We start from the raw sequence: 144,179 nt of genomic DNA, 5'->3' as shown, positions 1-144,179 counted from the left end.
AGCACGACACTGTTTTCTGTCACTCCAGACAAGCACGACACTGTTTTCTGCCATTAGGGACAAGCACAACACTCTTTTCTGTTACTCCAGACAAGCATGACACTGTTTTCTGCCATTAGGGACAAGCACAACACTGTTTTCTGTTACTCCAGACAAGCACTACACTGTTTTCTGTTACTCCAGACAAGCACTATACTGTTGTCTGTTACTCCAGACAAGCACGACACTGTTTTCTGTTACTCCAGACAAGCATGACACTGTTTTCTGCCATTAGGGTCAAGCTCAACACTGTTTTCTGTTACTCCAGACAAGCATGACACTGTTTTCTGTTACTCCAGACAAGCACGACACTGTTTTCTGTTACTCCAGACAAGCATGACACTGTTTTCTGTTACTCCAGACAAGCATGATACTGTTTTCTGTTACTCCAGACACGCATGACCCTGTTTTCTGTTACTCCAGACAGGCGCAACACTGTTTTCTGTTACTCCAGACAAGCACAACATTGTTTTCTGTTACTCCAGACAAGCACAACTCTGTTTCCTGTTACTCCAGACAAGCACAACACTGTTTTCTGTTACTCCATACAAGTACCACATTGTTTTCTGTTACTCCAGACAAGCACAACATTGTATTCTGTTACTCCAGACAAGCACAACTCTGTTTTCTGTTACTCCAGAAAAGCACAACACTGTTTTCTGTTACTCCAGACAAGTACGACACTGTTTTCTGTTACTCCAGACAAGCACGACACTGTTTTCTGTTACTCCAGACAAGCTCAACACTGTTTTCTGTTACTCCAGACAAGCACGACACTGTTTTCTGTTACTCCAGACAAGCATGACACTGTTTTCTGTTACTCCAGACACGCATGACCCTGTTTTCTGTTACTCCAGACAGGAGCAACACTGTTTTCTGTTACTCCAGACAAGCACGACACTGTTTTCTGTTACTCCAGACCAGCATGACCCTGTTTTCTGTTACTCCAGACAGGCACGACACTGTTTTCTGCCTTAGGGACAAGCACAACACTGTTTTCTGTTACTCCAGACAAGCATGACACTGTTTTCTGTTACTCCAGACAAGCACGACACTGTTTTCTGTTACTCCAGACAAGCACGACACTGTTTTCTGTTACTCCAGACAAGCATGATACTGTTTTCTGTTACTCCAGACAAGCATGACACTGTTTTCTGATACTTCAGACAAGCACAACACTGTTTTCTGTTACTCCAGACAAGCATGACTCTGGTTTCTGTTACTCCAGACAAGCAGGACTCTGGTTTCTGTTACTCCAGACAAGCACGACACTGTTTTCTGTTACTCCAGACAAGCACGACACTGTTTTCTGTTACTCCAGACACGCATGACCCTGTTTTCTGTTACTCCAGACAGGCGCAACACTGTTTTCTGTTACTCCAGACAAGCACAACATTGTTTTCTGTTACTCCAGACAAGCACAACTCTGTTTCCTGTTACTCCAGACAAGCACAACACTGTTTTCTGTTACTCCAGACAAGCATGACACTGTTTTCTGTTACTCCAGACAAGCATGATACTGTTTTCTGTTACTCCAGACAAGCATGACACTGTTTTCTGATACTTCAGACAAGCACAACACTGTTTTCTGTTACTCCAGACAAGCATGACTCTGGTTTCTGTTACTCCAGACAAGCATGACTCTGGTTTCTGTTACTCCAGACAAGCACGACACTGTTTTCTGTTACTCCAGACAAGCACGACACTGTTTTCTGTTACGCCAGACACGCATGACCCTGTTTTCTGTTACTCCAGACAGGCGCAACACTGTTTTCTGTTACTCCAGACAAGCACAACATTGTTTTCTGTTACTCCAGACAAGCACAACTCTGTTTCCTGTTACTCCAGACAAGCACAACACTGTTTTCTGTTACTCCATACAAGTACCACATTGTTTTCTGTTACTCCAGACAGGCGCAACACTGTTTTCTGTCACTCCAGACAAGCACGACACTGTTTTCTGCCATTAGGGACAAGCACAACACTCTTTTCTGTTACTCCAGACAAGCATGACACTGTTTTCTGCCATTAGGGACAAGCACAACACTGTTTTCTGTTACTCCAGACAAGCACTACACTGTTTTCTGTTACTCCAGACAAGCACTATACTGTTGTCTGTTACTCCAGACAAGCACGACACTGTTTTCTGTTACTCCAGACAAGCATGACACTGTTTTCTGCCATTAGGGTCAAGCTCAACACTGTTTTCTGTTACTCCAGACAAGCATGACACTGTTTTCTGTTACTCCAGACAAGCACGACACTGTTTTCTGTTACTCCAGACAAGCATGACACTGTTTTCTGTTACTCCAGACAAGCATGATACTGTTTTCTGTTACTCCAGACACGCATGACCCTGTTTTCTGTTACTCCAGAGAATCATGACATTGTTTTCTGCTATTAGGAACAAGCACAACACCGTTTTCTGTTACTCCAGTCAAGCATGACACTGTTTTCTGCCATTAGGGTCAAGCTCAATGGTGTTTTCTGTTACTGCAGACAAGCATGACACTGTTTTCTGTTACTCTAGACAAGCACAACATTGTTTTCTGTTACTCGAGACAAGCACGTCACTGTTTTCTGTTACTCCAGACAAGCACAACAACTGTTTTCTGTCATTAGGGACAAGCACAACACTGTTTTCTGTTACGCCAGACAATCATGACACTGTTTTCTGCCATTAGGGACAAGTACAACACTGTTTTATGTCACTCCAGAGAAGCATGACACTGTTTTCTGTTACTTCGGAGAAGCACGACGCTGTTTTCCGTTACTCCAGACAAGCACGACACTGTTTTCTTTTACTCCAGCTAAGCACGACACTGTTTTCTGTCACTCCAGACAAGCACGACACTGTTTTCTGCCATTAGGGACAAGCACAACACTCTTTTCTGTTACTCCAGACAAGCATGACACTGTTTTCTGCCATTAGGGACAAGCACAACACTGTTTTCTGTTACTCCAGACAAGCACTACACTGTTTTCTGTTACTCCAGACAAGCACTATACTGTTGTCTGTTACTCCAGACAAGCACGACACTGTTTTCTGTTACTCCAGACAAGCATGACACTGTTTTCTGCCATTAGGGTCAAGCTCAACACTGTTTTCTGTTACTCCAGACAAGCATGACACTGTTTTCTGTTACTCCAGACAAGCACGACACTGTTTTCTGTTACTCCAGACAAGCATGACACTGTTTTCTGTTACTCCAGACAAGCATGATACTGTTTTCTGTTACTCCAGACACGCATGACCCTGTTTTCTGTTACTCCAGACAGGCGCAACACTGTTTTCTGTTACTCCAGACAAGCACAACATTGTTTTCTGTTACTCCAGACAAGCACAACTCTGTTTCCTGTTACTCCAGACAAGCACAACACTGTTTTCTGTTACTCCATACAAGTACCACATTGTTTTCTGTTACTCCAGACAAGCACAACATTGTATTCTGTTACTCCAGACAAGCACAACTCTGTTTTCTGTTACTCCAGAAAAGCACAACACTGTTTTCTGTTACTCCAGACAAGTACGACACTGTTTTCTGTTACTCCAGACAAGCACGACACTGTTTTCTGTTACTCCAGACAAGCTCAACACTGTTTTCTGTTACTCCAGACAAGCACGACACTGTTTTCTGTTACTCCAGACAAGCATGACACTGTTTTCTGTTACTCCAGACACGCATGACCCTGTTTTCTGTTACTCCAGACAGGAGCAACACTGTTTTCTGTTACTCCAGACAAGCACGACACTGTTTTCTGTTACTCCAGACCAGCATGACCCTGTTTTCTGTTACTCCAGACAGGCACGACACTGTTTTCTGCCTTAGGGACAAGCACAACACTGTTTTCTGTTACTCCAGACAAGCATGACACTGTTTTCTGTTACTCCAGACAAGCACGACACTGTTTTCTGTTACTCCAGACAAGCACGACACTGTTTTCTGTTACTCCAGACAAGCATGATACTGTTTTCTGTTACTCCAGACAAGCATGACACTGTTTTCTGATACTTCAGACAAGCACAACACTGTTTTCTGTTACTCCAGACAAGCATGACTCTGGTTTCTGTTACTCCAGACAAGCAGGACTCTGGTTTCTGTTACTCCAGACAAGCACGACACTGTTTTCTGTTACTCCAGACAAGCACGACACTGTTTTCTGTTACTCCAGACACGCATGACCCTGTTTTCTGTTACTCCAGACAGGCGCAACACTGTTTTCTGTTACTCCAGACAAGCACAACATTGTTTTCTGTTACTCCAGACAAGCACAACTCTGTTTCCTGTTACTCCAGACAAGCACAACACTGTTTTCTGTTACTCCAGACAAGCATGACACTGTTTTCTGTTACTCCAGACAAGCATGATACTGTTTTCTGTTACTCCAGACAAGCATGACACTGTTTTCTGATACTTCAGACAAGCACAACACTGTTTTCTGTTACTCCAGACAAGCATGACTCTGGTTTCTGTTACTCCAGACAAGCATGACTCTGGTTTCTGTTACTCCAGACAAGCACGACACTGTTTTCTGTTACTCCAGACAAGCACGACACTGTTTTCTGTTACGCCAGACACGCATGACCCTGTTTTCTGTTACTCCAGACAGGCGCAACACTGTTTTCTGTTACTCCAGACAAGCACAACATTGTTTTCTGTTACTCCAGACAAGCACAACTCTGTTTCCTGTTACTCCAGACAAGCACAACACTGTTTTCTGTTACTCCATACAAGTACCACATTGTTTTCTGTTACTCCAGACAGGCGCAACACTGTTTTCTGTCACTCCAGACAAGCACGACACTGTTTTCTGCCATTAGGGACAAGCACAACACTCTTTTCTGTTACTCCAGACAAGCATGACACTGTTTTCTGCCATTAGGGACAAGCACAACACTGTTTTCTGTTACTCCAGACAAGCACTACACTGTTTTCTGTTACTCCAGACAAGCACTATACTGTTGTCTGTTACTCCAGACAAGCACGACACTGTTTTCTGTTACTCCAGACAAGCATGACACTGTTTTCTGCCATTAGGGTCAAGCTCAACACTGTTTTCTGTTACTCCAGACAAGCATGACACTGTTTTCTGTTACTCCAGACAAGCACGACACTGTTTTCTGTTACTCCAGACAAGCATGACACTGTTTTCTGTTACTCCAGACAAGCATGATACTGTTTTCTGTTACTCCAGACACGCATGACCCTGTTTTCTGTTACTCCAGACAGGCGCAACACTGTTTTCTGTTACTCCAGACAAGCACAACATTGTTTTCTGTTACTCCAGACAAGCACAACTCTGTTTCCTGTTACTCCAGACAAGCACAACACTGTTTTCTGTTACTCCATACAAGTACCACATTGTTTTCTGTTACTCCAGACAAGCACAACATTGTATTCTGTTACTCCAGACAAGCACAACTCTGTTTTCTGTTACTCCAGAAAAGCACAACACTGTTTTCTGTTACTCCAGACAAGTACGACACTGTTTTCTGTTACTCCAGACAAGCACGACACTGTTTTCTGTTACTCCAGACAAGCTCAACACTGTTTTCTGTTACTCCAGACAAGCACGACACTGTTTTCTGTTACTCCAGACAAGCATGACACTGTTTTCTGTTACTCCAGACACGCATGACCCTGTTTTCTGTTACTCCAGACAGGAGCAACACTGTTTTCTGTTACTCCAGACAAGCACGACACTGTTTTCTGTTACTCCAGACCAGCATGACCCTGTTTTCTGTTACTCCAGACAGGCACGACACTGTTTTCTGCCTTAGGGACAAGCACAACACTGTTTTCTGTTACTCCAGACAAGCATGACACTGTTTTCTGTTACTCCAGACAAGCACGACACTGTTTTCTGTTACTCCAGACAAGCACGACACTGTTTTCTGTTACTCCAGACAAGCATGATACTGTTTTCTGTTACTCCAGACAAGCATGACACTGTTTTCTGATACTTCAGACAAGCACAACACTGTTTTCTGTTACTCCAGACAAGCATGACTCTGGTTTCTGTTACTCCAGACAAGCAGGACTCTGGTTTCTGTTACTCCAGACAAGCACGACACTGTTTTCTGTTACTCCAGACAAGCACGACACTGTTTTCTGTTACTCCAGACACGCATGACCCTGTTTTCTGTTACTCCAGACAGGCGCAACACTGTTTTCTGTTACTCCAGACAAGCACAACATTGTTTTCTGTTACTCCAGACAAGCACAACTCTGTTTCCTGTTACTCCAGACAAGCACAACACTGTTTTCTGTTACTCCAGACAAGCATGACACTGTTTTCTGTTACTCCAGACAAGCATGATACTGTTTTCTGTTACTCCAGACAAGCATGACACTGTTTTCTGATACTTCAGACAAGCACAACACTGTTTTCTGTTACTCCAGACAAGCATGACTCTGGTTTCTGTTACTCCAGACAAGCATGACTCTGGTTTCTGTTACTCCAGACAAGCACGACACTGTTTTCTGTTACTCCAGACAAGCACGACACTGTTTTCTGTTACGCCAGACACGCATGACCCTGTTTTCTGTTACTCCAGACAGGCGCAACACTGTTTTCTGTTACTCCAGACAAGCACAACATTGTTTTCTGTTACTCCAGACAAGCACAACTCTGTTTCCTGTTACTCCAGACAAGCACAACACTGTTTTCTGTTACTCCATACAAGTACCACATTGTTTTCTGTTACTCCAGACAAGCACAACATTGTATTCTGTTACTCCAGACAAGCACAACTCTGTTTTCTGTTACTCCAGACAAGCACAACACTGTTTTCTGTTACTCCAGACAAGTACGACACTGTTTTCTGTTACTCCAGACAAGCACGACACTGTTTTCTGTTACTCCAGACAAGCTCAACACTGTTTTCTGTTACTCCAGACAAGCACGACACTGTTTTCTGTTACTCCAGACAAGCATGACACTGTTTTCTGTTACTCCAGACACGCATGACCCTGTTTTCTGTTACTCCAGACAGGAGCAACACTGTTTTCTGTTACTCCAGACAAGCACGACACTGTTTTCTGTTACTCCAGACCAGCATGACCCTGTTTTCTGTTACTCCAGACAGGCGCAACACTGTTTTCTGTTACTCCAGACAAGCACAACACTGTTTTCTGTTACTCCAGACAAGCACAACTGTGTTTTCTGTTACTCCAGACAAGCACAACTCTCTTTTCTGTTACTCCAGACAAGCATGACACTGTTTTCTGTTACTCCAGACAAGCACAACACTGTTTTCTGTTACTCCAGACAAGCATGACACTGGTTTCTGTTACTCCAGACAAGCACAACTCTGTTTTCTGTTACTCCAGACAAGCACAACACTGTTTTCTGTTACTCCATACAAGTACCACATTGTTTTCTGTTACTCCAGACAAGCACAACATTGTTTTCTGTTACTCCAGACAAGCACAGCTCTGTTTTCTGTTACTCCAGACAAGCACAACACTGTTTTCTGTTACTCCAGACAAGGACGACACTGTTTTCTGTTACTCCAGACAAGCACGACACTGTTTTCTGTTACTCCAGACAAGCTCAACACTGTTTTCTGTTACTCCAAACAAGCATGACACTGTTTTCTGTTACTCCAGACACGCATGACCCTGTTTTCTGTTACTCCAGACACGCATGACCCTGTTTTCTGTTACTCCAGACAGGAGCAACACTGTTTTCTGTTACTCCAGACAAGCATGACACTGTTTTCTGCCATTAGGGTCAAGCTCAACACTGTTTTCTGTTACTCCAGACAAGCACGACACTGTTTTCTGTTACTCCAGACCAGCATGACACTGTTTTCTGTTACTCCAGACATGCATGACCCTGTTTTCTGTTACTCCAGACTGGCGCAACACTGTTTTCTGTTACTCCAGACAAGCACGACACTGTTTTCTGTTACTCCAGACAAGCATGACACTGTTTTCTGCCATTAGGGTCATGCTCAACACTGTTTTCTGTTACTCCAGACAAGGACGACACTGTTTTCTGTTACTCCAGACAAGCACGACACTGTTTTCTGTTACTCCAGACAAGCTCAACACTGTTTTCTGTTACTCCAGACAAGCACAACACTGTTTTCTGTTACTCCAGACATGCATGACCCTGTTTTCTGTTACTCCAGTCAAGCATGACACTGTTTTCTGCCATTAGGGTCAAGCTCAATGGTGTTTTCTGTTACTGCAGACAAGCATGACACTGTTTTCTGTTACTCTAGACAAGCAGAACATTGTTTTCTGTTACTCGAGACAAGCACGTCACTGTTTTCTGTTACTCCAGACAAGCACAACTGTGTTTTCTGTTACTCCAGACAAGCACAACTCTGTTTTCTGTTACTCCAGAGAAGCATGACACTGTTTTCTGTTACTCCAGACAAGCACAACTCTGTTTTCTGATACTCCAGAGAATCATGACATTGTTTTCTGCTATTAGGAACAAGCACAACACCGTTTTCTGTTACTCCAGTCAAGCATGACACTGTTTTCTGCCATTAGGGTCAAGCTCAATGGTGTTTTCTGTTACTGCAGACAAGCATGACACTGTTTTCTGTTACTCTAGACAAGCACAACATTGTTTTCTGTTACTCGAGACAAGCACGTCACTGTTTTCTGTTACTCCAGACAAGCAATACTGTGTTTTCTGTTACTGCAGACAAGCATGACTCTGTTTTCTGTTACTCTAGACAAGTACAACATTGTTTTCTGTTACTCGAGACAAGCACGTCACTGTTTTCTGTTACTCCAGACAAGCACAACACTGTTTTCTGTTACTCCAGACAAGCACTACACTGTTTTCTGTTACTCCAGACAAGCACTATACTGTTGTCTGTTACTCCAGACAAGCACGACACTGTTTTCTGTTACTCCAGACAAGCATGACACTGTTTTCTGCCATTAGGGTCAAGCTCAACACTGTTTTCTGTTACTCCAGACAAGCATGACACTGTTATCTGTTACTCCAGACAAGCACGACACTGTTTTCTGTTACTCCAGACAAGCATGACACTGTTTTCTGTTACTCCAGACAAGCACGACACTGTTTTCTGTTACTCCAGACAAGCTCAACACTGTTTTCTGTTACTCCAGACAAGCACGACACTGTTTTCTGTTACTCCAGACAAGCATGACACTGTTTTCTGTTACTCCAGACACGCATGACCCTGTTTTCTGTTACTCCAGACAGGAGCAACACTGTTTTCTGTTACTCCAGACAAGCACGACACTGTTTTCTGTTACTCCAGACCAGCATGACCCTGTTTTCTGTTACTCCAGACAGGCGCAACACTGTTTTCTGTTACTCCAGACAAGCACAACACTGTTTTCTGTTACTCCAGACAAGCACAACTGTGTTTTCTGTTACTCCAGACAAGCACAACTCTGTTTTCTGTTACTCCAGACAAGCATGACACTGTTTTCTGTTACTCCAGACAAGCACAACACTGTTTTCTGTTACTCCAGACAAGCATGACTCTGGTTTCTGTTACTCCAGACAAGCACAACTCTGTTTTCTGTTACTCCAGACAAGCACAACACTGTTTTCTGTTACTCCATACAAGTACCACATTGTTTTCTGTTACTCCAGACAAGCACAACATTGTTTTCTGTTACTCCAGACAAGCACAACTCTGTTTTCTGTTACTCCAGACAAGCACAACACTGTTTTCTGTTACTCCAGACAAGGACGACACTGTTTTCTGTTACTCCAGACAAGCACGACACTGTTTTCTGTTACTCCAGACAAGCTCAACACTGTTTTCTGTTACTCCAGACAAGCACGACACTGTTTTCTGTTACTCCAGACAAGCATGACACTGTTTTCTGTTACTCCAGACACGCATGACCCTGTTTTCTGTTACTCCAGACAGGAGCAACACTGTTTTCTGTTACTCCAGACAAGCATGACACTGTTTTCTGCCATTAGGGTCAAGCTCAACACTGTTTTCTGTTACTCCAGACAAGCACGACACTGTTTTCTGTTACTCCAGACCAGCATGACACTGTTTTCTGTTACTCCAGACATGCATGACCCTGTTTTCTGTTACTCCAGACTGGCGCAACACTGTTTTCTGTTACTCCAGACAAGCATGACACTGTTTTCTGCCATTAGGGTCATGCTCAACACTGTTTTCTGTTACTCCAGACAAGGACGACACTGTTTTCTGTTACTCCAGACAAGCACGACACTGTTTTCTGTTACTCCAGACAAGCTCAACACTGTTTTCTGTTACTCCAGACAAGCACAACACTGTTTTCTGTTACTCCAGACATGCATGACCCTGTTTTCTGCTACTCCAGTCAAGCATGACACTGTTTTCTGCCATTAGGGTCAAGCTCAATGGTGTTTTCTGTTACTGCAGACAAGCATGACACTGTTTTCTGTTACTCTAGACAAGCACAACATTGTTTTCTGTTACTCGAGACAAGCACGTCACTGTTTTCTGTTACTCCAGACAAGCACAACTGTGTTTTCTGTTACTCCAGACAAGCACAACTCTGTTTTCTGTTACTCCAGACAAGCACGACACTGTTTTCTGTTACTCCAGACAAGCTCAACACTGTTTTCTGTTACTCCAGACAAGCACGACACTGTTTTCTGTTACTCCAGACAAGCATGACACTGTTTTCTGTTACTCCAGACACGCATGACCCTGTTTTCTGTTACTCCAGACAGGAGCAACACTGTTTTCTGTTACTCCAGACAAGCATGACACTGTTTTCTGCCATTAGGGTCAAGCTCAACACTGTTTTCTGTTACTCCAGACAAGCACGACACTGTTTTCTGTTACTCCAGACCAGCATGACACTGTTTTCAGTTACTCCAGACATGCATGACCCTGTTTTCTGTTACTCCAGACTGGCGCAACACTGTTTTCTGTTACTCCAGACAAGCATGACACTGTTTTCTGCCATTAGGGTCATGCTCAACACTGTTTTCTGTTACTCCAGACAAGGACGACACTGTTTTCTGTTACTCCAGACAAGCACGACACTGTTTTCTGTTACTCCAGACAAGCTCAACACTGTTTTCTGTTACTCCAGACAAGCACAACACTGTTTTCTGTTACTCCAGACATGCATGACCCTGTTTTCTGCTACTCCAGTCAAGCATGACACTGTTTTCTGCCATTAGGGTCAAGCTCAATGGTGTTTTCTGTTACTGCAGACAAGCATGACACTGTTTTCTGTTACTCTAGACAAGCACAACATTGTTTTCTGTTACTCGAGACAAGCACGTCACTGTTTTCTGTTACTCCAGACAAGCACAACTGTGTTTTCTGTTACTCCAGACAAGCACAACTCTGTTTTCTGTTACTCCAGAGAAGCATGACACTGTTTTCTGTTACTCCAGACAAGCACAACTCTGTTTTCTGATACTCCAGAGAATCATGACATTGTTTTCTGCTATTAGGAACAAGCACAACACCGTTTTCTGTTACTCCAGTAAAGCATGACACTGTTTTCTGCCATTAGGGTCAAGCTCAATGGTGTTTTCTGTTACTGCAGACAAGCATGACACTGTTTTCTGTTACTCCAGACAAGCACGACACTGGTTTCTGTTACTCCAGACAAGCATGACACTGTTTTCTGTTACTCCAGACACGCATGACCCTGTTTTCTGTTACTCCAGACAGGAGCAACACTGTTTTCTGTTACTCCAGACAAGCACGACACTGTTTTCTGTTACTCCAGACCAGCATGACCCTGTTTTCTGTTACTCCAGACAGGCGCAACACTGTTTTCTGTTACTCCAGACAAGCACGACACTGTTTTCTGTTACTCCAGACAAGCATGACACTGTTTTCTGTTACTCCAGACACGCATGACCCTGTTTTCTGTTACTCCAGACAGGAGCAACACTGTTTTCTGTTACTCCAGACAAGCACGACACTGTTTTCTGTTACTCCAGACCAGCATGACCCTGTTTTCTGTTACTCCAGACAGGCGCAACACTGTTTTCTGTTACTCCAGACAAGCACAACACTGTTTTCTGTTACTCCAGACAAGCACAACTGTGTTTTCTGTTACTCCAGACAAGCACAACTCTCTTTTCTGTTACTCCAGACAAGCATGACACTGTTTTCTGTTACTCCAGACAAGCACAACACTGTTTTCTGTTACTCCAGACAAGCATGACACTGGTTTCTGTTACTCCAGACAAGCACAACTCTGTTTTCTGTTACTCCAGACAAGCACAACACTGTTTTCTGTTACTCCATACAAGTACCACATTGTTTTCTGTTACTCCAGACAAGCACAACATTGTTTTCTGTTACTCCAGACAAGCACAGCTCTGTTTTCTGTTACTCCAGACAAGCACAACACTGTTTTCTGTTACTCCAGACAAGGACGACACTGTTTTCTGTTACTCCAGACAAGCACGACACTGTTTTCTGTTACTCCAGACAAGCTCAACACTGTTTTCTGTTACTCCAAACAAGCATGACACTGTTTTCTGTTACTCCAGACACGCATGACCCTGTTTTCTGTTACTCCAGACACGCATGACCCTGTTTTCTGTTACTCCAGACAGGAGCAACACTGTTTTCTGTTACTCCAGACAAGCATGACACTGTTTTCTGCCATTAGGGTCAAGCTCAACACTGTTTTCTGTTACTCCAGACAAGCACGACACTGTTTTCTGTTACTCCAGACCAGCATGACACTGTTTTCTGTTACTCCAGACATGCATGACCCTGTTTTCTGTTACTCCAGACTGGCGCAACACTGTTTTCTGTTACTCCAGACAAGCACGACACTGTTTTCTGTTACTCCAGACAAGCATGACACTGTTTTCTGCCATTAGGGTCATGCTCAACACTGTTTTCTGTTACTCCAGACAAGGACGACACTGTTTTCTGTTACTCCAGACAAGCACGACACTGTTTTCTGTTACTCCAGACAAGCTCAACACTGTTTTCTGTTACTCCAGACAAGCACAACACTGTTTTCTGTTACTCCAGACATGCATGACCCTGTTTTCTGTTACTCCAGTCAAGCATGACACTGTTTTCTGCCATTAGGGTCAAGCTCAATGGTGTTTTCTGTTACTGCAGACAAGCATGACACTGTTTTCTGTTACTCTAGACAAGCAGAACATTGTTTTCTGTTACTCGAGACAAGCACGTCACTGTTTTCTGTTACTCCAGACAAGCACAACTGTGTTTTCTGTTACTCCAGACAAGCACAACTCTGTTTTCTGTTACTCCAGAGAAGCATGACACTGTTTTCTGTTACTCCAGACAAGCACAACTCTGTTTTCTGATACTCCAGAGAATCATGACATTGTTTTCTGCTATTAGGAACAAGCACAACACCGTTTTCTGTTACTCCAGTCAAGCATGACACTGTTTTCTGCCATTAGGGTCAAGCTCAATGGTGTTTTCTGTTACTGCAGACAAGCATGACACTGTTTTCTGTTACTCTAGACAAGCACAACATTGTTTTCTGTTACTCGAGACAAGCACGTCACTGTTTTCTGTTACTCCAGACAAGCAATACTGTGTTTTCTGTTACTGCAGACAAGCATGACTCTGTTTTCTGTTACTCTAGACAAGTACAACATTGTTTTCTGTTACTCGAGACAAGCACGTCACTGTTTTCTGTTACTCCAGACAAGCACAACACTGTTTTCTGTTACTCCAGACAAGCACTACACTGTTTTCTGTTACTCCAGACAAGCACTATACTGTTGTCTGTTACTCCAGACAAGCACGACACTGTTTTCTGTTACTCCAGACAAGCATGACACTGTTTTCTGCCATTAGGGTCAAGCTCAACACTGTTTTCTGTTACTCCAGACAAGCATGACACTGTTATCTGTTACTCCAGACAAGCACGACACTGTTTTCTGTTACTCCAGACAAGCATGACACTGTTTTCTGTTACTCCAGACAAGCACGACACTGTTTTCTGTTACTCCAGACAAGCTCAACACTGTTTTCTGTTACTCCAGACAAGCACGACACTGTTTTCTGTTACTCCAGACAAGCATGACACTGTTTTCTGTTACTCCAGACACGCATGACCCTGTTTTCTGTTACTCCAGACAGGAGCAACACTGTTTTCTGTTACTCCAGACAAGCACGACACTGTTTTCTGTTACTCCAGACCAGCATGACCCTGTTTTCTGTTACTCCAGACAGGCGCAACACTGTTTTCTGTTACTCCAGACAAGCACAACACTGTTTTCTGTTACTCCAGACAAGCACAACTGTGTTTTCTGTTACTCCAGACAAGCACAACTCTGTTTTCTGTTACTCCAGACAAGCATGACACTGTTTTCTGTTACTCCAGACAAGCACAACACTGTTTTCTGTTACTCCAGACAAGCATGACTCTGGTTTCTGTTACTCCAGACAAGCACAACTCTGTTTTCTGTTACTCCAGACAAGCACAACACTGTTTTCTGTTACTCCATACAAGTACCACATTGTTTTCTGTTACTCCAGACAAGCACAACATTGTTTTCTGTTACTCCAGACAAGCACAACTCTGTTTTCTGTTACTCCAGACAAGCACAACACTGTTTTCTGTTACTCCAGACAAGGACGACACTGTTTTCTGATACTCCAGAGAATCATGACATTGTTTTCTGCTATTAGGAACAAGCACAACACCGTTTTCTGTTACTCCAGTCAAGCATGACACTGTTTTCTGCCATTAGGGTCAAGCTCAATGGTGTTTTCTGTTACTGCAGACAAGCATGACACTGTTTTCTGTTACTCTAGACAAGCACAACATTGTTTTCTGTTACTCGAGACAAGCACGTCACTGTTTTCTGTTACTCCAGACAAGCAATACTGTGTTTTCTGTTACTGCAGACAAGCATGACTCTGTTTTCTGTTACTCTAGACAAGTACAACATTGTTTTCTGTTACTCGAGACAAGCACGTCACTGTTTTCTGTTACTCCAGACAAGCACAACACTGTTTTCTGTTACTCCAGACAAGCACTACACTGTTTTCTGTTACTCCAGACAAGCACTATACTGTTGTCTGTTACTCCAGACAAGCACGACACTGTTTTCTGTTACTCCAGACAAGCATGACACTGTTTTCTGCCATTAGGGTCAAGCTCAACACTGTTTTCTGTTACTCCAGACAAGCATGACACTGTTATCTGTTACTCCAGACAAGCACGACACTGTTTTCTGTTACTCCAGACAAGCATGACACTGTTTTCTGTTACTCCAGACAAGCACGACACTGTTTTCTGTTACTCCAGACAAGCTCAACACTGTTTTCTGTTACTCCAGACAAGCACGACACTGTTTTCTGTTACTCCAGACAAGCATGACACTGTTTTCTGTTACTCCAGACACGCATGACCCTGTTTTCTGTTACTCCAGACAGGAGCAACACTGTTTTCTGTTACTCCAGACAAGCACGACACTGTTTTCTGTTACTCCAGACCAGCATGACCCTGTTTTCTGTTACTCCAGACAGGCGCAACACTGTTTTCTGTTACTCCAGACAAGCACAACACTGTTTTCTGTTACTCCAGACAAGCACAACTGTGTTTTCTGTTACTCCAGACAAGCACAACTCTGTTTTCTGTTACTCCAGACAAGCATGACACTGTTTTCTGTTACTCCAGACAAGCACAACACTGTTTTCTGTTACTCCAGACAAGCATGACTCTGGTTTCTGTTACTCCAGACAAGCACAACTCTGTTTTCTGTTACTCCAGACAAGCACAACACTGTTTTCTGTTACTCCATACAAGTACCACATTGTTTTCTGTTACTCCAGACAAGCACAACATTGTTTTCTGTTACTCCAGACAAGCACAACTCTGTTTTCTGTTACTCCAGACAAGCACAACACTGTTTTCTGTTACTCCAGACAAGGACGACACTGTTTTCTGTTACTCCAGACAAGCACGACACTGTTTTCTGTTACTCCAGACAAGCTCAACACTGTTTTCTGTTACTCCAGACAAGCACGACACTGTTTTCTGTTACTCCAGACAAGCATGACACTGTTTTCTGTTACTCCAGACACGCATGACCCTGTTTTCTGTTACTCCAGACAGGAGCAACACTGTTTTCTGTTACTCCAGACAAGCATGACACTGTTTTCTGCCATTAGGGTCAAGCTCAACACTGTTTTCTGTTACTCCAGACAAGCACGACACTGTTTTCTGTTACTCCAGACCAGCATGACACTGTTTTCTGTTACTCCAGACATGCATGACCCTGTTTTCTGTTACTCCAGACTGGCGCAACACTGTTTTCTGTTACTCCAGACAAGCATGACACTGTTTTCTGCCATTAGGGTCATGCTCAACACTGTTTTCTGTTACTCCAGACAAGGACGACACTGTTTTCTGTTACTCCAGACAAGCACGACACTGTTTTCTGTTACTCCAGACAAGCTCAACACTGTTTTCTGTTACTCCAGACAAGCACAACACTGTTTTCTGTTACTCCAGACATGCATGACCCTGTTTTCTGCTACTCCAGTCAAGCATGACACTGTTTTCTGCCATTAGGGTCAAGCTCAATGGTGTTTTCTGTTACTGCAGACAAGCATGACACTGTTTTCTGTTACTCTAGACAAGCACAACATTGTTTTCTGTTACTCGAGACAAGCACGTCACTGTTTTCTGTTACTCCAGACAAGCACAACTGTGTTTTCTGTTACTCCAGACAAGCACAACTCTGTTTTCTGTTACTCCAGACAAGCACGACACTGTTTTCTGTTACTCCAGACAAGCTCAACACTGTTTTCTGTTACTCCAGACAAGCACGACACTGTTTTCTGTTACTCCAGACAAGCATGACACTGTTTTCTGTTACTCCAGACACGCATGACCCTGTTTTCTGTTACTCCAGACAGGAGCAACACTGTTTTCTGTTACTCCAGACAAGCATGACACTGTTTTCTGCCATTAGGGTCAAGCTCAACACTGTTTTCTGTTACTCCAGACAAGCACGACACTGTTTTCTGTTACTCCAGACCAGCATGACACTGTTTTCTGTTACTCCAGACATGCATGACCCTGTTTTCTGTTACTCCAGACTGGCGCAACACTGTTTTCTGTTACTCCAGACAAGCATGACACTGTTTTCTGCCATTAGGGTCATGCTCAACACTGTTTTCTGTTACTCCAGACAAGGACGACACTGTTTTCTGTTACTCCAGACAAGCACGACACTGTTTTCTGTTACTCCAGACAAGCTCAACACTGTTTTCTGTTACTCCAGACAAGCACAACACTGTTTTCTGTTACTCCAGACATGCATGACCCTGTTTTCTGCTACTCCAGTCAAGCATGACACTGTTTTCTGCCATTAGGGTCAAGCTCAATGGTGTTTTCTGTTACTGCAGACAAGCATGACACTGTTTTCTGTTACTCTAGACAAGCACAACATTGTTTTCTGTTACTCGAGACAAGCACGTCACTGTTTTCTGTTACTCCAGACAAGCACAACTGTGTTTTCTGTTACTCCAGACAAGCACAACTCTGTTTTCTGTTACTCCAGAGAAGCATGACACTGTTTTCTGTTACTCCAGACAAGCACAACTCTGTTTTCTGATACTCCAGAGAATCATGACATTGTTTTCTGCTATTAGGAACAAGCACAACACCGTTTTCTGTTACTCCAGTCAAGCATGACACTGTTTTCTGCCATTAGGGTCAAGCTCAATGGTGTTTTCTGTTACTGCAGACAAGCATGACACTGTTTTCTGTAACTCTAGACAAGCACAACATTGTTTTCTGTTACTCGAGACAAGCACGTCACTGTTTTCTGTTACTCCAGACAAGCACAACAACTGTTTTCTGTCATTAGGGACAAGCACAACACTGTTTTCTGTTACGCCAGACAATCATGACACTGTTTTCTGCCATTAGGGACAAGTACAACACTGTTTTATGTCACTCCAGAGAAGCATGACACTGTTTTCTGTTACTTCGGAGAAGCACGACGCTGTTTTCCGTTACTCCAGACAAGCACAACACTGTTTTCTTTTACTCCAGCTAAGCACGACACTGTTTTCTGTCACTCCCGACAAGCACGACACTGTTTTCTGCCATTAGGGACAAGCACAACACTCTTTTCTGTTACTCCAGACAAGCATGACACTGTTTTCTGTTACTCCAGACAAGCATGACACTGTTTTCTGCCATTAGGGTCAAGCTCAACACTGTTTTCTGTTACTCCAGACAAGCATGACACTGTTTTCTGTTACTCCAGACAAGCACGACACTGTTTTCTGTTACTCCAGACAAGCATGACACTGTTTTCTGTTACTCCAGACAAGCATGATACTGTTTTCTGTTACTCCAGACAAGCATGACACTGTTTTCTGATACTTCAGACAAGCACAACACTGTTTTCTGTTACTCCAGACAAGCATGACTCTGGTTTCTGTTACTCCAGAAAAGCATGACTCTGGTTTCTGTTACTCCAGACAAGCACGACTCTGTTTTCTGTTACTCCAGACAAGCACGACACTGTTTTCTGTTACTCCAGACACGCATGACCCTGTTTTCTGTTACTCCAGACAGGCGCAACACTGTTTTCTGTTACTCCAGACAAGCACAACATTGTTTTCTGTTACTCCAGACAAGCACAACTCTGTTTCCTGTTACTCCAGACAAGCACAACACTGTTTTCTGTTACTCCATACAAGTACCACATTGTTTTCTGTTACTCCAGACAAGCACAACATTGTATTCTGTTACTCCAGACAAGCACAACTCTGTTTTCTGTTACTCCAGACAAGCACAACACTGTTTTCTGTTACTCCATACAAGTACCACATTGTTTTCTGTTACTCCAGACAAGCACAACATTGTTTTCTGTTACTCCAGACAAGCACAACTCTGTTTTCTGTTACTCCAGACAAGCACAACACTGTTTTCTGTTACTCCAGACAAGGACGACACTGTTTTCTGTTACTCCAGACAAGCTCGACACTGTTTTCTGTTACTCCAGACAAGCTCAACACTGTTTTCTGTTACTCCAGACAAGCACGACACTGTTTTCTGTTACTCCAGACAAGCATGACACTGTTTTCTGTTACTCCAGACACGCATGACCCTGTTTTCTGTTACTCCAGACAGGAGCAACACTGTTTTCTGTTACTCCAGACAAGCATGACACTGTTTTCTGCCATTAGGGTCAAGCTGAACACTGTTTTCTGTTACTCCAGACAAGCACGACACTGTTTTCTGTTACTCCAGACCAGCATGACACTGTTTTCTGTTACTCCAGACATGCATGACCCTGTTTTCTGTTACTCCATACAAGTACCACATTGTTTTCTGTTACTCCAGACAAGCACAACATTGTTTTCTGTTACTCCAGACAAGCACAACTCTGTTTTCTGTTACTCCAGACAAGCACAGCACTGTTTTCTGTTACTCCAGACAAGGACGACACTGTTTTCTGTTACTCCAGACAAGCACGACACTGTTTTCTGTTACTCCAGACAAGCATGACACTGTTTTCTGCCATTAGGGTCATGCTCAACACTGTTTTCTGTTACTCCAGACAAGGACGACACTGTTTTCTGTTACTCCAGACAAGCACGACACTGTTTTCTGTTACTCCAGACAAGCTCAACACTGTTTTCTGTTACTCCAGACAAGCACAACACTGTTTTCTGTTACTCCAGACATGCATGACCCTGTTTTCTGTTACTCCAGTCAAGCATGACACTGTTTTCTGCCATTAGGGTCAAGCTCAATGGTGTTTTCTGTTACTGCAGACAAGCATGACACTGTTTTCTGTTACTCTAGACAAGCACAACATTGTTTTCTGTTACTCGAGACAAGCACGTCACTGTTTTCAGTTACTCCAGACAAGCACAACTGTGTTTTCTGTTACTCCAGACAAGCACAACTCTGTTTTCTGTTACTCCAGAGAAGCATGACACTGTTTTCTGTTACTCCAGACAAGCACAACTCTGTTTTCTGATACTCCAGAGAATCATGACATTGTTTTCTGCTATTAGGAACAAGCACAACACCGTTTTCTGTTACTCCAGTCAAGCATGACACTGTTTTCTGTTACTCCAGACAAGCATGACACTGTTTTCTGTTACTCCAGTCACGCATGACCCTGTTTTCTATTACTCCAGACAGGAGCAACACTGTTTTCTGTTACTCCAGACAAGCATGACACTGTTTTCTGCCATTAGGGTCAAGCTGAACACTGTTTTCTGTTACTCCAGACAAGCACGACACTGTTTTCTGTTACTCCAGACCAGCATGACACTGTTTTCTGTTACTCCAGACATGCATGACCCTGTTTTCTGTTACTCCATACAAGTACCACATTGTTTTCTGTTACTCCAGACAAGCACAACATTGTTTTCTGTTACTCCAGACAAGCACAACTCTGTTTTCTGTTACTCCAGACAAGCACAGCACTGTTTTCTGTTACTCCAGACAAGGACGACACTGTTTTCTGTTACTCCAGACAAGCACGACACTGTTTTCTGTTACTCCAGACAAGCATGACACTGTTTTCTGCCATTAGGGTCATGCTCAACACTGTTTTCTGTTACTCCAGACAAGGACGACACTGTTTTCTGTTACTCCAGACAAGCACGACACTGTTTTCTGTTACTCCAGACAAGCTCAACACTGTTTTCTGTTACTCCAGACAAGCACAACACTGTTTTCTGTTACTCCAGACATGCATGACCCTGTTTTCTGTTACTCCAGTCAAGCATGACACTGTTTTCTGCCATTAGGGTCAAGCTCAATGGTGTTTTCTGTTACTGCAGACAAGCATGACACTGTTTTCTGTTACTCTAGACAAGCACAACATTGTTTTCTGTTACTCGAGACAAGCACGTCACTGTTTTCAGTTACTCCAGACAAGCACAACTGTGTTTTCTGTTACTCCAGACAAGCACAACTCTGTTTTCTGTTACTCCAGAGAAGCATGACACTGTTTTCTGTTACTCCAGACAAGCACAACTCTGTTTTCTGATACTCCAGAGAATCATGACATTGTTTTCTGCTATTAGGAACAAGCACAACACCGTTTTCTGTTACTCCAGTCAAGCATGACACTGTTTTCTGCCATTAGGGTCAAGCTCAATGGTGTTTTCTGTTACTGCAGACAAGCATGACACTGTTTTCTGTTACTCTAGACAAGCACAACATTGTTTTCTGTTACTCGAGACAAGCACGTCACTGTTTTCTGTTACTCCAGACAAGCACAACAACTGTTTTCTGTCATTAGGGACAAGCACAACACTGTTTTCTGTTACGCCAGACAATCATGACACTGTTTTCTGCCATTAGGGACAAGTACAACACTGTTTTATGTCACTCCAGAGAAGCATGACACTGTTTTCTGTTACTTCGGAGAAGCACGACGCTGTTTTCCGTTACTCCAGACAAGCACGACACTGTTTTCTTTTACTCCAGCTAAGCACGACACTGTTTTCTGTCACTCCAGACAAGCACGACACTGTTTTCTGCCATTAGGGACAAGCACAACACTCTTTTCTGTTACTCCAGACAAGCATGACACTGTTTTCTGCCATTAGGGACAAGCACAACACTGTTTTCTGTTACTCCAGACAAGCACTACACTGTTTTCTGTTACTCCAGACAAGCACTATACTGTTGTCTGTTACTCCAGACAAGCACAACACTGTTTTCTGTTACTCCAGACAAGCACGACACTGTTTTCTGTTACTCCAGACAAGCACGACACTGTTTTCTGTTACGCCAGACACGCATGACCCTGTTTTCTGTTACTCCAGACAGGCGCAACACTGTTTTCTGTTACTCCAGACAAGCACAACATTGTTTTCTGTTACTCCAGACAAGCACAACTCTGTTTCCTGTTACTCCAGACAAGCACAACACTGTTTTCTGTTACTCCATACAAGTACCACATTGTTTTCTGTTACTCCAGACAAGCACAACATTGTATTCTGTTACTCCAGACAAGCACAACTCTGTTTTCTGTTACTCCAGACAAGCACAACACTGTTTTCTGTTACTCCAGACAAGTACGACACTGTTTTCTGTTACTCCAGACAAGCACGACACTGTTTTCTGTTACTCCAGACAAGCTCAACACTGTTTTCTGTTACTCCAGACAAGCACGACACTGTTTTCTGTTACTCCAGACAAGCATGACACTGTTTTCTGTTACTCCAGACACGCATGACCCTGTTTTCTGTTACTCCAGACAGGAGCAACACTGTTTTCTGTTACTCCAGACAAGCACGACACTGTTTTCTGTTACTCCAGACCAGCATGACCCTGTTTTCTGTTACTCCAGACAGGCGCAACACTGTTTTCTGTTACTCCAGACAAGCACAACACTGTTTTCTGTTACTCGAGACAAGCACAACTGTGTTTTCTGTTACTCCAGACAAGCACAACTCTGTTTTCTGTTACTCCAGACAAGCATGACACTGTTTTCTGTTACTCCAGACAAGCACAACACTGTTTTCTGTTACTCCAGACAAGCATGACTCTGGTTTCTGTTACTCCAGACAAGCACAACTCTGTTTTCTGTTACTCCAGACAAGCACAACACTGTTTTCTGTTACTCCATACAAGTACCACATTGTTTTCTGTTACTCCAGACAAGCACAACATTGTTTTCTGTTACTCCAGACAAGCACAACTCTGTTTTCTGTTACTCCAGACAAGCACAACACTGTTTTCTGTTACTCCAGACAAGGACGACACTGTTTTCTGTTACTCCAGACAAGCACGACACTGTTTTCTGTTACTCCAGACAAGCTCAACACTGTTTTCTGTTACTCCAGACAAGCACGACACTGTTTTCTGTTACTCCAGACAAGCATGACACTGTTTTCTGTTACTCCAGACACGCATGACCCTGTTTTCTGTTACTCCAGACAGGAGCAACACTGTTTTCTGTTACTCCAGACAAGCATGACACTGTTTTCTGCCATTAGGGTCAAGCTCAACACTGTTTTCTGTTACTCCAGACAAGCACGACACTGTTTTCTGTTACTCCAGACCAGCATGACACTGTTTTCTGTTACTCCAGACATGCATGACCCTGTTTTCTGTTACTCCAGACAAGCACAACATTGTTTTCTGTTACTCCAGACAAGCACAACTCTGTTTTCTGTTACTCCAGACAAGCACAACACTGTTTTCTGTTACTCCAGACAAGCATGACACTGTTTTCTGTTACTCCAGACACGCATGACCCTGTTTTCTGTTACTCCAGACAGGAGCAACACTGTTTTCTGTTACTCCAGACAAGCATGACACTGTTTTCTGCCATTAGGGTCAAGCTCAACACTGTTTTCTGTTACTCCAGACAAGCACGACACTGTTTTCTGTTACTCCAGACCAGCATGACACTGTTTTCTGTTACTCCAGACAAGCACGACTCTGTTTTCTGTTACTCCAGACAAGCATGACACTGTTTTCTGCCATTAGGGTCATGCTCAACACTGTTTTCTGTTACTCCAGACAAGGACGACACTGTTTTCTGTTACTCCAGACAAGCACGACACTGTTTTCTGTTACTCCAGACAAGCTCAACACTGTTTTCTGTTACTCCAGACAAGCACAACACTGTTTTCTGTTACTCCAGACAAGCATGACTCTGGTTTCTGTTACTCCAGACAAGCACAACTCTGTTTTCTGTTACTCCAGACAAGCACAAAACTGTTTTCTGTTACTCCATACAAGTACCACATTGTTTTCTGTTACTCCAGACAAGCATGACACTGTTTTCTGCCATTAGGGTCATGCTGAACACTGTTTTCTGTTACTCCAGACAAGGACGACACTGTTTTCTGTTACTCCAGACAAGCACGACACTGTTTTCTGTTACTCCAGACAAGCTCAACACTGTTTTCTGTTACTCCAGACAAGCACAACACTGTTTTCTGTTACTCCAGACATGCATGACCCTGTTTTCTGTTACTCCAGTCAAGCATGACACTGTTTTCTGCCATTAGGGTCAAGCTCAATGGTGTTTTCTGTTACTGCAGACAAGCATGACACTGTTTTCTGTTACTCTAGACAAGCACAACATTGTTTTCTGTTACTCGAGACAAGCACGTCACTGTTTTCTGTTACTCCAGACAAGCACAACTGTGTTTTCTGTTACTCCAGACAAGCACAACTCTGTTTTCTGTTACTCCAGAGAAGCATGACACTGTTTTCTGTTACTCCAGACAAGCACAACTCTGTTTTCTGATACTCCAGAGAATCATGACATTGTTTTCTGCTATTAGGAACAAGCACAACACCGTTTTCTGTTACTCCAGTCAAGCATGACACTGTTTTCTGCCATTAGGGTCAAGCTCAATGGTGTTTTCTGTTACTGCAGACAAGCATGACACTGTTTTCTGTTACTCTAGACAAGCACAACATTGTTTTCTGTTACTCGAGACAAGCACGTCACTGTTTTCTGTTACTCCAGACAAGCACAACAACTGTTTTCTGTCATTAGGGACAAGCACAACACTGTTTTCTGTTACGCCAGACAATCATGACACTGTTTTCTGCCATTAGGGACAAGTACAACACTGTTTTATGTCACTCCAGAGAAGCATGACACTGTTTTCTGTTACTTCGGAGAAGCACGACGCTGTTTTCCGTTACTCCAGACAAGCACGACACTGTTTTCTTTTACTCCAGCTAAGCACGACACTGTTTTCTGTCACTCCAGACAAGCACGACACTGTTTTCTGCCATTAGGGACTAGCACAACACTCTTTTCTGTTACTCCAGACAAGCATGACACTGTTTTCTGCCATTAGGGACAAGCACAACACTGTTTTCTGTTACTCCAGACAAGCACTACACTGTTTTCTGTTACTCCAGACAAGCACTATACTGTTGTCTGTTACTCCAGACAAGCACGACACTGTTTTCTGTTACTCCAGACAAGCATGACACTGTTTTCTGCCATTAGGGTCAAGCTCAACACTGTTTTCTGTTACTCCAGACAAGCATGACACTGTTTTCTGTTACTCCAGACAAGCACAACTCTGTTTCCTGTTACTCCAGACAAGCACAACACTGTTTTCTGTTACTCCATACAAGTACCACATTGTTTTCTGTTACTCCAGACAAGCACAACATTGTATTCTGTTACTCCAGACAAGCACAACTCTGTTTTCTGTTACTCCAGACAAGCACAACACTGTTTTCTGTTACTCCAGACAAGCATGACACTGTTTTCTGTTACTCCAGACAAGCACGACACTGTTTTCTGTTACTCCAGACAAGCATGACACTGTTTTCTGTTACTCCAGACAAGCATGATACTGTTTTCTGTTACTCCAGACACGCATGACCCTGTTTTCTGTTACTCCAGACAGGCGCAACACTGTTTTCTGTTACTCCAGACAAGCACAACATTGTTTTCTGTTACTCCAGACAAGCACAACTCTGTTTCCTGTTACTCCAGACAAGCACAACACTGTTTTATGTTACTCCATACAAGTACCACATTGTTTTCTGTTACTCTAGACAAGCACAACATTGTATTCTGTTACTCCAGACAAGCACAACTCTGTTTTCTGTTACTCCAGACAAGCACAACACTGTTTTCTGTTACTCCAGACAAGCATGATACTGTTTTCTGTTACTCCAGACAAGCATGACACTGTTTTCTGATACTTCAGACAAGCACAACACTGTTTTCTGTTACTCCAGACAAGCATGACTCTGGTTTCTGTTACTCCAGAAAAGCATGACTCTGGTTTCTGTTACTCCAGACAAGCACGACACTGTTTTCTGTTACTCCAGACAAGCACGACACTGTTTTCTGTTACTCCAGACACGCATGACCCTGTTTTCTGTTACTCCAGACAGGCGCAACACTGTTTTCTGTTACTCCAGACAAGCACAACATTGTTTTCTGTTACTCCAGACAAGCACAACTCTGTTTCCTGTTACTCCAGACAAGCACAACACTGTTTTCTGTTACTCCATACAAGTACCACATTGTTTTCTGTTACTCCAGACAAGCACAACATTGTATTCTGTTACTCCAGACAAGCACAACTCTGTTTTCTGTTACTCCAGACAAGCACAACACTGTTTTCTGTTACTCCATACAAGTACCACATTGTTTTCTGTTACTCCAGACAAGCACAACATTGTTTTCTGTTACTCCAGACAAGCACAACTCTGTTTTCTGTTACTCCAGACAAGCACAACACTGTTTTCTGTTACTCCAGACAAGGACGACACTGTTTTCTGTTACTCCAGACAAGCACGACACTGTTTTCTGTTACTCCAGACAAGCTCAACACTGTTTTCTGTTACTCCAGACAAGCACGACACTGTTTTCTGTTACTCCAGACAAGCATGACACTGTTTTCTGTTACTCCAGACACGCATGACCCTGTTTTCTGTTACTCCAGACAGGAGCAACACTGTTTTCTGTTACTCCAGACAAGCATGACACTGTTTTCTGCCATTAGGGTCAAGCTCAACACTGTTTTCTGTTACTCCAGACATGCACGACACTGTTTTCTGTTACTCCAGACCAGCATGACACTGTTTTCTGTTACTCCAGACATGCATGACCCTGTTTTCTGTTACTCCATACAAGTACCACATTGTTTTCTGTTACTCCAGACAAGCACAACATTGTTTTCTGTTACTCCAGACAAGCACAACTCTGTTTTCTGTTACTCCAGACAAGCACAACACTGTTTTCTGTTACTCCAGAGAAGGACGACACTGTTTTCTGTTACTCCAGACAAGCACGACACTGTTTTCTGTTACTCCAGACAAGCATGACACTGTTTTCTGCCATTAGGGTCATGCTCAACACTGTTTTCTGTTACTCCAGACAAGGACGACACTGTTTTCTGTTACTCCAGACAAGCACGACACTGTTTTCTGTTACTCCAGACAAGCTCAACACTGTTTTCTGTTACTCCAGACAAGCACAACACTGTTTTCTGTTACTCCAGACATGCATGACCCTGTTTTCTGTTACTCCAGTTAAGCATGACACTGTTTTCTGCCATTAGGGTCAAGCTCAATGGTGTTTTCTGTTACTGCAGACAAGCATGACACTGTTTTCTGTTACTCTAGACAAGCACAACATTGTTTTCTGTTACTCGAGACAAGCACGTCACTGTTTTCTGTTACTCCAGACAAGCACAACTGTGTTTTCTGTTACTCCAGACAAGCACAACTCTGTTTTCTGTTACTCCAGAGAAGCATGACACTGTTTTCTGTTACTCCAGACAAGCACAACTCTGTTTTCTGATACTCCAGAGAATCATGACATTGTTTTCTGCTATTAGGAACAAGCACAACACCGTTTTCTGTTACTCCAGTCAAGCATGACACTGTTTTCTGCCATTAGGGTCAAGCTCAATGGTGTTTTCTGTTACTGCAGACAAGCATGACACTGTTTTCTGTTACTCTAGACAAGCACAACATTGTTTTCTGTTACTCGAGACAAGCACGTCACTGTTTTCTGTTACTCCAGACAAGCACAACAACTGTTTTCTGTCATTAGGGACAAGTACAACACTGTTTTCTGTTACGCCAGACAATCATGACACTGTTTTCTGCATTAGGGACAAGTACAACACTGTTTTATGTCACTCCAGAGAAGCATGACACTGTTTTCTGTTACTTCGGAGAAGCACGACGCTGTTTTCCGTTACTCCAGACAAGCACGACACTGTTTTCTTTTACTCCAGCTAAGCACGACACTGTTTTCTGTCACTCCAGACAAGCACGACACTGTTTTCTGCCATTAGGGACAAGCACAACACTCTTTTCTGTTACTCCAGACAAGCATGACACTGTTTTCTGCCATTAGGGACAAGCACAACACTGTTTTCTGTTACTCCAGACAAGCACTACACTGTTTTCTGTTACTCCAGACAAGCACTATACTGTTGTCTGTTACTCCAGACAAGCACGACACTGTTTTCTGTTACTCCAGACAAGCATGACACTGTTTTCTGCCATTAGGGTCAAGCTCAACACTGTTTTCTGTTACTCCAGACAAGCATGACACTGTTTTCTGTTACTCCAGACAAGCACGACACTGTTTTCTGTTACTCCAGACAAGCATGACACTGTTTTCTGTTACTCCAGACAAGCATGATTCTGTTTTCTGTTACTCCAGACACGCATGACCCTGTTTTCTGTTACTCCAGACAGGCGCAACACTGTTTTCTGTTACTCCAGACAAGCACAACATTGTTTTCTGTTACTCCAGACAAGCACAACTCTGTTTCCTGTTACTCCAGACAAGCACAACACTGTTTTCTGTTACTCCATACAAGTACCACATTGTTTTCTGTTACTCCAGACAAGCACAACATTGTATTCTGTTACTCCAGACAAGCACAACTCTGTTTTCTGTTACTCCAGACAAGCACAACACTGTTTTCTGTTACTCCAGACAAGTACGACACTGTTTTCTGTTACTCCAGACAAGCACGACACTGTTTTCTGTTACTCCAGACAAGCTCAACACTGTTTTCTGTTACTCCAGACAAGCACGACACTGTTTTCTGTTACTCCAGACAAGCATGACACTGTTTTCTGTTACTCCAGACACGCATGACCCTGTTTTCTGTTACTCCAGACAAGCATGATACTGTTTTCTGTTACTCCAGACAAGCATGACACTGTTTTCTGATACTTCAGACAAGCACAACACTGTTTTCTGTTACTCCAGACAAGCATGACTCTGGTTTCTGTTACTCCAGACAAGCAGGACTCTGGTTTCTGTTACTCCAGACAAGCACGACACTGTTTTCTGTTACTCCAGACAAGCACGACACTGTTTTCTGTTACTCCAGACACGCATGACCCTGTTTTCTGTTACTCCAGACAGGCGCAACACTGTTTTCTGTTACTCCAGACAAGCACAACATTGTTTTCTGTTACTCCAGACAAGCACAACTCTGTTTCCTGTTACTCCAGACAAGCACAACACTGTTTTCTGTTACTCCAGACAAGCATGACACTGTTTTCTGTTACTCCAGACAAGCACAACACTGTTTTCTGTTACTCCAGACAAGCATGACACTGTTTTCTGATACTTCAGACAAGCACAACACTGTTTTCTGTTACTCCAGACAAGCATGACTCTGGTTTCTGTTACTCCAGACAAGCATGACTCTGGTTTCTGTTACTCCAGACAAGCACGACACTGTTTTCTGTTACTCCAGACAAGCACGACACTGTTTTCTGTTACGCCAGACACGCATGACCCTGTTTTCTGTTACTCCAGACAGGCGCAACACTGTTTTCTGTTACTCCAGACAAGCACAACATTGTTTTCTGTTACTCCAGACAAGCACAACTCTGTTTCCTGTTACTCCAGACAAGCACAACACTGTTTTCTGTTACTCCATACAAGTACCACATTGTTTTCTGTTACTCCAGACAAGCACAACATTGTATTCTGTTACTCCAGACAAGCACAACTCTGTTTTCTGTTACTCCAGACAAGCACAACACTGTTTTCTGTTACTCCAGACAAGTACGACACTGTTTTCTGTTACTCCAGACAAGCACGACACTGTTTTCTGTTACTCCAGACAAGCTCAACACTGTTTTCTGTTACTCCAGACAAGCACGACACTGTTTTCTGTTACTCCAGACAAGCATGACACTGTTTTCTGTTACTCCAGACAAGCTCAACACTGTTTTCTGTTACTCCAGACAAGCATGACACTGTTTTCTGCCATTAGGGTCAAGCTCAACACTGTTTTCTGTTACTCCAGACAAGCATGACACTGTTTTCTGTTACTCCAGACAAGCACGACACTGTTTTCTGTTACTCCAGACAAGCATGACACTGTTTTCTGTTACTCCAGACAAGCATGATTCTGTTTTCTGTTACTCCAGACACGCATGACCCTGTTTTCTGTTACTCCAGACAGGCGCAACACTGTTTTCTGTTACTCCAGACAAGCACAACATTGTTTTCTGTTACTCCAGACAAGCACAACTCTGTTTCCTGTTACTCCAGACAAGCACAACACTGTTTTCTGTTACTCCATACAAGTACCACATTGTTTTCTGTTACTCCAGACAAGCACAACATTGTATTCTGTTACTCCAGACAAGCACAACTCTGTTTTCTGTTACTCCAGACAAGCACAACACTGTTTTCTGTTACTCCAGACAAGTACGACACTGTTTTCTGTTACTCCAGACAAGCACGACACTGTTTTCTGTTACTCCAGACAAGCTCAACACTGTTTTCTGTTACTCCAGACAAGCACGACACTGTTTTCTGTTACTCCAGACAAGCATGACACTGTTTTCTGTTACTCCAGACACGCATGACCCTGTTTTCTGTTACTCCAGACAGGAGCAACACTGTTTTCTGTTACTCCAGACAAGCACGACACTGTTTTCTGTTACTCCAGACCAGCATGACCCTGTTTTCTGTTACTCCAGACAGGCACGACACTGTTTTCTGCCTTAGGGACAAGCACAACACTGTTTTCTGTTACTCCAGACAAGCATGACACTGTTTTCTGTTACTCCAGACAAGCACGACACTGTTTTCTGTTACTCCAGACAAGCATGACACTGTTTTCTGTTACTCCAGACAAGCATGATACTGTTTTCTGTTACTCCAGACAAGCATGACACTGTTTTCTGATACTTCAGACAAGCACAACACTGTTTTCTGTTACTCCAGACAAGCATGACTCTGGTTTCTGTTACTCCAGACAAGCAGGACTCTGGTTTCTGTTACTCCAGACAAGCACGACACTGTTTTCTGTTACTCCAGACAAGCACGACACTGTTTTCTGTTACTCCAGACACGCATGACCCTGTTTTCTGTTACTCCAGACAGGCGCAACACTGTTTTCTGTTACTCCAGACAAGCACAACATTGTTTTCTGTTACTCCAGACAAGCACAACTCTGTTTCCTGTTACTCCAGACAAGCACAACACTGTTTTCTGTTACTCCAGACAAGCATGACACTGTTTTCTGTTACTCCAGACAAGCACAACACTGTTTTCTGTTACTCCAGACAAGCATGACACTGTTTTCTGATACTTCAGACAAGCACAACACTGTTTTCTGTTACTCCAGACAAGCATGACTCTGGTTTCTGTTACTCCAGACAAGCATGACTCTGGTTTCTGTTACTCCAGACAAGCACGACACTGTTTTCTGTTACTCCAGACAAGCACGACACTGTTTTCTGTTACGCCAGACACGCATGACCCTGTTTTCTGTTACTCCAGACAGGCGCAACACTGTTTTCTGTTACTCCAGACAAGCACAACATTGTTTTCTGTTACTCCAGACAAGCACAACTCTGTTTCCTGTTACTCCAGACAAGCACAACACTGTTTTCTGTTACTCCATACAAGTACCACATTGTTTTCTGTTACTCCAGACAAGCACAACATTGTATTCTGTTACTCCAGACAAGCACAACTCTGTTTTCTGTTACTCCAGACAAGCACAACACTGTTTTCTGTTACTCCAGACAAGTACGACACTGTTTTCTGTTACTCCAGACAAGCACGACACTGTTTTCTGTTACTCCAGACAAGCTCAACACTGTTTTCTGTTACTCCAGACAAGCACGACACTGTTTTCTGTTACTCCAGACAAGCATGACACTGTTTTCTGTTACTCCAGACACGCATGACCCTGTTTTCTGTTACTCCAGACAGGAGCAACACTGTTTTCTGTTACTCCAGACAAGCACGACACTGTTTTCTGTTACTCCAGACCAGCATGACCCTGTTTTCTGTTACTCCAGACAGGCGCAACACTGTTTTCTGTTACTCCAGACAAGCACAACACTGTTTTCTGTTACTCCAGACAAGCACAACTGTGTTTTCTGTTACTCCAGACAAGCACAACTCTGTTTTCTGTTACTCCAGACAAGCATGACACTGTTTTCTGTTACTCCAGACAAGCACAACACTGTTTTCTGTTACTCCAGACAAGCATGACTCTGGTTTCTGTTACTCCAGACAAGCACAACTCTGTTTTCTGTTACTCCAGACAAGCACAACACTGTTTTCTGTTACTCCATACAAGTACCACATTGTTTTCTGTTACTCCAGACAAGCACAACATTGTTTTCTGTTACTCCAGACAAGCACAACTCTGTTTTCTGTTACTCCAGACAAGCACAACACTGTTTTCTGTTACTCCAGACAAGGACGACACTGTTTTCTGTTACTCCAGACAAGCACGACACTGTTTTCTGTTACTCCAGACAAGCTCAACACTGTTTTCTGTTACTCCAGACAAGCACGACACTGTTTTCTGTTACTCCAGACAAGCATGACACTGTTTTCTGTTACTCCAGACACGCATGACCCTGTTTTCTGTTACTCCAGACAGGAGCAACACTGTTTTCTGTTACTCCAGACAAGCATGACACTGTTTTCTGCCATTAGGGTCAAGCTCAACACTGTTTTCTGTTACTCCAGACAAGCACGACACTGTTTTTTGTTACTCCAGACCAGCATGACACTGTTTTCTGTTACTCCAGACATGCACGACACTGTTTTCTGTTACTCCAGACAAGCATGACACTGTTTTCTGCCATTAGGGTCATGCTCAACACTGTTTTCTGTTACTCCAGACAAGGACGACACTGTTTTCTGTTACTCCAGACAAGCACGACACTGTTTTCTGTTACTCCAGACAAGCTCAACACTGTTTTCTGTTACTCCAGACAAGCACAACACTGTTTTCTGTTACTCCAGACATGCATGACCCTGTTTTCTGTTACTCCAGTCAAGCATGACAATGTTTTCTGCCATTAGGGTCAAGCTCAATGGTGTTTTCTGTTACTGCAGACAAGCATGACACTGTTTTCTGTTACTCTAGACAAGCACAACATTGTTTTCTGTTACTCGAGACAAGCACGTCACTGTTTTCTGTTACTCCAGACAAGCACAACTGTGTTTTCTGTTACTCCAGACAAGCACAACTCTGTTTTCTGTTACTCCAGAGAAGCATGACACTGTTTTCTGTTACTCCAGACAAGCACAACTCTGTTTTCTGATACTCCAGAGAATCATGACATTGTTTTCTGCTATTAGGAACAAGCACAACACCGTTTTCTGTTACTCCAGTCAAGCATGACACTGTTTTCTGCCATTAGGGTCAAGCTCAATGGTGTTTTCTGTTACTGCAGACAAGCATGACACTGTTTTCTGTAACTCTAGACAAGCACGTCACTGTTTTCTGTTACTCCAGACAAGCACAACAACTGTTTTCTGTCATTAGGGACAAGCACAACACTGTTTTCTGTTACGCCAGACAATCATGACACTGTTTTCTGCCATTAGGGACAAGTACAACACTGTTTTATGTCACTCCAGAGAAGCATGACACTGTTTTCTGTTACTTCGGAGAAGCACGACGCTGTTTTCCGTTACTCCAGACAAGCACGACACTGTTTTCTTTTACTCCAGCTAAGCACGACACTGTTTTCTGTCACTCCCGACAAGCACGACACTGTTTTCTGCCATTAGGGACAAGCACAACACTCTTTTCTGTTACTCCAGACAAGCATGACACTGTTTTCTGCCATTAGGGACAAGCACAACACTGTTTTCTGTTACTCCAGACAAGCACTACACTGTTTTCTGTTACTCCAGACAAGCACTATACTGTTGTCTGTTACTCCAGACAAGCACGACACTGTTTTCTGTTACTCCAGACAAGCATGACACTGTTTTCTGCCATTAGGGTCAAGCTCAACACTGTTTTCTGTTACTCCAGACAAGCATGACACTGTTTTCTGTTACTCCAGACAAGCACGACACTGTTTTCTGTTACTCCAGACAAGCATGACACTGTTTTCTGTTACTCCAGACAAGCATGATACTGTTTTCTGTTACTCCATACAAGTACCACATTGTTTTCTGTTACTCCAGACAAGCACAACATTGTATTCTGTTACTCCAGACAAGCACAACTCTGTTTTCTGTTACTCCAGACAAGCACAACACTGTTTTCTGTTACTCCATACAAGTACCACATTGTTTTCTGTTACTCCAGACAAGCACAACATTGTTTTCTGTTACTCCAGACAAGCACAACTCTGTTTTCTGTTACTCCAGACAAGCACAACACTGTTTTCTGTTACTCCAGACAAGGACGACACTGTTTTCTGTTTCTCCAGACAAGCACGACACTGTTTTCTGTTACTCCAGACAAGCTCAACACTGTTTTCTGTTACTCCAGACAAGCACGACACTGTTTTCTGTTACTCCAGACAAGCATGACACTGTTTTCTGTTACTCCAGACACGCATGACCCTGTTTTCTGTTACTCCAGACAGGAGCAACACTGTTTTCTGTTACTCCAGACAAGCATGACACTGTTTTCTGCCATTAGGGTCAAGCTCAACACTGTTTTCTGTTACTCCAGACAAGCACGACACTGTTTTCTGTTACTCCAGACCAGCATGACACTGTTTTCTGTTACTCCAGACATGCATGACCCTGTTTTCTGTTACTCCAGACTGGCGCAACACTGTTTTCTGTTACTCCAGACAAGCACAACACTGTTTTCTGTTACTCCAGACAAGCACAACTGTGTTTTCTGTTACTCCAGACAAGCACAACTCTGTTTTCTGTTACTCCAGACAAGCATGACACTGTTTTCTGTTACTCCAGACAAGCACAACACTGTTTTCTGTTACTCCAGACAAGCATGACTCTGGTTTCTGTTACTCCAGACAAGCACGACACTGTTTTCTGTTACTCCAGACAAGCACGACACTGTTTTCTGTTACTCCAGACAAGCATGACACTGTTTTCTGCCATTAGGGTCATGCTCAACACTGTTTTCTGTTACTCCAGACAAGCATGACTCTGGTTTCTGTTACTCCAGACAAGCACGACACTGTTTTCTGTTACTCCAGACAAGCACGACACTGTTTTCTGTTACTCCAGACAAGCATGACACTGTTTTCTGCCATTAGGGACAAGCACAACACTGTTTTATGTCACTCCAGAGAAGCATGACACTGTTTTCTGTTACTTCGGAGAAGCACGACACTGTTTTCTGTTACTCCAGACAAGCACGACACTGTTTTCTTTTACTCCAGCTAAGCACGACACTGTTTTCTGTCACTCCAGACAAGCACAACTGTGTTTTCTGTTACTCCAGACAAGCACAACTCTGTTTTCTGTTACTCCAGACAAGCATGACACTGTTTTCTGTTACTCCAGACAAGCACAACACTGTTTTCTGTTACTCCGGACAAGCACAACACTGTTGTCTGTTACTCCAGACAAGCACTACACTGTTTTCTGTTACTCCAGACAAGCACTACACTGTTTTCTGTTACTCCAGACAAGCACAACAACTGTTTTCTGTCATTAGGGACAAGCACGACACTGTTTTCTGTTACTCCAGACAAGCTCAACACTGTTTTCTGTTACTCCAGAGAAGCACGACACTGTTTTCTGTTACTCCAGACAAGCATGACACTGTTTTCTGTTACTCCAGACACGCATGACCCTGTTTTCTGTTACTCCAGACAGGAGCAACACTGTTTTCTGTTACTCCAGACAAGCATGACACTGTTTTCTGCCATTAGGGTCAAGCTCAACACTGTTTTCTGTTACTCCAGACAAGCACGACACTGTTTTCTGTTACTCCAGACCAGCATGGCACTGTTTTCTGTTACTCCAGACATGCATGACCCTGTTTTCTGTTACTCCAGACAGGCGCAACACTGTTTTCTGTTACTCCAGACAAGCACAACACTGTTTTCTGTTACTCCAGACAAGCACAACTGTGTTTTTTGTTACTCCAGACAAGCACAACTCTGTTTTCTGTTACTCCAGACAAGCATGACACTGTTTTCTGTTACTCCAGACAAGCACAACACTGTTTTCTGTTACTCCGGACAAGCACAACACTGTTGTCTGTTACTCCAGACAAGCACTACACTGTTTTCTGTTACTCCAGACAAGCACTACTCTGTTTTCTGTTACTCCAGACAAGCACAACAACTGTTTTCTGTCATTAGGGACAAGCACAACACTGTTTTCTGTTACTCCAGACAATCATGACACTGTTTTCTGCCATTAGGGACAAGCACAACACTGTTTTATGTCACTCGAGAGAAGCATGACACTGTTTTCTGTTACTTCGGAGAAGCACGACACTGTTTTCTGTTACTCCAGACAAGCAGGACACTGTTTTCTTTTACTCCAGCTAAGCACGACACTGTTTTCTGTCACTCCAGACAAGCACGACAGTGTTTTCTGCCATTAGGGACAAGCACAACACTGTTTTCTGTTACTCCAGACAAGCATGACATTGTTTTCTGTTACTCCAGACAAGCACAACTCTGTTTTCTGTTACTCCAGACAAGCATGACACTATTTTCTGTTACTCCAGACAAGCACAACACTGTTTTCTGTTACTCCGGACAAGCACAACACTGTTGTCTGTTACTCCAGACAAGCACTACACTGTTTTCTGTTACTCCAGACAAGCACAACAACTGTTTTCTGTCATTAGGGACAAGCACGACACTGTTTTCTGTTACTCCAGACAAGCTCAACACTGTTTTCTGTTACTCCAGAGAAGCACGACACTGTTTTCTGTTACTCCAGACAAGCATGACACTGTTTTCTGTTACTCCAGACAAGCACAACACTGTTTTCTGTTACTCCGGACAAGCACAACACTGTTGTCTGTTACTCCAGACAAGCTCAACACTGTTTTCTGTTACTCCAGAGAAGCACGACACTGTTTTCTGTTACTCCAGACAAGCAGGACACTGTTTTCTGTTACTCCAGACACGCATGACCCTGTTTTCTGTTACTCCAGACAGGAGCAACACTGTTTTCTGTTACTCCAGACAAGCATGAAACTGTTTTCTGCCATTAGGATCAAGCTGAACACTGTTTTCTGTTACTCCAGACAAGCACGACACTGTTTTCTGTTACTCCAGACCAGCATGGCACTGTTTTCTGTTACTCCAGACATGCATGACCCTGTTTTCTGTTACTCCAGACAGGCGCAACACTGTTTTCTGTTACTCCAGACAAGCACAACACTGTTTTCTGTTACTCCAGACAAGCACAACTGTGTTTTCTGTTACTCCAGACAAGCACAACTCTGTTTTCTGTTACTCCAGACAAGCATGACACTGTTTTCTGTTACTCCAGACAAGCACAACACTGTTTTCTGTTACTCCGTAGAAGCACAACACTGTTGTCTGTTACTCCAGACAAGCACTACACTGTTTTCTGTTACTCCAGACAAGCACTACACTGTTTTCTGTTACTCCAGACAAGCACAACAACTGTTTTCTGTCATTAGGGACAAGCACAACACTGTTTTCTGTTACTCCAGACAATCATGACACTGTTTTCTGCCATTAGGGACAAGCACAACACTGTTTTATGTCACTCCAGAGAAGCATGACACTGTTTTCTGTTACTTCGGAGAAGCACGACACTGTTTTCTGTTACTCCAGACAAGCACGACACTGTTTTCTTTTACTCCAGCTAAGCACGACACTGTTTTCTGTCACTCCAGACAAGCACGACAGTGCTTTCTGCCATTAGGGACAAGCACAACACTGTTTTCTGTTACTCCAGACAAGCATGACACTGTTTTCTGCCATTAGGGACAAGCACAACACTGTTGTCTGTTACTCCAGACAAGCACTACACTGTTTTCTGTTACTCCAGACAAGCACTACACTGTTTTCTGTTACTCCAGACAAGCACTACACTGTTTTCTGTTACTCCAGACAAGCACTACACTGTTTTCTGTTACTCCAGACAAGCACAACACTGTTTTCTGTTACTCCAGACAATCATGACACTGTTTTCTGCCATTAGGGACAAGCACAACACTGTTTTATGTCACTCCAGAGAAGCATGACACTGTTTTCTGTTACTCCAGCTAAGCACGACACTGTTTTCTGTCACTCCAGACAAGCACGACAGTGTTTTCTGCCATTAGGGACAAGCACAACACTGTTTTCTGTTACTCCAGACAAGCATGACACTGTTTTCTGCCATTAGGGACAAGCACAACACTGTTGTCTGTTACTCCAGACAAGCACTACACTGTTTTCTGTTACTCCAGACAAGCACTACACTGTTTTCTGTTACTCCAGACAAGCACTACACTGTTTGCTGTTACTCCAGACAAGCACTACACTGTTTTCTGTTACTCCAGACAAGCACAACACTGTTTTCTGTTACTCCAGACAATCATGACACTGTTTTCTGCCATTAGGGACAAGCACAACACTGTTTTATGTCACTCCAGAGAAGCATGACACTGTTTTCTGTTACTTCGGAGAAGCACGACACTGTTTTCTGTTACTCCAGACAAGCACGACACTGTTTTCTTTTACTCCAGCTAAGCACGACACTGTTTTCTGTCACTCCAGACAAGCACGACAGTGCTTTCTGCCATTAGGGACAAGCACAACACTGTTTTCTGTTACTCCAGACAAGCATGACACTGTTTTCTGCCATTAGGGACAAGCACAACACTGTTGTCTGTTACTCCAGACAAGCACTACACTGTTTTCTGTTACTCCAGACAAGCACTACACTGTTTTCTGTTACTCCAGACAAGCACTACACTGTTTTCTGTTACTCCAGACAAGCACTACACTGTTTTCTGTTACTCCAGACAAGCACAACACTGTTTTCTGTTACTCCAGACAATCATGACACTGTTTTCTGCCATTAGGGACAAGCACAACACTGTTTTATGTCACTCCAGAGAAGCATGACACTGTTTTCTGTTACTCCAGCTAAGCACGACACTGTTTTCTGTCACTCCAGACAAGCACGACAGTGTTTTCTGCCATTAGGGACAAGCACAACACTGTTTTCTGTTACTCCAGACAAGCATGACACTGTTTTCTGCCATTAGGGACAAGCACAACACTGTTGTCTGTTACTCCAGACAAGCACTACACTGTTTTCTGTTACTCCAGACAAGCACTACACTGTTTTCTGTTACTCCAGACAAGCACTACACTGTTTTCTGTTACTCCAGACAGGCTCAACACTGTTTTCTGTTACTCCAGACAAGCACGACACTGTTTTCTGTTACTCCAGACAAGCATGACACTGTTTTCTGTTACTCCAGACACGCATGACCCTGTTTTCTGTTACTCCAGACAGGAGCAACACTGTTTTCTGTTACTCCAGACAAGCATGACACTGTTTTCTGCCATTAGGGTCAAGCTCAACACTGTTTTCTGTTACTCCAGACAAGCACGACACTGTTTTCTGTTACTCCAGACCAGCATGGCACTGTTTTCTGTTACTCCAGACATGCATGACCCTGTTTTCTGTTACTCCAGACAGGCGCAACACTGTTTTCTGTTACTCCAGACAAGCACAACACTGTTTTCTGTTACTCCAGACAAGCACAACTGTGTTTTCTGTTACTCCAGACAAGCACAACTCTGTTTTCTGTTACTCCAGACAAGCATGACACTGTTTTCTGTTACTCCAGACAAGCACAACACTGTTTTCTGTTACTCCGGACAAGCACAACACTGTTGTCTGTTACTCCAGACAAGCACTACACTGTTTTCTGTTACTCCAGACAAGCACTACACTGTTTTCTGTTACTCCAGACAAGCACAACAACTGTTTTCTGTCATTAGGGACAAGCACAACACTGTTTTCTGTTACTCCAGACAATCATGACAGTGTTTTCTGCCATTAGGGACAAGCACAACACTGTTTTATGTCACTCCAGAGAAGCATGACACTGTTTTCTGTTACTTCGGAGAAGCACGACACTGTTTTCTGTTACTCCAGACAAGCACGACACTGTTTTCTTTTACTCCAGCTAAGCACGACACTGTTTTCTGTCACTCCAGACAAGCACAACTGTGTTTTCTGTTACTCCAGACAAGCACAACTCTGTTTTCTGTTACTCCAGACAAGCATGACACTGTTTTCTGTTACTCCAGACAAGCACAACACTGTTTTCTGTTACTCCGGACAAGCACAACACTGTTGTCTGTTACTCCAGACAAGCACTACACAGTTTTCTGTTACTCCAGACAAGCACTACACTGTTTTCTGTTACTCCAGACAAGCACAACAACTGTTTTCTGTCATTAGGGACAAGCACGACACTGTTTTCTGTTACTCCAGACAAGCTCAACACTGTTTTCTGTTACTCCAGAGAAGCACGACACTGTTTTCTGTTACTCCAGACAAGCATGACACTGTTTTCTGTTACTCCAGACACGCATGACCCTGTTTTCTGTTACTCCAGACAGGAGCAACACTGTTTTCTGTTACTCCAGACAAGCATGACACTGTTTTCTGCCATTAGGGTCAAGCTCAACACTGTTTTCTGTTACTCCAGACAAGCACGACACTGTTTTCTGTTACTCCAGACCAGCATGGCACTGTTTTCTGTTACTCCAGACATGCATGACCCTGTTTTCTGTTACTCCAGACAGGCGCAACACTGTTTTCTGTTACTCCAGACAAGCACAACACTGTTTTCTGTTACTCCAGACAAGCACAACTCTGTTTTCTGTTACTCCAGACAAGCATGACACTGTTTTCTGTTACTCCAGACAAGCACAACACTGTTTCCTGTTACTCCGGACAAGCACAACACTGTTGTCTGTTACTCCAGACAAGCACTACACTGTTTTCTGTTACTCCAGACAAGCACTACTCTGTTTTCTGTTACTCCAGACAAGCACAACAACTGTTTTCTGTCATTAGGGACAAGCACAACACTGTTTTCTGTTACTCCAGACAATCATGACACTGTTTTCTGCCATTAGGGACAAGCACAACACTGTTTTAAGTCACTCCAGAGAAGCATGACACTGTTTTCTGTTACTTCGGAGAAGCACGACACTGTTTTCTGTTACTCCAGACAAGCACGACACTGTTTTCTTTTACTCCAGCTAAGCACGACACTGTTTTCTGTCACTCCAGACAAGCACGACAGTGTTTTCTGCCATTAGGGACAAGCACAACACTGTTTTCTGTTACTCCAGACAAGCATGACATTGTTTTCTGTTACTCCAGACAAGCACAACTCTGTTTTCTGTTACTCCAGACAAGCATGACACTATTTTCTGTTACTCCAGACAAGCACAACACTGTTTTCTGTTACTCCGGACAAGCACAACACTGTTGTCTGTTACTCCAGACAAGCACTACACTGTTTTCTGTTACTCCAGACAAGCACAACAACTGTTTTCTGTCATTAGGGACAAGCACGACACTGTTTTCTGTTACTCCAGACAAGCTCAACACTGTTTTCTGTTACTCCAGAGAAGCACGACACTGTTTTCTGTTACTCCAGACAAGCATGACACTGTTTTCTGTTACTCCAGACAAGCACAACACTGTTTTCTGTTACTCCGGACAAGCACAACACTGTTGTCTGTTACTCCAGACAAGCTCAACACTGTTTTCTGTTACTCCAGAGAAGCACGACACTGTTTTCTGTTACTCCAGACAAGCATGACACTGTTTTCTGTTACTCCAGACACGCATGACCCTGTTTTCTGTTACTCCAGACAGGAGCAACACTGTTTTCTGTTACTCCAGACAAGCATGAAACTGTTTTCTGCCATTAGGGTCAAGCTCAACACTGTTTTCTGTTACTCCAGACAAGCACGACACTGTTTTCTGTTACTCCAGACCAGCATGGCACTGTTTTCTGTTACTCCAGACATGCATGACCCTGTTTTCTGTTACTCCAGACAGGCGCAACACTGTTTTCTGTTACTCCAGACAAGCACAACACTGTTTTCTGTTACTCCAGACAAGCACAACTGTGTTTTCTGTTACTCCAGACAAGCACAACTCTGTTTTCTGTTACTCCGGACAAGCACAACACTGTTGTCTGTTACTCCAGACAAGCACTACACTGTTTTCTGTTACTCCAGACAAGCACTACACTGTTTTCTGTTACTCCAGACAAGCACAACTGTTTTCTGTCATTAGGGACAAGCACAACACTGTTTTCTGTTACTCCAGACAATCATGACACTGTTTTCTGCCATTAGGGACAAGCACAACACTGTTTTATGTCACTCCAGAGAAGCATGACACTGTTTTCTGTTACTTCGGAGAAGCACGACACTGTTTTCTGTTACTCCAGACAAGCACGACACTGTTTTCTTTTACTCCAGCTAAGCACGACACTGTTTTCTGTCACTCCAGACAAGCACGACAGTGCTTTCTGCCATTAGGGACAAGCACAACACTGTTTTCTGTTACTCCAGACAAGCATGACACTGTTTTCTGCCATTAGGGACAAGCACAACACTGTTGTCTGTTACTCCAGACAAGCACTACACTGTTTTCTGTTACTCCAGACAAGCACTACACTGTTTTCTGTTACTCCAGACAAGCACTACACTGTTTTCTGTTACTCCAGACAAGCACTACACTGTTTTCTGTTACTCCAGACAAGCACAACACTGTTTTCTGTTACTCCAGACAATCATGACACTGTTTTCTGCCATTAGGGACAAGCACAACACTGTTTTATGTCACTCCAGAGAAGCATGACACTGTTTTCTGTTACTCCAGCTAAGCACGACACTGTTTTCTGTCACTCCAGACAAGCACGACAGTGTTTTCTGCCATTAGGGACAAGCACAACACTGTTTTCTGTTACTCCAGACAAGCATGACACTGTTTTCTGCCATTAGGGACAAGCACAACACTGTTGTCTGTTACTCCAGACAAGCACTACACTGTTTTCTGTTACTCCAGACAAGCACTACACTGTTTTCTGTTACTCCAGACAAGCACTACACTGTTTGCTGTTACTCCAGACAAGCACTACACTGTTTTCTGTTACTCCAGACAAGCACAACACTGTTTTCTGTTACTCCAGACAATCATGACACTGTTTTCTGCCATTAGGGACAAGCACAACACTGTTTTATGTCACTCCAGAGAAGCATGACACTGTTTTCTGTTACTTCGGAGAAGCACGACACTGTTTTCTGTTACTCCAGACAAGCACGACACTGTTTTCTTTTACTCCAGCTAAGCACGACACTGTTTTCTGTCACTCCAGAGAAGCACGACACTGTTTTCTGTTACTCCAGACAAGCATGACACTGTTTTCTGTTACTCCAGACACGCATGACCCTGTTTTCTGTTACTCCAGACAGGAGCAACACTGTTTTCTGTTACTCCAGACAAGCATGACACTGTTTTCTGCCATTAGGGTCAAGCTCAACACTGTTTTCTGTTACTCCAGACAAGCACGACACTGTTTTCTGTTACTCCAGACCAGCATGGCACTGTTTTCTGTTACTCCAGACATGCATGACCCTGTTTTCTGTTACTCCAGACAGGCGCAACACTGTTTTCTGTTACTCCAGACAAGCACAACACTGTTTTCTGTTACTCCAGACAAGCACAACTGTGTTTTCTGTTACTCCAGACAAGCACAACTCTGTTTTCTGTTACTCCAGACAAGCATGACACTGTTTTCTGTTACTCCAGACAAGCACAACACTGTTTCCTGTTACTCCGGACAAGCACAACACTGTTGTCTGTTACTCCAGACAAGCACTACACTGTTTTCTGTTACTCCAGACAAGCACTACTCTGTTTTCTGTTACTCCAGACAAGCACAACAACTGTTTTCTGTCATTAGGGACAAGCACAACACTGTTTTCTGTTACTCCAGACAAGCACGACAGTGTTTTCTGCCATTAGGGACAAGCACAACACTGTTTTCTGTTACTCCAGACAAGCATGACATTGTTTTCTGTTACTCCAGACAAGCACAACTCTGTTTTCTGTTACTCCAGACAAGCATGACACTATTTTCTGTTACTCCAGACAAGCACAACACTGTTTTCTGTTACTCCGGACAAGCACAACACTGTTGTCTGTTACTCCAGACAAGCACTACACTGTTTTCTGTTACTCCAGACAAGCACAACAACTGTTTTCTGTCATTAGGGACAAGCACGACACTGTTTTCTGTTACTCCAGACAAGCTCAACACTGTTTTCTGTTACTCCAGAGAAGCACGACACTGTTTTCTGTTACTCCAGACAAGCATGACACTGTTTTCTGTTACTCCAGACAAGCACAACACTGTTTTCTGTTACTCCGGACAAGCACAACACTGTTGTCTGTTACTCCAGACAAGCTCAACACTGTTTTCTGTTACTCCAGAGAAGCACGACACTGTTTTCTGTTACTCCAGACAAGCATGACACTGTTTTCTGTTACTCCAGACACGCATGACCCTGTTTTCTGTTACTCCAGACAGGAGCAACACTGTTTTCTGTTACTCCAGACAAGCATGAAACTGTTTTCTGCCATTAGGGTCAAGCTCAACACTGTTTTCTGTTACTCCAGACAAGCACGACACTGTTCTCTGTTACTCCAGACCAGCATGGCACTGTTTTCTGTTACTCCAGACATGCATGACCCTGTTTTCTGTTACTCCAGACAGGCGCAACACTGTTTTCTGTTACTCCAGACAAGCACAACACTGTTTTCTGTTACTCCAGACAAGCACAACTGTGTTTTCTGTTACTCCAGACAAGCACAACTCTGTTTTCTGTTACTCCAGACAAGCATGACACTGTTTTCTGTTACTCCAGACAAGCACAACACTGTTTTCTGTTACTCCGGACAAGCACAACACTGTTGTCTGTTACTCCAGACAAGCACTACACTGTTTTCTGTTACTCCAGACAAGCACTACACTGTTTTCTGTTACTCCAGACAAGCACAACAACTGTTTTCTGTCATTAGGGACAAGCACAACACTGTTTTCTGTTACTCCAGACAATCATGACACTGTTTTCTGCCATTAGGGACAAGCACAACACTGTTTTATGTCACTCCAGAGAAGCATGACACTGTTTTCTGTTACTTCGGAGAAGCACGACACTGTTTTCTGTTACTCCAGACAAGCACGACACTGTTTTCTTTTACTCCAGCTAAGCACGACACTGTTTTCTGTCACTCCAGACAAGCACGACAGTGTTTTCTGCCATTAGGGACAAGCACAACACTGTTTTCTGTTACTCCAGACAAGCATGACACTGTTTTCGGCCATTAGGGACAAGCACAACACTGTTGTCTGTTACTCCAGACAAGCACTACACTGTTTTCTGTTACTCCAGACAAGCACTACACTGTTTTCTGTTACTCCAGACAAGCACTACACTGTTTGCTGTTACTCCAGACAAGCACTACACTGTTTTCTGTTACTCCAGACAAGCACAACACTGTTTTCTGTTACTCCAGACAATCATGACACTGTTTTCTGCCATTAGGGACAAGCACAACACTGTTTTATGTCACTCCAGAGAAGCATGACACTGTTTTCTGTTACTTCGGAGATGCACGACACTGTTTTCTGTTACTCCAGACAAGCACGACACTGTTTTCTTTTACTCCAGCTAAGCACGACACTGTTTTCTGTCACTCCAGACAAGCACGACAGTGCTTTCTGCCATTAGGGACAAGCACAACACTGTTTTCTGTTACTCCAGACAAGCATGACACTGTTTTCTGCCATTAGGGACAAGCACAACACTGTTGTCTGTTACTCCAGACAAGCACTACACTGTTTTCTGTTACTCCAGACAAGCACTACACTGTTTTCTGTTACTCCAGACAAGCACTACACTGTTTTCTGTTACTCCAGACAAGCACTACACTGTTTTCTGTTACTCCAGACAAGCACAACACTGTTTTCTGTTACTCCAGACAATCATGACACTGTTTTCTGCCATTAGGGACAAGCACAACACTGTTTTATGTCACTCCAGAGAAGCATGACACTGTTTTCTGTTACTCCAGCTAAGCACGACACTGTTTTCTGTCACTCCAGACAAGCACGACAGTGTTTTCTGCCATTAGGGACAAGCACAACACTGTTTTCTGTTACTCCAGACAAGCATGACACTGTTTTCTGCCATTAGGGACAAGCACAACACTGTTGTCTGTTACTCCAGACAAGCACTACACTGTTTTCTGTTACTCCAGACAAGCACTACACTGTTTTCTGTTACTCCAGACAAGCACTACACTGTTTTCTGTTACTCCAGACAAGCACAACACTGTTTTCTGTTACTCCAGACAATCATGACACTGTTTTCTGCCATTAGGGACAAGCACAACACTGTTTTATGTCACTCCAGAGAAGCATGACACTGTTTTCTGTTACTTCGGAGAAGCACGACACTGCTTTCTGTTACTCCAGACAAGCACGACACTGTTTTCTTTTACTCCAGCTAAGCACGACACTGTTTTCTGTCACTCCAGACAAGCACGACACTGTTTTCTGCCATTAGGGACAAGCACAACACTGTTTTCTGTTACTCTAGACAAGCATGACACTGTTTTCTGCCATTAGGGACAAGCACAACACTGTTTTCTGTTACTCCAGACAAGCACTACACTGTTTTCTGTTACTCCAGACAAGCACTATACTGTTGTCTGTTACTCCAGTCAAGCACGACACTGTTTTCTGTTACTCCAGACAAGCATGACACTCTTTTCTGCCATTAGGGTCAAGCTCAACACTGTTTTCTTTTACTCCAGACAAGCATGACACTGTTTTCTGTTACTCCAGAGAAGCACGACACTGTTTTCTGTTACTCCAGACAAGCATGACACTGTTTTCTGTTACTCCAGACAGGCATGATACTGTTTTCTGTTACTCCAGACAAGCATGACACTGTTTTCTGATACTTCAGACAAGCAGAACACTGTTTTCTGTTACTCCAGACAAGCATGACTCCGGTTTCTGTTACTCCAGACAAGCATAACTCTGGTTTCTGTTACTCCAGACAAGCACGACACTGTTTTCTGTTACTCCAGACAAGCACGACACTGTTTTCTGTTACTTCAGACAAGCATGACACTGTTTTCTGCCATTAGGGTCATGCTCAACACTGTTTTCTGTTACTCCAGACAAGCACGACACTGTTTTCTGTTACTCCAGACAAGCACGACACTGTTTTCTGTTACTTCAGACAAGCATGACACTGTTTTCTGCCATTAGGGTCATGCTCAACACTGTTTTCTGTTACTCCAGACAAGTACAACACTGTTTTATGTCACTCCAGAGAAGCATGACACTGTTTTCTGTTACTTCGGAGAAGCACGACGCTGTTTTCTGTTACTCCAGACAAGCACGACACTGTTTTCTTTTACTCCAGCTAAGCACGACACTGTTTTCTGTCACTCCAGACAAGCACGACACTGTTTTCTGCCATTAGGGACAAGCACAACACTCTTTTCTGTTACTCCAGACAAGCATGACACTGTTTTCTGCCATTAGGGACAAGCACAACACTGTTTTATGTCACTCCAGAGAAGCATGACACTGTTTTCTGTTACTTCGGAGAAGCACGACACTGTTTTCTGTTACTCCAGACAAGCACGACACTGTTTTCTTTTACTCCAGCTAAGCACGACACTGTTTTCTGTCACTCCAGACAAGCACGACAGTGTTTTCTGCCATTAGGGACAAGCACAACACTGTTTTCTGTTACTCCAGACAAGCATGACACTGTTTTCTGCCATTAGGGACAAGCACAACACTGTTGTCTGTTACTCCAGACAAGCACTACACTGTTTTCTGTTACTCCAGACAAGCACTACACTGTTTTCTGTTACTCCAGACAAGCACTACACTGTTTGCTGTTACTCCAGACAAGCACTACACTGTTTTCTGTTACTCCAGACAAGCACAACACTGTTTTCTGTTACTCCAGACAATCATGACACTGTTTTCTGCCATTAGGGACAAGCACAACACTGTTTTATGTCACTCCAGAGAAGCATGACACTGTTTTCTGTTACTTCGGAGAAGCACGACACTGTTTTCTGTTACTCCAGACAAGCACGACACTGTTTTCTTTTACTCCAGCTAAGCACGACACTGTTTTCTGTCACTCCAGACAAGCACGACAGTGCTTTCTGCCATTAGGGACAAGCACAACACTGTTTTCTGTTACTCCAGACAAGCATGACACTGTTTTCTGCCATTAGGGACAAGCACAACACTGTTGTCTGTTACTCCAGACAAGCACTACACTGTTTTCTGTTACTCCAGACAAGCACTACACTGTTTTCTGTTACTCCAGACAAGCACTACACTGTTTTCTGTTACTCCAGACAAGCACTACACTGTTTTCTGTTACTCCAGACAAGCACAACACTGTTTTCTGTTACTCCAGACAATCATGACACTGTTTTCTGCCATTAGGGACAAGCACAACACTGTTTTATGTCACTCCAGAGAAGCATGACACTGTTTTCTGTTACTCCAGCTAAGCACGACACTGTTTTCTGTCACTCCAGACAAGCACGACAGTGTTTTCTGCCATTAGGGACAAGCACAACACTGTTTTCTGTTACTCCAGACAAGCATGACACTGTTTTCTGCCATTAGGGACAAGCACAACACTGTTGTCTGTTACTCCAGACAAGCACTACACTGTTTTCTGTTACTCCAGACAAGCACTACACTGTTTTCTGTTACTCCAGACAAGCACTACACTGTTTTCTGTTACTCCAGACAAGCACAACACTGTTTTCTGTTACTCCAGACAATCATGACACTGTTTTCTGCCATTAGGGACAAGCACAACACTGTTTTATGTCACTCCAGAGAAGCATGACACTGTTTTCTGTTACTTCGGAGAAGCACGACACTGCTTTCTGTTACTCCAGACAAGCACGACACTGTTTTCTTTTACTCCAGCTAAGCACGACACTGTTTTCTGTCACTCCAGACAAGCACGACACTGTTTTCTGCCATTAGGGACAAGCACAACACTGTTTTCTGTTACTCTAGACAAGCATGACACTGTTTTCAGCCATTAGGGACAAGCACAACACTGTTTTCTGTTACTCCAGACAAGCACTACACTGTTTTCTGTTACTCCAGACAAGCACTATACTGTTGTCTGTTACTCCAGACAAGCACGACACTGTTTTCTGTTACTCCAGACAAGCATGACACTCTTTTCTGCCATTAGGGTCAAGCTCAACACTGTTTTCTTTTACTCCAGACAAGCATGACACTGTTTTCTGTTACTCCAGAGAAGCACGACACTGTTTTCTGTTACTCCAGACAAGCATGACACTGTTTTCTGTTACTCCAGACAGGCATGATACTGTTTTCTGTTACTCCAGACAAGCATGACACTGTTTTCTGATACTTCAGACAAGCAGAACACTGTTTTCTGTTACTCCAGACAAGCATGACTCCGGTTTCTGTTACTCCAGACAAGCATGACTCTGGTTTCTGTTACTCCAGACAAGCACGACACTGTTTTCTGTTACTCCAGACAAGCACGACACTGTTTTCTGTTACTTCAGACAAGCATGACACTGTTTTCTGCCATTAGGGTCATGCTCAACACTGTTTTCTGTTACTCCAGACAAGCACGACACTGTTTTCTGTTACTCCAGACACGCATGACCCTGTTTTCTGTTACTCCAGACAGGCGCAACACTGTTTTCTGTTACCCCAGACAAGCACAACATTGTTTTCTGTTACTCCAGACAAGCACAACTCTGTTTTCTGTTACTCCAGACAAGCACAACACTGTTTTCTGTTACTCCATACAAGTACCACATTGTTTTCTGTTACTCCAGACAAGCACAACATTGTTTTCTGTTACTCCAGACAAGCACAACTCTGTTTTCTGTTACTCCAGACAAGCACAACACTGTTTTCTGTTACTCCAGACAAGGACGACACTGTTTTCTGTTACTACAGACAAGCACGACAGTGTTTTCTGCCATTTGGGACAAGCACAACACTGTTTTCTGTTACTCCAGACAAGCATGACACTGTTTTCTGCCATTAGGGACAAGCACAACACTGTTGTCTGTTACTCCAGACAAGCACTACACTGTTTTCTGTTACTCCAGACAAGCACTACACTGTTTTCTGTTACTCCAGACAAGCACTACACTGTTTTCTGTTACTCCAGACAAGCACTACACTGTTTTCTGTTACTCCAGACAAGCACAACACTGTTTTCTGTTACTCCAGACAATCATGACACTGTTTTCTGCCATTAGGGACAAGCACAACACTGTTTTATGTCACTCCAGAGAAGCATGACACTGTTTTCTGTTACTTCGGAGAAGCACGACACTGCTTTCTGTTACTCCAGACAAGCACGACACTGTTTTCTTTTACTCCAGCTAAGCACGACACTGTTTTCTGTCACTCCAGACAAGCACGACACTGTTTTCTGCCATTAGGGACAAGCACAACACTGTTTTCTGTTACTCTAGACAAGCATGACACTGTTTTCAGCCATTAGGGACAAGCACAACACTGTTTTCTGTTACTCCAGACAAGCACTACACTGTTTTCTGTTACTCCAGACAAGCACTATACTGTTGTCTGTTACTCCAGACAAGCACGACACTGTTTTCTGTTACTCCAGACAAGCATGACACTCTTTTCTGCCATTAGGGTCAAGCTCAACACTGTTTTCTTTTACTCCAGACAAGCATGACACTGTTTTCTGTTACTCCAGAGAAGCACGACACTGTTTTCTGTTACTCCAGACAAGCATGACACTGTTTTCTGTTACTCCAGACAGGCATGATACTGTTTTCTGTTACTCCAGACAAGCATGACACTGTTTTCTGATACTTCAGACAAGCAGAACACTGTTTTCTGTTACTCCAGACAAGCATGACTCCGGTTTCTGTTACTCCAGACAAGCATGACTCTGGTTTCTGTTACTCCAGACAAGCACGACACTGTTTTCTGTTACTCCAGACAAGCACGACACTGTTTTCTGTTACTTCAGACAAGCATGACACTGTTTTCTGCCATTAGGGTCATGCTCAACACTGTTTTCTGTTACTCCAGACAAGTACAACACTGTTTTATGTCACTCCAGAGAAGCATGACACTGTTTTCTGTTACTTCGGAGAAGCACGACGCTGTTTTCTGTTACTCCAGACAAGCACGACACTGTTTTCTTTTACTCCAGCTAAGCACGACACTGTTTTCTGTCACTCCAGACAAGCACGACACTGTTTTCTGCCATTAGGGACAAGCACAACACTCTTTTCTGTTACTCCAGACAAGCATGACACTGTTTTCTGCCATTAGGGACAAGCACAACACTGTTTTATGTCACTCCAGAGAAGCATGACACTGTTTTCTGTTACTTCGGAGAAGCACGACACTGTTTTCTGTTACTCCAGACAAGCACGACACTGTTTTCTTTTACTCCAGCTAAGCACGACACTGTTTTCTGTCACTCCAGACAAGCACGACAGTGTTTTCTGCCATTAGGGACAAGCACAACACTGTTTTCTGTTACTCCAGACAAGCATGACACTGTTTTCTGCCATTAGGGACAAGCACAACACTGTTGTCTGTTACTCCAGACAAGCACTACACTGTTTTCTGTTACTCCAGACAAGCACTACACTGTTTTCTGTTACTCCAGACAAGCACTACACTGTTTGCTGTTACTCCAGACAAGCACTACACTGTTTTCTGTTACTCCAGACAAGCACAACACTGTTTTCTGTTACTCCAGACAATCATGACACTGTTTTCTGCCATTAGGGACAAGCACAACACTGTTTTATGTCACTCCAGAGAAGCATGACACTGTTTTCTGTTACTTCGGAGAAGCACGACACTGTTTTCTGTTACTCCAGACAAGCACGACACTGTTTTCTTTTACTCCAGCTAAGCACGACACTGTTTTCTGTCACTCCAGACAAGCACGACAGTGCTTTCTGCCATTAGGGACAAGCACAACACTGTTTTCTGTTACTCCAGACAAGCATGACACTGTTTTCTGCCATTAGGGACAAGCACAACACTGTTGTCTGTTACTCCAGACAAGCACTACACTGTTTTCTGTTACTCCAGACAAGCACTACACTGTTTTCTGTTACTCCAGACAAGCACTACACTGTTTTCTGTTACTCCAGACAAGCACTACACTGTTTTCTGTTACTCCAGACAAGCACAACACTGTTTTCTGTTACTCCAGACAATCATGACACTGTTTTCTGCCATTAGGGACAAGCACAACACTGTTTTATGTCACTCCAGAGAAGCATGACACTGTTTTCTGTTACTCCAGCTAAGCACGACACTGTTTTCTGTCACTCCAGACAAGCACGACAGTGTTTTCTGCCATTTGGGACAAGCACAACACTGTTTTCTGTTACTCCAGACAAGCATGACACTGTTTTCTGCCATTAGGGACAAGCACAACACTGTTGTCTGTTACTCCAGACAAGCACTACACTGTTTTCTGTTACTCCAGACAAGCACTACACTGTTTTCTGTTACTCCAGACAAGCACTACACTGTTTTCTGTTACTCCAGACAAGCACAACACTGTTTTCTGTTACTCCAGACAATCATGACACTGTTTTCTGCCATTAGGGACAAGCACAACACTGTTTTATGTCACTCCAGAGAAGCATGACACTGTTTTCTGTTACTTCGGAGAAGCACGACACTGCTTTCTGTTACTCCAGACAAGCACGACACTGTTTTCTTTTACTCCAGCTAAGCACGACACTGTTTTCTGTCACTCCAGACAAGCACGACACTGTTTTCTGCCATTAGGGACAAGCACAACACTGTTTTCTGTTACTCTAGACAAGCATGACACTGTTTTCAGCCATTAGGGACAAGCACAACACTGTTTTCTGTTACTCCAGACAAGCACTACACTGTTTTCTGTTACTCCAGACAAGCACTATACTGTTGTCTGTTACTCCAGACAAGCACGACACTGTTTTCTGTTACTCCAGACAAGCATGACACTCTTTTCTGCCATTAGGGTCAAGCTCAACACTGTTTTCTTTTACTCCAGACAAGCATGACACTGTTTTCTGTTACTCCAGAGAAGCACGACACTGTTTTCTGTTACTCCAGACAAGCATGACACTGTTTCCTGTTACTCCAGACAGGCATGATACTGTTTTCTGTTACTCCAGACAAGCATGACACTGTTTTCTGATACTTCAGACAAGCAGAACACTGTTTTCTGTTACTCCAGACAAGCATGACTCCGGTTTCTGTTACTCCAGACAAGCATGACTCTGGTTTCTGTTACTCCAGACAAGCACGACACTGTTTTCTGTTACTCCAGACAAGCACGACACTGTTTTCTGTTACTTCAGACAAGCATGACACTGTTTTCTGCCATTAGGGTCATGCTCAACACTGTTTTCTGTTACTCCAGACAAGCACGACACTGTTTTCTGTTACTCCAGACACGCATGACCCTGTTTTCTGTTACTCCAGACAGGCGCAACACTGTTTTCTGTTACCCCAGACAAGCACAACATTGTTTTCTGTTACTCCAGACAAGCACAACTCTGTTTTCTGTTACTCCAGACAAGCACAACACTGTTTTCTGTTACTCCATACAAGTACCACATTGTTTTCTGTTACTCCAGACAAGCACAACATTGTTTTCTGTTACTCCAGACAAGCACAACTCTGTTTTCTGTTACTCCAGACAAGCACAACACTGTTTTCTGTTACTCCAGACAAGGACGACACTGTTTTCTGTTACTACAGACAAGCACGACAGTGTTTTCTGCCATTTGGGACAAGCACAACACTGTTTTCTGTTACTCCAGACAAGCATGACACTGTTTTCTGCCATTAGGGACAAGCACAACACTGTTGTCTGTTACTCCAGACAAGCACTACACTGTTTTCTGTTACTCCAGACAAGCACTACACTGTTTTCTGTTACTCCAGACAAGCACTACACTGTTTTCTGTTACTCCAGACAAGCACTACACTGTTTTCTGTTACTCCAGACAAGCACAACACTGTTTTCTGTTACTCCAGACAATCATGACACTGTTTTCTGCCATTAGGGACAAGCACAACACTGTTTTATGTCACTCCAGAGAAGCATGACACTGTTTTCTGTTACTTCGGAGAAGCACGACACTGCTTTCTGTTACTCCAGACAAGCACGACACTGTTTTCTTTTACTCCAGCTAAGCACGACACTGTTTTCTGTCACTCCAGACAAGCACGACACTGTTTTCTGCCATTAGGGACAAGCACAACACTGTTTTCTGTTACTCTAGACAAGCATGACACTGTTTTCAGCCATTAGGGACAAGCACAACACTGTTTTCTGTTACTCCAGACAAGCACTACACTGTTTTCTGTTACTCCAGACAAGCACTATACTGTTGTCTGTTACTCCAGACAAGCACGACACTGTTTTCTGTTACTCCAGACAAGCATGACACTGTTTTCTGCCATTAGGGTCAAGCTCAACACTGTTTTCTTTTACTCCAGACAAGCATGACACTGTTTTCTGTTACTCCAGAGAAGCACGACACTGTTTTCTGTTACTCCAGACAAGCATGACACTGTTTTCTGTTACTCCAGACAGGCATGATACTGTTTTCTGTTACTTCAGACAAGCATGACACTGTTTTCTGATACTTCAGACAAGCAGAACACTGTTTTCTGTTACTCCAGACAAGCATGACTCCGGTTTCTGTTACTCCAGACAAGCATGACTCTGGTTTCTGTTACTCCAGACAAGCACGACACTGTTTTCTGTTACTCCAGACAAGCACGACACTGTTTTCTGTTACTTCAGACAAGCATGACACTGTTTTCTGCCATTAGGGTCATGCTCAACACTGTTTTCTGTTACTCCAGACAAGCACGACACTGTTTTCTGTTACTCCAGACACGCATGACCCTGTTTTCTGTTACTCCAGACAGGCGCAACACTGTTTTCTGTTACCCCAGACAAGCACAACATTGTTTTCTGTTACTCCAGACAAGCACAACTCTGTTTTCTGTTACTCCAGACAAGCACAACACTGTTTTCTGTTACTCCATACAAGTACCACATTGTTTTCTGTTACTCCAGACAAGCACAACATTGTTTTCTGTTACTCCAGACAAGCACAACTCTGTTTTCTGTTACTCCAGACAAGCACAACACTGTTTTCTGTTACTCCGGACAAGGACGACACTGTTTTCTGTTACTACAGACAAGCACGACAGTGTTTTCTGCCTTTTGGGACAAGCACAACACTGTTTTCTGTTACTCCAGACAAGCATGACACTGTTTTCTGCCATTAGGGACAAGCACAACACTGTTGTCTGTTACTCCAGACAAGCACTACACTGTTTTCTGTTACTCCAGACAAGCACTACACTGTTTTCTGTTACTCCAGACAAGCACTACACTGTTTTCTGTTACTCCAGACAAGCACTACACTGTTTTCTGTTACTCCAGACAAGCACAACACTGTTTTCTGTTACTCCAGACAATCATGACACTGTTTTCTGCCATTAGGGACAAGCACAACACTGTTTTATGTCACTCCAGAGAAGCATGACACTGTTTTCTGTTACTTCGGAGAAGCACGACACTGCTTTCTGTTACTCCAGACAAGCACGACACTGTTTTCTTTTACTCCAGCTAAGCACGACACTGTTTTCTGTCACTCCAGACAAGCACGACACTGTTTTCTGCCATTAGGGACAAGCACAACACTGTTTTCTGTTACTCTAGACAAGCATGACACTGTTTTCAGCCATTAGGGACAAGCACAACACTGTTTTCTGTTACTCCAGACAAGCACTACACTGTTTTCTGTTACTCCAGACAAGCACTATACTGTTGTCTGTTACTCCAGACAAGCACGACACTGTTTTCTGTTACTCCAGACAAGCATGACACTGTTTTCTGCCATTAGGGTCAAGCTCAACACTGTTTTCTTTTACTCCAGACAAGCATGACACTGTTTTCTGTTACTCCAGAGAAGCACGACACTGTTTTCTGTTACTCCAGACAAGCATGACACTGTTTTCTGTTACTCCAGACAGGCATGATACTGTTTTCTGTTACTTCAGACAAGCATGACACTGTTTTCTGCCATTAGGGTCATGCTCAACACTGTTTTCTGTTACTCCAGACAAGCACGACACTGTTTTCTGTTACTCCAGACACGCATGACCCTGTTTTCTGTTACTCCAGACAGGCGCAACACTGTTTTCTGTTACCCCAGACAAGCACAACATTGTTTTCTGTTACGCCAGACAAGCACAACTCTGTTTTCTGTTACTCCAGACAAGCACAACACTGTTTTCTGTTACTCCATACAAGTACCACATTGTTTTCTGTTACTCCAGACAAGCACAACATTGTTTTCTGTTACTCCAGACAAGCACAACTCTGTTTTCTGTTACTCCAGACAAGCACAACACTGTTTTCTGTTACTCCAGACAAGGACGACACTGTTTTCTGTTACTCCAGACAAGCACGACACTGTTTTCTGTTACTCCAGACAAGCTCAACACTGTTTTCTGTTACTCCAGACAAGCACGACACTGTTTTCTGTTACTCCAGACATGCATGACCCTGATTTCTGTTACTCCAGACAGGCGCAACACTGTTTTCTGTTACTCCAGACAAGCACAACACTGTTTTCTGTTACTCCAGACAAGCACAACTGTGTTTTCTGTTACTCCAGACAAGCACAACTCTGTTTTCTGTTACTCCAGACAAGCTTGACACTGTTTTCTGTTACTCCAGACAAGCACAACACTGTTTTCTGTTACTCCGGACAAGCACAACACTGTTGTCTGTTACTCCAGACAAGCACTACACTGTTTTCTGTTACTCCAGACAAGCACTACACTGTTTTCTGTTACTCCAGACAAGCACAACACTGTTTTCTGTTACTCCAGACAAGCACGACACTTTCTGTTACTCCAGACAAGCACGACACTGTTTTCTGTTACTCCAGACAAGCTCAACACTGTTTTCTGTTACTCCAGACAAGCACGACACTGTTTTCTGTTACTCCAGACAAGCATGACACTGTTTTCTGTTACTCCAGACACGCATGACCCTGTTTTCTGTTACTCCAGACAGGAGCAACACTGTTTTCTGTTACTCCAGACAAGTATGACACTGTTTTCTGCCATTAGGGTCAAGCTCAACACTGTTTTCTGTTACTCCAGACAAGCACGACACTGTTTTCTGTTACTCCAGACCAGCATGACACTGTTTTCTGTTACTCCAGACATGCATGACCCTGTTTTCTGTTACTCCAGACAGGCACAACACTGTTCTCTGTTACTCCAGACAAGCACAACTCTGTTTTCTGTTACTCCAGACAAGCATGACACTGTTTTCTGTTACTCCAGACAAGCACAACACTGTTTTCTGTTACTCCACACAAGCATGACTCTGGTTTCTGTTACTCCAGACAAGCACAACTCTGTTTTCTGTTACTCCAGACAAGCACGACACTGTTTTCTGTTACTCCAGACACGCATGACCCTGTTTTCTGTTACTCCAGACAGGCGCAACACTGTTTTCTGTTACCCCAGACAAGCACAACATTGTTTTCTGTTACTCCAGACAAGCACAACTCTGTTTTCTGTTACTCCAGACAAGCACAACACTGTTTTCTGTTACTCCATACAAGTACCACATTGTTTTCTGTTACTCCAGACAAGCACAACATTGTTTTCTGTTACTCCAGACAAGCACAACTCTGTTTTCTGTTACTCCAGACAAGCACAACACTGTTTTCTGTTACTCCAGACAAGGACGACACGGTTTTCTGTTACTCCAGACAAGCACGACACTGTTTTCTGTTACTCCAGACAAGCTCAACACTGTTTTCTGTTACTCCAGACAAGCACGACACTGTTTTCTGTTACTCCAGACCAGCATGGCACTGTTTTCTGTTACTCCAGACATGCATGACCCTGTTTTCTGTTACTCCAGACAGGCGCAACACTGTTTTCTGTTACTCCAGACAAGCACAACTCTGTTTTCTGTTACTCCAGACAAGCATGACACTGTTTTCTGTTACTCCAGACAAGCACAACACTGTTTTCTGTTACTCCAGACAAGCATGACTCTGGTTTCTGTTACTCCAGACAAGCACAACTCTGTTTTCTGTTACTCCAGACAAGCACAACACTGTTTTCTGTTACTCCATACAAGTACCACATTGTTTTCTGTTACTCCAGACAAGCACGACACTGTTTTCTGCTACTCCAGACAAGCATGACACTGTTTTCTGTTACTCCAGACACGCATGACCCTGTTTTCTGTTACTCCAGACAGGAGCAACACTGTTTTCTGTTACTCCAGACAAGCATGACACTGTTTTCTGCCATTAGGGTCAAGCTCAACACTGTTTTCTGTTACTCCAGACAAGCACGACACTGTTTTCTGTTACTCCAGACCAGCATGACACTGTTTTCTGTTACTCCAGACATGCATGACCCTGTTTTCTGTTACTCCAGACAGGCGCAACACTGTTTTCTGTTACTCCAGACAAGCACAACACTGTTTTCTGTTACTCCAGACAAGCACAACTGTGTTTTCTGTTACACCAGACAAGCACAACTCTGTTTTCTGTTGCTCCAGACAAGCATGACACTGTTTTCTGTTACTCCAGACAAGCACAACACTGTTTTCTGTTACTCCAGAGAAGCATGACTCTGGTTTCTGTTACTCCAGACAAGCACGACACTGTTTTCTGTTACTCCAGACAGGCACGACACTGTTTTCTGTTACTCCAGACAAGCATGACACTGTTTTCTGCCATTTGGGTCATGCTCAACACTGTTTTCTGTTTCTCCAGACAAGCACGACACTGTTTTCTGTTACTCCAGACACGCATGACCCTGTTTTCTGTTACTCCAGACAGGCGCAACACTGTTTTCTGTTACTCCAGACAAGCACAACAACTGTTTTCTGTCATTAGGGACAAGCACGACACTGTTTTCTGTTACTCCAGACAGGCTCAACATTGTTTTCTGTTACTCCAGACAAGCACGACACTGTTTTCTGTTACTCCAGACAAGCATGACACTGTTTTCTGTTACTCCAGACACGCATGACCCTGTTTTCTGTTACTCCAGACAGGAGCAACACTGTTTTCGGTTACTCCAGACAAGCATGACACTGTTTTCTGTTACTCCAGACAGGCTCAACATTGTTTTCTGTTACTCCAGACAAGCACGACACTGTTTTCTGTTACTCCAGACAAGCATGACACTGTTTTCTGTTACTCCAGACACGCATGACCCTGTTTTCTGTTACTCCAGACAGGAGCAACACTGTTTTCGGTTACTCCAGACAAGCATGACACTGTTTTCTGCCATTTGGGTCATGCTCAACACTGTTTTCTGTTTCTCCAGACAAGCACGACACTGTTTTCTGTTACTCCAGACACGCATGACCCTGTTTTCTGTTACTCCAGACAGGCGCAACACTGTTTTCTGTTACTCCAGACAAGCACAACATTGTTTTCTGTTACTCCAGACAAGCACAACACTGTTTTCTGTTACTCCAGACAAGCACAACTGTGTTTTCTGTTACTCCAGACAAGCACAACACTGTTTTCTGTTACTCCAGACAAGCACAACTGTGTTTTCTGTTACTCCAGACAAGCACAACACTGTTTTCTGTTACTCCGGACAAGCACAACACTGTTGTCTGTTACTCCAGACAAGCACTACACTGTTTTCTGTTACTCCAGACAAGCACTACACTGTTTTCTGTTACTCCAGACAAGCACAACAACTGTTTTCTGTCATTAGGGACAAGCACGACACTGTTTTCTGTTACTCCAGACAGGCTCAACATTGTTTTCTGTTACTCCAGACAAGCACGACACTGTTTTCTGTTACTCCAGACAAGCATGACACTGTTTTCTGTTACTCCAGACACGCATGACCCTGTTTTCTGTTACTCCAGACAGGAGCAACACTGTTTTCGGTTACTCCAGACAAGCATGACACTGTTTTCTGCCATTCGGGTCAAGCTCAACACTGTTTTCTGTTACTCCAGACAAGCACGACACTGTTTTCTGTTACTCCAGACCAGCATGGCACTGTTTTCTGTTACTCCAGACATGCATGACCCTGTTTTCTGTTACTCCAGACAGGCGCAACACTGTTTTCTGTTACTCCAGACAAGCACAACACTGTTTTCTGTTACTCCAGACAAGCACAACATTGTTTTCTGTTACTCCAGACAAGCACAACACTGTTTTCTGTTACTCCAGACAAGCACAACTGTGTTTTCTGTTACTCCAGACAAGCACAACACTGTTTTCTGTTACTCCGGACAAGCACAACACTGTTGTCTGTTACTCCAGACAAGCACTACACTGTTTTCTGTTACTCCAGACAAGCACTACACTGTTTTCTGTTACTCCAGACAAGCACAACAACTGTTTTCTGTCATTAGGGACAAGCACGACACTGTTTTCTGTTACTCCAGACAGGCTCAACATTGTTTTCTGTTACTCCAGACAAGCACGACACTGTTTTCTGTTACTCCAGACAAGCATGGCACTGTTTTCTGTTACTCCAGACACGCATAACCCTGTTTTCTGTTACTCCAGACAGGAGCAACACTGTTTTCGGTTACTCCAGACAAGCATGACACTGTTTTCTGCCATTCGGGTCAAGCTCAACACTGTTTTCTGTTACTCCAGACAAGCACGACACTGTTTTCTGTTACTCCAGACCAGCATGACACTGTTTTCTGTTACTCCAGACATGCATGACCCTGTTTTCTGTTACTCCAGACAGGCGCAACACTGTTTTCTGTTACTCCAGACAAGCACAACACTGTTTTCTGTTACTCCAGACAAGCACAACTGTGTTTTCTGTTACTCCAGACAAGCACAACTCTGTTTTCTGTTACTCCAGACAAGCATGACACTGTTTTCTGTTACTCCCGACAAGCACAACACTGTTTTCTGTTACTCCAGACAAGCATGACTCTGGTTTCTGTTACTCCAGACAAGCACGACACTGTTTTCTGTTACTCCAGACAAGCACGACACTGTTTTCTGTTACTCCAGACAAGCATGACACTGTTTTCTGCCATTAGGGTCATGCTCAACACTGTTTTCTGTTACTCCAGACATGCACGACACTGTTTTCTGTTACTCCAGACACGCATGACCCTGTTTTCTGTTACTCCAGACAACCGCAACACTGTTTTCTGTTACTCCAGACAAGCATGACTCTGGTTTCTGTTACTCCAGACAAGCACGACACTGTTTTCTGTTACTCCAGACAAGCATGACACTGTTTTCTGCCATTAGGGTCATGCTCAACACTGTTTTCTGTTACTCCAGACATGCACGACACTGTTTTCTGTTACTCCAGACAAGCATGACACTGTTTTCTGCCATTAGGGACAAGCACAACACTGTTGTCTGTTACTCCAGACAAGCACTACACTGTTTTCTGTTACTATAGACAAGCACTACACTGTTTTCTGTTACTCCAGACAAGCACTACACTGTTTTCTGTTACTCCAGACAAGCACTACACTGTTTTCTGTTACCCCAGACAAGCACAACACTGTTTTCTGTTACTCCAGACAGGCATGACACTGTTTTCTGCCATTAGGGTCATGCTCAACACTGTTTTCTGTTACTCCAGACATGAACGACACTGTTTTCTGTTACTCCAGACAAGCATGACACTGTTTTCTGCCATTAGGGACAAGCACAACACTGTTGTCTGTTACTCCAGACAAGCACTACACTGTTTTCTGTTACTCCAGACAAGCACTACACTGTTTTCTGTTACTCCAGACAATCATGACACTGTTTTCTGCCATTAGGGACAAGCACAACACTGTTTTATGTCACTCCAGAGAAGCAGGACACTGTTTTCTGTTACTTCGGAGAAGCACGACACTGTTTTCTGTTACTCCAGACAAGCAGAACACTGTTTTCTGTTACTCCAGACAATCATGACACTGTTTTCTGCCATTAGGGACAAGCACAACACTGTTTTATGTCACTCCAGAGAAGCATGACACTGTTTTCTGTTACTTCGGAGAAGCACGACACTGCTTTCTGTTACTCCAGACAAGCACGACACTGTTTTCTTTTACTCCAGCTAAGCACGACACTGTTTTCTGCCACTCCAGACAAGCACGACACTGTTTTCTGCCATTAGGGACAAGCACAACACTGTTTTCTGTTACTCTAGACAAGCATGACACTGTTTTCAGCCATTAGGGACAAGCACAACACTGTTTTCTATTACTCCAGACAAGCACTACACTGTTCTCTGTTACTCCAGACAAGCACTATACTGTTGTCTGTTACTCCAGACAAGCACGACACTGTTTTCTGTTACTCCAGACAAGCATGACACTGTTTTCTGCCATTAGGGTCAAGCTCAACACTGTTTTCTTTTACTCCAGACAAGCATGACACTGTTTTCTGTTACTCCAGAGAAGCACGACACTGTTTTCTGTTACTCCAGACAAGCATGACACTGTTTTCTGTTACTCCAGACAGGCATGATACTGTTTTCTGTTACTCCAGACAAGCATGACACTGTTTTCTGATACTTCAGACAAGCAGAACACTGTTTTCTGTTACTCCAGACAAGCATGACTCTGGTTTCTGTTACTCCAGACAAGCATGACTCTGGTTTCTGTTACTCCAGACAAGCACGACACTGTTTTCTGTTACTCCAGACAAGCACGACACTGTTTTCTGTTACTTCAGACAAGCATGACACTGTTTTCTGCCATTAGGGTCATGCTCAACACTGTTTTCTGTTACTCCAGACAAGCACGACACTGTTTTCTGTTACTCCAGACACGCATGACCCTGTTTTCTGTTACTCCAGAGAAGCACGACACTGTTTTCTGTTACTCCAGACAAGCATGACACTGTTTTCTGTTACTCCAGACAGGCATGATACTGTTTTCTGTTACTCCAGACAAGCATGACACTGTTTTCTGATACTTCAGACAAGCAGAACACTGTTTTCTGTTACTCCAGACAAGCATGACTCTGGTTTCTGTTACTCCAGACAAGCATGACTCTGGTTTCTGTTACTCCAGACAAGCACGACACTGTTTTCTGTTACTCCAGACAAGCACGACACTGTTTTCTGTTACTTCAGACAAGCATGACACTGTTTTCTGCCATTAGGGTCATGCTCAACACTGTTTTCTGTTACTCCAGACAAGCACGACACTGTTTTCTGTTACTCCAGACACGCATGACCCTGTTTTCTGTTACTCCAGACAGGCGCAACACTGTTTTCTGTTACCCCAGACAAGCACAACATTGTTTTCTGTTACTCCAGACAAGCACAACTCTGTTTTCTGTTACTCCAGACAAGCACAACACTGTTTTCTGTTACTCCATACAAGTACCACATTGTTTTCTGTTACTCCAGACAAGCACAACATTGTTTTCTGTTACTCCAGACAAGCACAACTCTGTTTTCTGTTACTCCAGACAAGCACAACACTGTTTTCTGTTACTCCAGACAAGGACGACACTGTTTTCTGTTACTCCAGACAAGCACGACACTGTTTTCTGTTACTCCAGACAAGCATGACACTGTTTTCTGCCATTAGGGACAAGCACAACACTGTTGTCTGTTACTCCAGACAAGCACTACACTGTTTTCTGTTACTCCAGACAAGCACTACACTGTTTTCTGTTACTCCAGACAATCATGACACTGTTTTCTGCCATTAGGGACAAGCACAACACTGTTTTATGTCACTCCAGAGAAGCAGGACACTGTTTTCTGTTACTTCGGAGAAGCACGACACTGTTTTCTGTTACTCCAGACAAGCACAACACTGTTTTCTGTTACTCCAGACAATCATGACACTGTTTTCTGCCATTAGGGACAAGCACAACACTGTTTTATGTCACTCCAGAGAAGCATGACACTGTTTTCTGTTACTTCGGAGAAGCACGACACTGCTTTCTGTTACTCCAGACAAGCACGACACTGTTTTCTTTTACTCCAGCTAAGCACGACACTGTTTTCTGTCACTCCAGACAAGCACGACACTGTTTTCTGCCATTAGGGACAAGCACAACACTGTTTTCTGTTACTCTAGACAAGCATGACACTGTTTTCAGCCATTAGGGACAAGCACAACACTGTTTTCTGTTACTCCAGACAAGCACTACACTGTTCTCTGTTACTCCAGACAAGCACTATACTGTTGTCTGTTACTCCAGACAAGCACGACACTGTTTTCTGTTACTCCAGACAAGCATGACACTGTTTTCTGCCATTAGGGTCAAGCTCAACACTGTTTTCTTTTACTCCAGACAAGCATGACACTGTTTTCTGTTACTCCAGAGAAGCACGACACTGTTTTCTGTTACTCCAGACAAGCATGACACTGTTTTCTGTTACTCCAGACAGGCATGATACTGTTTTCTGTTACTCCAGACAAGCATGACACTGTTTTCTGATACTTCAGACAAGCAGAACACTGTTTTCTGTTACTCCAGACAAGCATGACTCTGGTTTCTGTTACTCCAGACAAGCATGACTCTGGTTGCTGTTACTCCAGACAAGCACGACACTGTTTTCTGTTACTCCAGACAAGCACGACACTGTTTTCTGTTACTTCAGACAAGCATGACACTGTTTTCTGCCATTAGGGTCATGCTCAACACTGTTTTCTGTTACTCCAGACAAGCACGACACTGTTTTCTGTTACTCCAGACACGCATGACCCTGTTTTCTGTTACTCCAGAGAAGCACGACACTGTTTTCTGTTACTCCAGACAAGCATGACACTGTTTTCTGTTACTCCAGACAGGCATGATACTGTTTTCTGTTACTCCAGACAAGCATGACACTGTTTTCTGATACTTCAGACAAGCAGAACACTGTTTTCTGTTACTCCAGACAAGCATGACTCTGGTTTCTGTTACTCCAGACAAGCATGACTCTGGTTTCTGTTACTCCAGACAAGCACGACACTGTTTTCTGTTACTCCAGACAAGCACGACACTGTTTTCTGTTACTTCAGACAAGCATGACACTGTTTTCTGCCATTAGGGTCATGCTCAACACTGTTTTCTGTTACTCCAGACAAGCACGACACTGTTTTCTGTTACTCCAGAAACGCATGACCCTGTTTTCTGTTACTCCAGACAGGCGCAACACTGTTTTCTGTTACCCCAGACAAGCACAACATTGTTTTCTGTTACTCCAGACAAGCACAACTCTGTTTTCTGTTACTCCAGACAAGCACAACACTGTTTTCTGTTACTCCATACAAGTACCACATTGTTTTCTGTTACTCCAGACAAGCACAACATTGTTTTCTGTTACTCCAGACAAGCACAACTCTGTTTTCTGTTACTCCAGACAAGCACAACACTGTTTTCTGTTACTCCAGACAAGGACGACACTGTTTCCTGTTACTCCAGACAAGCACGACACTGTTTTCTGTTACTCCAGACAAGCTCAACACTGTTTTCTGTTACTCCAGACAAGCACGACACTGTTTTCTGTTACTCCAGACATGCATGACCCTGTTTTCTGTTACTCCAGACAGGCGCAACACTGTTTTCTGTTACTCCAGACAAGCACAACACTGTTTTCTGTTACTCCAGACAAGCACAACTGTGTTTTCTGTTACTCCAGACAAGCACAACTCTGTTTTCTTTTACTCCAGACAAGCTTGACACTGTTTTCTGTTACTCCAGACAAGCACAACACTGTTTTCTGTTACTCCGGACAAGCACAACACTGTTGTCTGTTACTCCAGACAAGCACTACACTGTTTTCTGTTACTCCAGACAAGCACTACACTGTTTTCTGTTACTCCAGACAAGCACAACACTGTTTTCTGTTACTCCAGACAAGCACGACACTTTCTGTTACTCCAGACAAGCACGACACTGTTTTCTGTTACTCCAGACAAGCTCAACACTGTTTTCTGTTACTCCAGACAAGCACGACACTGTTTTCTGTTACTCCAGACAAGCATGACACTGTTTTCTGTTACTCCAGACACGCATGACCCTGTTTTCTGTTACTCCAGACAGGAGCAACACTGTTTTCTGTTACTCCAGACAAGTATGACACTGTTTTCTGTTACTCCAGACATGCATGACCCTGTTTTCTGTTACTCCAGACAGGCACAACACTGTTTTCTGTTACTCCAGACAAGCACAACTCTGTTTTCTGTTACTCCAGACAAGCATGACACTGTTTTCTGTTACTCCAGACAAGCACAACACTGTTTTCTGTTACTCCAGACAAGCATGACTCTGGTTTCTGTTACTCCAGACAAGCACAACTCTGTTTTCTGTTACTCCAGACAAGCACAACACTGTTTTCTGTTACTCCATACAAGTACCACATTGTTTTCTGTTACTCCAGACAAGCACGACACTGTTTTCTGCTACTCCAGACAAGCATGACACTGTTTTCTGTTACTCCAGACACGCATGACCCTGTTTTCTGTTACTCCAGACAGGAGCAACACTGTTTTCTGTTACTCCAGACAAGCATGACACTGTTTTCTGCCATTAGGGTCAAGCTCAACACTGTTTTCTGTTACTCCAGACAAGCACGACACTGTTTTCTGTTACTCCAGACCAGCATGACACTGTTTTCTGTTACTCCAGACATGCATGACCCTGTTTTCTGTTACTCCAGACAGGCGCAACACTGTTTTCTGTTACTCCAGACAAGCACAACACTGTTTTCTGTTACTCCAGACAAACACAACTGTGTTTTCTGTTACACCAGACAAGCACAACTCTGTTTTCTGTTGCTCCAGACAAGCATGACACTGTTTTCTGTTACTCCAGACAAGCACAACACTGTTTTCTGTTACTCCAGAGAAGCAGGACTCTGGTTTCTGTTACTCCAGACAAGCACGACACTGTTTTCTGTTACTCCAGACAGGCACGACACTGTTTTCTGTTACTCCAGACAAGCATGACACTGTTTTCTGCCATTAGGGTCATGCTCAACACTGTTTTCTGTTACTCCAGACAAGCACGACACTGTTTTCTGTTACTCCAGACACGCATGACCCTGTTTTCTGTTACTCCAGACAGGCGCAACACTGTTTTCTGTTACTCCAGACAAGCACAACATTGTTTTCTGTTACTCCAGACAAGCACAACACTGTTTTCTGTTACTCCAGACAAGCACAACTGTGTTTTCTGTTACTCCAGACAAGCACAACACTGTTTTCTGTTACTCCGGACAAGCACAACACTGTTGTCTGTTACTCCAGACAAGCACTACACTGTTTTCTGTTACTCCAGACAAGCACTACACTGTTTTCTGTTACTCCAGACAAGCACAACAACTGTTTTCTGTCATTAGGGACAAGCACGACACTGTTTTCTGTTACTCCAGACAGGCTCAACATTGTTTTCTGTTACTCCAGACAAGCACGACACTGTTTTCTGTTACTCCAGACAAGCATGACACTGTTTTCTGTTACTCCAGACACGCATGACCCTGTTTTCTGTTACTCCAGACAGGAGCAACACTGTTTTCGGTTACTCCAGACAAGCATGACACTGTTTTCTGCCATTCGGGTCAAGCTCAACACTGTTTTCTGTTACTCCAGACAAGCACGACACTGTTTTCTGTTACTCCAGACCAGCATGACACTGTTTTCTGTTACTCCAGACATGCATGACCCTGTTTTCTGTTACTCCAGACAGGCGCAACACTGTTTTCTGTTACTCCAGACAAGCACAACACTGTTTTCTGTTACTCCAGACAAGCACGACACTGTTTTCTGTTACTCCAGACCAGCATGACACTGTTTTCTGTTACTCCAGACAAGCATGACTCTGGTTTCTGTTACTCCAGACAAGCACGACACTGTTTTCTGTTACTCCAGACAAGCACGACACTGTTTTCTGTTACTCCAGACAAGCATGACACTGTTTTCTGCCATTAGGGTCATGCTCAACACTGTTTTCTGTTACTCCAGACATGCACGACACTGTTTTCTGTTACTCCAGACAAGCATGACCCTGTTGTCTGTTACTCCAGACAGGCGCAACACTGTTTTCTGTTACTCCAGACAAGCACAACACTGTTTTCTGTTACTCCAGACAAGCATGACTCTGGTTTCTGTTACTCCAGACAAGCACGACACTGTTTTCTGTTACTCCAGACAAGCACGACACTGTTTTCTGTTACTCCAGACAAGCATGACACTGTTTTCTGCCATTAGGGTCATGCTCAACACTGTTTTCTGTTACTCCAGACATGCACGACACTGTTTTCTGTTACTCCAGACACGCATGACCCTGTTGTCTGTTACTCCAGACAGGCGCAACACTGTTTTCTGTTACTCCAGACAAGCACAACATTGTTTTCTGTTACTCCAGACAAGCACAACTCTGTTTTCTGTTACTCCAGACAAGCATGACACTGTTTTCTGTTACTCCAGACAAGCACAACACTGCTTTCTGTTACTCCGGACAAGCACAACACTGTTGTCTGTTACTCCAGACAAGCACTACACTGTTTTCTGTTATTCCAGACAAGCACTACACTGTTTTCTGTTACTCCAGACAAGCACAACAACTGTTTTCTGTCATTAGGGACAAGCACGACACTGTTTTCTGTTACTCCAGACAAGCTCAACATTGTTTTCTGTTACTCCAGAGAAGCACGACACTGTTTTCTGTTACTCCAGACAAGCATGACACTGTTTTCTGTTACTCCAGACACGCATGACCCTGTTTTCTGTTACTCCAGACAGGAGCAACACTGTTTTCTGTTACTCCAGACAAGCATGACACTGTTTTCTGCCATTAGGGTCAAGCTCAACACTGTTTTCTGTTACTCCAGACAAGCACGACACTGTTTTCTGTTACTCCAGAACAGCATGGCACTGTTTTCTGTTACTCCAGACATGCATGACCCTGTTTTCTGTTACTCCAGACAGGCGCAACACTGTTTTCTGTTACTCCAGACAAGCACAACACTGTTTTCTGTTACTCCAGACAAGCACAACTGTGTTTTCTGTTACTCCAGACAAGCACAACACTGTTTTCTGTTACTCCGGACAAGCACAACACTGTTGTCTGTTACTCCAGACAAGCACTACACTGTTTTCTGTTACTCCAGACAAGCACTACACTGTTTTCTGTTACTCCAGACAAGCACAACAACTGTTTTCTGTCATTAGGGACAAGCACAACACTGTTTTCTGTTACTCCAGACAATCATGACACTGTTTTCTGCCATTAGGGACAAGCACAACACTGTTTTATGTCACTGCAGAGAAGCATGACACTGTTTTCTGTTACTTCGGAGAAGCACGACACTGTTTTCTGTTACTCCAGACAAGCACGACACTGTTTTCTTTTACTCCAGCTAAGCACGACACTGTTTTCTGTCACTCCAGACAAGCACGACAGTGTTTTCTGCCATTAGGGACAAGCACAACACTGTTTTCTGTTACTCCAGACAAGCATGACACTGTTTTCTGCCATTAGGGACAAGCACAACACTGTTGTCTGTTACTCCAGACAAGCACTACACTGTGTTCTGTTACTCCAGACAAGCACTACACTGTTTTCTGTTACTCCAGACAAGCACTACACTGTTTTCTGTTACTCCAGACAAGCACTACACTGTTTTCTGTTACTCCAGACAAGCACAACACTGTTTTCTGTTACTCCAGACAATCATGACACTGTTTTCTGCCATTAGGGACAAGCACAACACTGTTTTATGTCACTCCAGAGAAGTATGACACTGTTTTCTGTTACTTTGGAGAAGCACGACACTGTTTTCTGTTACTCCAGACAAGCACGACACTGTTTTCTTTTACTCCAGCTAAGCACGACACTGTTTTCTGTCACTCCAGACAAGCACGACACTGTTTTCTGCCATTAGGGACAAGCACAACACTGTTTTCTGTTACTCTAGACAAGCATGACACTGTTTTCTGCCATTAGGGACAAGCACAACACTGTTTTCTGTTACTCCAGACAAGCACTACACTGTTTTCTGTTACTCCAGACAAGCACTATACTGTTGTCTGTTACTCCAGACAAGCACGACACTGTTTTCTGTTACTCCAGACAAGCATGACACTGTTTTCTGCCATTAGGGTCAAGCTCAACACTGTTTTCTTTTACTCCAGACAAGCATGACACTGTTTTCTGTTACTCCAGCGAAGCACGACACTGTTTTCTGCTACTCCAGACAAGCATGACACTGTTTTCTGTTACTCCAGACAGGCATGATACTGTTTTCTGTTACTCCAGACAAGCATGACACTGTTTTCTGATACTTCAGACAAGCACAACACTGTTTTCTGTTACTCCAGACAAGCATGACTCTGGTTTCTGTTACTCCAGACAAGCATGACTCTGGTTTCTGTTACTCCAGACAAGCACGACACTGTTTTCTGTTACTCCAGACAAGCACGACACTGTTTTCTGTTACTTCAGACAAGCATGACACTGTTTTCTGCCATTAGGGTCATGCTCAACACTGTTTTCTGTTACTCCAGACAAGCACGACACTGTTTTCTGTTACTCCAGACACGCATGACCCTGTTTTCTGTTACTCCAGACAGGCGCAACACTGTTTTCTGTTACTCCAGACAAGCACAACATTGTTTTCTGTTACTCCAGACAAGCACAACTTTGTTTTCTGTTACTCCAGACAAGCACAACACTGTTTTCTGTTACTCCATACAAGTACCACATTGTTTTCTGTTACTCCAGACAAGCACAACATTGTTTTCTGTTACTTCAGACAAGCACAACTCTGTTTTCTGTTACTCCAGACAAGCACAACACTGTTTTCTGTTACTCCAGACAAGGACGACACTGTTTTCTGTTACTCCAGACAAGCACGACACTGTTTTCTGTTACTCCAGACAAGCTCAACACTGTTTTCTGTTACTCCAGACAAGCACGACACTGTTTTCTGTTACTCCAGACATGCATGACCCTGTTTTCTGTTACTCCAGACAGCCGCAACACTGTTTTCTGTTACTCCAGACAAGCACAACACTGTTTTCTGTTACTCCAGACAAGCACAACTGTGTTTTCTGTTACTCCAGACAAGCACAACTCTGTTTTCTGTTACTCCAGACAAGCATGACACTGTTTTCTGTTACTCCAGACAAGCACAACACTGTTTTCTGTTACTCCGGACAAGCACAACACTGTTGTCTGTTACTCCAGACAAGCACTACACTGTTTTCTGTTACTCCAGACAAGCACTACACTGTTTTCTGTTACTCCAGACAAGCACAACAACTGTTTTCTGTCATTAGGGACAAGCACAACACTGTTTTCTGTTACTCCAGACAATCATGACACTGTTTTCTGCCATTAGGGACAAGCACAACACTGTTTTATGTCACTCCAGAGAAGCATGACACTGTTTTCTGTTACTTCGGAGAAGCACGACACTGTTTTCTGTTACTCCAGACAAGCACGACACTGTTTTCTTTTACTCCAGCTAAGCACGACACTGTTTTCTGTCACTCCAGACAAGCACAACTGTGTTTTCTGTTACTCCAGACAAGCACAACTCTGTTTTCTGATACTCCAGACAAGCATGACACTGTTTTCTGTTACTCCAGACAAGCACAACACTGTTTTCTGTTACTCCGGACAAGCACAACACTGTTGTCTGTTACTCCAGACAAGCACTACACTGTTTTCTGTTACTCCAGACAAGCACTACACTGTTTTCTGTTACTCCAGACAAGCACAACAACTGTTTTCTGTCATTAGGGACAAGCACGACACTGTTTTCTGTTACTCCAGCTAAGCACGACACAGTTTTCTGTCACTCCAGACAAGCACGACACTGTTTTCTGCCATTAGGGACAAGCACAACACTGTTTTCTGTTACTCTAGACAAGCATGACACTGTTTTCAGCCATTAGGGACAAGCACAACACTGTTTTCTGTTACTCCAGACAAGCACTACACTGTTCTCTGTTACTCCAGACAAGCACTATACTGTTGTCTGTTACTCCAGACAAGCACGACACTGTTTTCTGTTACTCCAGACAAGCATGACACTGTTTTCTGCCATTAGGGTCAAGCTCAACACTGTTTTCTTTTACTCCAGACAAGCATGACACTGTTTTCTGTTACTCCAGAGAAGCACGACACTGTTTTCTGTTACTCCAGACAAGCATGACACTGTTTTCTGTTACTCCAGACAGGCATGATACTGTTTTCTGTTACTCCAGACATGCATGACACTGTTTTATGTCACTGCAGAGAAGCATGACACTGTTTTCTGTTACTTCGGAGAAGCACGACACTGTTTTCTGTTACTCCAGACAAGCACGACACTGTTTTCTTTTACTCCAGCTAAGCACGACACTGTTTTCTGTCACTCCAGACAAGCACGACAGTGTTTTCTGCCATTAGGGACAAGCACAACACTGTTTTCTGTTACTCCAGACAAGCATGACACTGTTTTCTGCCATTAGGGACAAGCACAACACTGTTGTCTGTTACTCCAGACAAGCACTACACTGTGTTCTGTTACTCCAGACAAGCACTACACTGTTTTCTGTTACTCCAGACAAGCACTACACTGTTTTCTGTTACTCCAGACAAGCACTACACTGTTTTCTGTTACTCCAGACAAGCACAACACTGTTTTCTGTTACTCCAGACAATCATGACACTGTTTTCTGCCATTAGGGACAAGCACAACACTGTTTTATGTCACTCCAGAGAAGTATGACACTGTTTTCTGTTACTTTGGAGAAGCACGACACTGTTTTCTGTTACTCCAGACAAGCACGACACTGTTTTCTTTTACTCCAGCTAAGCACGACACTGTTTTCTGTCACTCCAGACAAGCACGACACTGTTTTCTGCCATTAGGGACAAGCACAACACTGTTTTCTGTTACTCTAGACAAGCATGACACTGTTTTCTGCCATTAGGGACAAGCACAACACTGTTTTCTGTTACTCCAGACAAGCACTACACTGTTTTCTGTTACTCCAGACAAGCACTATACTGTTGTCTGTTACTCCAGACAAGCACGACACTGTTTTCTGTTACTCCAGACAAGCATGACACTGTTTTCTGCCATTAGGGTCAAGCTCAACACTGTTTTCTTTTACTCCAGACAAGCATGACACTGTTTTCTGTTACTCCAGCGAAGCACGACACTGTTTTCTGCTACTCCAGACAAGCATGACACTGTTTTCTGTTACTCCAGACAGGCATGATACTGTTTTCTGTTACTCCAGACAAGCATGACACTGTTTTCTGATACTTCAGACAAGCACAACACTGTTTTCTGTTACTCCAGACAAGCATGACTCTGGTTTCTGTTACTCCAGACAAGCATGACTCTGGTTTCTGTTACTCCAGACAAGCACGACACTGTTTTCTGTTACTCCAGACAAGCACGACACTGTTTTCTGTTACTTCAGACAAGCATGACACTGTTTTCTGCCATTAGGGTCATGCTCAACACTGTTTTCTGTTACTCCAGACAGGCATGATACTGTTTTCTGTTACTCCAGACAAGCATGACACTGTTTTCTGATACTTCAGACAAGCACAACACTGTTTTCTGTTACTCCAGACAAGCACAACTGTGTTTTCTGTTACTCCAGACAAGCACAACACTGTTTTCTGTTACTCCGGACAAGCACAACACTGTTGTCTGTTACTCCAGACAAGCACTACACTGTTTTCTGTTACTCCAGACAAGCACTACACTGTTTTCTGTTACTCCAGACAAGCACAACAACTGTTTTCTGTCATTAGGGACAAGCACAACACTGTTTTCTGTTACTCCAGACAATCATGACACTGTTTTCTGCCATTAGGGACAAGCACAACACTGTTTTATGTCACTGCAGAGAAGCATGACACTGTTTTCTGTTACTTCGGAGAAGCACGACACTGTTTTCTGTTACTCCAGACAAGCACGACACTGTTTTCTTTTACTCCAGCTAAGCACGACACTGTTTTCTGTCACTCCAGACAAGCACGACAGTGTTTTCTGCCATTAGGGACAAGCACAACACTGTTTTCTGTTACTCCAGACAAGCATGACACTGTTTTCTGCCATTAGGGACAAGCACAACACTGTTGTCTGTTACTCCAGACAAGCACTACACTGTGTTCTGTTACTCCAGACAAGCACTACACTGTTTTCTGTTACTCCAGACAAGCACTACACTGTTTTCTGTTACTCCAGACAAGCACTACACTGTTTTCTGTTACTCCAGACAAGCACAACACTGTTTTCTGTTACTCCAGACAATCATGACACTGTTTTCTGCCATTAGGGACAAGCACAACACTGTTTTATGTCACTCCAGAGAAGTATGACACTGTTTTCTGTTACTTTGGAGAAGCACGACACTGTTTTCTGTTACTCCAGACAAGCACGACACTGTTTTCTTTTACTCCAGCTAAGCACGACACTGTTTTCTGTCACTCCAGACAAGCACGACACTGTTTTCTGCCATTAGGGACAAGCACAACACTGTTTTCTGTTACTCTAGACAAGCATGACACTGTTTTCTGCCATTAGGGACAAGCACAACACTGTTTTCTGTTACTCCAGACAAGCACTACACTGTTTTCTGTTACTCCAGACAAGCACTATACTGTTGTCTGTTACTCCAGACAAGCACGACACTGTTTTCTGTTACTCCAGACAAGCATGACACTGTTTTCTGCCATTAGGGTCAAGCTCAACACTGTTTTCTTTTACTCCAGACAAGCATGACACTGTTTTCTGTTACTCCAGCGAAGCACGACACTGTTTTCTGCTACTCCAGACAAGCATGACACTGTTTTCTGTTACTCCAGACAGGCATGATACTGTTTTCTGTTACTCCAGACAAGCATGACACTGTTTTCTGATACTTCAGACAAGCACAACACTGTTTTCTGTTACTCCAGACAAGCATGACTCTGGTTTCTGTTACTCCAGACAAGCATGACTCTGGTTTCTGTTACTCCAGACAAGCACGACACTGTTTTCTGTTACTCCAGACAAGCACGACACTGTTTTCTGTTACTTCAGACAAGCATGACACTGTTTTCTGCCATTAGGGTCATGCTCAACACTGTTTTCTGTTACTCCAGACAAGCACGACACTGTTTTCTGTTACTCCAGACACGCATGACCCTGTTTTCTGTTACTCCAGACAGGCGCAACACTGTTTTCTGTTACTCCAGACAAGCACAACATTGTTTTCTGTTACTCCAGACAAGCACAACTTTGTTTTCTGTTACTCCAGACAAGCACAACACTGTTTTCTGTTACTCCATACAAGTACCACATTGTTTTCTGTTACTCCAGACAAGCACAACATTGTTTTCTGTTACTTCAGACAAGCACAACTCTGTTTTCTGTTACTCCAGACAAGCACAACACTGTTTTCTGTTACTCCAGACAAGGACGACACTGTTTTCTGTTACTCCAGACAAGCACGACACTGTTTTCTGTTACTCCAGACAAGCTCAACACTGTTTTCTGTTACTCCAGACAAGCACGACACTGTTTTCTGTTACTCCAGACATGCATGACCCTGTTTTCTGTTACTCCAGACAGCCGCAACACTGTTTTCTGTTACTCCAGACAAGCACAACACTGTTTTCTGTTACTCCAGACAAGCACAACTGTGTTTTCTGTTACTCCAGACAAGCACAACTCTGTTTTCTGTTACTCCAGACAAGCATGACACTGTTTTCTGTTACTCCAGACAAGCACAACACTGTTTTCTGTTACTCCGGACAAGCACAACACTGTTGTCTGTTACTCCAGACAAGCACTACACTGTTTTCTGTTACTCCAGACAAGCACTACACTGTTTTCTGTTACTCCAGACAAGCACAACAACTGTTTTCTGTCATTAGGGACAAGCACAACACTGTTTTCTGTTACTCCAGACAATCATGACACTGTTTTCTGCCATTAGGGACAAGCACAACACTGTTTTATGTCACTCCAGAGAAGCATGACACTGTTTTCTGTTACTTCGGAGAAGCACGACACTGTTTTCTGTTACTCCAGACAAGCACGACACTGTTTTCTTTTACTCCAGCTAAGCACGACACTGTTTTCTGTCACTCCAGACAAGCACAACTGTGTTTTCTGTTACTCCAGACAAGCACAACTCTGTTTTCTGATACTCCAGACAAGCATGACACTGTTTTCTGTTACTCCAGACAAGCACAACACTGTTTTCTGTTACTCCGGACAAGCACAACACTGTTGTCTGTTACTCCAGACAAGCACTACACTGTTTTCTGTTACTCCAGACAAGCACTACACTGTTTTCTGTTACTCCAGACAAGCACAACAACTGTTTTCTGTCATTAGGGACAAGCACGACACTGTTTTCTGTTACTCCAGCTAAGCACGACACTGTTTTCTGTCACTCCAGACAAGCACGACACTGTTTTCTGCCATTAGGGACAAGCACAACACTGTTTTCTGTTACTCTAGACAAGCATGACACTGTTTTCAGCCATTAGGGACAAGCACAACACTGTTTTCTGTTACTCCAGACAAGCACTACACTGTTCTCTGTTACTCCAGACAAGCACTATACTGTTGTCTGTTACTCCAGACAAGCACGACACTGTTTTCTGTTACTCCAGACAAGCATGACACTGTTTTCTGCCATTAGGGTCAAGCTCAACACTGTTTTCTTTTACTCCAGACAAGCATGACACTGTTTTCTGTTACTCCAGAGAAGCACGACACTGTTTTCTGTTACTCCAGACAAGCATGACACTGTTTTCTGTTACTCCAGACAGGCATGATACTGTTTTCTGTTACTCCAGACAAGCATGACACTGTTTTCTGATACTTCAGACAAGCAGAACACTGTTTTCTGTTACTCCAGACAAGCATGACTCTGGTTTCTGTTACTCCAGACAAGCATGACTCTGGTTTCTGTTACTCCAGACAAGCACGACACTGTTTTCTGTTACTCCTGACAAGCACGACACTGTTTTCTGTTACTTCAGACAAGCATGACACTGTTTTCTGCCATTAGGGTCATGCTCAACACTGTTTTCTGTTACTCCAGACAAGCACGACACTGTTTTCTGTTACTCCAGACACGCATGACCCTGTTTTCTGTTACTCCAGAGAAGCACGACACTGTTTTCTGTTACTCCAGACAAGCATGACACTGTTTTCTGTTACTCCAGACAGGCATGATACTGTTTTCTGTTACTCCAGACAAGCATGACACTGTTTTCTGATACTTCAGACAAGCAGAACACTGTTTTCTGTTACTCCAGACAAGCATGACTCTGGTTTCTGTTACTCCAGACAAGCATGACTCTGGTTTCTGTTACTCCAGACAAGCACGACACTGTTTTCTGTTACTCCAGACAAGCACAACTCTGTTTTCTGTTACTCCAGACAAGCATGACACTGTTTTCTGTTACTCCAGACAAGCACAACACTGTTTTCTGTTACTCCGGACAAGCACAACACTGTTGTCTGTTACTCCAGACAAGCACTACACTGTTTTCTGTTACTCCAGACAAGCACTACACTGTTTTCTGTTACTCCAGACAAGCACAACAACTGTTTTCTGTCATTAGGGACAAGCACAACACTGTTTTCTGTTACTCCAGACAATCATGACACTGTTTTCTGCCATTAGGGACAAGCACAACACTGTTTTATGTCACTCCAGAGAAGCATGACACTGTTTTCTGTTACTTCGGAGAAGCACGACACTGTTTTCTGTTACTCCAGACAAGCACGACACTGTTTTCTTTTACTCCAGCTAAGCACGACACTGTTTTCTGTCACTCCAGACAAGCACAACTGTGTTTTCTGTTACTCCAGACAAGCACAACTCTGTTTTCTGATACTCCAGACAAGCATGACACTGTTTTCTGTTACTCCAGACAAGCACAACACTGTTTTCTGTTACTCCGGACAAGCACAACACTGTTGTCTGTTACTCCAGACAAGCACTACACTGTTTTCTGTTACTCCAGACAAGCACTACACTGTTTTCTGTTACTCCAGACAAGCACAACAACTGTTTTCTGTCATTAGGGACAAGCACGACACTGTTTTCTGTTACTCCAGCTAAGCACGACACTGTTTTCTGTCACTCCAGACAAGCACGACACTGTTTTCTGCCATTAGGGACAAGCACAACACTGTTTTCTGTTACTCTAGACAAGCATGACACTGTTTTCAGCCATTAGGGACAAGCACAACACTGTTTTCTGTTACTCCAGACAAGCACTACACTGTTCTCTGTTACTCCAGACAAGCACTATACTGTTGTCTGTTACTCCAGACAAGCACGACACTGTTTTCTGTTACTCCAGACAAGCATGACACTGTTTTCTGCCATTAGGGTCAAGCTCAACACTGTTTTCTTTTACTCCAGACAAGCATGACACTGTTTTCTGTTACTCCAGAGAAGCACGACACTGTTTTCTGTTACTCCAGACAAGCATGACACTGTTTTCTGTTACTCCAGACAGGCATGATACTGTTTTCTGTTACTCCAGACAAGCATGACACTGTTTTCTGATACTTCAGACAAGCAGAACACTGTTTTCTGTTACTCCAGACAAGCATGACTCTGGTTTCTGTTACTCCAGACAAGCATGACTCTGGTTTCTGTTACTCCAGACAAGCACGACACTGTTTTCTGTTACTCCTGACAAGCACGACACTGTTTTCTGTTACTTCAGACAAGCATGACACTGTTTTCTGCCATTAGGGTCATGCTCAACACTGTTTTCTGTTACTCCAGACAAGCACGACACTGTTTTCTGTTACTCCAGACACGCATGACCCTGTTTTCTGTTACTCCAGAGAAGCACGACACTGTTTTCTGTTACTCCAGACAAGCATGACACTGTTTTCTGTTACTCCAGACAGGCATGATACTGTTTTCTGTTACTCCAGACAAGCATGACACTGTTTTCTGATACTTCAGACAAGCAGAACACTGTTTTCTGTTACTCCAGACAAGCATGACTCTGGTTTCTGTTACTCCAGACAAGCATGACTCTGGTTTCTGTTACTCCAGACAAGCACGACACTGTTTTCTGTTACTCCAGACAAGCACGACACTGTTTTCTGTTACTTCAGACAAGCATGACACTGTTTTCTGCCATTAGGGTCATGCTCAACACTGTTTTCTGTTACTCCAGACAAGCACGACACTGTTTTCTGTTACTCCAGACACGCATGACCCTGTTTTCTGTTACTCCAGACAGGCGCAACACTGTTTTCTGTTACCCCAGACAAGCACAACATTGTTTTCTGTTACTCCAGACAAGCACTACACTGTTTTCTGTTACTCCAGACAAGCACTATACTGTTGTCTGTTACTCCAGACAAGCACGACACTGTTTTCTGTTACTCCAGACAAGCATGACACTGTTTTCTGCCATTAGGGTCAAGCTCAACACTGTTTTCTTTTACTCCAGACAAGCATGACACTGTTTTCTGTTACTCCAGCGAAGCACGACACTGTTTTCTGCTACTCCAGACAAGCATGACACTGTTTTCTGTTACTCCAGACAGGCATGATACTGTTTTCTGTTACTCCAGACAAGCATGACACTGTTTTCTGATACTTCAGACAAGCACAACACTGTTTTCTGTTACTCCAGACAAGCATGACTCTGGTTTCTGTTACTCCAGACAAGCATGACTCTGGTTTCTGTTACTCCAGACAAGCACGACACTGTTTTCTGTTACTCCAGACAAGCACGACACTGTTTTCTGTTACTTCAGACAAGCATGACACTGTTTTCTGCCATTAGGGTCATGCTCAACACTGTTTTCTGTTACTCCAGACAAGCACGACACTGTTTTCTGTTACTCCAGACACGCATGACCCTGTTTTCTGTTACTCCAGACAGGCGCAACACTGTTTTCTGTTACTCCAGACAAGCACAACATTGTTTTCTGTTACTCCAGACAAGCACAACTTTGTTTTCTGTTACTCCAGACAAGCACAACACTGTTTTCTGTTACTCCATACAAGTACCACATTGTTTTCTGTTACTCCAGACAAGCACAACATTGTTTTCTGTTACTTCAGACAAGCACAACTCTGTTTTCTGTTACTCCAGACAAGCACAACACTGTTTTCTGTTACTCCAGACAAGGACGACACTGTTTTCTGTTACTCCAGACAAGCACGACACTGTTTTCTGTTACTCCAGACAAGCTCAACACTGTTTTCTGTTACTCCAGACAAGCACGACACTGTTTTCTGTTACTCCAGACATGCATGACCCTGTTTTCTGTTACTCCAGACAGGCGCAACACTGTTTTCTGTTACTCCAGACAAGCACAACACTGTTTTCTGTTACTCCAGACAAGCACAACTGTGTTTTCTGTTACTCCAGACAAGCACAACTCTGTTTTCTGTTACTCCAGACAAGCATGACACTGTTTTCTGTTACTCCAGACAAGCACAACACTGTTTTCTGTTACTCCGGACAAGCACAACACTGTTGTCTGTTACTCCAGACAAGCACTACACTGTTTTCTGTTACTCCAGACAAGCACTACACTGTTTTCTGTTACTCCAGACAAGCACAACAACTGTTTTCTGTCATTAGGGACAAGCACAACACTGTTTTCTGTTACTCCAGACAATCATGACACTGTTTTCTGCCATTAGGGACAAGCACAACACTGTTTTATGTCACTCCAGAGAAGCATGACACTGTTTTCTGTTACTTCGGAGAAGCACGACACTGTTTTCTGTTACTCCAGACAAGCACGACACTGTTTTCTTTTACTCCAGCTAAGCACGACACTGTTTTCTGTCACTCCAGACAAGCACAACTGTGTTTTCTGTTACTCCAGACAAGCACAACTCTGTTTTCTGATACTCCAGACAAGCATGACACTGTTTTCTGTTACTCCAGACAAGCACAACACTGTTTTCTGTTACTCCGGACAAGCACAACACTGTTGTCTGTTACTCCAGACAAGCACTACACTGTTTTCTGTTACTCCAGACAAGCACTACACTGTTTTCTGTTACTCCAGACAAGCACAACAACTGTTTTCTGTCATTAGGGACAAGCACGACACTGTTTTCTGTTACTCCAGCTAAGCAAGACACTGTTTTCTGTCACTCCAGACAAGCACGACACTGTTTTCTGCCATTAGGGACAAGCACAACACTGTTTTCTGTTACTCTAGACAAGCATGACACTGTTTTCAGCCATTAGGGACAAGCACAACACTGTTTTCTGTTACTCCAGACAAGCACTACACTGTTCTCTGTTACTCCAGACAAGCACTATACTGTTGTCTGTTACTCCAGACAAGCACGACACTGTTTTCTGTTACTCCAGACAAGCATGACACTGTTTTCTGCCATTAGGGTCAAGCTCAACACTGTTTTCTTTTACTCCAGACAAGCATGACACTGTTTTCTGTTACTCCAGAGAAGCACGACACTGTTTTCTGTTACTCCAGACAAGCATGACACTGTTTTCTGTTACTCCAGACAGGCATGATACTGTTTTCTGTTACTCCAGACAAGCATGACACTGTTTTCTGATACTTCAGACAAGCAGAACACTGTTTTCTGTTACTCCAGACAAGCATGACTCTGGTTTCTGTTACTCCAGACAAGCATGACTCTGGTTTCTGTTACTCCAGACAAGCACGACACTGTTTTCTGTTACTCCAGACAAGCACGACACTGTTTTCTGTTACTTCAGACAAGCATGACACTGTTTTCTGCCATTAGGGTCATGCTCAACACTGTTTTCTGTTACTCCAGACAAGCACGACACTGTTTTCTGTTACTCCAGACACGCATGACCCTGTTTTCTGTTACTCCAGAGAAGCACGACACTGTTTTCTGTTACTCCAGACAAGCATGACACTGTTTTCTGTTACTCCAGACAGGCATGATACTGTTTTCTGTTACTCCAGACAAGCATGACACTGTTTTCTGATACTTCAGACAAGCAGAACACTGTTTTCTGTTACTCCAGACAAGCATGACTCTGGTTTCTGTTACTCCAGACAAGCATGACTCTGGTTTCTGTTACTCCAGACAAGCACGACACTGTTTTCTGTTACTCCAGACAAGCACGACACTGTTTTCTGTTACTTCAGACAAGCATGACACTGTTTTCTGCCATTAGGGTCATGCTCAACACTGTTTTCTGTTACTCCAGACAAGCACGACACTGTTTTCTGTTACTCCAGACACGCATGACCCTGTTTTCTGTTACTCCAGACAGGCGCAACACTGTTTTCTGTTACCCCAGACAAGCACAACATTGTTTTCTGTTACTCCAGACAAGCACAACTCTGTTTTCTGTTACTCCAGACAAGCACAACACTGTTTTCTGTTACTCCATACAAGTATCACATTGTTTTCTGTTACTCCAGACAAGCACAACATTGTTTTCTGTTACTCCAGACAAGCACAACTCTGTTTTCTGTTACTCCAGACAAGCACAACACTGTTTTCTGTTACTCCAGACAAGGACGACACTGTTTTCTGTTACTCCAGACAAGCACGACACTGTTTTCTGTTACTCCAGACAAGCTCAACACTGTTTTCTGTTACTCCAGACAAGCACGACACTGTTTTCTGTTACTCCAGACATGCATGACCCTGTTTTCTGTTACTCCAGACAGGCGCAACACTGTTTTCTGTTACTCCAGACAAGCACAACACTGTTTTCTGTTACTCCAGACAAGCACAACTGTGTTTTCTGTTACTCCAGACAAGCACAACTCTGTTTTCTGTTACTCCAGACAAGCTTGACACTGTTTTCTGTTACTCCAGACAAGCACAACACTGTTTTCTGTTACTCCGGACAAGCACAACACTGTTGTCTGTTACTCCAGACAAGCACTACACTGTTTTCTGTTACTCCAGACAAGCACTACACTGTTTTCTGTTACTCCAGACAAGCACAACACTGTTTTCTGTTACTCCAGACAAGCACGACACTTTCTGTTACTCCAGACAAGCACGACACTGTTTTCTGTTACTCCAGACAAGCATGACACTGTTTTCTGTTACTCCAGACACGCATGACCCTGTTTTCTGTTACTCCAGACAGGAGCAACACTGTTTTCTGTTACTCCAGACAAGTATGACACTGTTTTCTGTTACTCCAGACATGCATGACCCTGTTTTCTGTTACTCCAGACAGGCACAACACTGTTTTCTGTTACTCCAGACAAGCACAACTCTGTTTTCTGTTACTCCAGACAAGCACAACACTGTTGTCTGTTACTCCAGACAAGCACAACACTGTTTTCTGTTACTCCAGACAAGCATGACTCTGGTTTCTGTTACTCCAGACAAGCACAACTCTGTTTTCTGTTACTCCAGACAAGCACAACACTGTTTTCTGTTACTCCATACAAGTACCACATTGTTTTCTGTTACTCCAGACAAGCACGACACTGTTTTCTGCTACTCCAGACAAGCATGACACTGTTTTCTGTTACTCCAGACACGCATGACCCTGTTTTCTGTTACTCCAGACAGGAGCAACACTGTTTTCTGTTACTCCAGACAAGCATGACACTGTTTTCTGCCATTAGGGTCAAGCTCAACACTGTTTTCTGCTACTCCAGACAAGCACGACACTGTTTTCTGTTACTCCAGACCAGCATGACACTGTTTTCTGTTACTCCAGACATGCATGACCCTGTTTTCTGTTACTCCAGACAGGCGCAACACTGTTTTCTGTTACTCCAGACAAGCACAACACTGTTTTCTGTTACTCCAGACAAGCACAACTGTGTTTTCTGTTACACCAGACAAGCACAACTCTGTTTTCTGTTGCTCCAGACAAGCATGACACTGTTTTCTGTTACTCCAGACAAGCACAACACTGTTTTCTGTTACTCCAGAGAAGCATGACTCTGGTTTCTGTTACTCCAGACAAGCATGACACTGTTTTCTGCCATTAGGGTCATGCTCAACACTGTTTTCTGTTACTCCCGACAAGCACGACACTGTTTTCTGTTACTCCAGACACGCATGACCCTGTTTTCTGTTACTCCAGACAGGCGCAACACTGTTTTCTGTTACTCCAGACAAGCACAACATTGTTTTCTGTTACTCCAGACAAGCACAACACTGTTTTCTGTTACTCCAGACAAGCACAACTGTGTTTTCTGTTACTCCAGACAAGCACAACACTGTTTTCTGTTACTCCAGACAGGAGCAACACTGTTTTCGGTTACTCCAGACAAGCATGACACTGTTTTCTGCCATTCGGGTCAAGCTCAACACTGTTTTCTGTTACTCCAGACAAGCACGACACTGTTTTCTGTTACTCCAGACCAGCATGACACTGTTTTCTGTTACTCCAGACATGCATGACCCTGTTTTCTGTTACTCCAGACAGGCGCAACACTGTTTTCTGTTACTCCAGACAAGCACAACACTGTTTTCTGTTACTCCAGACAAGCACGACACTGTTTTCTGTTACTCCAGACCAGCATGACACTGTTTTCTGTTACTCCAGACAAGCATGACTCTGGTTTCTGTTACTCCAGACAAGCATGACCCTGTTGTCTGTTACTCCAGACAGGCGCAACACTGTTTTCTGTTACTCCAGACAAGCACAACATTGTTTTCTGTTACTCCAGACAAGCACAACTCTGTTTTCTGTTACTCCAGACAAGCATGACACTGTTTTCTGTTACTCCAGACAAGCACAACACTGCTTTCTGTTACTCCGGACAAGCACAACACTGTTGTCTGTTACTCCAGACAAGCACTACACTGTTTTCTGTTATTCCAGACAAGCACTACACTGTTTTCTGTTACTCCAGACAAGCACAACAACTGTTTTCTGTCATTAGGGACAAGCACGACACTGTTTTCTGTTACTCCAGACAAGCTCAACATTGTTTTCTGTTACTCCAGAGAAGCACGACACTGTTTTCTGTTACTCCAGACAAGCATGACACTGTTTTCTGTTACTCCAGACACGCATGACCCTGTTTTCTGTTACTCCAGACAGGAGCAACACTGTTTTCTGTTACTCCAGACAAGCATGACACTGTTTTCTGCCATTAGGGTCAAGCTCAACACTGTTTTCTGTTACTCCAGACAGGCGCAACACTGTTTTCTGTTACTCCAGACAAGCACAACATTGTTTTCTGTTACTCCAGACAAGCACAACACTGTTTTCTGTTACTCCAGACAAGCACAACTGTGTTTTCTGTTACTCCAGACAAGCACAACACTGTTTTCTGTTACTCCGGACAAGCACAACACTGTTGTCTGTTACTCCAGACAAGCACTACACTGTTTTCTGTTACTCCAGACAAGCACTACACTGTTTTCTGTTACTCCAGACAAGCACAACAACTGTTTTCTGTCATTAGGGACAAGCACGACACTGTTTTCTGTTACTCCAGACAGGCTCAACATTGTTTTCTGTTACTCCAGACAAGCACGACACTGTTTTCTGTTACTCCAGACAAGCATGACACTGTTTTCTGTAACTCCAGACACGCATGACCCTGTTTTCTGTTACTCCAGACAGGAGCAACACTGTTTTCGGTTACTCCAGACAAGCATGACACTGTTTCCTGCCATTCGGGTCAAGCTCAACACTGTTTTCTGTTACTCCAGACAAGCACGACACTGTTTTCTGTTACTCCAGACCAGCATGACACTGTTTTCTGTTACTCCAGACATGCATGACCCTGTTTTCTGTTACTCCAGACAGGCGCAACACTGTTTTCTGTTACTCCAGACAAGCACAACACTGTTTTCTGTTACTCCAGACAAGCACGACACTGTTTTCTGTTACTCCAGACCAGCATGACACTGTTTTCTGTTACTCCAGACAAGCATGACTCTGGTTTCTGTTACTCCAGACAAGCACGACACTGTTTTCTGTTACTCCAGACAAGCACGACACTGTTTTCTGTTACTCCAGACAAGCATGACACTGTTTTCTGCCATTAGGGTCATGCTCAACACTGTTTTCTGTTACTCCAGACATGCACGACACTGTTTTCTGTTACTCCAGACACGCATGACCCTGTTGTCTGTTACTCCAGACAGGCGCAACACTGTTTTCTGTTACTCCAGACAAGCACAACACTGTTTTCTGTTACTCCAGACAAGCATGACTCTGGTTTCTGTTACTCCAGACAAGCACGACACTGTTTTCTGTTACTCCAGACAAGCACGACACTGTTTTCTGTTACTCCAGACAAGCATGACACTGTTTTCTGCCATTAGGGTCATGCTCAACACTGTTTTCTGTTACTCCAGACATGCACGACACTGTTTTCTGTTACTCCAGACACGCATGACCCTGTTGTCTGTTACTCCAGACAGGCGCAACACTGTTTTCTGTTACTCCAGACAAGCACAACATTGTTTTCTGTTACTCCAGACAAGCATGACACTGTTTTCTGTTACTCCAGACAAGCACAACACTGCTTTCTGTTACTCCGGACAAGCACAACACTGTTGTCTGTTACTCCAGACAAGCACTACACTGTTTTCTGTTACTCCAGACAAGCACTACACTGTTTTCTGTTACTCCAGACAAGCACAACAACTGTTTTCTGTCATTAGGGACAAGCACTACACTGTTTTCTGTTATTCCAGACAAGCACTACACTGTTTTCTGTTACTCCAGACAAGCACAACAACTGTTTTCTGTCATTAGGGACAAGCACGACACTGTTTTCTGTTACTCCAGACAAGCTCAACATTGTTTTCTGTTACTCCAGAGAAGCACGACACTGTTTTCTGTTACTCCAGACAAGCATGACACTGTTTTCTGTTACTCCAGACACGCATGACCCTGTTTTCTGTTACTCCAGACAGGAGCAACACTGTTTTCTGTTACTCCAGACAAGCATGACACTGTTTTCTGCCATTAGGGTCAAGCTCAACACTGTTTTCTGTTACTCCAGACAGGCGCAACACTGTTTTCTGTTACTCCAGACAAGCACAACATTGTTTTCTGTTACTCCAGACAAGCACAACACTGTTTTCTGTTACTCCAGACAAGCACAACTGTGTTTTCTGTTACTCCAGACAAGCACAACACTGTTTTCTGTTACTCCGGGCAAGCACAACACTGTTGTCTGTTACTCCAGACAAGCACTACACTGTTTTCTGTTACTCCAGACAAGCACTACACTGTTTTCTGTTACTCCAGACAAGCACAACAACTGTTTTCTGTCATTAGGGACAAGCACGACACTGTTTTCTGTTACTCCAGACAGGCTCAACATTGTTTTCTGTTACTCCAGACAAGCACGACACTGTTTTCTGTTACTCCAGACAAGCATGACACTGTTTTCTGTTACTCCAGACACGCATGACCCTGTTTTCTGTTACTCCAGACAGGAGCAACACTGTTTTCGGTTACTCCAGACAAGCATGACACTGTTTTCTGCCATTCGGGTCAAGCTCAACACTGTTTTCTGTTACTCCAGACAAGCACGACACTGTTTTCTGTTACTCCAGACCAGCATGACACTGTTTTCTGTTACTCCAGACATGCATGACCCTGTTTTCTGTTACTCCAGACAGGCGCAACACTGTTTTCTGTTACTCCAGACAAGCACAACACTGTTTTCTGTTACTCCAGACAAGCACGACACTGTTTTCTGTTACTCCAGACCAGCATGACACTGTTTTCTGTTACTCCAGACAAGCATGACTCTGGTTTCTGTTACTCCAGACAAGCACGACACTTTTTTCTGTTACTCCAGACAAGCACGACACTGTTTTCTGTTACTCCAGACAAGCATGACACTGTTTTCTGCCATTAGGGTCATGCTCAACACTGTTTTCTGTTACTCCAGACATGCACGACACTGTTTTCTGTTACTCCAGACACGCATGACCCTGTTGTCTGTTACTCCAGACAGGCGCAACACTGTTTTCTGTTACTCCAGACAAGCACAACACTGTTTTCTGTTACTCCAGACAAGCATGACTCTGGTTTCTGTTACTCCAGACAAGCACGACACTGTTTTCTGTTACTCCAGACAAGCACGACACTGTTTTCTGTTACTCCAGACAAGCATGACACTGTTTTCTGCCATTAGGGTCATGCTCAACACTGTTTTCTGTTACTCCAGACATGCACGACACTGTTTTCTGTTACTCCAGACACGCATGACCCTGTTGTCTGTTACTCCAGACAGGCGCAACACTGTTTTCTGTTACTCCTGACAAGCACAACATTGTTTTCTGTTACTCCAGACAAGCATGACACTGTTTTCTGTTACTCCAGACAAGCACAACACTGCTTTCTGTTACTCCGGACAAGCACAACACTGTTGTCTGTTACTCCAGACAAGCACTACACTGTTTTCTGTTACTCCAGACAAGCACTACACTGTTTTCTGTTACTCCAGACAAGCACAACAACTGTTTTCTGTCATTAGGGACAAGCACAACACTGTTTTCTGTAACTCCAGACAATCATGACACTGTTTTCTGCCATTAGGGACAAGCACAACACTGTTGTCTGTTACTCCAGACAAGCACTACACTGTTTTCTGTTATTCCAGACAAGCACTACACTGTTTTCTGTTACTCCAGACAAGCAGAACAACTGTTTTCTGTCATTAGGGACAAGCACGACACTGTTTTCTGTTACTCCAGACAAGCTCAACATTGTTTTCTGTTACTCCAGAGAAGCACGACACTGTTTTCTGTTACTCCAGACAAGCATGACACTGTTTTCTGTTACTCCAGACACGCATGACCCTGTTTTCTGTTACTCCAGACAGGAGCAACACTGTTTTCTGTTACTCCAGACAAGCATGACACTGTTTTCTGCCATTAGGGTCAAGCTCAACACTGTTTTCTGTTACTCCAGACAAGCACGACACTGTTTTCTGTTACTCCAGAACAGCATGGCACTGTTTTCTGTTACTCCAGACATGCATGACCCTGTTTTCTGTTACTCCAGACAGGCGCAACACTGTTTTCTGTTACTCCAGACAAGCACAACACTGTTTTCTGTTACTCCAGACAAGCACAACTGTGTTTTCTGTTACTCCAGACAAGCACAACACTGTTTTCTGTTACTCCGGACAAGCACAACACTGTTGTCTGTTACTCCAGACAAGAACTACACTGTTTTCTGTTACTCCAGACAGGCACTACACTGTTTTCTGTTACTCCAGACAAGCACAACAACTGTTTTCTGTCATTAGGGACAAGCACAACACTGTTTTCTGTTACTCCAGACAATCATGACACTGTTTTCTGCCATTAGGGACAAGCACAACACTGTTTTATGTCACTGCAGAGAAGCATGACACTGTTTTCTGTTACTTCGGAGAAGCACGACACTGTTTTCTGTTACTCCAGACAAGCACGACACTGTTTTCTTTTACTCCAGCTAAGCACGACACTGTTTTCTGTCACTCCAGACAAGCACGACAGTGTTTTCTGCCATTAGGGACAAGCACAACACTGTTTTCTGTTACTCCAGACAAGCATGACACTGTTTTCTGCCATTAGGGACAAGCACAACACTGTTGTCTGTTACTCCAGACAAGCACTACACTGTGTTCTGTTACTCCAGACAAGCACTACACTGTTTTCTGTTACTCCAGACAAGCACTACACTGTTTTCTGTTACTCCAGACAAGCACTACACTGTTTTCTGTTACTCCAGACAAGCACAACACTGTTTTCTGTTACTCCAGACAATCATGACACTGTTTTCTGCCATTAGGGACAAGCACAACACTGTTTTATGTCACTCCAGAGAAGCATGACACTGTTTTCTGTTACTTCGGAGAAGCACGACACTGTTTTCTGTTACTCCAGACAAGCACGACACTGTTTTCTTTTACTCCAGCTAAGCACGACACTGTTTTCTGTCACTCCAGACAAGCACGACACTGTTTTCTGCCATTAGGGACAAGCACAACACTGTTTTCTGTTACTCTAGACAAGCATGACACTGTTTTCTGCCATTAGGGACAAGCACAACACTGTTTTCTGTTACTCCAGACAAGCACTACACTGTTTTCTGTTACTCCAGACAAGCACTATACTGTTGTCTGTTACTCCAGACAAGCACGACACTGTTTTCTGTTACTCCAGACAAGCATGACACTGTTTTCTGCCATTAGATTCAAGCTCAACACTGTTTTCTTTTACTCCAGACAAGCATGACACTGTTTTCTGTTACTCCAGCGAAGCACGACACTGTTTTCTGTTACTCCAGACAAGCATGACACTGTTTTCTGTTACTCCAGACAGGCATGATACTGTTTTCTGTTACTCCAGACAAGCATGACACTGTTTTCTGATACTTCAGACAAGCACAACACTGTTTTCTGTTACTCCAGACAAGCATGACTCTGGTTTCTGTTACTCCAGACAAGCATGACTCTGGTTTCTGTTACTCCAGACAAGCACGACACTGTTTTCTGTTACTCCAGACAAGCACGACACTGTTTTCTGTTACTTCAGACAAGCATGACACTGTTTTCTGCCATTAGGGTCATGCTCAACACTGTTTTCTGTTACTCCAGACAAGCACGACACTGTTTTCTGTTACTCCAGACACGCATGACCCTGTTTTCTGTTACTCCAGACAGGCGCAACACTGTTTTCTGTTACTCCAGACAAGCACAACATTGTTTTCTGTTACTCCAGACAAGCACAACACTGTTTTCTGTTACTCCATACAAGTACCACATTGTTTTCTGTTACTCCAGACAAGCACAACATTGTTTTCTGTTACTTCAGACAAGCACAACTCTGTTTTCTGTTACTCCAGACAAGCACAACACTGTTTTCTGTTACTCCAGACAAGGACGACACTGTTTTCTGTTACTCCAGACAAGCACGACACTGTTTTCTGTTACTCCAGACAAGCTCAACACTGTTTTCTGTTACTCCAGACAAGCACGACACTGTTTTCTGTTACTCCAGACATGCATGACCCTGTTTTCTGTTACTCCAGACAGGCGCAACACTGTTTTCTGTTACTCCAGACAAGCACAACACTGTTTTCTGTTACTCCAGACAAGCACAACTGTGTTTTCTGTTACTCCAGACAAGCACAACTCTGTTTTCTGTTACTCCAGACAAGCATGACACTGTTTTCTGTTACTCCAGACAAGCACAACACTGTTTTCTGTTACTCCGGACAAGCACAACACTGTTGTCTGTTACTCCAGACAAGCACTACACTGTTTTCTGTTACTCCAGACAAGCACTACACTGTTTTCTGTTACTCCAGACAAGCACAACAACTGTTTTCTGTCATTAGGGACAAGCACAACACTGTTTTCTGTAACTCCAGACAATCATGACACTGTTTTCTGCCATTAGGGACAAGCACAACACTGTTTTATGTCACTCCAGAGAAGCATGACACTGTTTTCTGTTACTTCGGAGAAGCACGACACTGTATTCTGTTACTCCAGACAAGCACGACACTGTTTTCTTTTACTCCAGCTAAGCACGACACTGTTTTCTGTCACTCCAGACAAGCACAACACTGTTGTCTGTTACTCCAGACAAGCACTACACTGTTTTCTGTTACTCCAGACAAGCACTACACTGTTTTCTGTTACTCCAGACAAGCACAACAACTGTTTTCTGTCATTAGGGACAAGCACAACACTGTTTTCTGTTACTCCAGACAATCATGACACTGTTTTCTGCCATTAGGGACAAGCACAACACTGTTTTATGTCACTCCAGAGAAGCATGACACTGTTTTCTGTTACTTCGGAGAAGCACGACACTGTTTTCTGTCACTCCAGACAAGCACGACACTGTTTTCTGCCATTAGGGACAAGCACAACACTGTTTTCTGTTACTCTAGACAAGCATGACACTGTTTTCTGCCATTAGGGACAAGCACAACACTGTTTTCTGTTACTCCAGACAGGCACTACACTGTTTTCTGTTACTCCAGACAAGCACTATACTGTTGTCTGTTACTCCAGACAAGCACGACACTGTTTTCTGTTACTCCAGACAAGCATGACACTGTTTTCTGCCATTAGGGTCAAGCTCAGCACTGTTTTCTTTTACTCCAGACAAGCACGACACTGTTTTCTGTTACTCCAGACAAGCTCAACACTGTTTTCTGTTACTCCAGACAAGCACGACACTGTTTTCTGTTACTCCAGACATGCATGACCCTGTTTTCTGTTACTCCAGACAGGCGCAACACTGTTTTCTGTTACTCCAGACAAGCACAACACTGTTTTCTGTTACTCCAGACAAGCACAACTGTGTTTTCTGTTACTCCAGACAAGCACAACTCTGTTTTCTGTTACTCCAGACAAGCATGACACTGTTTTCTGTTACTCCAGACAAGCACAACACTGTTTTCTGTTACTCCGGACAAGCACAACACTGTTGTCTGTTACTCCAGACAAGCACTACACTGTTTTCTGTTACTCCAGACAAGCACTACACTGTTTTCTGTTACTCCAGACAAGCACAACAACTGTTTTCTGTCATTAGGGACAAGCACAACACTGTTTTCTGTTACTCCAGACAATCATGACACTGTTTTCTGCCATTAGGGACAAGCACAACACTGTTTTATGTCACTCCAGAGAAGCATGACACTGTTTTCTGTTACTTCGGAGAAGCACGACACTGTATTCTGTTACTCCAGACAAGCACGACACTGTTTTCTTTTACTCCAGCTAAGCACGACACTGTTTTCTGTCACTCCAGACAAGCACGACACTGTTTTCTGCCATTAGGGACAAGCACAACACTGTTGTCTGTTACTCCAGACAAGCACTACACTGTTTTCTGTTACTCCAGACAAGCACTACACTGTTTTCTGTTACTCCAGACAAGCACAACAACTGTTTTCTGTCATTAGGGACAAGCACAACACCGTTTTCTGTTACTCCAGACAATCATGACACTGTTTTCTGCCATTAGGGACAAGCACAACACTGTTTTATGTCACTCCAGAGAAGCATGACACTGTTTTCTGTTACTTCGGAGAAGCACGACACTGTTTTCTGTTACTCCAGACAAGCACGACACTGTTTTCTTTTAATCCAGCTAAGCACGACACTGTTTTCTGTCACTCCAGACAAGCACGACACTGTTTTCTGCCATTAGGGACAAGCACAACACTGTTTTCTGTTACTCTAGACAAGCATGACACTGTTTTCTGCCATTTGGGACAAGCACAACACTGTTTTCTGTTACTCCAGACAAGCACTACACTGTTTTCTGTTACTCCAGACAAGCACTATACTGTTGTCTGTTACTCCAGACAAGCACGACACTGTTTTCTGTTACTCCAGACAAGCATGACACTGTTTTCTGCCATTAGGGACAAGCTCAACACTGTTTTCTGTTACTCCAGACAAGCATGACACTGTTTTCTGTTACTCCAGACAGGCATGATACTGTTTTCTGTTACTCCAGACAAGCATGACACTGTTTTCTGATACTTCAGACAAGCACAACACTGTTGTCTGTTACTCCAGACAAGCACGACACTGTTTTCTGTTACTCCAGACAAGCATGACACTGTTTTCTGCCATTAGGGTCAAGCTCAGCACTGTTTTCTTTTACTCCAGACAAGCACGACACTGTTTTCTGTTACTCCAGACATGCATGACCCTGTTTTCTGTTACTCCAGACAGGCGCAACACTGTTTTCTGTTACTCCAGACAAGCACAACACTGTTTTCTGTTACTCCAGACAAGCACAACTGTGTTTTCTGTTACTCCAGACAAGCACAACTCTGTTTTCTGTTACTCCAGACAAGCATGACACTGTTTTCTGTTACTCCAGACAAGCACAACACTGTTTTCTGTTACTCCGGACAAGCACAACACTGTTGTCTGTTACTCCAGACAAGCACTACACTGTTTTCTGTTACTCCAGACAAGCACTACACTGTTTTCTGTTACTCCAGACAAGCACAACAACTGTTTTCTGTCATTAGGGACAAGCACAACACTGTTTTCTGTTACTCCAGACAATCATGACACTGTTTTCTGCCATTAGGGACAAGCACAACACTGTTTTATGTCACTCCAGAGAAGCATGACACTGTTTTCTGTTACTTCGGAGAAGCACGACACTGTATTCTGTTACTCCAGACAAGCACGACACTGTTTTCTTTTACTCCAGCTAAGCACGACACTGTTTTCTGTCACTCCAGACAAGCACGACACTGTTTTCTGCCATTAGGGACAAGCACAACACTGTTGTCTGTTACTCCAGACAAGCACTACACTGTTTTCTGTTACTCCAGACAAGCACTACACTGTTTTCTGTTACTCCAGACAAGCACAACAACTGTTTTCTGTCATTAGGGACAAGCACAACACCGTTTTCTGTTACTCCAGACAATCATGACACTGTTTTCTGCCATTAGGGACAAGCACAACACTGTTTTATGTCACTCCAGAGAAGCATGACACTGTTTTCTGTTACTTCGGAGAAGCACGACACTGTTTTCTGTTACTCCAGACAAGCACGACACTGTTTTCTTTTAATCCAGCTAAGCACGACACTGTTTTCTGTCACTCCAGACAAGCACGACACTGTTTTCTGCCATTAGGGACAAGCACAACACTGTTTTCTGTTACTCTAGACAAGCATGACACTGTTTTCTGCCATTTGGGACAAGCACAACACTGTTTTCTGTTACTCCAGACAAGCACTACACTGTTTTCTGTTACTCCAGACAAGCACTATACTGTTGTCTGTTACTCCAGACAAGCACGACACTGTTTTCTGTTACTCCAGACAAGCATGACACTGTTTTCTGCCATTAGGGACAAGCTCAACACTGTTTTCTGTTACTCCAGACAAGCATGACACTGTTTTCTGTTACTCCAGACAGGCATGATACTGTTTTCTGTTACTCCAGACAAGCATGACACTGTTTTCTGATACTTCAGACAAGCACAACACTGTTTTCTGTTACTCCAGACAAGCATGACTCTGGTTTCTGTTACTCCAGACAAGCACGACACTGTTTTCTGTTACTCCAGACAAGCACGACACTGTTTTCTGTTACTTCGGACAAGCATGACACTGTTTTCTGCCATTGGGGTCATGCTCAACACTGTTTTCTGTTACTCCAGACAAGCACGACACTGTTTTCGGTTACTCCAGACACGCATGACCCTGTTTTCTGTTACTCCAGACAGGCGCAACACTGTTTTCTGTTACTCCAGACAAGCACAACATTGTTTTCTGTTACTCCAGACAAGCACAACTCTGTTTTCTGTTACTCCAGACAAGCACAACACTGTTTTCTGTTACTCCATACAAGTACCACATTGTTTTCTGTTGCTCCAGACAAGCACAACATTGTTTTCTGGTACTCCAGACAAGCACAACTCTGTTTTCTGTTACTCCAGACAAGCACAACACTGTTTTCTGTTACTCCAGAGAAGGACGACACTGTTTTCTGTTACTCCAGACAAGCACGACACTGTTTTCTGTTACTCCAGACAAGCTCAACACTGTTTTCTGTTACTCCAGACAAGCACGACACTGTTTTCTGTTACTCCAGACATGCATGACCCTGTTTTCTGTTACTCCAGACAGGCGCAACACTGTTTTCTGTTACTCCAGACAAGCACAACACTGTTTTCTGTTACTCCAGACAAGCACAACTGTGTTTTCTGTTACTCCAGACAAGCACAACTCTGTTTTCTGTTACTCCAGACAAGCATGACACTGTTTTCTGTTACTCCAGACAAGCACAACACTGTTTTCTGTTACTCCGGACAAGCACAACACTGTTGTCTGTTACTCCAGACAAGCACTACACTGTTTTCTGTTACTCCAGACAAGCACTACACTGTTTTCTGTTACTCCAGACAAGCACAACAACTGTTTTCTGTCATTAGGGACAAGAACAACACAGTTTTCTGTTACTCCAGACAATCATGACACTGTTTTCTGCCATTAGGGACAAGCACAACACTGTTTTATGTCACTCCAGAGAAGCATGACACTGTTTTCTGTTACTTCGGAGAAGCACGACACTGTTTTCTGTTACTCCAGACAAGCACGACACTGTTTTCTTTTACTCCAGCTAAGCACGACACTGTTTTCTGTCACTCCAGACAAGCACGACAGTGTTTTCTGCCATTAGGGACAAGCACAACACTGTTTTCTGTTACTCCAGACAAGCATGACATTGTTTTCTGTTACTCCAGACAAGCACAACTCTGTTTTCTGTTACTCCAGACAAGCATGACACTGTTTTCTGTTACTCCAGACAAGCACAACACTGTTTTCTGTTACTCCGGACAAGCACAACACTGTTGTCTGTTACTCCAGACAAGCACTACACTGTTTTCTGTTACTCCAGACAAGCACAACAACTGTTTTCTGTCATTAGGGACAAGCACGACACTGTTTTCTGTTACTCCAGACAAGCTCAACACTGTTTTCTGTTACTCCAGAGAAGCACGACACTGTTTTCTGTTACTCCAGACAAGCATGACACTGTTTTCTGTTACTCCAGACACGCATGACCCTGTTTTCTGTTACTCCAGACAGGAGCAACACTGTTTTCTGTTACTCCAGACAAGCATGACACTGTTTTCTGCCATTAGGGTCAAGCTCAACACTGTTTTCTGTTACTCCAGACAAGCACGACACTGTTTTCTGTTACTCCAGACCAGCATGGCACTGTTTTCTGTTACTCCAGACATGCATGACCCTGTTTTCTGTTACTCCAGACAGGCGCAACACTGTTTTCTGTTACTCCAGACAAGCAGAACACTGTTTTCTGTTACTCCAGACAAGCACAACTGTGTTTTCTGTTACTCCAGACAAGCACAACTCTGTTTTCTGTTACTCCAGACAAGCATGACACTGTTTTCTGTTACTCCAGACAAGCACAACACTGTTTTCTGTTACTCCGGAGAAGCACAACACTGTTGTCTGTTTCTCCAGACAAGCACTACACTGTTTTCTGTTACTCCAGACAAGCACGACACTGTTTTCTGTCACTCCAGACAAGCACGACAGTGTTTTCTGCCATTAGGGACAAGCACAACACTGTTTTCTGTTACTCCAGACAAGCATGACACTGTTTTCTGCCATTAGGGACAAGCACAACACTGTTGTCTGTTACTCCAGACAAGCACTACACTGTTTTCTGTTACTCCAGACAAGCACTACACTGTTTTCTGTTACTCCAGACAAGCACTACACTGTTTTCTGTTTCTCCAGACAAGCACTACACTGTTTTCTGTTACTCCAGACAAGCACAACACTGTTTTCTGTTACTCCAGGCAATCATGACACTGTTTTCTGCCATTAGGGACAAGCACAACACTGTTTTATGTCACTCCAGAGAAGCATGACACTGTTTTCTGTTACTTCGGAGAAGCACGACACTGTTTTCCGTTACTCCAGACAAGCACAACATTGTTTTCTGTTACTCCAGACAAGCACAACTCTGTTTTCTGTTACTCCAGACAAGCACAACACTGTTTTCTGTTACTCCAGACAAGGACGACACTGTTTTCTGTTACTCCAGACAAGCACGACACTGTTTTCTGTTACTCCAGACAAGCTCAACACTGTTTTCTGTTACTCCAGACAAGCACAACACTGTTTTCTGTTACTCCAGACATGCATGACCCTGTTTTCTGTTACTCCAGACAGGCGCAACACTGTTTTCTGTTACTCCAGACAAGCACAACACTGTTTTCTGTTACTCCAGACAAGCACAACTGTGTTTTCTGTTACTCCAGACAAGCACAACTCTGTTTTCTGTTACTCCAGACAAGCTTGACACTGTTTTCTGTTACTCCAGACAAGCACAACACTGTTTTCTGTTACTCCGGACAAGCACAACACTGTTGTCTGTTACTCCAGACAAGCACTACACTGTTTTCTGTTACTCCGGACAAGCACAACACTGTTGTCTGTTACTCCAGACAAGCACTACACTGTTTTCTGTTACTCCAGACAAGCACTACACTGTTTTCTGTTACTCCAGACAAGCACAACACTGTTTTCTGTTACTCCAGACAAGCACGACACTTTCTGTTACTCCAGACAAGCACGACACTGTTTTCTGTTACTCCAGACAAGCTCAACACTGTTTTCTGTTACTCCAGACAAGCACGACACTGTTTTCTGTTACGCCAGACAAGCATGACACTGTTTTCTGTTACTCCAGACAAGCACAACACTGTTTTCTGTTACTCCAGACAAGCACAACTCTGTTTTCTGTTACTCCAGACAAGCATGACACTGTTTTCTGTTACTCCAGACAAGCACAACACTGTTTTCTGTTACTCCAGACAAGCATGACTCTGGTTTCTGTTACTCCAGACAAGCACAACTCTGTTTTCTGTTACTCCAGACAAGCACAACACTGTTTTCTGTTACTCCATACAAGTACCACATTGTTTTCTGTTACTCCAGACAAGCACAACATTGTTTTCTGTTACTCCAGACAAGCACAACTCTGTTTTCTGTTACTCCAGACAAGCTCAACACTGTTTTCTGTTACTCCAGACAAGGACGACACTGTTTTCTGTTACTCCAGACAAGCACGACACTGTTTTCTGTTACTCCAGACAAGCTCAACACTGTTTTCTGTTACTCCAGACAAGCACGACACTGTTTTCTGCTACTCCAGACAAGCATGACACTGTTTTCTGTTACTCCAGACACGCTTGACCCTGTTTTCTGTTACTCCAGACAGGAGCAACACTGTTTCCTGTTACTCCAGACCAGCATGACACTGTTTTCTGTTACTCCAGACATGCATGACCCTGTTTTCTGTTACTCCAGACAGGCGCAACACTGTTTTCTGTTACTCCAGACAAGCACAACACTGTTTTCTGTTACTCCAGACAAGCACAACTGTGTTTTCTGTTACACCAGACAAGCACAACTCTGTTTTCTGTTGCTCCAGACAAGCATGACACTGTTTTCTGTTACTCCAGACAAGCACAACACTGTTTTCTGTTACTCCAGAGAAGCATGACTCTGGTTTCTGTTACTCCAGACAAGCACGACACTGTTTTCTGTTACTCCAGATAGGCACGACACTGTTTTCTGTTACTCCAGACAAGCATGACACTGTTTTCTGCCATTAGGGTCATGCTCAACACTGTTTTCTGTTACTCCAGACAAGCACGACACTGTTTTCTGTTACTCCAGACACGCATGACCCTGTTTTCTGTTACTCCAGACAGGCGCAACACTGTTTTCTGTTACTCCAGACAAGCACAACATTGTTTTCTGTTACTCCAGACAAGCACAACACTGTTTTCTGTTACTCCAGACAAGCACAACTGTGTTTTCTGTTACTCCAGACAAGCACAACACTGTTTTCTGTTACTCCGGACAAGCACAACACTGTTGTCTGTTACTCCAGACAAGCACTACACTGTTTTCTGTTACTCCAGACAAGCACTACACTGTTTTCTGTTACTCCAGACAAGCACAACAACTGTTTTCTGTCATTAGGGACAAGCACGACACTGTTTTCTGTTACTCCAGACAGGCTCAACATTGTTTTGTGTTACTCCAGACAAGCACGACACTGTTTTCTGTTACTCCAGACAAGCATGACACTGTTTTCTGTTACTCCAGACACGCATGACCCTGTTTTCTGTTACTCCAGACAGGAGCAACACTGTTTTCGGTTACTCCAGACAAGCATGACACTGTTTTCTGCCATTCGGGTCAAGCTCAACACTGTTTTCTGTTACTCCAGACAAGCACGACACTGTTTTCTGTTACTCCAGACCAGCATGACACTGTTTTCTGTTACTCCAGACATGCATGACCCTGTTTTCTGTTACTCCAGACAGGCGCAACACTGTTTTCTGTTACTCCAGACAAGCACAACACTGTTTTCTGTTACTCCAGACAAGCACAACTGTGTTTTCTGTTACTCCAGACAAGCACAACTCTGTTTTCTGTTACTCCAGACAAGCATGACACTGTTTTCTGTTACTCCCGACAAGCACAACACTGTTTTCTGTTACTCCAGACAAGCATGACTCTGGTTTCTGTTACTCCAGACAAGCACGACACTGTTTTCTGTTACTCCAGACAAGCACGACACTGTTTTCTGTTACTCCAGACAAGCATGACACTGTTTTCTGCCATTAGGGTCATGCTCAACACTGTTTTCTGTTACTCCAGACATGCACGACACTGTTTTCTGTTACTCCAGACACGCATGACCCTGTTTTCTGTTACTCCAGACAGGCGCAACACTGTTTTCTGTTACTCCAGACAAGCACAACATTGTTTTCTGTTACTCCAGACAAGCACAACTCTGTTTTCTGTTACTCCAGACAAGCATGACACTGTTTTCTGTTACTCCAGACAAGCACAACACTGTTTTCTGTTACTCCGGACAAGCACAACACTGTTGTCTGTTACTCCAGACAAGCACTACACTGTTTTCTGTTATTTCAGACAAGCACTACACTGTTTTCTGTTATTCCATACAAGCACTACACAGTTTTCTGTTATTCCAGACAAGCACTACACTGTTTTCTGTTACTCCAGACAAGCACAACAACTGTTTTCTGTCATTAGGGACAAGCACGACACTGTTTTCTGTTACTCCAGACAAGCTCAACATTGTTTTCTGTTACTCCAGAGAAGCACGACACTGTTTTCTGTTACTCCAGACAAGCATGACACTGTTTTCTGTTACTCCAGACACGCATGACCCTGTTTTCTGTTACTCCAGACAGGAGCAACACTGTTTTCTGTTACTCCAGACAAGCATGACACTGTTTTCTACCATTAGGGTCAAGCTCAACACTGTTTTCTGTTACTCCAGACAAGCACGACACTGTTTTCTGTTACTCCAGAACAGTATGGCACTGTTTTCTGTTACTCCAGACATGCATGACCCTGTTTTCTGTTACTCCAGACAGGCGCAACACTGTTTTCTGTTACTCCAGACAAGCACAACACTGTTTTCTGTTACTCCAGACAAGCACAACTGTGTTTTCTGTTACTCCAGACAAGCACAACACTGTTTTCTGTTACTCCGGACAAGCACAACACTGTTGTCTGTTACTCCAGACAAGCACTACACTGTTTTCTGTTACTCCAGACAAGCACTACACTGTTTTCTGTTACTCCAGACAAGCACAACAACTGTTTTCTGTCATTAGGGACAAGCACAACACTGTTTTCTGTTACTCCAGACAATCATGACACTGTTTTCTGCCATTAGGGACAAGCACAACACTGTTTTATGTCACTGCAGAGAAGCATGACACTGTTTTCTGTTACTTCGGAGAAGCACGACACTGTTTTCTGTTACTCCAGACAAGCACTACACTGTTTTCTGTCACTCCAGACAAGCACGACAGTGTTTTCTGCCATTAGGGACAAGCACAACACTGTTTTCTGTTACTCCAGACAAGCATGACACTGTTTTCAGCCATTAGGGTCAAGCACAACACTGTTGTCTGTTACTCCAGACAAGCACTACACTGTTTTCTGTTACTCCAGACAAGCACTACACTGTTTTCTGTTACTCCAGACAAGCACTACACTGTTTTCTGTTACTCCAGACAAGCACTACACTGTTTTCTGTTACTCCAGACAAGCACAACACTGTTTTCTGTTACTCCAGACAATCATGACACTGTTTTCTGCCATTAGGGACAAGCACAACACTGTTTTATGTCACTCCAGAGAAGCATGACACTGTTTTCTGTTACTTCGGAGAAGCACGACACTGTTTTCTGTTACTCCAGACAAGCATGACACTGTTTTCTTTTACTCCAGCTAAGCACGACACTGTTTTCTGTCACTCCAGACAAGCACGACACTGTTTTCTGCCATCAGGGACAAGCACAACACTGTTTTCTGTTACTCTAGACAAGCATGACACTGTTTTCTGCCATTAGGGACAAGCACAACACTGTTTTCTGTTACTCCAGACAAGCACTACACTGTTTTCTGTTACTCCAGACAAGCACTATACTGTTGTCTGTTACTCCAGACAAGCACGACACTGTTTTCTGTTACTCCAGACAAGCATGACACTGTTTTCTGCCATTAGGGTCAAGCTCAACACTGTTTTCTTTTACTCCAGACAAGCATGACACTGTTTTCTGTTACTCCAGCGAAGCACGACACTGTTTTCTGTTACTCCAGACAAGCATGACACTGTTTTCTGTTACTCCAGACAGGCATGATACTGTTTTCTGTTACTCCAGACAAGCATGACACTGTTTTCTGATACTTCAGACAAGCACAACACTGTTTTCTGTTACTCCAGACAAGCATGACTCTGGTTTCTGTTACTCCAGACAAGCATGACTCTGGTTTCTGTTACTCCAGACAAGCACGACACTGTTTTCTGTTACTCCAGACAAGCACGACACTGTTTTCTGTTACTTCAGACAAGCATGACACTGTTTTCTGCCATTAGGGTCATGTTCAACACTGTTTTCTGTTACTCCAGACAAGCACGACACTGTTTTCTGTTACTCCAGACACGCATGACCCTGTTTTCTGTTACTCCAGACAGGCGCAACACTGTTTTCTGTTACTCCAGACAAGCACAACATTGTTTTCTGTTACTCCAGACAAGCAGAACTCTGTTTTCTGTTACTCCAGACAAGCACAACACTGTTTTCTGTTACTCCATACAAGTACCACATTGTTTTCTGTTACTCCAGACAAGCACAACATTGTTTTCTGTAACTTCAGACAAGCACAACTCTGTTTTCTGTTACTCCAGACAAGCACAACACTGTTTTCTGTTACTCCAGACAAGGACGACACTGTTTTCTGTTACTCCAGACAAGCACGACACTGTTTTCTGTTACTCCAGACAAGCTCAACACTGTTTTCTGTTACTCCAGACAAGCACGACACTGTTTTCTGTTACTCCAGACATGCATGACCCTGTTATCTGTTACTCCAGACAGGCGCAACACTGTTTTCTGTTACTCCAGACAAGCACAACACTGTTTTCTGTTACTCCAGACAAGCACAACTGTGTTTTCTGTTACTCCAGACAAGCACAACTCTGTTTTCTGTTACTCCAGACAAGCATGACACTGTTTTCTGTTACTCCAGACAAGCACAACACTGTTTTCTGTTACTCCGGACAAGCACAACACTGTTGTCTGTTACTCCAGACAAGCACTACACTGTTTTCTGTTACTCCAGACAAGCACTACACTGTTTTCTGTTACTCCAGACAAGCACAACAACTGTTTTCTGTCATTAGGGACAAGCACAACACTGTTTTCTGTAACTCCAGACAATCATGACACTGTTTTCTGCCATTAGGGACAAGCACAACACTGTTTTATGTCACTCCAGAGAAGCATGACACTGTTTTCTGTTACTTCGGAGAAGCACGACACTGTATTCTGTTACTCCAGACAAGCACGACACTGTTTTCTTTTACTCCAGCTAAGCACGACACTGTTTTCTGTCACTCCAGACAAGCACGACACTGTTTTCTGCCATTAGGGACAAGCACAACACTGTTGTCTGTTACTCCAGACAAGCACTACACTGTTTTCTGTTACTCCAGACAAGCACTACACTGTTTTCTGTTACTCCAGACAAGCACAACTGTGTTTTCTGTTACACCAGACAAGCACAACTCTGTTTTCTGTTGCTCCAGACAAGCATGACACTGTTTTCTGTTACTCCAGACAAGCACAACACTGTTTTCTGTTACTCCAGAGAAGCATGACTCTGGTTTCTGTTACTCCAGACAAGCACGACACTGTTTTCTGTTACTCCAGATAGGCACGACACTGTTTTCTGTTACTCCAGACAAGCATGACACTGTTTTCTGCCATTAGGGTCATGCTCAACACTGTTTTCTGTTACTCCAGACAAGCACGACACTGTTTTCTGTTACTCCAGACACGCATGACCCTGTTTTCTGTTACTCCAGACAGGCGCAACACTGTTTTCTGTTACTCCAGACAAGCACAACATTGTTTTCTGTTACTCCAGACAAGCACAACACTGTTTTCTGTTACTCCAGACAAGCACAACTGTGTTTTCTGTTACTCCAGACAAGCACAACACTGTTTTCTGTTACTCCGGACAAGCACAACACTGTTGTCTGTTACTCCAGACAAGCACTACACTGTTTTCTGTTACTCCAGACAAGCACTACACTGTTTTCTGTTACTCCAGACAAGCACAACAACTGTTTTCTGTCATTAGGGACAAGCACGACACTGTTTTCTGTTACTCCAGACAGGCTCAACATTGTTTTGTGTTACTCCAGACAAGCACGACACTGTTTTCTGTTACTCCAGACAAGCATGACACTGTTTTCTGTTACTCCAGACACGCATGACCCTGTTTTCTGTTACTCCAGACAGGAGCAACACTGTTTTCGGTTACTCCAGACAAGCATGACACTGTTTTCTGCCATTCGGGTCAAGCTCAACACTGTTTTCTGTTACTCCAGACAAGCACGACACTGTTTTCTGTTACTCCAGACCAGCATGACACTGTTTTCTGTTACTCCAGACATGCATGACCCTGTTTTCTGTTACTCCAGACAGGCGCAACACTGTTTTCTGTTACTCCAGACAAGCACAACACTGTTTTCTGTTACTCCAGACAAGCACAACTGTGTTTTCTGTTACTCCAGACAAGCACAACTCTGTTTTCTGTTACTCCAGACAAGCATGACACTGTTTTCTGTTACTCCAGACAAGCACAACACTGTTTTCTGTTACTCCAGACAAGCATGACTCTGGTTTCTGTTACTCCAGACAAGCACGACACTGTTTTCTGTTACTCCAGACAAGCACGACACTGTTTTCTGTTACTCCAGACAAGCATGACACTGTTTTCTGCCATTAGGGTCATGCTCAACACTGTTTTCTGTTACTCCAGACATGCACGACACTGTTTTCTGTTACTCCAGACACGCATGACCCTGTTTTCTGTTACTCCAGACAGGCGCAACACTGTTTTCTGTTACTCCAGACAAGCACAACATTGTTTTCTGTTACTCCAGACAAGCACAACTCTGTTTTCTGTTACTCCAGACAAGCATGACACTGTTTTCTGTTACTCCAGACAAGCACAACACTGTTTTCTGTTACTCCGGACAAGCACAACACTGTTGTCTGTTACTCCAGACAAGCACTACACTGTTTTCTGTTATTTCAGACAAGCACTACACTGTTTTCTGTTATTCCAGACAAGCACTACACAGTTTTCTGTTATTCCAGACAAGCACTACACTGTTTTCTGTTACTCCAGACAAGCACAACAACTGTTTTCTGTCATTAGGGACAAGCACGACACTGTTTTCTGTTACTCCAGACAAGCTCAACATTGTTTTCTGTTACTCCAGAGAAGCACGACACTGTTTTCTGTTACTCCAGACAAGCATGACACTGTTTTCTGTTACTCCAGACACGCATGACCCTGTTTTCTGTTACTCCAGACAGGAGCAACACTGTTTTCTGTTACTCCAGACAAGCATGACACTGTTTTCTACCATTAGGGTCAAGCTCAACACTGTTTTCTGTTACTCCAGACAAGCACGACACTGTTTTCTGTTACTCCAGAACAGTATGGCACTGTTTTCTGTTACTCCAGACATGCATGACCCTGTTTTCTGTTACTCCAGACAGGCGCAACACTGTTTTCTGTTACTCCAGACAAGCACAACACTGTTTTCTGTTACTCCAGACAAGCACAACTGTGTTTTCTGTTACTCCAGACAAGCACAACACTGTTTTCTGTTACTCCGGACAAGCACAACACTGTTGTCTGTTACTCCAGACAAGCACTACACTGTTTTCTGTTACTCCAGACAAGCACTACACTGTTTTCTGTTACTCCAGACAAGCACAACAACTGTTTTCTGTCATTAGGGACAAGCACAACACTGTTTTCTGTTACTCCAGACAATCATGACACTGTTTTCTGCCATTAGGGACAAGCACAACACTGTTTTATGTCACTGCAGAGAAGCATGACACTGTTTTCTGTTACTTCGGAGAAGCACGACACTGTTTTCTGTTACTCCAGACAAGCACTACACTGTTTTCTGTCACTCCAGACAAGCACGACAGTGTTTTCTGCCATTAGGGACAAGCACAACACTGTTTTCTGTTACTCCAGACAAGCATGACACTGTTTTCAGCCATTAGGGTCAAGCACAACACTGTTGTCTGTTACTCCAGACAAGCACTACACTGTTTTCTGTTACTCCAGACAAGCACTACACTGTTTTCTGTTACTCCAGACAAGCACTACACTGTTTTCTGTTACTCCAGACAAGCACTACACTGTTTTCTGTTACTCCAGACAAGCACAACACTGTTTTCTGTTACTCCAGACAATCATGACACTGTTTTCTGCCATTAGGGACAAGCACAACACTGTTTTATGTCACTCCAGAGAAGCATGACACTGTTTTCTGTTACTTCGGAGAAGCACGACACTGTTTTCTGTTACTCCAGACAAGCATGACACTGTTTTCTTTTACTCCAGCTAAGCACGACACTGTTTTCTGTCACTCCAGACAAGCACGACACTGTTTTCTGCCATTAGGGACAAGCACAACACTGTTTTCTGTTACTCTAGACAAGCATGACACTGTTTTCTGCCATTAGGGACAAGCACAACACTGTTTTCTGTTACTCCAGACAAGCACTACACTGTTTTCTGTTACTCCAGACAAGCACTATACTGTTGTCTGTTACTCCAGACAAGCACGACACTGTTTTCTGTTACTCCAGACAAGCATGACACTGTTTTCTGCCATTAGGGTCAAGCTCAACACTGTTTTCTTTTACTCCAGACAAGCATGACACTGTTTTCTGTTACTCCAGCGAAGCACGACACTGTTTTCTGTTACTCCAGACAAGCATGACACTGTTTTCTGTTACTCCAGACAGGCATGATACTGTTTTCTGTTACTCCAGACAAGCATGACACTGTTTTCTGATACTTCAGACAAGCACAACACTGTTTTCTGTTACACCAGACAAGCATGACTCTGGTTTCTGTTACTCCAGACAAGCATGACTCTGGTTTCTGTTACTCCAGACAAGCACGACACTGTTTTCTGTTACTCCAGACAAGCACGACACTGTTTTCTGTTACTTCAGACAAGCATGACACTGTTTTCTGCCATTAGGGTCATGTTCAACACTGTTTTCTGTTACTCCAGACAAGCACGACACTGTTTTCTGTTACTCCAGACACGCATGACCCTGTTTTCTGTTACTCCAGACAGGCGCAACACTGTTTTCTGTTACTCCAGACAAGCACAACATTGTTTTCTGTTACTCCAGACAAGCAGAACTCTGTTTTCTGTTACTCCAGACAAGCACAACACTGTTTTCTGTTACTCCATACAAGTACCACATTGTTTTCTGTTACTCCAGACAAGCACAACATTGTTTTCTGTTACTTCAGACAAGCACAACTCTGTTTTCTGTTACTCCAGACAAGCACAACACTGTTTTCTGTTACTCCAGACAAGGACGACACTGTTTTCTGTTACTCCAGACAAGCACGACACTGTTTTCTGTTACTCCAGACAAGCTCAACACTGTTTTCTGTTACTCCAGACAAGCACGACACTGTTTTCTGTTACTCCAGACATGCATGACCCTGTTATCTGTTACTCCAGACAGGCGCAACACTGTTTTCTGTTACTCCAGACAAGCACAACACTGTTTTCTGTTACTCCAGACAAGCACAACTGTGTTTTCTGTTACTCCAGACAAGCACAACTCTGTTTTCTGTTACTCCAGACAAGCATGACACTGTTTTCTGTTACTCCAGACAAGCACAACACTGTTTTCTGTTACTCCGGACAAGCACAACACTGTTGTCTGTTACTCCAGACAAGCACTACACTGTTTTCTGTTACTCCAGACAAGCACTACACTGTTTTCTGTTACTCCAGACAAGCACAACAACTGTTTTCTGTCATTAGGGACAAGCACAACACTGTTTTCTGTAACTCCAGACAATCATGACACTGTTTTCTGCCATTAGGGACAAGCACAACACTGTTTTATGTCACTCCAGAGAAGCATGACACTGTTTTCTGTTACTTCGGAGAAGCACGACACTGTATTCTGTTACTCCAGACAAGCACGACACTGTTTTCTTTTACTCCAGCTAAGCACGACACAGTTTTCTGTCACTCCAGACAAGCACGACACTGTTTTCTGCCATTAGGGACAAGCACAACACTGTTGTCTGTTACTCCAGACAAGCACTACACTGTTTTCTGTTACTCCAGACAAGCACTACACTGTTTTCTGTTACTCCAGACAAGCACAACAACTGTTTTCTGTCATTAGGGACAAGCACAACACTGTTTTCTGTTACTCCAGACAATCATGACACTGTTTTCTGCCATTAGGGACAAGCACAACACTGTTTTATGTCACTCCAGAGAAGCATGACACTGTTTTCTGTTACTTCGGAGAAGCACGACACTGTTTTCTGTTACTCCAGACAAGCACGACACTGTTTTCTTTTACTCCAGCTAAGCACGACACTGTTTTCTGTCACTCCAGACAAGCACGACACTGTTTTCTGCCATTAGGGACAAGCACAACACTGTTTTCTGTTACTCTAGACAAGCATGACACTGTTTTCTGCCATTAGGGACAAGCACAACACTGTTTTCTGTTACTCCAGACAAGCACTACACTGTTTTCTGTTACTCCAGACAAGCACTATACTGTTGTCTGTTACTCCAGACAAGCATGTTTTCTGTTACTCCAGACAAGAATGACACTGTTTTGTGCCATTAGGGTCAAGCTCAACACTGTTTTCTTTTACTCCAGACAAGCACGACACTGTTTTCTGTTACTCCAGACAAGCTCAACACTGTTTTCTGTTACTCCAGACAAGCACGACACTGTTTTCTGTTACTTCAGACAAGCTCAACACTGTTTTCTGTTACTCCAGACAAGCACGACACTGTTTTCTGTTACTCCAGACAAGCACGACACTGTTTTCTGTTACTCCAGACACGCATGACCCTGTTTTCTGTTACTCCAGACAGGCGCAACACTGTTTTCTGTTACTCCAGACAAGCACAACACTGTTTTATGTTACTCCAGACAAGCACAACTGTGTTTTCTGTTACTCCAGACAAGCACAACACTGTTTTCTGTTACTCCGGACAAGCACAACACTGTTGTCTGTTACTCCAGACAAGCACTACACTGTTTTCTGTTACTCCAGACAAGCACTACACTGTTTTCTGTTACTCCAGACAAGCACAACAACTGTTTTCTGTCATTAGGGACAAGCACAACACTGTTTTCTGTTACTCCAGATAATCATGACACTGTTTTCTGCCATTAGGGACAAGCACAACACTGTTTTATGTCACTGCAGAGAAGCATGACACTGTTTTCTGTTACTTCGGAGAAGCACGACACTGTTTTCTGTTACTCCAGACAAGCACTACACTGTTTTCTGTTACTCCAGACAAGCACTACACTGTTTTCTGTTACTCCAGACAAGCACAACACTGTTTTCTGTTACTCCAGACAATCATGACACTGTTTTCTGCCATTAGGGACAAGCACAACACTGTTTTATGTCACTCCAGAGAAGCATGACACTGTTTTCTGTTACTTCGGAGAAGCACGACACTGTTTTCTGTTACTCCAGACAAGCACGACACTGTTTTCTTTTACTCCAGCTAAGCACGACACAGTTTTCTGTCACTCCAGACAAGCACGACACTGTTTTCTGCCATTAGGGACAAGCACAACACTGTTTTCTGTTACTCTAGACAAGCATGACACTGTTTTCTGCCATTAGGGACAAGCACAACACTGTTTTCTGTTACTCCAGACAAGCACTACACTGTTTTCTGTTACTCCAGACAAGCACTATACTGTTGTCTGTTACTCCAGACAAGCATGACACTGTTTTCTGCCATTAGGGTCAAGCTCAACACTGTTTTCTTTTACTCCAGACAAGCATGACACTGTTTTCTGTTACTCCAGCGAAGCACGACACTGTTTTCTGTTACTCCAGACAAGCATGACACTGTTTTCTGTTACTCCAGACAGGCATGATACTGTTTTCTGTTACTCCAGACAAGCATGACACTGTTTTCTGATACTTCAGACAAGCACAACACTGTTTTCTGTTACTCCAGACAAGCATGACTCTGGTTTCTGTTACTCCAGACAAGCATGACTCTGGTTTCTGTTACTCCAGACAAGCACGACACTGTTTTCTGTTACTTCAGACAAGCATGACACTGTTTTCTGCCATTAGGGTCATGTTCAACACTGTTTTCTGTTACTCCAGACAAGCATGACACTGTTTTCTGTTACTCCAGACACGCATGACCCTGTTTTCTGTTACTCCAGACAGGCGCAACACTGTTTTCTGTTACTCCAGACAAGCACAACATTGTTTTCTGTTACTCCAGACAAGCAGAACTCTGTTTTCTGTTACTCCAGACAAGCACAACACTGTTTTCTGTTACTCCATACAAGTACCACATTGTTTTCTGTTACTCCAGACAAGCACAACATTGTTTTCTGTTACTTCAGACAAGCACAACTCTGTTTTCTGTTACTCCAGACAAGCACAACACTGTTTTCTGTTACTCCAGACAAGGACGACACTGTTTTCTGTTACTCCAGACAAGCATGACTCTGGTTTCTGTTACTCCAGACAAGCACGACACTGTTTTCTGTTACTCCAGACAAGCACGACACTGTTTTCTGATACTCCAGACAAGCATGACCCTGTTTTCTGCCATTAGGGTCATGCTCAACACTGTTTTCTGTTACTCCAGACATGCACGACACTGTTTTCTGTTACTCCAGACACGCATGACCCTGTTTTCTGTTACTCCAGACAGGCGCAACACTGTTTTCTGTTACTCCAGACAAGCACAACATTGTTTTCTGTTACTCCAGACAAGCACAACTCTGTTTTCTGTTACTCCAGACAAGCATGACACTGTTTTCTGTTACTCCAGACAAGCACAACACTGTTTTCTGTTACTCCGGACAAGCACAACACTGTTGTCTGTTACTCTAGACAAGCATGACACTGTTTTCTGCCATTAGGGACAAGCACAACACTGTTTTCTGTTACTCCAGACAAGCACTACACTGTTTTCTGTTACTCCAGACAAGCACTATACTGTTGTCTGTTACTCCAGACAAGCACGACACTGATTTCTGTTACTCCAGACAAGCATGACACTGTTTTCTGCCATTAGGGTCAAGCTCAACACTGTTTTCTTTTACTCCAGACAAGCATGACACTGTTTTCTGTTACTCCAGCGAAGCACGACACTGTTTTCTGTTACTCCAGACAAGCATGACACTGTTTTCTGTTACTCCAGACAGGCATGATACTGTTTTCTGTTACTCCAGACAAGCATGACACTGTTTTCTGATACTTCAGACAAGCACAACACTGTTTTCTGTTACTCCAGACAAGCATGACTCTGGTTTCTGTTACTCCAGACAAGCATGACTCTGGTTTCTGTTACTCCAGACAAGCACGACACTGTTTTCTGTTACTCCAGACAAGCACGACACTGTTTTCTGTTACTTCAGACAAGCATGACACTGTTTTCTGCCATTAGGGTCATGTTCAACACTGTTTTCTGTTACTCCAGACAAGCACGACACTGTTTTCTGTTACTCCAGACACGCATGACCCTGTTTTCTGTTACTCCAGACAGGCGCAACACTGTTTTCTGTTACTCCAGACAAGCACAACATTGTTTTCTGTTACTCCAGACAAGCAGAACTCTGTTTTCTGTTACTCCAGACAAGCACAACACTGTTTTCTGTTACTCCATACAAGTACCACATTGTTTTCTGTTACTCCAGACAAGCACAACATTGTTTTCTGTTACTTCAGACAAGCACAACTCTGTTTTCTGTTACTCCAGACAAGCACAACACTGTTTTCTGTTACTCCAGACAAGGACGACACTGTTTTCTGTTACTCCAGACAAGCACGACACTGTTTTCTGTTACTCCAGACAAGCTCAACACTGTTTTCTGTTACTCCAGACAAGCACGACACTGTTTTCTGTTACTCCAGACATGCATGACCCTGTTTTCTGTTACTCCAGACAGGCGCAACACTGTTTTCTGTTACTCCAGACAAGCACAACACTGTTTTCTGTTACTCCAGACAAGCACAACTGTGTTTTCTGTTACTCCAGACAAGCACAACTCTGTTTTCTGTTACTCCAGACAAGCATGACACTGTTTTCTGTTACTCCAGACAAGCACAACACTGTTTTCTGTTACTCCGGACAAGCACAACACTGTTGTCTGTTACTCCAGACAAGCACTACACTGTTTTCTGTTACTCCAGACAAGCACTACACTGTTTTCTGTTACTCCAGACAAGCACAACAACTGTTTTCTGTCATTAGGGACAAGCACAACACTGTTTTCTGTAACTCCAGACAATCATGACACTGTTTTCTGCCATTAGGGACAAGCACAACACTGTTTTATGTCACTCCAGAGAAGCATGACACTGTTTTCTGTTACTTCGGAGAAGCACGACACTGTATTCTGTTACTCCAGACAAGCACGACACTGTTTTCTTTTACTCCAGCTAAGCACGACACTGTTTTCTGTCACTCCAGACAAGCACGACACTGTTTTCTGCCATTAGGGACAAGCACAACACTGTTGTCTGTTACTCCAGACAAGCACTACACTGTTTTCTGTTACTCCAGACAAGCACTACACTGTTTTCTGTTACTCCAGACAAGCACAACAACTGTTTTCTGTCATTAGGGACAAGCACAACACTGTTTTCTGTTACTCCAGACAATCATGACACTGTTTTCTGCCATTAGGGACAAGCACAACACTGTTTTATGTCACTCCAGAGAAGCATGACACTGTTTTCTGTTACTTCGGAGAAGCACGACACTGTTTTCTGTTACTCCAGACAAGCACGACACTGTTTTCTTTTACTCCAGCTAAGCACGACACTGTTTTCTGTCACTCCAGACAAGCACGACACTGTTTTCTGCCATTAGGGACAAGCACAACACTGTTTTCTGTTACTCTAGACAAGCATGACACTGTTTTCTGCCATTAGGGACAAGCACAACACTGTTTTCTGTTACTCCAGACAAGCACTACACTGTTTTCTGTTACTCCAGACAAGCACTATACTGTTGTCTGTTACTCCAGACAAGCACGACACTGATTTCTGTTACTCCAGACAAGCATGACACTGTTTTCTGCCATTAGGGTCAAGCTCAACACTGTTTTCTTTTACTCCAGACAAGCACGACACTGTTTTCTGTTACTCCAGAGAAGCTCAACACTGTTTTCTGTTACTCCAGACAAGCACGACACTGTTTTCTGTTACTCCAGACATGCATGACCCTGTTTTCTGTTACTCCAGACAGGCGCAACACTGTTTTCTGTTACTCCAGACAAGCACAACACTGTTTTCTGTTACTCCAGACAAGCACAACTGTGTTTTCTGTTACTCCAGACAAGCACAACTCTGTTTTCTGTTACTCCAGACAAGCATGACACTGTTTTCTGTTACTCCAGACAAGCACAACACTGTTTTCTGTTACTCCGGACAAGCACAACACTGTTGTCTGTTACTCCAGACAAGCACTACACTGTTTTCTGTTACTCCAGACAAGCACTACACTGTTTTCTGTTACTCCAGACAAGCACAACAACTGTTTTCTGTCATTAGGGACAAGCACAACACTGTTTTCTGTTACTCCAGACAATCATGACACTGTTTTCTGCCATTAGGGACAAGCACAACACTGTTTTATGTCACTCCAGAGAAGCATGACACTGTTTTCTGTTACTTCGGAGAAGCACGACACTGTATTCTGTTACTCCAGACAAGCACGACACTGTTTTCTTTTACTCCAGCTAAGCACGACACTGTTTTCTGTCACTCCAGACAAGCACGACACTGTTTTCTGCCATTAGGGACAAGCACAACACTGTTGTCTGTTACTCCAGACAAGCACTACACTGTTTTCTGTTACTCCAGACAAGCACTACACTGTTTTCTGTTACTCCAGACAAGCACAACAACTGTTTTCTGTCATTAGGGACAAGCACAACACCGTTTTCTGTTACTCCAGACAATCATGACACTGTTTTCTGCCATTAGGGACAAGCACGACACTGTTTTCTGTCACTCCAGACAAGCACGACACTGTTTTCTGCCATTAGGGACAAGCACAACACTGTTTTCTGTTACTCTAGACAAGCATGACACTGTTTTCTGCCATTTGGGACAAGCACAACACTGTTTTCTGTTACTCCAGACAAGCACTACACTGTTTTCTGTTACTCCAGACAAGCACTATACTGTTGTCTGTTACTCCAGACAAGCACGACACTGTTTTCTGTTACTCCAGACAAGCATGACACTGTTTTCTGCCATTAGGGTCAAGCTCAACACTGTTTTCTGTTACTCCAGACAAGCATGACACTGTTTTCTGTTACTCCAGACAGGCATGATACTGTTTTCTGTTACTCCAGACAAGCATGACACTGTTTTCTGATACTTCAGACAAGCACAAAACTGTTTTCTGTTACTCCAGACAAGCATGACTCTGGTTTCTGTTACTCCAGACAAGCATGACTCTGGTTTCTGTTACTCCAGACAAGCACGACACTGTTTTCTGTTACTCCAGACAAGCACGACACTGTTTTCTGTTACTTCGGACAAGCATGACACTGTTTTCTGCCATTGGGGTCATGCTCAACACTGTTTTCTGTTACTCCAGACAAGCACGACACTGTTTTCTGTTACTCCAGACACGCATGACCCTGTTTTCTGTTACTCCAGACAGGCGCAACACTGTTTTCTGTTACTCCAGACAAGCACAACATTGTTTTCTGTTACTCCAGACAAGCACAACTCTGTTTTCTGTTACTCCAGACAAGCACAACACTGTTTTCTGTTACTCCATACAAGTACCACATTGTTTTCTGTTGCTCCAGACAAGCCCACATTGTTTTCTGTTACTCCAGACAAGCACAACTCTGTTTTCTGTTACTCCAGACAAGCACAACACTGTTTTCTGTTACTCCAGACAAGGACGACACTGTTTTCTGTTACTCCAGACAAGCACGACACTGTTTTCTGTTACTCCAGACAAGCTCAACACTGTTTTCTGTTACTCCAGACAAGCACGACACTGTTTTCTGTTACTCCAGACATGCATGACCCTGTTTTCTGTTACTCCAGACAGGCGCAACACTGTTTTCTGTAACTCCAGACAAGCACAACACTGTTTTCTGTTACTCCAGACAAGCACAACTGTGTTTTCTGTTACTCCAGACAAGCACAACTCTGTTTTCTGTTACTCCAGACAAGCATGACACTGTTTTCTGTTACTCCAGACAAGCACAACACTGTTTTCTGTTACTCCGGACAAGCACAACACTGTTGTCTGTTACTCCAGACAAGCACTACACTGTTTTCTGTTACTCCAGACAAGCACTACACTGTTTTCTGTTACTCCAGACAAGCACAACAACTGTTTTCTGTCATTAGGGACAAGAACAACACTGTTTTCTGTTACTCCAGACAATCATGACACTGTTTTCTGCCATTAGGGACAAGCACAACACTGTTTTATGTCACTCCAGAGAAGCATGACACTGTTTTCTGTTACTTCGGAGAAGCACGACACTGTTTTTTGTTACTCCAGACAAGCACGACACTGTTTTCTTTTACTCCAGCTAAGCACGACACTGTTTTCTGTCACTCCAGACAAGCACGACACTGTTTTCTGCCATTAGGGACAAGCACAACACTGTTTTCTGTCACTCCAGACAAGCACGACACTGTTTTCTGCCATTAGGGACAAGCACAACACTGTTGTCTGTTACTCCAGACAAGCACTACACTGTTTTCTGTTACTCCAGACAAGCACTACACTGTTTTCTGTTACTCCAGACAAGCACAACAACTGTTTTCTGTCATTAGGGACAAGCACAACACTGTTTTCTGTTACTCCAGACAATCATGACACTGTTTTCTGCCATTAGGGACAAGCACAACACTGTTTTATGTCACTCCAGAGAAGCATGACACTGTTTTCTGTTACTTCGGAGAAGCACGACACTGTTTTCTGTTACTCCAGACAAGCATGACACTGTTTTCTGCCATTAGGGTCATGCTCAACACTGTTTTCTGTTACTCCAGACAAGCACGACACTGTTTTCTTTTACTCCAGACACGCATGACCCTGTTTTCTGTTACTCCAGACAGGCGCAACACTGTTTTCTGTTACTCCAGACAAGCACAACATTGTTTTCTGTTACTCCAGACAAGCACAACTCTGTTTTCTGTTACTCCAGGCAAGCACAACACTGTTTTCTGTTACTCCATACAAGTACCACATTGTTTTCTGTTACTCCAGACAAGCACAACATTGTTTTCTGTTACTCCAGACAAGCCCAACTCTGTTTTCTGTTACTCCAGACAAGCACAACACTGTTTTCTGTTACTCCAGACAAGGACGACACTGTTTTCTGTTACTCCAGACAAGCACGACACTGTTTTCTGTTACTCCAGACAAGCACAACATTGTTTTCTGTTACTCCAGACAAGCACAACTCTGTTTTCTGTTACTCCAGGCAAGCACAACACTGTTTTCTGTTACTCCATACAAGTACCACATTGTTTTCTGTTACTCCAGACAAGCACAACATTGTTTTCTGTTACTCCAGACAAGCCCAACTCTGTTTTCTGTTACTCCAGACAAGCTCAACACTGTTTTCTGTTACTCCAGACATGCATGACCCTTTTTTCTGTTACTCCAGACAGGCGCAACACTGTTTTCTGTTACTCCAGACAAGCACAACACTGTTTTCTGTTACTCCAGACAAGCACAACTGTGTTTTCTGTTACTCCAGACAAGCACAACTGTGTTTTCTGTTACTCCAGACAAGCACAACTCTGTTTTCTGTTACTCCAGACAAGCATGACACTGTTTTCTGTTACTCCAGACAAGCACAACACTGTTTTCTGTTACTCCGGACAAGCACAACACTGTTGTCTGTTACACCAGCCAAGCACTACACTGTTTTCTGTAACTCCAGACAAGGATGACACTGTTTTCTGTTAGTCCAGACAAGCATGACACTATTTTCTGCCATTTGGAGCAAGCTCAACACTCTTTTCCGTTACTCCAGACGAGCATGAATCTGTTTTCTGTTACTCCAGACAATCATGACACTGATTTCTGTTACTCCAGACAAGCACAACACTGTTTTCTGTTACTCCGGACAAGGACAACACTGTTGTCTGTTACTCCAGACAAGCATGACACTGTTTTCTGTTACTCCAGACAAGCATGACACTGTTTTCTGCCATTAGGGTCAAGCTCAACACTGTTTTCTGTTAATCCAGACAAGCATGACACTGTTTTCTGTTACTCCAGACAAGCACGACACTGTTTTCTGTTACTCCAGACAAGCATGACACTGTTTTCTGTTACTCCAGACAAGCATGATACAGTTTTCTGTTACTCCAGACAAGCATGACACGGTTTTCTGATACTTCAGACAAGCACAACACTGTTTTCTGTTACTCCAGACAAGCATGACTCTGGTTTCTGTTACTCCAGACAAGCATGACTCTGGTTTCTGTTACTCCAGACAAGCACGACACTGTTTTCTGTTACTCCAGACAAGCACGACACTGTTTTCTGTTACTCCAGACAAGCATGACACTGTTTTCTGCCATTAGGGTCATGCTCAACACTGTTTTCTGTTACTCCAGACAAGCACGACACTGTTTTCTGTTACTCCAGACACGCATGACCCTGTTTTCTGTTACTCCAGACAGGCGCAACACTGTTTTCTGTTACTCCAGACAAGCACAACATTGTTTTCTGTTACTCCAGACAAGCACAACTCTGTTTTCTGTTACTCCAGACAAGCACAACACTGTTTTCTGTTACTCCATACAGGCATGACACTGTTTTCTGCCATTAGGGTCAAGCTCAACACTGTTTTCTTTTACTCCAGACAAGCATGACACTGTTTTCTGTTACTCCAGACAAGCACGACACTGTTTTCTGTTACTCCAGACAAGCATGACACTGTTTTCTGTTACTCCAGACAGGCATGATACTGTTTTCTGTTACTCCAGACAAGCATGACACTGTTTTCTGATACTTCAGACAAGCACAACACTGTTTTCTGTTACTGCAGACAAGCATGACCATGGTTTCTGTTACTCCAGACAAGCATGACTCTGGTTTCTGTTACTCGAGAGAAGCACAACTCTGTTTTCTGTTACTCCAGACAAGCACAACAACTGTTTTCTGTCATTAGGGACAAGCACAACACTGTTTTCTGTTACTCCAGACAATCATGACACTGTTTTCTGCCATTAGGGACAAGCACAACACTGTTTTATGTCACTCCAGAGAAGCATGACACTGTTTTCTGTTACTTCGGAGAAGCACGACACTGTTTTCTGTTACTCCAGACAAGCACGACACTGTTTTCTTTTACTCCAGCTAAGCACGACACTGTTTTCTGTCACTCCAGACAAGCACGACAGTGTTTTCTGCCATTAGGGACAAGCACAACACTGTTTTCTGTTACTCCAGACAAGCATGACACTGTTTTCTGCCATTAGGGACAAGCACAACACTGTTTTATGTCACTCCAGAGAAGCATGACACTGTTTTCTGTTACTTCGGAGAAGCACGACACTGTTTTCTGTTACTCCGGACAAGCACAACACTGTTGTCTGTTACTCCAGACAAGCACTACACTGTTTTCTGTTACTCCAGACAAGCACTACACTGTTTTCTGTTACTCCAGACAAGCACTACACTGTTTTCTGTTACTCCAGACAAGCACAACACTGTTTTCTGTTACTCCAGACAATCATGACACTGTTTTCTGCCATTAGGGACAAGCACAACACTGTTTTATGTCACTCCAGAGAAGCATGACACTGTTTTCTGTTACTTCGGAGAAGCACGACTCTGTTTTCTGTTACTCCAGACAAGCACGACACTGTTTTCTTTTACTCCAGCTAAGCACGACACTGTTTTCTGTCACTCCAGACAAGCACGACAGTGTTTTCTGCCATTAGGGACAAGCACAACACTGTTTTCTGTTACTCCAGACAAGCATGACACTGTTTTCTGTTACTCCAGACAAGCATGACACTGTTTTCTGTTACTCCAGACAGGCATGATACTGTTTTCTGTTACTCCAGACAAGCATGACACTGTTTTCTGATACTTCGGACAAGCACAACACTGTTTTCTGTTACTCCAGACAAGCATGACTCTGGTTTCTGTTACTCCAGACAAGCATGACTCTGGTTTCTGTTACTCCAGACAAGCACGACACTGTTTTCTGTTACTCCAGACAAGCACGACACTGTTTTCTGTTACTCCAGACAAGCATGACACTGTTTTCTGCCATTAGGGTCATGCTCAACACTGTTTTCTGTTACTCCAGACAAGCACGACACTGTTTTCTTTTACTCCAGACACGCATGACCCTGTTTTCTGTTACTCCAGACAGGCGCAACACTGTTTTCTGTTACTCCAGACAAGCACAACATTGTTTTCTGTTACTCCAGACAAGCACAACTCTGTTTTCTGTTACTCCAGGCAAGCACAACACTGTTTTCTGTTACTCCATACAAGTACCACATTGTTTTCTGTTACTCCAGACAAGTACAACATTGTTTTCTGTTACTCCAGACAAGCCCAACTCTGTTTTCTGTTACTCCAGACAAGCACAACACTGTTTTCTGTTACTCCAGACAAGGACGACACTGTTTTCTGTTACTCCAGACAAGCACGACACTGTTTTCTGTTACTCCAGACAAGCTCAACACTGTTTTCTGTTACTCCAGACAAGCACGACACTGTTTTCTGTTACTCCAGACATGCATGACCCTGTTTTCTGTTACTCCAGACAGGCGCAACACTGTTTGCTGTTACTCCAGACAAGCACAACACTGTTTTCTGTTACTCCAGACAAGCACAACTGTGTTTTCTGTTACTCCAGACAAGCACAACTGTGTTTTCTGTTACTCCAGACAAGCACAACTCTGTTTTCTGTTACTCCAGACAAGCATGACATTGTTTTCTGTTACTCCAGACAAGCACAACACTGTTTTCTGTTACTCCGGACAAGCACAACACTGTTGTCTGTTACACCAGCCAAGCACTACACTGTTTTCTGTTACTCCAGACAAGGATGACACTGTTTTCTGTTAGTCCAGACAAGCATGACACTATTTTCTGCCATTTGGAGCAAGCTCAACACTCTTTTCCGTTACTCCAGACGAGCATGAATCAGTTTTCTGTTACTCCAGACAATCATGACACTGATTTCTGTTACTCCAGACAAGCACAACACTGTTTTCTGTTACTCCGGACAAGGACAACACTGTTGTCTGTTACTCCAGACAAGCATGACACTGTTTTCTGTTACTCCAGACAAGCATGACACTGTTTTCTGCCATTAGGGTCAAGCTCAACACTGTTTTCTGTTACTCCAGACAAGCATGACACTGTTTTCTGTTACTCCAGACAAGCACGACACTGTTTTCTGTTACTCCAGACAAGCATGACACTGTTTTCTGTTACTCCAGACAAGCATGATACAGTTTTCTGTTACTCCAGACAAGCATGACACTGTTTTCTGATACTTCAGACAAGCACAACACTGTTTTCTGTTACTCCAGACAAGCATGACTCTGGTTTCTGTTACTCCAGACAAGCATGACTCTGGTTTCTGTTACTCCAGACAAGCACGACACTGTTTTCTGTTACTCCAGACAAGCACGACACTGTTTTCTGTTACTCCAGACAAGCATGACACTGTTTTCTGCCATTAGGGTCATGCTCAACACTGTTTTCTGTTACTCCAGACAAACACGACACTGTTTTCTGTTACTCCAGACACGCATGACCCTGTTTTCTGTTACTCCAGACAGGCGCAACACTGTTTTCTGTTACTCCAGACACGCATGACCCTGTTTTCTGTTACTCCAGACAGGCGCAACACTGTTTTCTGTTACTCCAGACAAGCACAACATTGTTTTCTGTTACTCCAGACAAGCACAACTCTGTTTTCTGTTACTCCAGACAAGCACAACACTGTTTTCTGTTACTCCATACAAGTACCACATTGTTTTCTGTTACTCCAGACAAGCACAACATTGTTTTCTGTTACTCCAGACAAGCACAACTCTGTTTTCTCTTACTCCAGACAAGCACAACACTGTTTTCTGCTACTCCAGACAAGGACGACACTGTTTTCTGTTACTCCAGACAAGCACGACACTGTTTTCTGTTACTCCAGACAAGCATGACACTGTTTTCTGTTACTCCAGACACGCATGACCCTGTTTTCTGTTACTCCAGACAGGCGCAACACTGTTTTCTGTTACTCCAGACAAGCACAACACTGTTTTCTGTTACTCCAGACAAGCACAACTGTGTTTTCTGTTACTCCAGACAAGCACAACTCTGTTTTCTGTTACTCCAGAGAATCATGACATTGTTTTCTGCTATTAGGAACAAGCACAACACCGTTTTCTGTTACTCCAGACAAGCATGACTCTGTTTTCTGCCATTAGGGTCAAGCTCAACACTGTTTTCTGTTACTCCAGACGAGCATGAATCTGTTTTCTGTTACTGCAGACAATCATGACACTGTTTTCTGTTACTCCAGACAAGCATGACACTGTTTTCTGTTACTCCAGACAAGCACAACTCTGTTTTCTGTTACTCCAGACAAGCACAACTCTGTTTTCTGTTACTCCAGACAAGCATGACACTGTTTTCTGTTACTCCAGACAAGCACAACACTGTTTTCTGTTACTCCGGACAAGGACAACACTGTTGTCTGTCACTCCAGACAAGCACAACACTGTTTTCTGTTACTCCAGACAAGCAGTACACTGTTTTCTGTTACTCCAGACAAAGATGACACTGTTTTCTGTTAGTCCAGACAAGCATGACACTATTTTCTGCCATTAGGAGCAAGCTCAACACTCTTTTCTGTTACTCCAGACGAGCATGAATCTGTTTTCTGTTACTCCAGACAATCATGACACTGTTTTCTGTTACTCCAGACAAGCACAACTCTGTTTTCTGTTACTCCAGACAAGCACAACTCTGTTTTCTGTTACTCCAGACAAGCATGACTCTGTTTTCTTCCATTAGGAACAAGCACAACACTTTTTTCTGTTACTCCAGATGAGCATGAAACTGTTTTCTGTTACTCCAGAGAATCATGACATTGTTTTCTGCTATTAGGAACAAGCACAACACTGTTTTCTGTTACTCCAGACAAGCATGACACTGTTTTCTGCCATGAGGGACAAGCACAACACTGTTTTCTGTTACTGCAGACAAGCATGACACTGTTTTCTGTTACTCTAGACAAGCACAACATTGTTTTCTGTTACTCCAGACAAGCACGACACTGTCTTCTGTTACTCCAGACAAGCACAACACTGTTTTCTGTCATTAGGGACAAGCACAACACTGTTTTCTGTTGCTCCAGACAATCATGACACTGTTTTCTGTCATTAGGGACAAGCACAACACTGTTTTCTGTTACTCCAGACAAGCATGACACTGTTTTCTGTTACTCCAGACACGCATGACACTGTTTTCTGTTACTCCAGACAAGCATGACACTGTTTTCTGCCATTAGGGACAAGCACAACACTGTTTTATGTTACTCCAGAGAAGCATGACTCTGTTTTCTGTTACTCCGGAGAAGCACAACTCTGTTTTCTGTTACTCCAGACAAGCATGACACTGTTTTCTGTTATTCCAGACAAGCATGATACTGTTTTCTGTTACTCCAGACAAGCATGACACTGTTTTCTGCCATTAGGGTCAAGCTCAACACTGTTTTCTGTTACTCCAGACAAGCATAACACTGTTTTCTGTTACTCCAGACAAGCACGACACTGTTTTCTGTTACTCCAGCTAAGCACGACACTGTTTTCTGTCACTCCAGACAAGCACGACACTGTTTTCTGTTACTCCAGACAAGCACGACACTGTTTTCTGTTACTCCAGACAAGCATGACACTGTTTTCTGCCATTAGGGTCAAGCTCAACACTGTTTTCTGTTACTCCAGACAAGCACGACACTGTTTTCTGTTACTCCAGACACGCATGACCCTGTTTTCTGTTACTCCAGACAGGCGCAACACTGTTTTCTGTTACTCCAGTCAAGCACAACACTGTTTTCTGTTACTCCAGACAAGCACAACTCTGTTTTCTGTTACTCCAGACAAGCACAACTCTGTTTTCTGTTACTCCAGACAAGCATGCCACTGTTTTCTGTTACTCCAGACAAGCACAACACTGTTTTCTGTTACTCCGGACAAGCACAACACTGTTGTCTGTTACTCCAGTCAAGCACAACACTGTTTTCTGTTACTCCAGACAAGCACTACACTGTCATCTGTTACTCCAGACAAGGATGACACTGTTTTCTGTTACTCCAGACAAGCATGACACTATTTTCTGCCATTAGGAGCAAGCTCAACACTCTTTTCTGTTACTCTAGATGAGCATGAATCTGGTTTCTGTTACTCCAGACAATCATGACACTGTTTTCTGTTACTCCAGACAAGCATGACACTGTTTTCTGTTACTCCAGACAAGCACAACACTGTTTTCTGTTACTCCAGACAAGCACAATTCTGTTTTCTGTTACTCCAGACAAGCATGACACTGTTTTCTGTTACTCCAGACAAGCACAACACTGTTTTCTGTTACTCCGGACAAGCACAACACTGTTGTCTGTTACTCCAGACAAGCACAACACTGTTTTCTGTTACTCCAGACAAGCACTACACTGTTTTCTGTTACTCCAGACAAGCATGACACTGTTTTCTGTTAGTCCAGACAAGCATGACACTATTTTCTGCCATTAGGAGCAAGCTCAACACTCTTTTCTGTTACTCCAGACGAGGATGAATCTGTTTTCTGTTACTCCAGACAATCATGACACTGTTTTCTGCTATTAGGAACAAGCACAACACTGTTTTCTGTTACTCCAGACAAGCATGACACTGTTTTCTGTTATTCCAGACAAGCACAACACTGTTTTCTGCCTTTAGGGACAAGCACAACACTGTTTTCTGTTACTCCAGACAAGCAAGACACTGTTTTCTGTTACTTCAGACAAGCACAACACTTTTTTCTGTTACTCCAGACAATCATGACTCTGTTTTCTGCCATTAGGAACAAGCACAACACCGTTTTCTGTTCCTCCAGACAAGCATGACACTGTTTTCTGTTACTCCAGACAAGCACAACACTGTTTTCTGTTACTCCAGACAAGCACAACATTGTTTTCTGTTACTCCAGACAAGCACTACACTGTTTACTGTTACTCCAGACAAGCACGACACTGTTTTCTGTTACTCCAGACAAGCACGACACTGTTTACTGTTACTCCAGACAAGCACAACACTGTTTTCTGTTACTCCAGACAAGCACAACATTGTTTTCTGTTACTCCAGACAAGCATGACACTGTTTTCTGTTACTCCAGACAAGCACGACACTGTTTTATTTTACTCCAGACAAGCACAACACTGTTTTCTGTCATTAGGGACAAGCACAACACTGTTTTCTGTTACTCCAGACAAGCCTGACACTGTTTTCTGCCATTAGGAACAAGCACAACACTGTCTTCTGTTACTCCAGGCAAGCAACATTGTTTTCTGTTACTCCAGACAAGCACTACACTGTCATCTGTTACTCCAGACAAGGATGACACTCTTTTCTGTTAGTCCAGACAAGCATGACACTATTTTCTGCCATTTGGAGCAAGCTCAACACTCTTTTCTGTTACTCCAGACGAGCATGAATCTGTTTTCTGTTACTCCAGACAATCATGACACTGTTTTCTGTTACTCCAGACAAGCACAACTCTGTTTTCTGTTACTCCAGACAAGCACAACTCTGTTTTCTGTTACTCCAGACAAGCATGACTCTGTTTTCTTCCATTAGGAACAAGCACAACACTTTTTTCTGTTACTCCAGATGAGCATGAAACTGTTTTCTGTTACTCCAGAGAATCATGACATTGTTTTCTGCTATTAGGAACAAGCACAACACTGTTTTCTGTTACTCCAGACAAGCATGACACTGTTTTCTGCCATGAGGGACAAGCACAACACTGTTTTCTGTTACTGCAGACAAGCATGACACTGTTTTCTGTTACTCTAGACAAGCACAACATTGTTTTCTGTTACTCCAGACAAGCACGACACTGTTTTCTGTTACTCCAGACAAGCACAACACTGTTTTCTGTCATTAGGGACAAGCACAACACTGTTTTCTGTTACTCCAGACAATCATGACACTGTTTTCTGTCATTAGGGACAAGCACAACACTGTTTTCTGTTACTTCAGACAAGCACAACACTGTTTTCTGTTACTCCAGACACGCATGACACTGTTTTCTGTTACTCCAGACAAGCATGACACTGTTTTCTGCCATTAGGGACAAGCACAACACTGTTTTATGTTACTCCAGAGAAGCATGACTCTGTTTTCTGTTACTCCGGAGAAGCACAACTCTGTTTTCTTTTACTCCAGACAAGCATGACCCTGTTTTCTGTTACTCCAGACAAGCATGATACTCTTTTCTGTTACTCCAGACAAGCATGACACTGTTTTCTGCCATTAGGGTGAAGCTCAACACTGTTTTCTGTTACTCCAGACAAGCATAACACTGTTTTCTGTTACTCCAGACAAGCACGACACTGTTTTCTGTTACTCCAGCTAAGCACGACACTGTTTTCTGTCACTCCAGACAAGCACGACACTGTTTTCTGTTACTCCAGACAAGCACGACACTGTTTTCTGTTACTCCAGACACGCATGACCCTGTTTTCTGTTACTCCAGACAGGCGCAACACTGTTTTCTGTTACTCCAGTCAAGCACAACACTGTTTTCTGTTACTCCAGACAAGCACAACTCTGTTTTCTGTTACTCCAGACAAGCACAACTCTGTTTTCTGTTACTCCAGACAAGCATGACACTGTTTTCTGTTACTCCAGACAAGCACAACACTGTTTTCTGTTACTCCAGACAAGCACAACTCTGTTTTCTGTTACTCCAGACAAGCATGACACTGTTTTCTGTTACTCCAGACAAGCACAACACTGTTTTCTGTTACTCCGGACAAGCACAACACTGTTGTCTGTTACTCCAGACAAGCACAACACTGTTTTCTGTTACTCCAGACAAGCACTACACTGTTTTCTGTTACTCCAGACAAGCATGACACTGTTTTCTGTTAGTCCAGACAAGCATGACACTATTTTCTGCCATTAGGAGCAAGCTCAACACTCTTTTCTGTTACTCCAGACGAGGATGAATCTGTTTTCTGTTACTCCAGACAATCATGACACTGTTTTCTGCTATTAGGAACAAGCACAACACTGTTTTCTGTTACTCCAGACAAGCATGACACTGTTTTCTGTTATTCCAGACAAGCACAACACTGTTTTCTGCCTTTAGGGACAAGCACAACACTGTTTTCTGTTACTTCAGACAAGCACAACACTTTTTTCTGTTACTCCAGACAATCATGACTCTGTTTTCTGCCATTAGGAACAAGCACAACACCGTTTTCTGTTCCTCCAGACAAGCATGACACTGTTTTCTGTTACTCCAGACAAGCACAACACTGTTTTCTGTTACTCCAGACAAGCACAACATTGTTTTCTGTTACTCCAGACAAGCACTACACTGTTTACTGTTACTCCAGACAAGCACGACACTGTTTTCTGTTACTCCAGACAAGCACGACACTGTTTACTGTTACTCCAGACAAGCACAACACTGTTTTCTGTTACTCCAGACAAGCACAACATTGTTTTCTGTTACTCCAGACAAGCATGACACTGTTTTCTGTTACTCCAGACAAGCACGACACTGTTTTATTTTACTCCAGACAAGCACAACACTGTTTTCTGTCATTAGGGACAAGCACAACACTGTTTTCTGTTACTCCAGACAAGCCTGACACTGTTTTCTGCCATTAGGAACAAGCACAACACTGTTTTCTGTTACTCCAGGCAATCAACATTGTTTTCTGTTACTCCAGACAAGCACGACACTGTTTTCTGCCTTTAGGGACAAGCACAACACTGTTTTCTGTTACTCCAGACAAGCACAAAACAGTTTTCTGTTACTCCAGACAAGCATGACACTGTTTTCTGCCATTAGGCATGATTATTTAGAATTAATATGCTGGTCGTGATACCAGAAATAAATCTATCTTATTCATTCCATACAATGTCTTGGGATCGCTTAGCTGAGGGAACAGCTGATTTTTGATCATGGCTGTTGTCTTTTGAGCTGTGTCCAAATCCAGTATCCAAGTCTGGTGTTGAACACTCAAGCCTAGAGGCAAGCTTCCAATTTACCATTGGAAATGAGTAAATAGTCAATGTTTTGGGTCGAGATCCTTCATCAGGTCTCAGCCTGAAACGTCGACTATTTATTCATTTCCGTACATGCAGCCTGAGCAGTTGAGTTCTTCCAGCATGTTGCGTATGTTACTCTAGATTTCCAGCATCGACAGAAACTCTAGTGTTTCTGATTAACCATTGTTGTCTCTGAGTCATAATTTGACTCAAAAGAGAGAAGGTGATGAGATTATTGCAGGTCCGTTGATAGGAGTGGATCACACGTGCCTGTTCATTTCAATAATCTACCAGCCCTGATGACCCATTCCAGCCACCTACTACACTCTGTGTTCCGCACATCTTCAAACTTCCCTCCTCCTGCCTTAAAAGGATCTCCTCTGGTGTTTGATATCTCTACACTGGGGAAAAGACTTTGACAACCTCTATCGGGTCTCACCTCAGCATCTGACGTTCTGCAGAAGGGGTTCCCAACCTGGAGTCCACAGATTCCTCGGTCCATGCCATTAAAGGGTTGGGAACCCCTGATCTATGGAAAACAACCCAAGTTGGTTTCATCTTTCATCATTACTCATTGATCGTGTGGATAGTCAGAGGCTTTTTCCCAGGTCTGAAATGGCTAGCATGGGAGGGCACAGTTTTAAGGTGTTTGGAAGTAGGTACAGTAGGTCAGGGGTAAGTTTTTTTCACACAGAGAGTGGTGAGTGCATGGAATGGGCTGCTGGTGATGGTGGTGGAGGCGGTGTCTTTTAAGAGACTCCTGGATAAGTACATGGAGCTTAGTAAAATAGAGGGCTATGGGTAACCCTAGGTAATTTCTAAGGTAAGCACATGTTTGGCACAGCATTGTGGGCCAAAGGGCCTGTATTGTGTTGTATGTTTTCTATGTTTCTATACCTTCTAATTCAGGTAGCATCCTGGTAAAATCAAGGATGTAATGCTGAGGACTTTTAAGTCATTGGTCAGATCACATTTGGAATATTGTGGGCAGTTTTGGGCTCTTTATCTAAAAAGCGATGTGCTGCCATTGGAGAAGGTTCAGTAGAGGTTTATGAGAATGATACCAGCACTGAAGGGATTAATGTATGTGGAGCTTTTGATGAATCTGGGCGTGTATCCACTGGAGTTTAGAAAAATAAGGGGGATCTCATTGAAACCTATCGAATATTGAAAGTCCAAAATCAAGTGAATGGCGAGAGGATGTTTCTTGCAATGAGGGAGTGTGGGACTGGAGGGCGCATTCTCAGAGTAGAGGGATCTCCCTTTAGAACAGAGATGAGGAGGAATTTCTTTAGCCAGAGGAACCTATGGAATTCATTGCCATGGACTGCTGCGGTGGCCAGGTCACTGGGTGCATCTAAAGTTGAAGCTGATAGATTCTTTATTTGTCGGTGTGTCAAAGATTGTGGGAGAAGGCAGGAGAATTGGGTTGAGAGGAATAATAAATCAGCCGTGATGAAATGGCAGAGCAGACTCGATGGGCCAAATGGCCTAATTCTGCTCCTATGTTTGTGGTCTTATTATCTAAACTTCTTCTGCATCATCTCCACAATCCCCTTGCATTAATGGGGTGATCAGAAATGCATGCAATATTCCAGAAGCGGACTGACTAAAGATTTTTGTTTCAGTTCTGGTTTATTAGTGTCATGTGTACTGAGATCCAGTGAAAAACTTGTCTTGCATACTGTTCATACAGATCAGATCAGTCCACAGTGCATTGGGGTCGACCGAGGTAATTGATAAAGTGAAAGGCCATAACAAGATAGACTATGAGATCAAGAGTCCAAGTTATCGTACAGTGAAGCTGTCCTTGAGCCTTTTGTAGCTACCCAGTGGGAGAGGGGAGAAGACAGAACATCCAGGATGGGTGGAGTGGCACCTCATCCTTGCCTGGATTAAAATCCAACTGCCACTTCATTCTGTAGACAGTTCTCTACAACGTCAGCAACTCCATCAATCCTGGTGTCATCCGTAAACTTGCTAATCCATTTCCATCCATTCATTGTGTGATCATCCTTGTGTTCATGCCTAATTATTGGATGATCCCATTAAATGTGTGAACTTTCAACAGCTGAATAAATGTTCAGCAAGGCAGAGAGGGGAATGACAAAGTATCAAATGGAAGCTGCCTGCCAATCACTGCCACAACTACCATCCAAAGCCATTTATGTAATTCTCCAAGGATTGTCAGCTTGTCGTGGTGGAAGTATGTGAGATACTGAGATCCCGAGACTGAAGTCTTCTGTCGCTTAGCTCTTGGTAAGGTCACCCATAGCGATAAGGCCAAGAGGGAGGTTCCAGACAAAGAGACAGAGGTTGGTGACTCATCAGAGGAAGATTATGGCAGTGAATGGTCCCCAATCAACAACTCTGCAGTTTGATATTTAATATCTGCATTATTCGCTCACTTTTTGCTATTTATGTGATTTGTTCTTTTTTTACATGTTGGGTATTTGATGTTTTCTTTGTCTTGTGGCTGCCTGTGGGAGGACAATGCTATTCTCAGGGTTATATACTGCATACTGTTTATATACTTTGATAATAAGTGTGCTTTGAATCATCTTACATTCCAAGCCACTGGACCATGAGCCTGATTTGTCAAGGACTGTGTGCTGGTTTCCCTTGTTAAACAGTCAGACACAGGCGGTCTCCATTAAGGCAATAATCCCTTAGGAGGATATCGTACTCGACTTGAGTGATCACACTATTTGTGTTATTGTTGTAAAATAGCTTGGAATGCTCCAAACCAGATGTAAAAGGCATTCTACAATTGTTTGTCTTTTGGTGCAACGAGCTGGCTCTGAGCAGGACAGGCGAGAATCAATAGAAAATAAACTGCTTTTCAACATGAAAAATTATTTCCCATGAAGCAAACTCCCCTTCTGTTAATTGAGAACCCTGCAGACATATCAGAGTCTCTGAATCATGAAGAAAATCATATAAAACATTTTAATTCAAAGCCACAGTCTTGTCTTGAGCTGGATGCCAAATGTGGGAGTTCTCACAATCCAATCACAATGTCAACCATAAAGAGTAACCAAATATCTCTGCTGGGCTGTGCAGACACGCAATGTTCAACAGATGGATAGCATTCAAGAAAAACAAAACTTGTCAGGAAAACAAACTTGCTCGTCCAATATTGACAAAGAAACATCTTGTGGATTCTAACTCCAATTCACCCTATGAATCAGACATTGGCAGTGAATAGATGGCATTAGTATCTGTGGCTGCCCTGATGTTTCTCCATCTCAAACCAGTCTGGTAAGAATGGAGCATCCTTTTGCTAAAGGCAGCTATTCAAAAACTAGCAGTGCTGTCTAGTACAACAATGTTGCTATTTCATCTCCATTTCAGAGCCAAACTCACACAACCGTCATCAATAAGTTACAAGATGGAAATGTCAACTGTGTATAGGCACATTTGTCAATCACGCTGTCAGCCTGTTCCAGGCATCATCCACTCTGTAAAACTCCCCGGCCTGTGCATGTCCTTTAAACTTTCCCCCTTGCTCCTAAATTAATGCCCTCAGTATTGGGCATTTCTTCCCCGGGAAAAACTGTTGTGCTCAGCTAGATTGCCAGGAGTCTGAATAGGTGTAAAGATTGGGTGAGTGACGGGTAACCTCCACCCCCCAGAATTCATCCATCCAGGCACTGAAAATGGCCTTCAATGCAAATTCTCCCAAGCTGAAGGAGTCACCTGTGCTTCCTGAGAATGTGGCATGTACCATTAAGAGCTTCTCCTCAAAAGGGACAACAGCCTGCACTTCAAAGCTGAGGAAAACTTTCCTGTTCCTAAAAATAAGTCTGGGTTACTAATAAGAGTTATTTTGAATATATACAGTACTGTGCAAAAGTTTTAGGCACATATATACTGTAGCAAGGGTGCCTAACAATGTTACACAGTACAGCATTTGTCAACATGGAGCAGAGAGTGAGCTTGTATATCTGATGGGAGCAAAGGATGCTGGGAATGGAGTGGTGGAGCACCATGGGAGTGGGACATGTGGTAGAGAAAGAGTGCCAGGGGCAGCGAGTGGTACAGGTGCAGACATACCCAACTCTGAGACACCAGGCATGGTCATTTGGTGCCATTCAATTGGTTTATTGATCATTACAGAACATCTCTCTACTGCTTCCCACTCCCTTCCCCTTTTCCCAACCATGATTCCCCTCTCCTCGCCCCCTTCCCATTGTCAGTCCACAATAAAGACCCATATCAGAATCAGGTTTATCATCACTCACACATACCATGAAACTTGTTTCTTTTTGCGGCAGCAGTACAGTGCAATACCTAAAATCACTACAGTACTGTGCAATCAATGGCTGCCTATGCTCTGGGGAAGCCACCAGGTCTCTGTGTTCCACATTCTACTTGCTCCTCAGGGAAATTAAAATGAATGAATTATTTCATTGCAGATACATTGTTTGAAGCTGTGGTGAGCAGCAGACTGTGGTACAGGCCAGACAGCTGCTGCTTGAGCAGTTCAGACAACATGACCTTGTCTTCCACAGAGAAGAAGCCCTGCCACAAGAACATAGTTGATGGCCGTGTCACAGAATGTTGTATTGCTCTGCTACAGTCCTGGAAAACATAAACCCTTGTTCATCAGAGAGGTTCAGGTCAGATCCAACAATCTCTGAGGATTTGTTTAGAATGTGTTCTTCACCAGTACTTGAGGTTTTTCATGGGTTCTATTTTTTCTTTATTTCCTTATGGTTGTACATATTAGATATACATTATGAGATACTAAATTTACTTTTGAACTTCCTTTTACTCCTTGATGAGCTGTGAGAACACGACAAAGCCCATCTGTACTTGACCTGTAATTTATGACTCTTGGTGCAGTAAAAAGTCAACATTTTGGATCTGAAGTCACAGATAGTCTGTGAGTTTTGTTACCTCTATTGCTGATAATACAATAGCTCTCTGTATCATCATTTATTATTTAAATTTACACTCAGTGGCCACTTTATTAGGTACACCAGTACATCGGTTCATTAATACAAATATCTAATCAGCCAATCATGTAGTAGCAACTCAATGCATAAAAGTATGCAATCATGGTCAAGAGGTTCAGTTGCTGTTCAGACCAAATATCAGAATGGGGAAAAATGTGATCTGATTGACTTTGACCATAGAATATTTGTTGGCCTGAGTATCTCAGAAACTGCTCATCTCCTGGGATTTTCAGCACAGTAATCTATACAATTATCAGAGAACATTTACACAACGACACTTGAAAAGGCTGGCCTACAGCAGTAGAAGACCATGAACGTACACTGAGCCTATATTTATAATATATTGATTTTTGCCTGAGCATCGTGTCTCAATAAACTTGATTAAGTTAAGACTTAATGCAATTTCTAACCTTGTTACCATAATGCTACCAAGCACTGCCACAGAGAAACATTCTCCTTTGTCAAGCAAGTCTGTTCATGTGAGGTGCTTTATCATATTGAGATTGACATCACGGAAATAAGGAAACTCTTTGTGGAAATGTTCAAGATACCATGTAATGATGAAAAGATATGTAAATACCACTATTGAAAAGAAGTAACCAAGTTGGCTGTGGGTTGTTCTGACTGACAGCAATCCCAAGAAGAAAGTTATCACATCGTATTTTTATCAACTAAATGATGATAAGTGAAGGTATGAGAAGATGAAGTATCAAGTTATGCTAAACATGGCAATGTTATATTCTAATGAAACATTCGAATATACTAAAGTTTTGAGTAGTTACATTAAGCCAAGCTTGGAAAGCTTACTTAGCTGACTTGCTTTAATCTGAACATTTGACACTTTAGTAACCCTTAGAGTACTGATGGGGCAACGTGATAGCATAGTGGTTATGCAGTTGTTTTCTAGTGCCAGTGATGTCCAATTTAGTCAAACCTTGTCTGTAAGGAGTTTGTACTTTTCCCCAATACCATGCCAGTTTCCTGCAGGTACCTCAGTCTCCCCCCACATTCCAAAGATATTTAGGTTGGGGTTAGTGAGTTGTGATACTTGTAGGATGCCTCCAAAACAATCTTCCGGTGCAGAACAGCAGATTTCACTGATTTAATATGCCTCTCAGCCTCATTCTCCTGCATTCTCCCCATAACCTTTGACATTCTGACAAATCAAGAATCTCCTCTTTAAATATACCCAATGACTTGGCCTCCACAGCTGTCTGTGGCAATGAATTTCACAGATTCACCACCTTCTGGCTAAAGAAATTCCTCTTCATATCAGTTCTGAAGCAAAATCCCTCTATTCTGAGGATGGGTCCTCTGGTTCTAGGCTCCTTCACTATAGGAAACATCTTCTGAGGTTCCACTCTATCTGGGCCTTTCAGCATTCGATATGTTTCAATGAGATCCCTCCTCATTCTTCCAAACTCTAGTGAGTACAGGCCCAGAGCCATCAAATACTCTGTTACATTAACCCTTTCATACCCAGAATCATTCTCCTCAACCTCCTCTGAATCCTTTCAAATGCCAGCACATCAAGGGGCCTTAAACTGCTCACAAAAATCCATGTTTGGGTTGACCAACAGCTTATGAAGCCTCAGCATTACATCCTTGTTTTTATATGCTAGTCCCCTTGAAATGAAAGCTAACTTTGCATTTGCCTTCCTTACCACAGACTCAACCTGCAATCCTGCACAAAAACTCCCAACTCCCTTTACACCACTGATTTCTGAATTTTCTGCCTGTTTACAAACTGTGTAAACTTATATCCTTTCTACCAAAGTGCATGACTATACATTCCATCTGCTACTTCTTTGCCCATTCTCTTAATCTATTTAAGTTCTTCTAAATACTCCCTGCTTTCTCAACACTACCTGCCCTCCACCTATCTTTACATTGTCCACAAGCTTGGCCACAAAGTTATCAGTTCTGTCATCTACATCGTTAACATACAACATGAAAAGGAGCAGTCCCAACACTGACCCCTGTGGAACACCACTAGTCACTGGCAGCCAACCAGAAAAGGCTCACTTCATTCCCATACTTTGCCTCCTACCAATCAGACAATACTGTATCCATACTAGTATCTTTCCTGTAATACTTTGGGCACTTAACTTGTTAAGCAGCCTCATGTATGGAACCGTGTCAAAGGCCTTTTGAAAATCCAAGTAAAGCTTTATCTTTCCTTTCAAATACAGTTCCCTCTAAGCAGCGTGGGTGTGAGGTCATGTAGAACCTGAAATGCTCCTGTGCACATAGCCTTTGTTGTCAAACAACTGGAAATTTATTTTATATAATGTTAATATAATTTTGAAATTATGCCAATATAATTTTGAAATCTATGTTAATATAATTGTGAAATACCATGTAATGAATTATGCTAATGAATATAATCCATAAATTTTCTAAATAATAAATGTACTGCAGCCTTTACTTTGAAACCTCTTAGATCTTCAATGTACTTACACAAGTTACAACACTGTTACAAATTGTAATAATATACACAGAATGGAAGTCAGTAGCTCATTGTTAATAGACTGTTGGCATGCAGTTTATTATTTATCAAGGGCTGCATGATTTTCAGGCCATGTAAAACTTTCCTGCTCTATGTAATGTTTGGTCTGCACAGCTGTTAAAAAAATTGGAGTGAATGTAGCTTTCAAACCAGCTCAGCACCCTTTGATCTGCAGGTTAATAAATTACTTGGCCATTGTAAATTGTCTCAAGTGTGTACCTGAGTGGGGAGAGTTGATGGAAATAGAGGGAGAATTTAAAATAATGAAATGAATGCATAAAGAAATAGCTGATGGTCAATCTAGCCTCAATGGGCCAAAGGGTCTGATTCCATCGTGTATGAATCTGTGACTCTAAAGAGGTTTAATTCCTGGTGCAGTCGATTCAGTCTCAGACATTGTTCGGGACTGCTTATCGTCATTCATCAGTGCATGAGTGTAAAGGAGAACCAAATGGCTGTTACTCTGGATACGATTCAATGCAAAACAATAACACAACAACCAGAGAGCACAATAAATATAAATACATACGGTTATTTTTTTATTCAGACATGCAGCGTGGAAGAAGCCTGCTCAACCACAACACTCAACGCCCGCCTATTTAACTTTTGCCTAATCAATGAAAAATTAGCAATCATCCACTAACCTACTAACCGGTACATCTTTGGAGCATGGGAGGAAACCAGGGCACCTGGAGAAAACCTGATTAACCTACCCAGTATGTCTTGGAGTGTGGAAGGACCTAGAGAAAAGCCAGTGCTGAAATTGAACTTTGAATTCTGGATTGCCACGAAGAGTAATAGTAAACCGCTATGCTAGTGTGACACCACCACCTGTTGCCAGCATCTGCAGTGTCTCTTGAGAGCATTGCCAGATACTGACCATGATGTACACAGTGAGGTCACTCTGGGGGCCTGCCAGCAAGCACTTTAACTCTTACTTTGCACCCTCCAGCAGCAGCAACCTACATTTAAATATGATGTTTCACATGACCAAACTCTGAAGCTGTTTTACAGGGTCATACTCAGGTCCTAGACTCAGCCTTTCAGAATCTAGTCAGGAATTAAAAGTACGATCTTGAAGATAATAATCTCTGAACCACTCTCACAGTGAGAGCTGAAACAGGAAGGCGTTAAGGGATCAATATGTGGGTTATTTTAACATCCATGGCAGGCAAGGTTTAAAAGCAATAATAAGAGTTAAGTTACGTGAAGGGGTTTGAGTTGATTAAGGAGAGGCTACCAGGCTTTGCAAAAGGCAGAACCTGCTGAATTAACCTAACCGAAGGTGGTAGAGGGTGGGGGAGCCCCACAGCAGCCCCCCCCCCACCCCCGTCCTGATCACCTCAGAATCAGGTTTATTGTGATGTGATGTGAAACTTGTTAACTTAGCAGCGCCAGTTCAATGCAATACATAATCTAGCAGAAACAAAAAAATAATAATAATAAATAAACAAGTAAATCAATTATGTATATTGAATAGATTTTTTTTAATGTGCAAAAACAGAAGTACTGTATATTAAAAATAAGTGAGGTAGTGTCCAAAGATTCAATTTCCATCTAGGAATTGGATGGCAGAGGGAAAGAAGCTGCTCCTGAATCGCTGAGTGTGTGCCTTCAGGCTTCTGTGCCTCCTACCTGATGGTAACAGAGAGGAAAGGCACTATCTCCAGACACTATCTTCAGGTCACTTGCTGAATGTTAGCCATTGTATCCTCATTCTGTCCCAAAGCCTGACACCGCCCCCCCCCCCAAAACCTCTCCCAGAAAGCCTTGAGTTCTGAGAAGTTGAGTCCTCCAGTGTGCTGCTGACTGCTGGTCAAAGAGAGTCAGACCTGTCCTTCAGTGTTTGGAGTGTTTTATCCAGCTGTCACCATCATTCAGTTTGCACAATGACCCGTGACCCATGATGTCTCCTTCACTGCCTGAAACCCTTGGCACTCCAGGTGCCTTTAAACCCTGTCTCCTATATCTTCCCAAGCCGACAGGGCCTCTATCTCTCACTGAGTTTATGGCTACAGAACCTCTGACTCCTCTGCCTCTCTTTAACCTATGGGACCTCTGTTTGTGTTTATTTCAAATCAATACATTATGCCTTTCTCTAAATTCTTTATACCATCACTTCAACGCTTTCCTTTGCAATGGCAATCAGTCATTACGAGACACAGGGGTAGCATGGTGACTCGTGTAGCACGTCAGACCACCAGTGACCCCAATTCAATCCCACCACCATCTACCAGGAGCTTGAACGTTCTCCCTGTGACTGTGTGGGTTCCCTCCCACAGTCCAAAGACCTATGTGTTCGTAAGGATTATTAAATTGTAGGCACACTATGTTGGCATTGGAAGTCATCTTCGGACTGTCTCATATTTCATTATATGTTTCAATGTACTCGTAACAAATAAGGCTAAGCTTTAATACAGAAAGGAAACAGGCCCTTTGGCCCATCTTCTCAATGCCAACTAAGATGTTTATCAGAGCTAGCCTCATTTACCAGCACTTGGGCCATATATTTCTAAACTATTTCCATCCAATAGTTATAATCAGAATCAGAATCAGGTTTATTATGATCGCCATGTGACGTGAAATGTGTTAACTTAGCAGTGGCAGTTCAATGCAATACATAATATAGATGAATTTTTTTAAATAATAATAAATAAATATGTAAATCAATTACAGTATATGTATATTGAATAGATTTAAATCATGCAAAAAAACAAATACTGTATATTAAAAAGTGAGGTAGCGTTCAAAGATTAATGTCCATTTAGGAATCGGATGACAGAGGGGAAGAAGTTGGTCCTGAATTGCTGAGTGTGTGCCTTCAGGCTTCTGTACCTCCTGCCTGATGGTAACAGAGAGAAAAGGGCATGCCCTGGATGCTAAATGAACGCTGCCTTTCTGACACACCGCTCCCTAAAGATGTCCTGGGTACTTTGTAGGCTAGTATCCAAGATGGAGCTGACTAGATTTACAACCCTCTCAGCTTCTTTCAGTCCTGTGCAGTAGCCCCTCCCTATACCAGACAGTGATGCAGCCTGTCAGAATGCGCTCCACAGTACACCTATAGAAGTGTTTAAGTGTATTTGTTGACATGCCAAATCTCTTCAAACTCCTAATGATGTATAGAGGCTGTCTTGCCTTCTTCATAACTGCATCGATATGTTGGGACCAGGTTAGATCCTCAGCGATCTTGACACCCTGGAACTTGAAACTGCTCATTTTCTCCACTTCTGATCCCTCTATGAGGATTGTTATGTGTTCCTTCGTCTAACCTTTTCTGAAGTCCACAAACAGCTCTTTTGTCTAACTGATGTTGAGTGCCAGGTTGTTGCTGTGGCACCACTCCACTAGTTGGCATATCTCACTCCTGTACACCCTCTTGTCACCACCTGAGATTCTACCAACAATGGTTGTATTGTCAGCAAATTTATAGATGGTATTTGAGCTATACCTAACCACACGGTTATGTATATATAGAGAGTAGAGCAGTGGGCTAAGCACACACCCCTGAGATGCCACTAGCATTGATCTTCAGCGAGGAGGAGATGTTATCACTAATCCGAACAGATTGTGGTCTTCTGGTTAGGAAGTCAAGGATCCAATTGCAGAGGTAGGTACAGAGGCCCAGGTTCTGTAACTTCTCATTCAGGATTGTGGGGATAATGGTGTTAAATGCTAAGCTATAGTCAATGAACAGCATCCTGATGAAGGTGTTTGTGTTGTCCAGGTGGTCTAAAGCTGTGTGAAGAGCCATTCTGCCATTGACCTATTGTGCCAATAGGCAAACTGCAATGTGTTCAGGTCCTTGCTGAGGCAAGAGTTCAGTCTAGTCATGACCAGCCTCTCAAAGCCTTTCATCACTGTCGATGTGAGTGCTTCTGGGCGATAGTCGTTAAGGCAGCCCATATTATTCTTCTTAGGCACTGGAATAATTACAGTTGTGCTCTCCTCTCCATGATTCCTCAGGTAGCTCATGTGTTTTCCCCTTCAGCAATGTACCAGTGAAGTGCTTTGACAGGGTTCCACAGCCCCTCAGTGTCAATTGGGAGCAGGACTCTAGACTGGCATCTTTTTATCCCAAAGCTTTTGTGGTATCTGCATCCTCAGGACATATTCCTGTACTTTGACTTGGACCAGTCAGCAGCATTCACCTCTTTCTCCAAAAATATACTTATGTCATCATACATATAGTAGCTACCAGCTGTGCACAGTTTTCTCTGCAATCACTCGACCATTAGTTTTATGCCAAGATGTCCTCGATGGAGGGGAGTCTAGCCTTCCCACTATCGAGGAGATCTTCAAAAGGCGATGCCTTAAGAAAGTAGTAGCCTTCATTAAGGACCCGCACCATCCAGGACATGGTCTCTTCTCAGTACTATCATCAGAGAAGAAATACAGGAGCCTGAAGACACAAGCTCAGTGTTTTAGGAACAACTTCTTCCCCTCCACTATCAGATTTCTGAATGGACAATGAACCCTACTTCACTAACAACAAATTTCATGACATACGTCAGTGATAATAAGCCTGATTCTGATTCCAAATATATTCACCAACACTATCACATTCCTTCCTTAAACAATGCTTCCACAAAGCATTTGAAGGGCCATTACACAGGGCCCAGTGGTCACTGCCTCCAAGGGGTCATTGTCTCCTGCATCACCCCTAAAATCTCCCTCTCATTCCCGTGTTCTTCTTAAATTCATGGAACCTCATCCTCCTGCATTGATTTGAAATCCACAGGGACTCTGATTCACAATGTCACTTCTCTTGAAAGGAAGTAAAATCTCTGGAAAGCACAAGGGCTGATCTGAGCTTGTGTACCATATGAAGGCAAATTTATCTCTTTAGGTCAACAGAGCAAGCCAACAGAAAAGCATCATACGTAAACTCAATGAACTATCATGGAATCTTATGAAGTTTATTTTGATTAGCAAACAAATTGCCTCAAAGTTAATGTGGATTCAAATCAAAACAACAAAATTCTTGTCCGAATTTGTTTTGTGTCAGGAAATCAAAACACTCGTCATTTAAGTATGAGAGGGAAATTCTTCATCAAATGGTAATTAGTGGCAAAGAGTTGTCAGTATTTCTGCAATGTGTTATCATTTAAGTGAAAGATCTTTGAGACAAGGTTTCCGGATAATCAAGGCTGTTTCTTTCCCCAACCCACTAATCCCTTTCTCAGGGAAATTCAAGTTTGGGGAAGGACAACAGGGAAGAATTTAACAATTCACAGTTCTCAAGGGAAACTACAATTCTCTCCCTGAACTCCTGTTTAACTCATCCCCTTATTTGCTCTTAGCGCCTTGCGTGAATAGCAAATAATAGGCTAATTTTAGACTATGGTTCCCTCCATGTGCAGATAAACAAAGAAGTATTTGAGCAAGAAAAGAGTAGGAACAGTCAGACCGAAAGGCTTTCCCAGCTGGTGTTTTCACAGGTGCTGCTGTTAAAATGAGCTCTTCCTTTCAAATTGTTGAGGAGTGAGATGATTTATTGATGGGAGGGTTTTCAAATGACCATTTCTTTTCTATGCATTTCCATTCTTTAGGTTACAAAGAGTGAGGGGAACAAATGGATTTTAGGAATGGATTCTTTGACCTCGAATTAAACATTGAGGGAAAAGTTCTTCTTAGACAAAAACTAGTTTGTTTGCTGTAATCTATACAGGACGGTCATAGGAGTCTCACTGATGTGAATCCAGTGATCTTGCTGGTGTGAATGGGACTGTGTCAGGTCATGGTCCAATTTACATCCTATGACATTTTACCCTTCACTCTCAGGTTTAACTTGGGGCTAGGATTACACTTCCATATTTCTTTGAAACTGCACAGGGAATCTTTAAGATTCAAGATTGTGTAATGTGATTTCCAGTACAGAAGTGTAAAGTAGAACAAAGTAATTGTTACTCCCAATCCAAAGCAGCACAAAAAGCACAATAAGATAAAAATTAAAAAACACAATAAATATAGATACATAAAATCTATTTGATACATAGATTGTGTGTCAATGAAGTGACACGAGACACAGGAGTGTGTACAGAAGGTGACTGACAGGAAATGATAAAGTAGTGGTGGTTGGGGGTGTGGAGGGGTGGGTTAGTGTGTGGTGGTGTTCAGCCTCACTGCTTGGGGAAAGTAACTGTTTTTGAGTCTGATGCGAGTGGTACAAACAGTCTGTGAGCAGGGAAGGTGGGATCCTTCGTTTCTGGAACTTTCTATACATTTGCCCTTGGTGGTGGGTAAAGTCAGAGTCACACAATGGAATAAAATCAGGTTGTCATTTCAGTCCCGCCCAGGGGGAATGTTGATCGGTACAAGCTTCGAATACAGTCATAGTGTCATAGAACACAACAGCAAAGAAACAGGCCCTCTTGCTCGGCATCAGTGGAAAAAGCCTGCTTGAACTCATCTTATCTATATCTCATAATTTTGTATATCTCTATCATATCCCCCCTCATTTTCCTACGCTCCAGGGAATGAAATCCTAACCGATTCAATCTCTCCCTATAACTCAGGTTCCCAAGCCCTGGACAGATCCTTGTAAATTTCCTCTGTACTCTTTCAATTTTATTTACATCTTTCCTGCAGGTAATTGCAAACCAAAATTGCGCACAGTACTCCAAATTAGGTCTCACCAACATCTCATAGAACTTCAATATAATTAAAGTATTCAACATTTTGATTTATGAAGGCAATGTGCCAAAAATTCTCTTTACAATCCTATCTACATGTAACACCACTTTCAAGGAATGAGGGATCTGTAATCCCAAAACCTTTTGTCCTACCACACTCCTCAGTGCCCAACCATTCACTGTGTAATTTATACGCTGGTAAAATATTAAAGTGCATCTGCTTACTTACGTTGACTTAAAAGATCCCATCACACAACTACAAAGAAGGTCAGTAGAGTTATGGTATCCCAGCCAACATAAAGATCAGCTTTATTTGTCACATGTACATCAAAAGATATCCCTCAGTCAATTATACTGATTAGAATACCTGTTTATTATCACATTGCTGCCTGCAGGGGCTTGCTGTGTGAGAATGGATATCTACTGTGACTGTGAATAAACTTTTTAGATATTTGCAAAATGGTGAAACAGGTGATAGGCTTGTAATGAAAATGATGTAGGATATAACTCCAAACATTGAACTAGTTAAAAGAAGGAAATGAGACCAAGAATGTGAGCCTAACTTTGTTTTACTTAAAGCAAGGCGTGCACACATCATGTGGCAGTGTTGTTACATACACTAATATGTACTTTTATCGATAACCCACAATGCATTTTGTAAGCAACAAAGAATGCTTCATCAAACCGTATGTTTACAATATTACTGAAATATTCAACACATAACAGAAGTGAAACTTGAAAGTGAACTCGGAGGAAAACGTACAATGATACAAAATATCGATTTCTAAACTATATTTCTCAAGCTCAGCCTAATTTTCCAGAACATTTCCCATTAGGAACCTCAGAAACCCTCCATAACCATGAGCAAATGCTGAAGTGCCAAACATACTGGGTGTTCCTCGCCCTGAACATTTCCCATATTAGTTCCTTTTGTTTTCTGCCATTACACCTGGGGATCTACCTGATGCACCTTGGCCTAGTCAGGCCTGGCAGAGCTTCTACATTTATTGAATGGAGAAAATGGAGAGAGGTGTTTCAAAGCATTTACATTTATCCAAATTAACAGATAATTTCAACATGCCTGGTTTCTTCAAAGTGCTTTAGTACTTGGTTTTTATTTATTTATTACTATTTTATAAATATGTAAAATAGATATTTATAAGATTTTGAGAGGCATAGGGTAGGCAGCCAGTATCTATTTCCCAGGGTTGAAATGTCTGCTCGAGAAGGTGCATATTTAAGATGAGGATCTAATTCAAAGATGATGTTTGGAGCAGTTTTTGTTTACACACGGAATGGTGGATGTCAGGAATGGTTTGCCAGGGGTGGTAATGGAGGCAAATTTGATGGAGGCATCTAAAAGGCTGTTAGATAGGTACATGAAAATGCAGATAATGCAGGGAATTAGACATTGTGTAGGCAAAAGCAATTCATTTAATTAAGCATTTGATAATTAGATTAATTTGTTCAGCACAGCTTTTTGGCCAAAGGACTCATTCCTGTGCTGCAATGTTCTATGCTCTGCAAGTACAATAGTAATTAGATTTTAAGAGTGTTGAATGTTTGTTAGTGTCAGAGACATTCGATGACATGGTTTTATCAGGTGTTAAGCATTTTTTTGATGCAGGCTCTCGTTTAGGCCTCACCCCGTGAGACCACTTAGTTCAGGACAACCCACTGTGCAGGATCTAGCTAACCACATTGGAGCTGGTTTCATCAAAGAAGCTGTTGTTAGAGGATTCACCCAGGGTTAATGAATACTTTAACAGATTGGAAACACAAACACAGCTTGTCACTGCCTAGAAATTCTGGGAATTATTTTGCAATGATTTAGTGGAATTTTAGTCAAATCAGCAACTTATTTAATCTGTGTCTCACATTTCTGGCATCTTCTTTTTTTCTCTCCATAACTGCCCTTACACATTCATTAATTAGAAGGCTTCAAAAGCGTTGTGTCAACTCGATAACTTTGTCCCTGTCCTGCCACATAGATAAACTCAAGAGATTCTGCAGATGCTGGTAATCCAGAGTAACACACACTTGACCTCCACAGGCTTTGGGAGCTCAGCATGTCAGGCAGCATCTGTGGAAATGGATAAACAGTCAACATGTCTGGCTGAGGCCCTTCATCAGGACTCAAAATGAGGAGGAAAGAAGGTGGGGTGGGGGAGAAAAGTACAAGATGGAAGGTGATAGGTAAGCCAGGAGAGGTGAGAGGTGGAAAAGGTAAAGAGATGAAGGAAATGTAATCTGATGAGAGATGACACTGGACTATGGGAGAAAGGGACACCCTGTCACATACCATTTTTTACAACCCAACTCTCCCTTTCCCTCCAGTTTAAAACATACTTGTTTTCTCTTATTTCCATTTTGACCGAAAACATCTCTCTCTCTCTCCACCATTTCTGCTGATTCTTGTTCTTTACTTGAGGAAGCGTGCAGGTTATCACATCAGTAAATGAATGTACACCTGCGAGGGTAGATTGAAAACCTGGATAGATTGGACGTGGAGAGGATATTTCCAGCAGTTGGGAGAATCTGGAAGCAGAAAGCACAGCCTCACAATATGGGACATCACTTTAGATCAGAGAAGAGGAAGAATTTCTTTAGCCAGAAGGCAGTGAATCTCTGGACTTCATTGGCACAGACAGCTGTGAAGGCCAAGTTATTGGGTATATTTAAAGCTGAGGTTGAGAGCTTCTTGATTAGTCAGGGCATTAAGGGTTATGGGGAGTAGACAGGGGAATGGGGCTGAGAGGGATAATACATTAGCTGAATGGCTGAATTCTGTTTATGTATCTGTGGT

The sequence above is a fragment of the Hypanus sabinus genome, chromosome 8, assembly GCF_030144855.1.
Source record: "Hypanus sabinus isolate sHypSab1 chromosome 8, sHypSab1.hap1, whole genome shotgun sequence".
In the NCBI taxonomy this organism is placed as follows: Eukaryota; Metazoa; Chordata; class Chondrichthyes; order Myliobatiformes; family Dasyatidae; genus Hypanus; species Hypanus sabinus.
The sequence above is the reverse complement of the archived record's forward strand: the minus strand, read 5'-3'. Positions refer to the sequence as shown.